At 45.5% G+C, this 144179-nt stretch overlaps 1 protein-coding gene across 1 annotated transcript; it reads left to right on the top strand.

The window, feature by feature from the left end:
* Window positions 1-45317: 45317 nt before the first annotated feature.
* Window positions 45318-125105, top strand: LOC142583147 (roundabout homolog 1-like). Its single transcript, XM_075693493.1, has 24 exons — window positions 45318-45501; window positions 91133-91414; window positions 92715-92853; window positions 95449-95576; window positions 96863-96987; window positions 97624-97984; window positions 99099-99350; window positions 100203-100382; window positions 100984-101108; window positions 103475-103700; window positions 104734-104849; window positions 105981-106152; window positions 106880-107044; window positions 107287-107314; window positions 107635-107796; window positions 108693-108855; window positions 110547-110637; window positions 110750-110824; window positions 112833-113029; window positions 115247-115598; window positions 117332-117439; window positions 118589-118783; window positions 120070-120177; window positions 124914-125105. Exons 1-24 carry the CDS (start codon window positions 45363-45365, stop codon window positions 125015-125017), a joined length of 3993 nt encoding a protein of 1330 aa, XP_075549608.1. The 5' UTR covers window positions 45318-45362; the 3' UTR covers window positions 125018-125105.
* Window positions 125106-144179: the final 19074 nt, after the last annotated feature.

Here is a 144179-nt window from a genome sequence, read left to right as displayed (position 1 = left end):
CTTCCAGACCGTTGGCTACGTCCTGAAAACGGCTGTGGCGTGTTCGAAGCGTTTTTAATGCTTGCCAGCGCCATCACGGGCGTCTTATGTGGCATTTCACACCACAGTCGGGTGCTGTCTTCCCAGAAGTGCATAAACTCTGGGTAACCACGCCTTGAAGTTTCCTACCTAACAGTATCCGCAGTGTCCGTCTATTTGGTCGTTTGTTCCTGTACTCTTCGCTGTACAAGTCAGGAAGCTGATGCAGCTGCTAATTCAAAAACGTTAACCCGTGCACAGCGTTCAATTTGTGCAGCGAATGGAAGATGCCACAACGAGTAGCCGTTCTGTTTGGCAGGCCTCTGATATCTCACACTAGGCAGCCAGTGAGAACGCAGGAAAGCGAGAACTATTGGCCGAATGTTCATCGGTGTTGACAGCGCGTGAGAACTCTCTGGGTAGATGTGGACAAGGCTCAGCGTCTCCGTGGGCGAACAGTCAAGGGGCACATGTGACCAATTATCCCAGTCAAGTAACCAATGCGGCATTTAAACACATTTCCACACATCTGAGCAGTTGGACAAGGGTACACATCGGCTTCTTATACCATGCAGTTAATTATGACTCACTAGTGAGAAGGACCAATCACTTGATTCAAAACTTTCTTCCCATCACCCGGCTAGAGCTATGTACCCTCGCTTACATGTTGCCGATTCCTTCGGTTTCAGTTAGCCAGGTGTGCTTCACCAGTGGCAAATCTTCATGGCTACTATTGATACAGCGACGGCTGCATGATGACCGCAAGGTGATGTATGTACCATCGCCCCGTGTAAAGGCGCATGACGCTACTGCAACATACAAAACGATATTGTAGGGTAGTCCCATATACTCAGCCGCTTCTAGCCTATTGCCGCAATTTCCAGACATACGGAATTTGAGCTCATAGATACAACTCGGGTGCTTAAGAGAGAGCAATCCTTAACTCTGACTTCTTGTGTAGACATCCAGCAAAACCGCGTCAGCATGTTGCTACCTCTGGCTCACAACGCAACACTTTGCGCATGGTGCTTCCAACCAGGGTGAACTCTCCAGGAAGCTAGTGCGGATGCATCAAATAAGGTACGTGACTTGAGGTCGCCCTCTGTACATGCAATACCGACTGATTCACAGACTTCTATAAGATGCTAGACGGTTCACCTGCCAAGTCTGAGTTTATTAATTGAGAAAACATGCGAATATAAGGGCCCTGTTTCCTACTCGTTTCAGTTTTCTTTAGAGGCGTCTTCAAACCTCGCCTGCGTCAGCAAATGGCGTGAGTGATTTCGGATTCCGATGTTTTCCTTCAGGCATGAATGTTGAGGCTGTAAGAGGTTAATATTTCGGAATGCAATAAGTGCACGCCACTTACAGGCCTCTCACCAGGTTGATTCGTTTAGCTGACTGCAGGATAGAACACAAATAGTAAACTAAGCAACTACGAAAGTCGTGTATCGTAGCTAACAAACAACCCGGGGTCCAGCTCCAAGCTCGTCTCTGGCCAGCGTGATCGGTCATCTAAACATGAAGCGCAAAACACGAAGCAGGAATGTTGCACATGAATATAAGGTGGTTTCCAGCCTACCAAGTAGTGATAGAGGATGGAGCAGCCTGCTCATAAGCCACAAAAGGGCGCAACTGCATTAGACCCGTCTTCACACGGGGCTAAACACAAGCGCAAAGCCAAGAAGGAGCAGTCGGCAGGCGTAGAAAAAGAAAAAACGACCAAAAGCAAACTCGAAGCAAATCATGCCCGTATACAGCTGACGCGTGGTCAGCCTCTTAAGAAGGAATGCGCCGTGGTGCCTGTTACACCTTCTCTGCGTGTGACCGGCACTGTATGTACACGAGCCTTTGCGTACGAGAGCGCGTTTGTTGCAACCAGGGAGGGTCTTATAAACAGAAGCTTCTTACCGGGCCGCGCCTTGAGAGGGCCATTTCTATGCTAAGTAAGGAAGTGGATGATCGTTTATAACGGAGCCCCGCAAGACTCATAAATCGCGCCACGGGGGCACCTAGAACCTATTTTCGGGGTCAAGGGTACGCCTGGCACCATCGCCGATGTCTGAAACGCGAGCCGGCGACGTGCGCAGCGGGATTTGTCTTTTTGCGCCTCGTGATCAATTTTTACCGTCAGCCCCCCCGTCTCCCTGCTGAGCGTTCCTGTCTTTCGTCGTGTTGGCTTTTCCTTTTGTGGCCGCTGCGTCATTCCGTTTTTAACAGTCCGGCTCACATTCTATACCTCCTATTTCACGGGTTCATATAGGCCTGACAGTTAGGTATACACCAAGTACATCGAACGTAGTCGGGTCGAGTGACTAGAAGGGTAATGGATGAACAAAACTTCTGAAGTTATGAAGCACGGTCGAGATGAATCGAGGACCGCTCGATCGTTGTCGTAGCACCAGTGCCGAATTAAGATGTGTATGCACGTAGGTATTCTTTCCTGTCAACATACGCATGTTGCTCAGATGCGCCATGGCGTGTACCCAGCACGTCGTTCCGCGCAAGTAAAAATGCAACTGCGATTTTTTAAGCGTGGATGGAGGATAATAAACAGCAAGCATTCTTACAAGGTACGTCGTACATAAGAATAACAGAAGCTGCTCCTACAAGAATATGTACTCTCGAGCAAGTGATCTGACAGCATAAATTCATCAGCCGTTTAGTGTAGAAACTGAAGCATTGTAAGAGCGGCATGAATTATTAACCTCGGTGTTAGTTCACCCTCGTTCACTCTATGCTTTAAATAGAAACACTGAACACCTGTCAGTCTTTCCACGATTAATGTTATGAGTGTTGATAATATCATTGCCTTCCAATTATTCATTCTAATAAACCGCGTATCTCACAGCCAAGGTATTCTGGACGCGAAACATCTTCACTAAATCAGTTAAGTGATGCGCACTTTCGCCTTGCTTTCTTCGTGGTTTTCTGGCCTTTTTGCTCCCCATGTCGTTCCATCTTTCTGCCTCTGACTACCCTCTTTGCACTGCAACGTGTAGGTTCCTTTCTTGCTGTTCCCATTTAACTATATTGCGTTCGTAGCACCTGAAAAAGAAGGAGTTATCGTTTAAATGCTTCTTACCTAATGACTTCTTGCCATGTCAGTTGTGAGTGATTTGTATAGTATATTGTACGTATCCCGCCTCTCACATCTTAGTCCGCAGTTGGACCAATAGTATCTACGAAAAATAGTAATATATCTATCTTTACCTAACAACGCTCCACGATGACCGCATGAAGATGCTTTGAGGAATTCAAAAGGGTAATTCCACAATTCGGCACGCGATGACGCTCTTTCAGTGTGCACGGGCGACTGCTGTTCTCTATTGCGAAAGCAGCAGCCGATATCCGTGTACTTTGTAGAGGGCAGCTAGGTATAGTTCCCGTACCGATAACCGCAATATATCGGGAAGCAAAAGCGTTTAAGACGCAATATGACGAAGTTAAATCCTTCGTTTTGTGCACACTGTGCTATAGAACAAAACAAGGTCACCTTTATAATGCGCAGTTATTGTCTATATTTCGCACTAAACCCTCGCGCGCAGTCCTCAAGTAACACGACGTACGAAACGACTTGTTAATTCATGAAGCGTCTCTTTCAGAAACAGAGGGATTGTAGTCTCGATGCACTACAGACGAAATGCGAGAACGGAAGCGCGAAACGCTATCAAGTGAAATAAGTGATGGAAGCTGCAGAATTCCGACCAAAGTTTCCAATTTTACCGGCAGTAAGGGTATCAGCGCCTTTGTCATATAGCAATGACACCGATAAGACAATAGGAACATTAGATCTTCCTATGAGTATATTGTTAGTTGGAGGCGATATAAAAGCAAATATAACACCTATAAACAGGCATCTTGCGAAAGTTCATTTAATCTTTCTTTATTGTCTTTCATGGTGATGTTCAATTTTGTAATCTGCCACGTAGTGAGTTTTACAGTTGAAAGTAATTATAACCAACTGTTTATTTCGCAAACCGTGACGACTACTCCCTGCTACAAACATGTGTGCCACAAACCGATGGTGCGCTCCACGCCAACATAACCTTACATGCTTCGCAAGCTGTCTACATCAGTGAATGGTTCTCACAAGAACTGGGTGAACTGTCGCGAACGTGTGCCATGGCGGCTGCATTTGGCTGTATTGTCGCCAGAAATGTGATGCATTCGGAAGGCCTTGGAGCCATGTTCTGTAACGTTCCTCGCGTTATTACGCCGCTTTCCATATTGTCTGCACCCACATGGCCGACTGTTGATGCAATAATTTTACTGTAATCCATGCAACATTCGAGATTTATTCAACTTTATGATTGCTTCGGAATAGACGAAAGATGAGTCGTCATGTTAAAGGTCGGCTGCAAGCAACCCTTGGATGCTAACGATGTGCTCCCCGATAACAATGAACAGCGAATATCAACACTGTACCACATGGTGGTGCTTACCTCATTGGTGGATTTTCCCTGAGCAAAGTATTTCTTTCTTTCGTTTATATATATATATATATATATATATATATATATATATATATATATATTAGACGAAGTGAATTAACTGCGGTCATAATGGGCGTTTGCGTTTTAACCTTTTGTCATTGGCATGAGAAGATTGACACCTATCGCAAAAATTATGCGTGGACGCCAGAGACCAACAGAGAGGCCTGTAAAGTAGTGCCAAACCGCACACTTAGTCTAACCTTTGCTGGGCTTCCCCCAGCTCCGCTGGTCTCCGGTATTTGCGATAGCAGAGCCATGCATAATTTTCTTCCACTGCGAGAAAGAGGACCGCCCAAGCGAGCGCGCGGGCTTTTATCGGAGAGCAATCACGTGACACCAGCAGTGTCCCCGCAGCGTGTTTCTATTTAATCCCAAGCCGCTGCTCGACCGCTGCGCCGCGGTGCGCCGCTCGCCTGTACCACGTTTCTAGGTGCTTTTTCCCTGAAGCGCCACGGCGAGCGCCCTAGATCCTTCTAAGTGCTTGGTGGAACTAGGAAGATCTTATGCCTGGGGACACTATCTGATCAGCCTGCTGTCACTAAGAGAGAATAGTTCTTTTTTTTTTTTTCGAAGCACGCCGCCTAGGCCATTTCGAAAGTAACACTGAAGTAACACTGGACACATTTTTTCAGTCTGGATAAGGGGAATTTGGTCGTGGTTTGCGAGGCACTTCGACCCACGACAACTGGGATAATCGTGGGGCATGGAGGGCTTCTCGCACCACGAGCAATATCAATGCTGCAATCAAGTGCCCTTTCCTTCTTTGCATCACTACCTCTCTTCCAGACGAAACAATAGCAAGGCACACGCGCCACACACCACGCATATTAAACTATCGCGCGACGTCCAGGAAAAAAAAAAGTCACCCGGAAACTCCTCCGTGAGTTATACTAAGTATGTGTAAGCAGCGTAAGCATTGTAGCACTTGCTCATCTTCACGCAGCCCTGTGTCGTCACCAATGTTATGTAACTTTATTAGGCCAGCACTAACGATAGCGCAGAGAACGGTTTACAAAGAGACTATAAATACTTACCAAAGTCAGTAAGCGGACCAAGAACACCTCCGAGGTAAAAAAGATTTGTCTGAGCTGCAGCGTGCAGCTCTGTTGGGCACTCCAATGTTGGTTCTTTTTCTGGCAAATTTTAGACTTGTCAGAATTCCTACAGCGTTTGCATCAACTGGTTCCCACAAAGCCGCATAAGTGAACAGTGCGTACTCATTGGGTTATGTGTACAATCTTCCTGCCGCAAGTAGCGTTCAATAGACCCCGCAATACGCACAACACACACAGTGTACCCTCGTAAGCACAAATTTAAAGACGTCGGCATCAGCAAAAGTGTTAGATATCTTATGACACAGCCGCGAAAGATTCGTCGAATACGTAGACATATACTGTACCACTTAATTTCTGACTCCATGCTTAGGCTGCGAAAAAAAAAACATATGTTGATTCGAGGCTTTTCCTCCGACTGTATATAGGGAATATTACAGGTAGTCCACACCGTGTTGGTATCTGCGTCGCGTATTCGCTTTTTTACGTGCCCCTGGAGTTGATTCAGTCATTCATTTCTCTTACGTCTTTCAAAAGTTCTAGGACAATATCTTTCTGTAAATTAGTACATCTCTTCCTCTCTGTCTCTCTCTTCTGCTGTCTCTCACGCGACCTGGCATGCAAACACGCAGTGGCATTTACGAATACAATAGCGTCGTCGCTAGTACCTGACTGCCCCGTGTTTGTAGGTCTTGTCCTTAAATTCTTGTTGGAGCAGGATAGATGTGGTCGGCAAGCCAACGCTCAAAGCATCTTGTGTCTTCTGAAAAAAAAAAAAGACTACGCTCTTTTGATATGACAACCGGAATTTGCGCACGCGAAGCAACGGGTCTTCATGCTGATGACGTCGCTGGTAGGACGTTACCAAAATGCAGGAGCCTATCCAGCGAGCAAGCCCATGCACAGCTTTTCGTAGTTGGAGAAAAGAGCGCAACTCCGAAGGAAAGTTCTTTAGTGGTGATGGCGAGACGAAGAATAGATGGAACGGCATACCTGCTGCCGTGCCCAAATACGCAGGAAAGCGGCGTGCCGTTTCGATAATGAGAACATCTGAACATCCTTCTCTCTCTCACCTATCGCATCTCCTTACCCCTCCCCCAGTACAGGGTGGCCAACCGGAGATAATCCCTGGTTAACCTCCCTGTCTTTTCTTTGCCTTTCTCTCTCTCTCTCTCTCTGTCGCCGCGTTTTCAATGCTGCCATATTTTTTCTGTTCTTTAAGGGGGGGGGGGGGGCGTGCGGGTGTGCCACCACTGGGGTTGCCTCTGCAGCGCGACCACTATCTTCCGACGCGAACCGGTTAAATCAAACCGGTTAATAATAATATTTGGGGTTTTACGTGCCAAAACCACTTTCTGATTACGAGGCACGCCATAGTGGAGGACTCCGGAAATTTTGACCACCTGGGGTTCCTTAACGTGCACCTAAATCTAAGCACACGGGTGTTTTCGCATTTCGCCCCCATCGAAATGCGGCCGCCATGACCGGGATTCGATCCCGCGACCTCGTGCTCAGCAAAATCAAACCGGTTAAGCTAAACTGGTTAACGTCCCTGCCTTTCCTTCACCACTTTTTCCTTCCTTCCTTCTTTGCGACGCGAAAGAAACATTCTAGTCTGTCTCTCCGCATTCTTGCAGAAGTTTGAAGCAGCTTTCGTAATTTGCTGCTCGTGATTGCGCATATCTGTTTCCATTCATGTGTGGTTCGGCGCGCCCATGTCGAAAAAAGCGGCGCCTCAATAAACAGCTCCGGAACAAAACGTACCTGTGGATTTGCGGACGTGCCGGGTGAAAACATTGTTTCTCTTTACTTCCGCTGTTCGTTCCGCATGTCGGCTAAGCGTGTACCCTGAACTTGTGCGGTCAATCACCGCAATTATTCGCCTCGCCTTAGAGGAGTAACGCCAGGATGCACTTGAAGCAGAGAGCGGCTGGAGTCATCGGGTATAAGTTAACCTCACGTCCTTCCAAAGAGCCGGTTACGCCTCAACGAGGCCTTTCGAACGCCCAACCTCCTAATTCGACGGTGACGCCGCCATTAACTTCGCGAATTTCTTAATGCTGCTTTCGCAAGCAAGGTTCGTGTCGTGTTCGAGGATACCTCTAGCTCGAAAAGGCTCGTCATCTTACTGGTTTGTGCACGACTCCCGTTCTAAGCGCGATGCTGTGCGGTGGAATTATTTAGTGATAAATGGGACTCGCCTTCGTAGCAATTAAAGCCGCGAGCGACTCCACTATAAGTGAACGTGTTGTATCGATCAGCTTACTCAGGGTATTCGAGACTTGTGCGAGATTGTGGTCGTTCATCATCGGCCACCTTGCTGTCTAGTATTTCCCGATATAATGCTTGAACCCTTGTGACTCGAAGTTTTGTTTGCTGCGGTTGTGTCGAAGAGTTGCCTGTCTGGTAAAAAAAGCAAGATCGCATATGTGGATTAGCTTATATAGGGCATATAATTGCGTCTTAATTGAACGCTCATATTTGGAAACGTCCCGCAATGCTGTGATTTATCTAGGCCTTAATTAGGGTGATTGTGTCCCTGCGTTGCGTGACAAAGAAGAATGGGGAAAACGTATGTTTAAATTTCTGCAGGAATGACTGGCATGCATAGCATGACCAGAATTCATGCCAATGGTTCTTCCAATTTATCGCATCTTTTGCGCAGTGCGTGGCTTGCAGCCAATCAAGAGACAGCGTAATATGTCGATTTTATCGAGAACCTTGGCCGTGTCACATATTATTGACCAAGTTCAACGACCTCACTAGTCTGTTCACAGAAAGAGTCCCACGTCAGTATGAGTGGTCTTGCGTTAACCCATTAATCAACAATTGATTGGGCTAGAGTCGCAAAGCTGGTAAGTGGCACATCTTATATACGAGTCTGAGGAATTTTGGGTATATAACCGACCTTAGGGCAGAAAAATTTGAGCAAATGAAAAAGATCTAGCTATCGGAAGAAGTTTTGTTTGTTTCCTGCTGCCAGCACGTGATCAAACATCATTACTCAAGGTTCGTGCTTTTGGTTGTGATGCTGGTGTTACCTATGACATCTCTTTAATAATGAGAGGCGAAAATCTGATTTCGACGTGTCCTATGATTCTTTTTTTTTTCTTTTGCTCGTTTCACGATGCTACATTATTTCTACGACATAACGCTCCTAAGCGTCGAGTATTCGAGGGTTTCCCGTGAGAGAGCGAGAGGAAAGCCAGGGAGGTCAACCAGATACGAGTTTGTGGTTTGCTTCCCTGCTCTGATGTGGCGGGAAAATGGGTTTGTGAAGGGGTTAGAGAGAGAGAGAGAGAGATTAGAAAGGAAAAACATTCAAGGCATTCGAACTGGAGACGTTCCCACAGACTTCAAGAAGCACAGGAACACTTGCATGGCCTGCTTATGCATTCTTAAGTACCGTCGATGCTGCAGTATTCTGTCATTTGACAGAGGCCAGTCGTCCATCCGCTTGAGCACGACAGAAAGTGATTGTTTCTACACACTTTACTGCGGGCTCCAGCACGAAATATGGCATTGTTTCCTCGTCACCGCATTGGCCACAGGCTGCGGTGCGGATCATTCCTATGAGGTACGCACATAGGCATTGGTAATCGCAAGGATTAACCATAGCCGACACAAAGTATACTCGCGTCTCTTAGGGACGTCTTGGTGAAAGTCGAAGTCTTAAGGTTGTATCGAGGATGTGTAATCGGGCATGCATTAAATATGGTCCATCCTACTCAAATGACATGCATCGGTGTGCAAGTTTGTGGACTATGTTTGCAGCGTGTGTCCAAGACAGCGAGATTGACAGGCCGCGGCCTTCCACATGGTCTAAAGGAGTAGTTTGATCGGCACGTTTATTGCCGATAATGCCACTCTGACTTCGCATGCATTGAAATGTGACTTCATGTCGTGCATGGCATCTAATTTCGAACGCCTACTGTTCATGCGGATGGCACCGTGAAGCTGACAGTAAACGCTGCAGTGCTGCCATAGAGTCGCAGATAATAGACTCCTCGCGCATTGGTTTGTCATTAATAAAGCGCGGTGCGACGCAAAGCGCGGCGTGCTCTACGTCCCAAAATTTCTTTTATTTGCCACGTCAGTGCGCACAGAAACCGTTCTTCTATTCTCCATTTACCTCAGTTTCGCTTCATTGCCCGCTCGTCCACCGTCCCTTTAAGCCTGTCCATCGCTAGCGATAACTTTCTGTTCAATGCGCGACGCACGACTTCTTCCGGTGGAGCTTTTCCTTCGAGGAGTAATGATCGGAGTGAAATATGTCCACCCAGTGCACCGAGATAAATGCTCCTCCCATCAAGCAGTACATCAAAACACGTCCGACCCTCCAGTATTTCTTACCGCTTCAACGAACCGCAAAGATAAGGGTTTCCCTTTATGTGTGTTGTTTCAGGGGCCCGCAAGAGGAGGATCATCACGTTGAACAAAAGTAAAACAGCTGCTCAGATAAAAACAAGGGCCAGGCGAGTCTAAAGTGGCAACAGGGGGACCATAAGGAAGCCAAACTCGATAATAAAATAAAATGTCTGGTTTATTAGTTATCGTCTGCTTCCGGCACCTCGGACACTGGTATCTCCTAGAAGTTTACGTTCCTTTGTATAGATCATCAAGAAAAACAATATAAAAAACAGAGGGGCGATAAGGAATGAATGAGGAGAAATGTCCAACAGAGGGTAAGAACGTCCCGGAAGTCATCACTGCGGTAACGGTCGACACTCCATTTCAGCAGAAGCTCGGGAAACATCGAGCAAAATCGTCCGCGAGCTTCTCTTTGCACAATAAAGCAACACCGCGATAAGCGATTTAACGAAGAAAAGAACTCTGTCTGCATCGTTGCGTAAGTGAGACTGGACGATGCCGATTCACTCACTCATCGGCTTCGAGATGGCCGCCATAGACAGGCCGTACTCTCTCATCGCTTTATCAATGGGCTGCGGGTCCCGGTTTCATGTGGCATCTGGCACAAGCAATAGGTCGCAAAGAGCTGTTTGTACGTCTGCTGCGTATCGGAGAGGCTCCATCACTGACCCCCGCGCATGCGCTTGGCAGCGCAAGAACCGACCGTGACCAATGCCGGGGTCATCCATTTTGCCGAAGAAAAGATAACGTGGCGGCAGGATTGCTTACTCGGTGAGGGTTATGAATGTTGTTAGCTCAGCCTCTGAGAGTAATCGTATCTTATGCATGCGTATACGCGCATTCATAACAGGTAATCGAACAGCGCTTAAAGCAGGACGGAGTAATGTCGACTGACGCAGTGCTGTGTCTGTGGTCTTCGCTTCGTCCACTGCGAAGCGCGGTTCGATTATGATCTCAAAAATGCACCAACCAGCCATTCAGGCACTTCAATAAATAAATAAATAAATAAATAAATAAATAAATAAATAAATAAATATAGATTGTTTCCGATCATGTATGGACATATATTTTTACAGGCGGCGACCCAGAACACTTTCAAGGGTTGTGGCAGGGGTCCGTTTTTTAACATGAGTGATTACAAGTGAATTACAAGGGGGAAAAATGCAAATATAGCAATAGCTTTGCTGTAGAAAGGTCCAAAACTTTTTTTGTTATTATGGTTACTATTGTAAGTTAAGTAGATTTCGAGCAAGCTCTTTATATGAAAAATTACTTGGATGATGTGATGCTGTACAGGAAACTGTTCCACAGTTTTCCGGAAATATCAGAAAATGAATATAATTTATAGTTAGTCCTTATCTAAGATATGCATAATGGTACAGTTGAGGTAAAATGGAAATACGTTTTTTTTTAATGCTAACGTTATTAGAAGCAGCACACTGGGCGATTCATGCTCCCTTTCACTGTCTCAGTGATCCCAGCCATGAAAAATAATCATCATCACCAGCCTGTTTACGCCCACTGCAGGGCAAAGGCCTCTCCCATACTTCTCCAACAACCCCGGTCATGTACTAATTGCGGCCATGTCGTCCCTGGAAACTTCTTAATCTCATCCGCCCACCTAACTTTCTGCCGCCCCCTGCTACGCTTCCCTTCCCTTGGAATCCAGTCCGTAACCCTTAATAACCATCGGTTATCTTCCCTCCTCATCGCATGTCTTGCCCATGCCTCCCCCCCCCCCCCCATTTCTTTTTCTTGATTTCAACTAAGATGTCATTTAATCGCGTTTGTTCCCTCACCCCAATCTGCTCTTTTCTTATCCCTTAACGTTCCACCCATCATTCTTCATTCCATAGCTCGTTGCGTCGGCCTCAATTTAAGTAGAACCCTTTTCGTAAGCCTCCAGGTTTCTGCCCCGTAGGTGAGTACTTGTAAGACACAGCTATTATACACTTTTCTCTTGAGGGATAATGGCAACCTGCTGTTCATGATCTGAGAATGCCTGCCAAACGCACCCCAGCCCATTCTTATTCTTCTGATTATTTCCGTCTCATGATCCGGATCCGCCGTCACTACCTGCCCTAAGTAGATGTATTCCCTTATGACTTCCAGTGCCTCGCTGCCTATTGTAATTTGCTATTCTCTTCCGAGACTGTTAAACATTACTTTAATTTTCTGTAGATTAATATCAAGACCCACTCTTCTGCTTTCGCTCTCCAGGTCAGTGAGTATGCATTGCAATTGGTCCCCTGAGTTATTAAGCAAGGTAATATCATCAGCGAATCGCAAGTTACTGAGGTATTCTCCATTAACTTTTATCCCGAATTCTTCCCAATCCAGGTCTCTGAATACCTCCTGTAAACACGCTGTGAATAGCATCGGAGAGATCGTATCTCCCTGCCTGACGTCTTTCTTTATTGGGATTTTGTTGCTTTCTTTATGGAGGACTACGGTGGCTGTGGAGCCGCTATAGATGTCTTTCAGTATTTTTACATACGGCTCGTCTACACCCTGATTCCGCAATGCCTCCATGACCGCTGTGGTTTCGACTGAATCAAACGCTTTCTCGTAATCAATGAAAGCTACATATTAGGGTTGGTTATATTCCGCACATTCCTCTATCACCTGATTGTCACGGCAGTTCACCACCGATTCTCGCATTGTTTTTCCAATGCCTAATCCCTTTTCTGCCCCCACTCGTCCTAGCAGCATGCTGGGCCCGCTACATTGTATGACCGACAAGGTTCAGTAACCTCTGGCATGACGTTAGCGCTTCTGAGACCAAACAGTGAGGTCAGAAGACACCGGGGTCTTTCACTCTTTCCCAATCACTTTCTGTCTGATAGCTCCGCCTTTCTGGCGACCTTCGCCTCATTGTACGAGTGGAGAAATTCCGGCCTCCGACTACCAACACCTCGGAAAGAGCCAGTGAACGCTATTCGCTCTAAACTTATGCACAGATATCACGCACTGTAGAAATCGATGGTATGCGAAGCATATTGCAGGTAGATGACTATCCCGCTTCCGTAGAACGTTACGAGGCGGACCAACGTATTGGCGCAAGGCGAGAGGTTGCATGCGTGTCCCGAGCATGTGTGTATCATAGGTATCATAGGTATCAGACGGCTGAAAGCAAAGAAAAGCACGAATCGTGATATCTGCGACTATAAGGGTCATACAATCATAAGTAGCTGCCATGTGGTGTGTGGTAAAACGACAAAGGCATCTGAATGGCAGTGAAGAAAACTTGAACACCTTTTCGACCTGCACCAATCATAAAGACGGTACAATCGTACAGCTTCTACGTAGTGTTAGCTGCTACGAGGAAAGCACTGGCCAGCGTAGGCCGATCACGAAAGCGCTGACGGCTGTCTCACACGGCGTGTCAAAGCGTTGTCTGTCATGAGGGAAGAATGCGAAAAAGCGCCACGCAGCGCAAGCGCTCAATTCCTCGCAGAGTAACTTGGCTTTGGCACGAGAGAAGCATGCGTGCGATCGAGACCCAATTGCTAGAGCACCGGGCTGCTGTCCTTGAAGCTGGAATCTAGAGGCTCGATCCCACCGTTGGCGCCACCCAGCTCTGTCATTGAAGAGGCCAGAAAAGAGGCCAAGATAGGAAAATACCTATCTATCGACCACACATTGCCTAGGATTAGGCAAATAATGGTACACATTAAAATTATGCACATTCTACACAGATGTTAGAAACTACGGGTCCAATCACGTAAAAAATATTTCATTTTGTTTTTATTTCAGTCTCTTGACGTGAAATTTACGTGACCGCTGGTGCAAGCATCGCGCAGTGATCTGCAGCGTTGTTTGAACCCACCAAGCAAACGCGCTCTTCGTTTATAGCATGTCACTTTTGTTTAATTTCGAAACGATTAACATTGTATATCTGGACAGGCTTTTCGTATAGAATTCGCTGACAAGAAGTGAGGATCCCGCAGCACTGGAGAGTCACAGTCTCGCAGAGCTAGCACAGTGAAAGTAGACGACCGGATGAGGAGGGTGGTACCACCGTCTGCCATTGGCCTGCTTCCCCTTGCCTAGGTTGCTGTGACTGGTCGAAAATCGCGGCTGCATGCAACGGAAGGTTAAACATTCCGCTAAAACGGATCTTCAGCGACTGCGATGCGGAGGGATTCACCCTGCGAGACCAATACATAATGTAAAACTTCCAGGAGCGCTTGGACTTGAAGTAGAGGGAAGTATCAACCGGTCAGCAGTCGAGGTAAGCAAGAGAGGTTTAGAGTGTTGGTGGAAAAAATGCAAGGAACTGATATGACCGAATTCATTACAGCCGTAGACAGCGGTACAAGGTAGATAGAGCAGATTAACGAGATGTATACAAGAACGCTAGAAGAGAATGTATTGATAGAATACCAGAGTAACTGAAGTAGGCTAGGTGACGATTTGTCTTCTTCCTTTACAAAAGGAATTCTAATAAATCATCATGATCAAGAGTCATGCGGCGCCCTGTGACTCTCCGGTGGTGACTTTGGTGACTCTCCGTCGATGGCTACGGGTCACTGGTTGCCCAGCAATGCATTAAGTTTTGCAGCCGTCGCTTCATTCGGAAGGCCCCCACAACACCTGTGAAGCACACAACGCTGCTAAGCTCCTGGATGTCGCAAAGCCAGTGCCTGCTGCGCAGGCCTCGTGAAAGATGCCTTGGCAATGACCCGGATTATGCATCGTAGCCGATGAATTGCGACGTTCAATTAAAGAAAATGATCGCGCCGCTCAAAGCCCGCGAGATTAATGTTCGGCGACGAGTTCCCATTAATCTCGGCTGTAATCCGCTTCCGTGCGCCCGATACTTGTGTGATTGGAGGCGCTCCCCAGGCGGCAATTTTCTCCGCCACCTTTCGACGCAGACGCCGATGTTAAGCCGCCGCTTGAAACCCTCCTGCCGTTACGGTCGGCGTTCGATTTCAGTGACCAGCGCGGCTGGTTAACGCTTAAAGCTATGCAGCGAAGTTATTGAAGCAACTTAGCTTACGGAGTTACGATTACTTTGGGCTGTCAATTTCTGAAAGCACTGCTGAATATATGAGAGTGCGAAGTGATTGTACTAGGAAATAATTCGAGCAGCATTCCTCGGGATGGCATGAGTGGAGCTTGTACACAAACACGCACGTATGCCCAGCACTGTGCGCACGTCTGCTCGGCACACGTTTCTTTTTCATTCTAAGAGTAATTGTGGCGGACTATTACAACTTACATTGTGGTAGTGCAGCGTTATCAAGCTTCGCCATATCTTTTGGCCGGCAATAAACCGTGTAGTTTCACGTTTCCTGGTATTTCGTTGTTGGCAAATAAATAAGGGCGTGTAAATGGAGAAACATTCCATGCAAATCGAATATGGATATTCAGTACAAGTGAATTCGTAATAACGAGTCGCATGTTGAACATCCTGCTGAACAGAAAATGACTGAGGGTGAATAAAACGCAGAAAACAAGAATGCTATTATTGCCGTTGTCCCTGCTGTACTGAACGTACTACACACACACACACACACACACACACACACACACACACACACACACATATATATATATATATATATATATATATATATATATATATATATATATATATATATATAACACCGACAGGATCAAAGCACCCTTTCGGCTCGATGTCTCAAGTACGCAGATTCTGCATGACAAGTTGGTTTTTTTAGGCAGCGCACCGGTCATAAACTAAGCATGAAATCATAACCGCACGCACCTCGACAATTTCAAAGACGAGAGCAACGGCGGCCGTTGCATCAATCACTGTGGAGAAAAAAAAAAGAAGTATTTTAAGCCATACATGTAGAGGGAGGGATCTTTTAAGTGATATCCTCAGAATCGGAGATACGACGCCGCATGCAAGAGATAAATTTTAATAAACTAACAAGTTGTCACAGGAATATACGAAGTTACCGCTGTCCTCATTTCACCCTACTCAAGCAGACAATCGGAGGCTACCATGTCGTGCCGTTTCCAGCCTTTCCTTTTCCTTCTTTTACTTGTCTCGAAATATATTTTATTGGAGTCCATATACGCGTGCAAAGCACACACACACACTGCCAGTAGGCACCAGTTTTTCGCAGAATTTGTTCCAGGATACAGCGTCGCGAGACGACCGCCAGATCATCACGTTCGACCTCCAGTACGCAGTCTTTTTATGTTCGGCACTTCAAAGCGGATGAGACATCTAACCGTCCGTCCGTCTATCTTTCAACAAAGAAAAGTTTTGCAAGACAAGAGGAAAAGACGGCATCTCCGTCTCCACGTTCAGCTAGAGCTATTTTCTTGTCGGCTTATAAAGTAGTTATTGCTAATGTAGGTTTTGTGACCAGCATACAAACAAAAACAGCAAAGTGTACCTTTGTTCATATCTTCGAAAGGCAGCTGTTTGAAGAAGTCAATACGGAAAGAATTCAGAGAGCAGCAAAGTGTTCAAGGTAATATCATGAATGGGAGGCATGCAGTGAGTTATCTAGGTGACGGCTACAAAAAAAAAATGCAACGAAAAAAGTTAGACACGTATCACACGCGCGAAAGAATGTCTGCAAGGTTCCTCAAGTCATCACCTTACAGCTTGCAACTCACTTCTCCTTCCCCCAACCTTTCCCCTGTCGCCTTCAGCTTCCAAAAGCTTTCTCGTCTAACGAGATCAGAGGCTCCCGGAAGGGACTGGTGCAACACTGTCAAGCAAATGCTGTGCATAGTCATCGGCATCGCTGAATCATTTTCTTTCGTTTGAAGATTCTTATTATTTGTTTACACCTTGTTTACGCCTGCCTTATGCGCTTTTATACCACTACCTATCGGTAACTCCAACAAGGTGACAAAAGAACCAAACAATAAAATCAAACATCATCGATACAAGCCAGCTGGTGTCTACGTCTCTACAAGTTCCTAGAAAAAAGTTAAAATAAAAGGGGGGTGGGAACGATAACATATACCAATACAAAACGCACTAAATGGGAAGTCCTTGGCTCAAGCATCGGTCGGCCTAAAAAAAAAAAGAGGACCCTTCCGATTGCCATAAGTAGAAATAAGTTTCTGGGCTTAATTGGGGATCTTGAACGCGTGATGGCATACGATACACGCGTTACAGGTGTCCCCATTTCTGTCGAATTCACATGGCCAATCGTTTTTGTTTGGCTCTATTCTATCAAAGAGCCCGAACCCTGAAGCTTCATAGACAATGTACCTTTACACACATGACTGAAGCATGAGAGAAAACGTTCTTAAAGTAACGAATAAACGAAATGTAAAACGATGGCCTTTCTGACGGTTCAATCGCCTTATGCCACGGCGCAATCATTATTGTTCAATATTGACGACTTGCAAGAAATAGGCTGGATACTGAAACATAAATGCAGTTCTTCCTCATTTGAGTGGTCGAGGGCCTTGGCACTTGTGTGAAAGAAAGAAAGAAAGAAAGAAAGGAAGGAAGAAAGAAAGAACATGAAAGGTCGCATTTCTTCACAGGCGGTTGGGAAACAAAAAAGCGCAGTAGCGTGACATTAGAAAAGCGCCAATCAATGTATTTACTTCATACAAAGGACGTTTAGCCAGGTGCGATAGTTATTGTCGGTTGAAATAGAACCGGCACTGGAAACGCTTATTTCAGTTTCCCTATCACTCTCCCTCTATGGAACGTAGCATACATCTGGCGGTGAAAGCTATGCGCAAGAGCTTTGCTCCTCGAGAAAAGACTGATCGCTCGGAAGCAGTAAATACATTGTCACGCGAATAAAGAAAGTGCTGACGTCAATTCAGAGAGCAGACAGAGACATTGTAAAGGAAAAAGTATTCACAAGCAAGCCAGACACAGAAGCCGCTCGGACCACCAGTGTCCACGCTTAAAAAAAAACGATAATGAAAATACGTTGCGCAGCGCAGAATGGCGACGAGAGTTCAGGTAGGTGAAGGATGGCACATCAGTGACGGAGCTCATCGGCGCCAGCCTGAATGGCTTGCTCTGCCAAAGCAGACTCACACAAAGAGGAAGGAGGAAGGTCTGGCAAGACGGATCACTTGGCACTTTCGTCATTTCGCCTTTGTGCCTCACTACATCGCTCTTTCCACCTCCTCTCGAGTGTCCCTCACCTCTCGTTACTTTTGGTTTGTCGTGCGCTACTGTAAACACACTTTTGTTAGCTAACTTGACGGCAGCGAGAACCTAACCTTGAAATAGATGTGGTTCATGATAGTCACTTTGTATACACATATATCTACGTTCCCTGACACTTTAGCCACATCTGAGCGAACATCGGCGACCTTAATAGCAAGAAAGATGAGAAGAGGAAAGCAAAGGATGGCGTGCACGCTACACTAGAGCTGAACAATATGACACCGTTCTTCTTCTTTTGTCATGCCAACACAAGCACGTCATGTAGACCTCCCTTAATTTGGGACTAGAGCTGTGTGCAGGTGGGACGAAAAGTAAGCAGAACATAGAGCTGTAATTAAATCACGCTGGAGACATGCCAGAAGTTCCGAGTCTCAAACGCAGACGTATCGCTGTCACACTCGCTCATTGTTAAGGCAAGTGTCTCACACTACACAAGTTTGAAATAGTTATAAGGCATGCCTGGCCCCGTTTACTCTCGAGTACGGTTGTACACGCTCAAAAGCATGGACTATAGGTAATGCATAACAATTTACATTTCCTGCAGTTGTCAGTAGAGAACGCGTAATAGCAGATGTCGCGGTATCGTCCGCAAATTCCTGCATGGCTGTCGTGAGTATATATGCTAGCACGTGGTCGTGGCATTGTGTGCTCTACGTGCTGAAGCCGTACCTTCATTCCACTCTTGGTAAAGTCCTGCTGCATTGGAACAACAGAAGTCGTCGAAAGCTACCGTGATTCTACTCCTTAAATATTTACGGCAACGATCCACCTGTTCTACGAGAAGGCGCCATTTGAGATTGACTTAATGTGCCAAGAAAGCGCTAACCAAACCCCTAGTACAACACACCAGACAGAGCTTCCGAAGTGGACACCCTTCGCATTGTTCCGTGAAATGCACGCTCGGAAAGATCTTGCAACAGCATATGGTGCAATATTTCGAGGCGACTGCACTTCATGCAGTGTGGGCGACGCTAGAAATTAGCCCGCACTTATCAATGTGTGTCTCCCCTCAAGCGCAGCGCCCACGAAATCCACGTAACTCCACGCGTGAAAGTGGATTTTACCCAGCCAGAGGACAAGTGGCCGAGTCGAGGAGGAAAGAAACAGTGACAACGTGCTTATGGGGCCTGGCCCCCCGGCTTTTTAGCCCTGTCCAAGATAAGCGAAAATACATGTATACAAACGCCTGTCCACAGCAGTGGCGGTCCTAATGTGCGCGTGCGGAATGAAAGGCGTGGCAACGACGCAAGAGAGCGGGGAGGAAAGGGATGCAGGCAGCAGCGCCGAGGCATCGCGGTCGCGGGCTGGCCGAGATCCATCATCGCACCTCTTCGGTGGAGGCCAGAAGGCGCAGGGGTGCGCCTCTCAAAAGCGGAGGGCGTGGAGACTGCCGTGCCTATCAAAGCCGCTTAGCGAAAGAAGAAAAAAGAAGAAGAAGCAAAAAAACAATTCGTTCTCGGCAGTCGCGTGGTTCTTGTTGCTGCTACATCGCGCGTGTGAAATACTGCGACCACTCGGCGCCCCTGCTCCGGCTTCCGCCAGTTAAGGTGCGGTAGCACTTAGCCGCTACCTATACGCCAATCCAACAGCTACATTCATGTGAATAGACCACGAAGAGGCACATTTGAATGTAATATATTGAAGGTTTAACTCTATATGCTGATGTGATGGCGAACTCATTATTCTCGGTTTCACGCACTGTTTCGTAAATTGTTTCCGATCACATGTCCTCACTTCGCGGAAAGTTATCTTTCTCGTTTCTCATATTCTTAGTGCTCTGTCGTATACAGTGACGAGCTTGTACTCCGTGAGCTACATGTTTTATGCGGGAATGGTAGGCCATTACTCGCAGATCTGTGTCGGCAGTTCCATATATGTTGCTTTCATTGCCAGTGACAGTTTGCTGGTTTCCCGCGTGATCACTGCCACATGTTTATCTATCGCAACACTCAGGTGAATCATCGCTGGGACGCGCAAAGCTGAGCGTGGCGCAGTATTGCTTTCAGTGTCACTTTGTTCCAAGCTACCTATTGTTTAAAAATTTTAAAGAAATTATTTTTTTTAATTTAAAAGAAATGAGGACGAAGACGGAGTGATCTGAGCAAGCGTCGCTTCCTGCCTTGTTGCGTTAGTTTTGTCATAGCGGAGGCTTAATTTTGCTTCTTGCACGAGAAGTCATCCGAAGCGATGACAGACGACACGCCACCACTTGCGTCGAGCACGCCTCTTCGCACTGCGTCTCGCAGGGACATATTGTAGGGCTTGCAACGTAGCCATGGAGACGTCCGGTTCCTGTTTCTCCAACAGCGAGCCAATGGACTCCGACAATGACTACACCGTCGTGGAGGGCAAGCAACTGAAGAGAAAATAGCGCAAGACAACCAAAGACGTGAGTGAGCAGGGCCCCAACGGACCGCCTACTCCGACTTACAGGATTGCTCTTGTGCCGCTCGATGTCTCTAAGAATTTAAATTCTGTACACAGACAGATTCTTAATACCTACCTTGGTAATGTGGCTCCGAAAGGAATTAACGAAGGGCGTTTCAACACCAAGAAAAATATAGTCACAATGGAAGTAGCGACGCAGGCCGCCCTAGAAAAATTGAAAACCGTGCGCATACTAGGACACATAGAAGTCCGGTCGTGCGTCGTGCACAGTGGTCGCACTAGGGCAGGTGTTATCTCCGATGTCGTGATTGACATCAGCGACGAAGAGCTACAAAGGTTTCTGTCTTCAACAGTGAAGGTCATTGATTTTCACAGCTTCGGTCGCTCGACGAGCGTCAAGCTTCTTTTCGAGGGAGACACGCTACCTGATCATGTCAAGGTGGGCTACGTGAGACACCCGGTGCGTCCTTATGTGCCCCGACCATTGCAATGTCACAAGTGCTTAAAGCTAGGCCGTGTCAGCGCTGTCTGCACAGGCCAGACGGCATGCCTCCGCTGTGCCGGCCACCATGACGTATCTTCATGCACAGTAAGACAAACGAAGTGCTCGAATTGTGATGGACCCCTCGAGGCCAATTCCAAAGGTTTGTCCTAAACAGAAAAAGGAGAAAAAAAATACTGAACCAAATGAGCAAGAAAAGTATGTCCCACAAGGAGGCGGCAGCCTCAGTGCAACACCGGAGGAGACGAACGCGTCGTCGGCGTGGACAAGCTGTAGGTCCAGACGAGAGCTTCCTGGCTCCAATTCCGCAGGTCCAGCAGAAGGTAATTGAATCGGCATCGATAGATCTCTCCAAACCATTGCTTCAAGCGAGCCGCGCAAGCCCGGAACCGAATGTATGGTCACGCTTACTGCCGCGCACACTGGCCTCAGACTGTCAGCGCGAGCAAGCGCAGTGCACTCAGATATCACCATCAGACTCTGTCATCAAAGCCATGCTGCGACAAATAATTGACGCCCTGCAGCTACTACTGTCCGGTTTAAATACGCCAGTGGCGCTAACAGCAGCAAAAATTATGAACGCTATAGACAGTCTCTTCGTTACGCTGCAGTAAATGCACCTCTGCCCGCGAAGATGACTGTGCTGTGAAGTGTACACGTACGCATTACACAGAAACATTATGCTGTACAGCCCTCATCATATTCACCATACCACCACCTTCCTTCCTCTTCACATCCTGTCTCTGTTATTCCCCAAACTGCTTCCCCAGCGTGGAGTAGCAGGCTAGAGGCATTTCACTCAGGCCGACCTTTCTTCCATTAAATATTATCTCTCTCTGAAAAAAAAAAGAGATGAACACACTTCAAACATGCATGGATGTTTGAGTCACAGTCGGTTACTTGTACTGCTGAGGATGGAATGCTTCCAACTGACACAGCTAAATAGTTCTGTGGGCACTAGTATCCGTCAGATTCCAGGAGCACTATACAATGTACAGATCGTTTTCACTCATGGAATACATTTTCTTAAGCTGGTAGACACGTACTTTATCGCAGTAGTAGTACTTACACGTATTCACATAAAGTCATGAGATCGTTTACCTCAGGTCTTAATAGTGCTACGTCGTAGCTATATTTCCGCAGGAAAATGTTTTTACCTTTAGCGCAGCACATGTTCTCTCCGCCTAATTATTGTGTGAGAGGCATTACATCTGGCGAACGCCACGTTTCTTCTAAGCGATAAATAGCGCTTCCTCATTTGAATACCACACCGGTGTTCCTTTCGCAATATACCCTCCTCGGCGGCTCAGTAGCCACGACATTCTGCTTCTAACTAAGCACAATGTGGCAGGCTTGATTCCTGGCCCCAGCTACCGCATTCCGATGGGGACACAAGGCGAAAACGCTCCTGTACTATGCTTTCTGGGTTGTTGATCACTAGCTTGTCGAAGTTAAGACAGAAATATCCGCTAGGACGTATGTTGTATCCCCAATGTTGCTTTGTAAGATTAATATATAGCAGTCAACTTCGTGAGAACTTTTCCACCTGTCTCGCCGTTCTACGATGGCAGCCAAGAGATGCTTCGAAGACAAAACAACAGGAGCTTCAGAATGGAGAAGCCCTGTGCCTGCAGGCGGGCTTCAGGGTCTCAGCCGCATTGCTGCAAACTGGCCCTCGCTGGAAGGTCTAGAGAACTTCCGGGCAACAGCTTCGTGTGCAAGAAACGACCTCTAGTCTGAGCTAGACACTTTGTTACATGCGGGCACCCTTCCTGTTAATCCAAAGGATGGAAGCCGGAGTCACGATTAAAGGGCTGCGTCGCCCAGGAATATTACGCGCGCAACGCAGTGAAGTCCAAAATCTACACTGCCCATCGTGGTACATTGTGGCGCGGTGGCTCGGCGTACCTTGGACATGTATTGCACTAGTGAGAGAGAGAGAGAGAGAGAGAGAGAGAGAAGAATACAGAGAAAGGCAGAGAGGTTAACCAGAGGTAGTTCCGGTTGGCCACCCTTCATAGGGGGAAGGGTTGAGGAGGATAAAAAAAAGAAGCAGAGTTTAAGGGGGAGATAGAGAGAAAGAGAGACGAGTACGAACAAAGCGCGTGCACTATAGAGCGGTTGGGGGCGGCGTTCTTAAAATCTATCGGGAAGCCCCGTAGACCGTAGCCGCTTGAATTAGGCATTCGAGAGCGGTGTCCTGCGGAATAAGCGGTTTCCGTCGGACGAAAGGCGGTATTAACGCGGCTGCGAATGTATTGGTACCTGTCCCCACCGCAGCAGTGTTGGCAGCGGCGCACGGTCCAAAAGTGGCTGCTCGCACCTGTCTGCCATCAATCATCGTGATTAAGGAGGCTCCTGATTTTAATCAAAATTGCTTCTCATCATGGAAAAGGCATCCGGTATTTTCTGTGCTGCTGCTGCGGTTGTTGCTGCTGCGGCCCACATAAAAGTACCACGCGTGAGCGGTCACTCCTTCCAAGCGATGCGGAATCACGAACACGAACGCAGCGTGCAATGTCGCGAATCGAAGCGAGACGCGTCGCTGTCAAGTGCCAACCGCATGGAGTCGGCAACCCTGTCAAGTCGGCAACACGCGACACGGACGCCATTGCGGGTCAATAATTTAATACATGGACAAAGAGGGCACTCGCATTGCTTTCTCTTTTTTTAACTGTTCGCTAATTTCAGCAAGCTGGCACATGTATGCAGAGCGGGTCGTTGCAATAATGTATGATTGCGCGAGTAGGCCAACTCACTAAAGGCTGTGCCCTGTAGCCTCTCGTCTAGCAACGTGCGCGCCCGTAAAAGAATTCTAGACTTAGACCGATGCATTGTCTTGGGAAGATATCGGAACAAAAAATGCCTGAGATTTTTTAAGCATGTACTATCCACAAGTATGCTGAATCTTGCCTCAGTGAACACTCCGCGTCTTCGCTCAAAAAAAAGCTTGTCAGATCCCGAATGTGAATGGTGAACGTGTTCTGCTTTCCTGCAGTTGTTGATGACCGCAGCTGCGTAGCTCTTCACTACGAATAAACATTATGGTTACTCATCAGCGGCTGTGTCTATCATCTCCTTTTGACGCTTTTTCTTTCTTTTTTTGTTTGCTATGTATGTATAATTCTCAAAACATTTGTAACCGAAGAAATGAATCTTCAGTGCTGAGTGGCAATACCAATTGAATGGGCATCAAGCTGACACGTGAAAAAATGTGCTGCGTGGTTAGGTTTTTTTTTTTTTTTGTAGTGTCTAAAGGGCGCTAGCTCGCAGGTGCGTCCGACGGTGTCATTCATTCGTGTTGCTGCGTTGTATGGTATTCGCACGCGTACACTGCCCCGCTTAGGCGGTATGATACTCTGCCGTGGTTCGGCACGGTGCGGCGACGTGGTTTGAATGCCTCAGGTAGCATAGCTGTATCGCCGGCGGAGCAAGGCACCGACACACCTGAGAGCTCGAAACTCGGGTGTGACAGAATCGTCCACCCGTAGCTTCTCTCTCGGCTACAGCATCAGCCGTGCTCCGAGCCCTGTACATCATACCTATTGGCTTTTTTTTTTCAGTCAAGAACACGTGCTCTAAACACCGTGGCGGGACCAGACAACTGCTGACAAGACGTTTCCACGAAGCGTAGACACGGCACATCGTCGATGTAACAATGACAAAATGGTGGACGCCATAAAGTAATTTCAAGAACAAGCGAGAGGCGGCCTTAATAAATAGTAAAGCTAGCAAAAATTTTGCCCTTCACAGCTCATTAGGCTGCAGTAAAAAAACCTGTGACTTCGAATCACTCGCTCCTCTTTCAGCCTTCCTGCACGAGTACCTTCCATAACCTATACCTTCACGCCATCTGCAAGCTTATCGCGGCGCCACAGAAGAGAGCCGAGCAATGTACCCGCACTTCCAAGCGTCAACCCCCGCTAAAAACAGAACCGCACAGTTATTTTGCCGAAGTGCTGCTTCCGGGAACGCGACCCCCTCGCGTCCATGAGAAATTTTCTTCCCTCCATGTTCCTCACTCATTTCAAGCTGCCTCGCAATCCATGTACTCTCAATTAGAACACGCTGCCCAACTTGCCCCAAACAAAGTCATTCCAGTCTCACCCTACCCTCATTTCTCCTGCAAGGAAGAGCACTTGCCATTTTAGCACCGCGCCTGGGATTTGCGGTTGCCGAGCCTGAATGATCGAGGGAGAACAGTGGACAGCGCAGCAACGCGGCTGCTAAGCGACGCTAGAAAGTCCTAGCCGGGGCCCTGACGCAAGCCTCCCTTTGTTATTGGACCATGACCGGTATTTTATGGCTAGCGACTACTGTTGCAGTTTTGTGCGGCTAGAACCAGAACGACGTGGGGTCTGAGCCAGCCGTACGGTGACAACGCTTCAGCTCAAGTAACGTGAGCATTCGATCCTCCAGGTTCCCCCACTCGGCGGACGAGCCATTAGTACAACACACGGCCCTAAGCCTCGCTTATACGGAGGTTGTCCCCCCCCCCCCCCCCCCCAGTCTATGCGAAGTCGCTGCGAAGATTCGCGGGGTACCGCCCGAACGCGTCCGAGTGCCTTCATGCAGAAAAACGTTTCAGTGCGCGCTTTGCAGGTTATATCAGTCTTTAATGACGTTGCGGTCATTATCGCTCTTATATTGCTGACAGTCATGAAGGATCGGCGGCAAGCCGCGACTGTCTTTCCATTGTTTCCACTCTTACCTAGTACATAGTATTTGTCGTCACGGAGCAAGTAAAAGACATAACAACTATGGTTCTTGGCTGCCAATAGGCTTCCGTTGTTATACAGCTATAGAAAGTCGCAGTTTCGCACGAAAGACGAAACATCGATTGCAATAGCAAATTAGTGGACAGCTATGAGAAGTAAGGATAGTAGTATTGTCGTCCGTATGAACTTCGGAACATGGGCATACTAACTAAATTAACAAGCATGGCGTCACGCGCGCACAAGCCAACATGAACAGATCTCACCCGATGACCGTGGAAACTCCCTGTCAAAATGATGCAGTGTGGAAACGCTGCAGCAGCAGCGAGCGAATTGATCTTCGTGCAGCCGCTCGCCTCCAGCGCGAACTGCACTGCGAAAACACAGCGCAGCACGGTCTCTGTACTCGTCGCAGATGGCTTTCAATATACAGGGGCCTGGCCTGGCGCGTGCGGATGCCCGGGCCACCCGCAGTAGAACGCCTCACCCCCCCCCCCCCTCCTCCCTACCTTACCCCCGAGGCTTTGCGCGCGACGGAAGGTGGCGCGCTTCCTGCTCGCTTACCACCATTGCGTTCGTGAGATTAAGCAGCGATCAGCGGCTCACCGTCGCAGGCTTTCACAGCATACAGCACGCAGCGACAATTTTATCGCCCTTTTATTAACACCGATGGCGGTAATTCTCCTGGAGGATCCATATAACTGCTATCGCAATAATACTTTCCAGATTGTGGTCCCTGACCTCGGTACGCAGCATTCCGGGCCTATGTTTGTAGACGGGATTGCAAGGAGGCTTTTGGGCTCGCCTCGGCGATCGAAGAAAGTGAACTGGTGAGGACAACATCAGCGCTGCGAGGACCTCACTCACCCTGAAACAAAAGCTGCCAATGCCGCTTGTCGGTTTTTCTAACATTGATGAGAACGTGTCACCTATTATCAGAAATCAAAATACCACTCGCGGGCAGCTGCTGCAGCAAACGTAGAAAAAGTTGAAATGCAAAGCTCTGTATTCACTTCATTGAAGGCAAACTCTTCATTACTGACTTCATACGGGTTTGGCGTATCTGGGATCTGGCTATTTATGGAACCTCTTAGCAAAAGTGGCGATTTCGTTACTTTAGAATGTCATGGCGAGTCGCAAAAGGTATGAAAATGTAGGCCTCAACGACACAAGGAGCGAAAATTAGTCGCATATTAGGTAAAATTAATGATACGGGCGTGATTAGCTCCAATATCGTTGAACATTAACTATATTGCATCATATATTCTACATATCCGGAATCAGCCCACTTGGTCCATTTGGCATAAAGAAAAGTAAAGCGTCTGAACCCAAGTTGACGTGAAAGGAAACAACGTCCACGTACACGGGCAAAAAAGAAAAGTAACACGAAATAAAAAGGAAAGCAACAAGGCCATACTCGACACAAATAAAAGCCCTCAGACACCCTTAAACTAAAGCTATACTAGTGTAGTCCATGAATTTGTTATTGATGAGACGACCAGCTCTACGAAGTTTTTTCGTGTGCTTAAACCAATACAATCTCTTCCTTGCTTGGTCTTCCGCACGCTTTTAATCCCGATAAGGATGGGTATACCAGAGGTGACACACGGCCTTGTCCATGTGCTTTTACTCGGTCCTTCAAGCTGCCAAACGGCCTAGGTGTCTGATCCGCTAGCGAGCTGGTTAGCTCAAATGGTACAGCGACAACGCCAAAAAGGCGTTGGTTCCGGGTTCGATCCCCGCACACAGACGACCTTTTTCTAGACTGCGAAACCTTTCTTGTGAGAAACTCGTAATGATTTTCTTTGCAGCTCAGTGAAACAGTCAAGTGGATGACAATTTTTGCACTCTCGGACTTGTCCATACCCAATCTGCTGCTCATAATCACTGGGATGTCCTGCGCATGACCAGTGCGGTAGTAAACTTGCTAACATGCTTCCCTCTCGCTTTTGTATGGTGGGTGTGTTCTTATCCAAAAGATCATGCAGAAAGTAAAAGTAAGGATAAGAAAAGGTATAATCAAAACAGGCCCAAAGTTCTCGCTATGAATGGAAGGAAGAAAAGCAAACTACTGTTCTAACGAAATAAGAAAGTGAGATTTGCAGATGCTTCAGGAAAGTGTCACGGTGCTATTAGACGCATTTTATCAACGTGCCACATACCTCCCAGTAGTCAGCTCCTACCTTTAATCATATGCGAAATAATGCTTCCACCTGTGAAAGCTGTATCAGTGATGTATTGCGGGACCTGTGAACCTATGGATGGTTAAACATTCATATGTACACCACCAGCACCTCATCTGAAGTTTTAGAGATTTCGTTCCATCAAAAGGGACATAACACGGAAAGTGCTGGCCCTGATGACAGACATGATTATCATTCGCGCTCAGCGGGAAAGCAAGCCAGCGCATCCGCCGTTAAGCGTCGAGAGCACAGTCCCAATGGGGGAGCAAGTTCACTGACACAGAACTTATTGGCCAGACTGGATGACTGCAACCTTTCGTTCTCGAATAGCGCTAAAAGGTGCAGTAGTGAGAGAGAAAATGTGAGAGAGAACAGAGCGATCGCGTAGTCATTACCGGATAGCTCTTGAACTGCGCTCAAGGCGCAGGATCGAACCAACCTCACCGCGCTTCTCCCAGTAATATATTCCAGAACAGCCAGCCCAACGCTGAGCAGCAGCGCTGTCAAAAATCGCTACCGACAAAGTTCACGCTTCACTTTCAATTCGGTACGCTCATCCACCAGACGCTGGCAGGTGCCCTGCAAAGATTGTTATCAACGCCGGAGACCACCCCGGTCTCAATTTAGATCCCCTAATTACACACGCCGTGCACCACCTCTCCATCAAAGTCATTAGTTTACAGAAATATCTGGATACGTTCCACCAGAACACACCCCACTTGCTTTGCAGTTGGCTTTCATTAGCCAGCTCATTAGAGCACCTCTCTCCATTTGCCAGCGTATCCGCTATATAACCTACCATAGTGAAGTCTTGCGTATGCTGTTACTTTAGAAAAATAAAACATAGTACGGGTAATAAGATTCGTGAGTCGCGCGGATATCACGGAAGAACTAAAACAATGGCCTCATGGAAAATAGAAGTTGAAAGGAGGATAAGAGAGGAGAGAAAAGTGATATATAGAAAGAATAAATTTTGCGAGGATGCAGAGGACATGTCAAGGCATTTTAGCGAAAGCGAAATGGATGGGGCAACTGTGCCGTATAAGCGGAAGAGATTAGCACGCAGCACAGGATACAAGTTGATACGGGGTCCACTGAAACCAACTTTTGAAAGAACAAATTTTAAGTCGAGCTGAAAGTTTGCACAAGTTTAGTCAGAGCCTTCTGCAAACCGACGTTGTACTTGGAAATTACTTTAGCTGAATAGGCATAACAAGTTATGTGATTTATTCAGAGGGGAGTTTATCGAGTGACCGCGGGGCCCAATGGTATGATCACGTGAGCAGCGGACGTCATGGGAATGAAACAGTGTCCGACGAGCGCAGTTTGTAAACGTGTTATAATCCTCTCTGAACATATAACTGCATGCGCTGAAGTGCTGTAAAATCGCGTAGGTTCACTAAGAAGACTGCTGTGCACAGTATGAGGGTGCAAAAGAATGGCATTTACGACTAACGAGGCAACCGAGGAATTGAGCTAAAATTAACGACACCTCGCTCTTCGCGCCGCCTGTGTCACCGTGTGTCGCTGTTATTAGGAAAGATTGCATCACCATACTTCTAACACGTGACGGCTGCCAGTTAGCTTAACGTATTCTGTATGGCTTCCATTGTGTGTGGGCTGACCGTGAAGTTTAGCGTGGTCACACTGTGGCTGTGATAGACACCATATAGAAGAGGGCTCAGAAATAACTTTGATCAGGAGGGGTTCTTTAGCGCGCGCCGAAATCTAAGTACGTGAACGTTATTGCATTTCGCGCCCATCGGAATGTGGGTGTTGCCTGTGAGAGCTGCACTCGTGACAATGAGCTCGGCAGCGCAACGCCATAGCTATACTGCGCCACCACGCTGGTTAGCTACGCTGTTTCTGCTGAAGCAGACTACCACCACCACCACCTACTCCTAGATAACTTTTCAGGCCTACGGCGTCATGTACATGACGTCATCCAGTTGCGGCGCCACCGCTGGCGGACTTGCTTTGCCTTCGGCTTCCTGCTTTTGCAGGCTCAGCATTGCGATGCTGTGCTAGTGGTGTTACAGTGACTAAGAACCAATTATTCACGAGGTAACTTGAAGAGTTGCTCCGATATGCTTCATTTAGCTCCAGTATAATTTTTCGTTTAGGTGGACAAGCCACGTCAGTAGTTGCTTATGTCATTGGCATAAATTATAAGTTGGTTCCACCCCCCCCCCCTAAAAAGAAAGAAACAAAGTTCCCGGAAGTGACAAAATACTGTGTACTGTTGCTTTAACTATGAATTCCACGCGCCAACTATGGCTGGAGCGCTTTGCGCGATGGCGTGAACATGTGTGCGCTCTCGGTAGTGTGATGCGATCTGCGTAATGAGGCCATAGAAAAATCTGGAGGGTATTACCATTCGAGCAAGTACCGTACTTCTCATCTTGGGGCTTTCTTCTGATGGAATGTTCCTCTCCCGTAAAGCGATAATCCACTTGGCCCACAAAAGAACTGACTTCGAATCATTAGCGCAGCATGCTTCGTCATGGAGCTGCGCGTCTGCTCGATGGGCCAATCTGTTATCGCTTCAAGATGCACTATAGGTGGTCGCATCCGAAGACAACGGACCGCCGACAGAATGGCAATTGACGTGCCTTGCTCAAACGCGTCACACGTCAGCGCCGCTACCTTAACTAGAAAAAGACGCTCGATGTGGCACGTACTACACATATTGAAAGCGACAGTTGATACAGTTGGCGCCAAAAGTTTGCGAAGCGCGGGGTCTGAGAAAAGGCTTGTTTCCCGCACATGAAGCACACAGCCCCGGCATCCACATTTTCTACTAACTGTGGTATATAGGTGACCAACGTAGTTCTATGCTGTTCTACTGCAAGCAGGCAAAACGGAAACCACAGCCCCCGAAACCTTTCACGCCGGCATCTCATGTATATGACCATGATTATGCGCTACTAAATAACAATGAAAGCTTGGCCACATCAATGCAAACGTTACGCGATGTTTGAGTTAGCCCGGAACGTCCGCGTACATGAACTTGAATATGGGAACAACATAGACTATATGGTTAAACACGAGTGCTTTCTTTTCCTACTTTTGTGCAAAAAGCACAAAGTAGTTCTTGTGCAGCGCAATAAAATGGTAGTGTGGAGTTTGTCAGTGCTGTAGCATGGCGTCCGATGACATATCAGCCATCTAACATGTTCACTTTGACTTCGAACTTTAAGAGAAGGCATGCAGTTCTCATGCGAAACAATATTTCCGACAGCAGCCTTTCGGGCCCTCGTGCCCTAACTGCGTTGTTACTGAATAAATGTTGTTGTGCGGTACGGTCTGATTTTCATCTACAACCAAGCTTTTTTTCATCTGTAGGCGTCTCAGTTCGCCACTCTTTAAGCGAAATTGCCGCAATAGCCACCAACATACACAGCTTCAGAGCATCAAAAGACCTGCAGAACTACCTGTGCACGGATGAGTCTAGAAGGCCTTTTGTTACAAGCGTAAAAATCTGAAATCAACGGCGTGCGCAAGAGCTACTACGACGCCAGTTTTCTTGCACATAATCCTCCAGTTCACACCACTGCCGTCGCCGTAGCGTTTTTGATGTCATATAATGCTACACCTTCGATTTCACACTCCTGTTCTATATTTATGCGCCCAGTTTCCGACAATGTATACGTTAAATACTAGTATCACGAGCATCGACAAGGAGTACAGGCCAGAAGGGTGTTCCGTCGCAGAAGGAACCTTACCTTTGTCGAAAGCGTTGGCGCAATGTCCTTCCGAGGACATCCCGAGGACTGCGCCCATTTCTTCCGAGTGCTTTGATCTTTAGGAAACGAAATGACCGGCACCTTCTTCCATTTGGGTATTTCGCAGAACAGGCTAGCACACAACAATTTTTCGACATCTTACGTTAAGCCTTCGCACATTCGCAACACGTAACAAAAGCGATGGCGTCAAATTGTTTTCAAAGCGAATGCTTGCAGCAGGCGAAACAAGTTAAGGGAACTGTCGGGCTTCTACGGGGTGCCGCGAATTGCCATTGACGGCACGGAGTGACGTCACAGTTTTACCCGCCGGCTAAAGGACGCTGCGCTTGGTTCGGCTGGATTAGCTGACGGTGCTCACAGTCCGTGGCTGCATTCGTCGGAGCACAGCCGTGCAACACTTTCATCTCACGTGCGTTGCCATGTGAACGGCCTAACTTTTGGCGCAATCATGCCAGGGTTTCTAGCGTCATCGCCGCTGCTCTCTAGTACAAAGCAACATGCCACGCCACTTATAATTTTTTTTCTATAATCAACTATTGCGATTTGCCTCTGTATTTACATTGTTCCTCCCCTCTGCAATGTACAAACGTACCTTGAGGGTATAATAAATAAATAAATAAATAAATAAATAAATAAATGAATAAATAAATAAATAAATAAATAAATAAATAAATAAATAAATAAATATGGTAACGCGTTACATCGAGGCCTAGCTGCGCAAAAGAAGCTTCACTGTTGTCAAGATTCGACCCATGGTGCAAGGCCCGTATCGATCTCCTAATTACAGCCGCTCGCTAGCCGTACCGAAACGAAACGCCATCATGGTGATCGAAAAAAATGAACAGCGACCGCCGCCAGCGCTTCCGCTATTTGCTCCCGCTAAGGCAGAACGGTTGAAACGGCCCGCTGACGCGCACAATTATCACTTCTAAAATATTGTATGAGAGCGCCTTGGTAGTGTCACCAGCGACTGTTCCAGCCTGTTGGGGCGCGATCGGAGATCTTTGTTTGATACGCGTTCTGTTTGGTTGCTGCAACGTCACAAAGTGACTGTATGCAAAATTTCTGAGAACGGGGTGGAGAGAGCAGCCATTCGGCAAGCGGTGAACTCCCCAGAAGTTTACTTCCCTCGATTGTCGTCTGGTTGCAGAGAGTATACTACAAAATGGATTTTTTCTTGTCTTCCAAATGAATGAAATCTTTATGTAAAAAAATGTATTTTTTTATTCTCAAGCCCAAACACGTTTTCAAATAGTAGTACGTGTAACTACTGCAATTTATAACTATTAGTTCCTCTACGTCGCCCCTAGGCAGTGTCGCACAAAGCTAGAAGACAGAAAAAAGAAACGACGGGAACAGTGGCACACTTTTCAAGAGGCAGCAATAACATTCCAGTGGCTCGCTGGCCCTGATGATGGGGTCGATGTGGCTGTACAGCCAACGCACTATTTATTTCGGGAAATGAAAGGGACACCGGAATTCGCTTTCTGCCATTTCTTCAATCGCGTTTCGCACCGCCACCCGCTCTCCTTTCTCCTCGAGCAACGCTAGAGTAACACGCTAAGTTCCCAACGCAAGCGCCATTTTCTGGAAATAAACTATGGATTGGATCCGAACGTGCCATTCCGCAGCGGTCGGTTGGATCCAATCCAATCCACCAGACGCGCCATGCGAAGCCGGTCTCATAACGAGGGTATTATCGCTCCAAATTTCCCAATTGCCGTCGGGTTCGGCGCCTAGCAGACGACGTGCTCGCTTGCACGATGATTGACAGGAACGTGTCAGTTTGACAGCAACGTGTCGTCATTTTGACGTCACCAAAAACGTGGCCGCGCCCCGCGGCTGGCGACGTCGGCACGGAGTAGGCCAATCGAGTGCGCCGGTAACTGCTCCCCTGTCGAGTATGTGCCGACTAGTGCAAGCCTCCGCGATGTTGCAATTTATTACTAATTCTCCTTCTGAGCACAAATTGGGTGTGCGCACAGGGTCTAGCTTTGAAGGCGCGTGATAATATGTGTTTTCTAGGGCGCGAAACAGTGATGCCATCTGTAATTCCCGATTACCAAGGTGTGTGCTTCACTGCACAACGCCCTAGATCGTATATGTCAGACCACGCTATTTCGGCGTCTTAACCTTATCACAGAGCCCTAAACACGCTACCGTTATCTCTTAAGAACAGCAGAGAAGTTCTTTGGCTAATGGTTGCCATATGCCGCAGTGAAGGGTATTCGGTGGCCAATGCTCTTAATTATGGTCGGACTGTTTCCTCACGCCACGTTCCCGCAATTATTCTGGGTGCTTACGCTGTGCGCTGTTTATTATGTGGTTTGTTTTCTTGCACACCACTGGTGCTGAGAAAGAAAATTTGCGCCTACCAGCGTAGCGTGAATTCAGCAAGCGTGCACGTACGATCCGCTACACGGTGTGCAGCTTTTGCGAAGTGTCGACATGTGCAACCTAATAACAATAAAATCTCCGTGTGCGTTGCACTACTACATACAAACAAAATACAGAAGCAACTAATGTCGCATTCGTAGCAAAGCTAACCTCGTGGCCTTGTTTTGACGCAGAACAGAGGGAGTCACTTTAATCAGAGCGTGCAAAGCACGTGACATGTCTCTAATGACACCTCGCGTGTGAAGCAATTTAGCCGAGGTGTAGCGTCAGTGGTTAATTGACCGATGCGCTGTGTACAGGCAAGCACGTCCTTGTCGTCAAAAGGTACGCTGCTCTTAAAAGCGCCCGCGTAACGTTTTCACAATTAGATATACTGATGGACGAAGTTACGATCAGGCCTTTTCACACACAGTGTGCCCGCGAGAGACCATAAAAGTGTCATAAAACGCACTAATCACTTCCGAATCGTTTTCGCTGTCTGTGTCTCCGGGTAGGGGTTGCCACACGGAAACGTCACTGGTGGCTACATTGTTCGTCTGATTTTTCTCCGACACTTTCAATTTACATTTAGCGAATCTGCTCCCTGCCTTCCCGGTGCATATATAAACAGGTGCATCAGCGTTGAGTTAAATTCATTTCGTCCCTCTTCGAGGAACCACCACAAAAAAAAAAAAAAGACAGACAGATCGACAGACAGATGGATGGACGGATAGGTAGCTGGATAGAGGGATAGAACACAATAAACGCTTGTTACTGGAGTCTTAATTGCGATACTAAATCTCTCACCATTGCTTGTGACTTTGAGCGATCCTTGAGCGTGGTTTGAGGGCGCGTTTGTTTGTCGACGCCTGGTTTGACAGAGAGTTGAACCGAGAGCACATAACGGCGTAAAACAAGCAAGATGTGCGAAAAGGAAAGCTGTCATCCCCCCCAACCGCAAAAAAAAGAAAAAAAAAAAGACGGCGTCTTAGACGTTGTCACGCGATATCGCTGCTTAGTCATTCGAAATATCGATTTAGAAGAGGGTGCTGGCGTGTGTGGCCTCACAAGAACGCAGCGAGATCTTTCACTGGCGATGCCTTTGCAATTTCAATGTAAATTTGCGTCACCTGTATTCTCGTGACTTGCACGTTTCGATTATTTTTATGTGTGGCTACTCAAGTATTTCCTGGTGTAGACATAAGTTGAAAGACTTGGGGTGCGGCCATGGTTTTTCAGTCACAAAGCTAAATATATATATAATTCAATACAACAATTTGCACACTGCGAGAGAGAGAGAGAGAGAATGAAGAGGAAAGGCAGGGATGTTAATCAAATATGGGTCTCCGGTTTGCTACCCTACACTGGGGATGGGGATAGGGGTTAGAAAGATGACAGAGAGGAAAACGCTAAAAAAAGGGGAAAAAAAAGAAACACGCACACATGGAGACACACACACAGAAGGCGTTCCAGTTAAAGGCATTCGCAAAGGCTGGTAGAAAACAAAAAGCGCAATAACGCTTTCACGGCCTTCTTCTGTGATACAGTGTATAGCGTCGCACTAGGCAAAACGAAGAATGCAATCGCAGATGATAATCCCTTTTTGTTTTTTCACAGAAACGCTGTGTACGGCTAAGGGCTATCTGATCGCGTCCGTGCGTAGACCAACAATATTTCATACGTGGGCCGATCCCGAAGATAGTTAAATGCCGGGCTGACCCGCGGCGGAGGTAAAGCAGGCGTTAAGCACTCCCGATATGTGGGCCGATCCCGGAGATAGTGAAATACCAGGCTGACCCGCGGCGGAGGTGAAGGCGTTAAGCAATCCCCATACGTGGGCCGATCCCGAAGATAGTGCAATAGTTGGCAGATCCGCGGCTGAGGTGCAGTTCGCCATTAAGGGGCCCACATACAATTTCGCTCGTCATCCTTCTTCACAGAGTGGAAGGACACTGATATTTTTTTTTCTATGCGAAAGCGTCAAATGACCCATTGAGCGAAGAATCCGGTGTCTGTCTTCTGTAGTAGCGAAACGGCAGGTAAATTTTCTTTAGCTGAGACACCAAGCCACCAGCGGGCCTCGATGGAGCAGAGCGGCCCAAAGGGGACAGAAGCTAAATCGATAGCGCGCCAGGAGTTATGTGAGGGGAAAGGGCATGGCCGCGACGCCACGTCACCTTCACTCTCGCTCTCGGAAACCACCGTCATCCGCGCGCTCCTTGTCCGCGCAAACTTGTGCCTGCCTTCTAACTGCGCCTCTCTAAGGCCAAACCAAAACGGGCCAAGCGTATAAACGCGCTCACTTGCCCGCGAGGTGTTCAGAACTTGAAGGACCGCTTAGAGGCGTTCAATTGGACATTAATGCTTCCGCATTCACAACTGAAAAGAAGTGCTTAGGTGTCCTCCGATTTTTTCTGGATCTGTACGGCTAAAAATGTAGACGCTTAAATTCTCATTGGACCAACATGGTATTGGTGATTCCAGAGCCTGCGTTTTCTTTTCCTACATCGGTGTCACTGCGAAAAGAAGACAAAAAGTAATAAAATATTGGTCAGGAGTCATTTTTCTCTCGTATAGCATACGAACAGTCTTCAGCAGTTTTGACGGTAGGTAGGAAAGAAAAGTCGGGCATTTCCAACGCACATCGTAACAGAAGGAAAGCAAGCCCGAGCCTCTACCCTTGCAACAAATATGTTGGGGATTTATATAAAGTGAAGCTTTAGTAAAGAGAATAATTAAATGCCTTACAACTAACAGCGATGTGTACAATATTGTTTACTATCATTCTATGCAACGTGTAACCACGTGGAATGCTCATGTTTATCCACCCCGAAGGTCAAAACTTTAGTTTCATGCAATCTTCTGTTTATGCGCCGTACTGTTCACGACCTAGGCCGAAATGCATCTTCAAAATCAAGTAAATGTGCAGTGTGAAACGCGTACGCATGCAGTGATGTGAAAAGATGTGAAAAGGACCCAGGTGGTCTATGATGCTTGTTGAAGGAGGTATTGAGAGGACAGGCGCAAACACACGAAAGTATAAAACATGTGTGAAGGAACATTTGGGGATTCTGTACCTCTTGTGTCACAGTTGGACATACACATTCTGGAGAATTGGCGCTGAAGGGCACACCCTTTATGCCACATACCGAATGGCTAAATCAACAAAAATAAAGTAAAGCAATTGATCTGTGAAAGATAATTCACCGTTCTATAATCGGTGTAATACTTAGATCAGTGTACTTATGTAGATGTACTTAAGGAGACAATTCAATTGGTGCACTTAGGTAATTGCACTTTACAGATATTTTTGAGCCGAGATATGTTCAGTCCTTATATAGGAATCACAGTGGGATTTACAAATTCTTGAGTGTTGGCCATCAGAAAGCACAAACCCACTGGCACTTACTGAGAGGTTAAACTAAGAAAAATAGAGTAACTAAAAATTTGGTAAATCTAATTCAGCATTTCATTAACAGATCGGTGTGCTTTAGAGATGACTGTGAGCCTGCATTATACGTTCAGCTTTTATTTGAGAAGTTAGTTTCTTTTTATACTCAGAACATAGGTGCACGTACTCGACAAAAATATTAATGATTATGTAACCCACTTTGCGGCTGCTCTCATGTAATCTGTAAAGAAAGAAAATATCGATAAACCTCAATAAATCTCAGACATATCCGCAAATATATCCGCCGAGATATGGACCGACTTAACTGCCTGGCAGCCAAGCCAAGTCCCGGAAAGTAGGCAAGGAAAGCGTGTCTTCAAGGTTGCAAGCTGGCAAGGCTATTAAGATAAACAGGATGAAGTGCACCACAGGTCCGATTCCTGCCTTGCGCCACCAACTGGATGTGTACATTCATCTAATTAGATTCGAATTGCTTGAGAAAAACGTGCTACACTCTTTGCCAGGAACTGGCCTCCACGCCGACAACAGCCTCGCACGCTCAACAAGTTATGATTGCTTCAAAAGATGCCTCCACACGCGCAGCGCATCTGGCAGAATAAAACGTTACCAATGGTGTGTGGCCTGAATTTCTTTAGAGAAAAGCACGAAGGAAATTGTGACAGAGGGCGCTCTATTTCTACCTTTTTAATACGTGCCTGCGCCTAAGGACACTGAGGAGCAGCGAAAGCACATCTGCGAATATTATAACAAAGTTCGAAGGAGGACATCAGCCCTGGCCCGCTCCACGGATCTTTTCTGCAAATACACTGTCCGTCATTTGATTCATTCGCGTGTCTACCTGCCATGGTCACATCGTGGCTATTTCCTGTTCTGTTACACAGAAGTCGCTGTACAGAGATTGAGGTAATGAGTGCCTCGTCCACTCTACTTCACTGTGTTGCGCAGGAAAACATAATGGATTAAATAGAGCGAGAGATTTCGTTGTAGTAAATCGCATAGAATCGTCGACCTCGTGCTGAGCAGCGCAACGCCATAACCATCTGACGCGGAGGGTAAATTGTTCAGGTATCAAAAACGTTCCGTCAGTACAGCACATTTCGTGAACTTGCTGAAACAGTCAACATAGAATAAAAAAGAGAATGGCAGCAAAACGGCAAATTTCGCAGTTTCTGCAATTAAACGCAGGTCGATCGAATAATACACTTAATTAATTGACGTGCGACCCTGAATGATTACAGGCGGACCACGCAGTGGTTGTACTCGTCCTTCAGTGGCTACGGGGTTCCACTGCGGAGCAGGAGGTCGCGGGTTCGATAGCAGGTATCTGCGCCAGCGTGCGGTATGAACCTACACTCGGGTAGAGAGCGTCGGATGCGCATCAATCGGGGCGTGCGCTTACTGGAAATTTTCAAATAACGACGAATCGAATAGTGTCCTATGGGCTCCGGTTTTCGAATCGAATATTCACCATTCGTGAATGCGAATATTTTTTTATTGCTCTACGAATATATCTTAGCGTGAACTGTGCCCAAATACGCATAAAATTGGAACAAACGTGCTTTAAGTTTTCGCACCTCAGGTAATAGCACAGAGATAAAACGTAAGAGCTTAGGCACTGGATCGGGCTTTTTCACTCAGGTAGCCATACTTCACAGTCTGTAGAACGGTCATTCGCACTCTCTCAAGAGCCCTGTGCATGCGAACAGATTACTCGTTTGCTCTTTATGCTACATTTGGGCTTTTAAAAAAACACATCACAGCATACTATATAGTGACATATGTACTTGCTAAACTTAAGAAAACTAGAATGGGAACACCGTTTTATATTAACTTTGATGCCGGCTATTCATTATTCGAAAACTATTCGACAAGTATTCGATATTCCATTTCAATTCGATTCGTTGCTGGCTTTATTCTATTCGTATTTGATTCGATCCCGAAAATCGGTATTCGCATTCCCCTACGCATGAAAGAACGTCACGTGGTAAAATTCATCAGAAGTACGATGCCTCCTTGCGTTGCTGTAGGAAGTGTTCGCGCGTGCGGGTGTCATATATATATATATATATATATATATATATATATATATATATATATATCCGTGTATGTGTGCGTGTGCGTGCGTGCGTGCGTGCGTGTGTGTATCAATAAAGGCAAAATCAGACATCCACCCGTTCGTAGCAATTGCTACAAAGGAAACCCATACAGGTTCCTCGAAAGAAAAGCCTCATAGTTGAAGAAAAATTCGTCCTGGTCCGGGACTCGAACCCGGGACCACTGCCTTTCCGGGGCAGCCGCTCCGGAAAGGCGCTCCGGAAAGGCTGCCCCGGAAAGGCGGTAGTCCCGGGTTCGAGTCCCGGACGAGGACGAATTTTTCTTCAACTATGAGGCGTTTCTTTCGAGGAACCTGTATGGGTTTCCTTTGTAGCAATTGCTACGAACGGGTGGATGTCTGATTTTCCCTTTATTAATTACTTCTCTCCACCTTGCGGGTTTCCGCAGAACTACTACGTCAAGTGCGTGTGTGTGTGTGTGTGTGTGTGTGTGTGTGTGTGTGTGTGTGTGTGTGTGTGTGTGTGTGTGTGTTGTGCGGCTTCATTGGCTCTTCTCGCTGTTCTTGTGTTTGGTCGGTGGCCCATGGTCGGTCGATGTCAGTGTTTGGCCTCGGCAAAGAAAACGTTCCTTCTCTCCTTCTCTCTCTCCTCTCCTTTTTCTCGCTCTTTCCCTCAGTAGCCAGTTCGATCGCTCCCTTTAAGTGCTTTCTTTTTACGCATGCGGGCGGATATCACGCATTTGCATGCGCTTGCTAAAAACGTTGGCGTCGAAAAATGAGGGCCACAAATGCCGGTGTACTGGCATTTCAGTTGGTGTAAGACGTAATAACCCGTAGCATGCTGTATACCTCCGCATTTCGCTTTTTATTTCGGAAAAACACACTGTGCCATTTCCTTGAAATCGAGTTTCACACCAACGACAAGCACTTCTGCTTTGCATAGTATTGATTTACTTCTACAAACAAGCGATACGCTATAGCGACTGCCACATTTTATTGGAGACGTATTCTTCTTTTTTTTCTTTGACGCTTCGTGCTATACCAAGTCGGCGTTTCGTACTGTTTATATGTCGTTCCCGATGCACTGAGAGCATCGACCACCGCCAACTACCGGTGTAGCGCCGGCATGCCAAGATATGTAGTTTTTCGTTACGAGTGTATGCATTTGAAACTGAGCAAAACAAAAAAAGAAGAAGAAGGAGAAACGATAAAGACGAAGTAGCACTGTCTCGAAAGCCTACTAAACCTTGTGTTTTCCAAACGGGTTCCCTTCATTACATCTGCCTTCGGGGCTCGAGGTTCGTTCCGTACGCCAGCTTCGTCTTCGTATATCGCAAACGGGGAGGCGGTCGCATGCCTCAAACGACGGTTTCGTGTTGTTCGACGTCTAGGTTCCCCTCGTCCACGGAGCACCTCTCTTCGTCGTTCAGCTCCAGCCCCTCTTCGTCCCGCTTCCACAATACTCGCATTGTAAACATCGCACATGGCTCCACCGCAAAGCGCGTATACTTTCCTTAATTGGCTATTTCTTTGGGCCAACCTCGTGTTCAATGTGGGTCTGCGCTTCGCAGTTCGCGAAAGGCACTGAGAGAGCGAAGCCACGTTCGCTTGAACCTCAGCGTAGCAGCTGCCAGTGTAAGGCTGATCTGAGCACTCTTCCATTGCCCCCGGGTCAGTATGGGCGCCAATTCATGAGCAAAATGGAAAGGGAAAGATAGAGACTGGGGGGAGAGGGGGATAGCTTTCTGACATTTCTCAGCTCTGCTTGCTTCCAAGAGGAAACTGGCTGGCTCGGTGGGGAAGGCCGACCCTCAAATGAACATAAATAGATCAGACGTACTCGTAAACTCGAGCTCCTCCTCCTCCAGCTCACCCCTCCGGTTTCGCTCTGCCAAAGGGTTGAGCCGGAGCTGTCCATTTGCTTGCCATCGCTGTCCATCGCTGTGCTCCATGCCACTGGCACGACAGCGGGGGCAGAGACTGTCGTAGATTAGTCAGCACCGCCACCGCGTTTATTATTTTTTTTCACTACTGTATGCTTTTTCACGGCGTGCGAAAACTGTAGTTTGCTTAGGCGGCATCATAAAACATGGTCATGACTGAATTCACTCTCCCGATTAGATGCACGCCCTCAGTGACATGCCACGAGCACGGACTACCCTTTCCCTCAATTTTTTTATTGCACGTGCTTCAGTAGTATATTATAGCCACACATACTATACCCCGCCTGTGCTTCTCGTATTATTATCATGAACTGTAGTGCACAGGCAAGAAATATAAATTTCTTTCGCATCGTTACTCAAGAATGCATCGGGGCGTCTCCGGTTATCGACTTGCTAAACATGTTAGCAATTAAGAAATCAGTCTGCGATCACCATTTACACCGATGTGATAAAAATAGAGAGATCAGAGGCGCAATCGCATGTTTAACTTTATATGCGCTTGTCCGTACGTGTTTCGAGCCATGTTGACACAGCACGCTTTGGTGACAAGCATGTAACCGGAAACCTTCAGATGGAACGCAATTATGTCGAAATTCCGATCATGTGGCCACTTTTAACGTGAGCCTCTCATTACGTATCATCCCCAGGTGAAAAGAGCACATTCTGAATCAGCATGTGCTGTAGTGCTTCTTTATTAGTACAACGGCTCATTAGTACAAACGCTCGTCAGCGCAACCACACATTCCAGCCGAACGTACCTCCAGGCTTACGTGAACCCTTCCTTTGCGATTATGCTCTATATAAGTACACGAAGGCGTCTAGCAATCTCGTTAACCCTGCTGCTAGCGAATAGCAGGGTCATTGCGCTTTCGAACCTAAAGGTCCCTCATGTTTTCCTAGCAATCGAGATAGGCGCAGCATTTGCAACGTTGTACCTCTGCGAATTTCATTGCTGGAGGAGTTGTGCGGATGAGAACAAACTGAAAGAAGTATCCACAGCACCAAGATTAAGCAGGACTTCAGTGATGGGGGGAACAAGTCGTAAGTGAATAAGCAGCCAGTGCAAAAACAAAATAGAAAAGAAACAAAGCGCTAGCGAAGCTGTCACGTCGCCCAGATGCACAGGCGAATCTGAATTTCCCAGTCCCCTGTCGAAGTTGCCAACAAAACACAACCGGAGCCCTCGAACACCTGAGTGAGCCTAAAGCCACCGGATATTGCGCGCAGAACTCGGCGCTCCCATCGCCGCCGTCGCCATCAGGCACACTCACTGGCTTCTATGTAGAAATACCTGCAAAAGCGCCCAAGAAGGCAGCACCTTCCCTCCGGAGAATATGAAGCCAGCGCCACTTCTGTAAAAACAAACGGTTCGCCCTACGCGTATATACAGGGACCTCGCAGCAGCGTAGCAAGATTGCGACTTTCCCCGGGAGCTTTGGAAACAAATAAAGGTTCGCGATTTGATCAGGGCGCTCGCGTGCGCCCAAGATACCCTATCCACTCCATACTATTCCATATACCGTTTCGACCGTGCAACCGAAGCAGCGAGTGCGGAACATTTCAAGTTATGACTTTCTCCACTAAACTTCTTCACTGCATTTTGCACGGTCAGGCTGCCCGTCCGCTTTCGGTATTTGTCCTACGTCTTTTGCGCAGGATGAAATGAACGAAGAGCCAGCATCCCCTCAGGCAACACTTGACAAAAAACTGTTCGCTATCAGCAGCTTCGACGTATTGGAAAAGGAAGACAGGGCATGCAAATTACTGCAGTCCCGTTTAGGTCTTTAAAATAATATTTGGATTCCCGCTGAATTTGCGTTCTCTATAGATAGTGGTGGATGGGTTCGTAGCAGTCATAGCACTGGAAAGTCGATGGTATAGTAAACGCCAGATGACGTTAACATGGCGAGTTGCCTCTTGTTCCCACCCTTCTTATTTTTACATTTCCAAAGCAACCTGTTCACCTTTACACGGTAAGCTCCACCGTTGCAGACCACTATATCTGATATCGGCATGGCAGAAGCGTATGAATTAACATTGTATTCAGCATTTGCGCCCCTACTGGCTTGGAAGACATATAGCGCTTAACTCAGCAGTACAATTTCGCCTTCACCATATACGAAAGTAGCCGAGGCACGCAATTGACGACGTGGATAAGAAACTACTATAGTATGTTTCAATGTACAGCAGCACATTTGAAAATTCATCCTTTCATCCACCAGTCGCGGCGAGCAGTCGGAAGCACGCGCAGTAGCATACAATTCAACAACTCGTCGTGACAACTTTTAAACAGGCAAAACAATTTTTAACAATTATTATTGGTTTAACCCCATTAGTTACAGTATGCCTGGCAGCGTTTGGTAGTAGTAATTAAAAATATTGTTCAGTTTGAGGTTTTGTGCGTCGATTATTAAATATTGATTGGGTGCACGTGCGCAGTCTGTTGTGTGCACCGAAGACAAATCTTACTGAAGTGTTACTGTATGTGTCTCGGCCGTAAGACGCAGTTGTCTTTTTGCATACAAGCCTATTCTTTCCGTGCTCGAATGAAGTATTGATCGACGTGCATCTTTTTCGTTGGATGCTAGGAAACTGTAGAGCACTCATAGTGCCCTCGATATGACGTGCACAGAGCTGGACCGGCTGCACTCTGGAACGTTTCAAGTGACGAAGATTCTCCAACGGTGGCCGTAAACGTCGCATGGCACGAGAAGTTATTTGTGCGGGACTGCAGCATTTGACGGCCACAGGACTTGAGATGCCACTTACTGTGCATCCGCTTGTGCACGCGAAGAGTTCTATTTCCCCGCATTTTCTCTCTCTTTTTTTTTGTAGCCTTCACCACTTTCCCCCATGTAGAGTAGCAAACCAGGTGATAGTTTAGTTGACCTTCTTGCCTTTCACCTTGTTCTCCCTCTCCATCTTCGCTCTCCCTTGCATTCATACTACATTATAAAACGTCTTCTCGTCACCGCAGTTTTCATTTATTTAGAAGCTGTCTGCGTCCAGATTCACTGTAGCCAGAAGCAGTTCAAGATAACAATACCTGGAGAACAGGTTGGCAGCAGATGTTGCATCATCCTGTCAAGAGCGCTTCATCCCTTCCGCGCCCTCGCACAAAGCTCCGCTCGTCTCGTTAGTCATTCTCGCGGCCTCCGCTGATTTCAATAATGCCTGCTACGACAAACAATTGAAGCACATTTACTGTAAGCGCCGATAGCAAGTTACAACAGTTTAATGAAGGACTAGCGAAAACAATATTTTGCAACTAGAACCATATACTTCTACTTCAGTTCAGCGTAAACGTTCTCATTCTTTACAGCAAGTATGCGACGTCTCCCTTCTGAAAACCGGTGCCTGTGCGAGCGCGCATATGCGTGTGTGTGTGTGTGTGTGTGTGTGTGTGCGTGCGTGCGTGCGTGCGTGTGCGTGCGTGCGTGCGTGCGTGCGTGCGTGTGTGTGCGTGCGTGCGTGCGTGTGTGTGTGTGTGTGTGTGTGTGTGTGTGTGTGTGTGTGTGTGTGTGTGTGTGTGTGTGTGTGTGCGTGCGTGCGTGCGTGCGTGCGTGCGTGCGTGCGTGCGTGCGTGTGTGTGTGTGTGTGTGTGTGTGTGTGTGTGTGTGTGTGTGTGTGTGTGTGTGTGTTTGTGTGTGTGTGTGTGTGTGTGTGTGTGTGTGTGTGTGTACCGCTATACTAATGCATTGCAATTCTTGCCCATAGCGCACGTTATTGTGCCACAAGAGCAACATGTTCATTCTTGCTTTATCTCTGGTATCTCCATGCAGCGTCCAGCCAAGCAGGTGAAGGAGGAAGAGACGGTGGCCGAACGCCGCGCATCACGGAGCAGCCGGTGGACGTGGTGGTCCGCAAGCACGAGCCGGTGACGCTCCGGTGCGGCGCGGACGGCAACCCTCCTCCCCGCATAACGTGGTTCCACGACGGCAAGACAGTGCGCGACTCGGCCACGCGCATGGTCCTGCCCGAAGGACAGCTCTTCTTCCTGCAAGTGCAGCACAGCCGCCGGGAACAGGACACCGGGCTCTACTGGTGCACGGCCGCCAACCCATTGGGCACGGCCCGGTCGCGAAACGCCAGCGTCGAGCTCGCCGGTGAGTGACGCAAAAGCAAGAGAAGCTGAATGATGAGAAAAGTACGGAGGCCGGTCACATTCCTCTAGGCAGCTATTCTGTTGCACTGGGAGACTGGGTAGAGAGTAACAACGAGGAACAAGATAGGTGACGATGACGACAACGGAAAGATGTCAAGCGCATAATGCCCAGGTCAACTGCTAACCTAGAGTCCATACGCGCACTTTTTTCAAAGATGGAGAGAGGGTACTTTTATTGTCGGAAAAGTGGAGAGATTGGCTAGAGAGAGAGAGAGAGAAACGGGGGGGGGGGAGGCCAGAAGATTAACCGGAAGAAGTTCTAGTTTGCTACCCTGCACTGCCTGAAGCGTTAGGGGAAATGAAACACGGTAAGCATAGCGGAGAGAAAAAGCAAAGGTGTGACAAAAATAAATAGACTAGGTAGAGAACGTCCGTGAATACTATAGCCTCTAGTGAAGCGACTCTAGCTTGCTACGTACTCCACGCTTCGGAACAGGTTTGTGGAAACAAGAGACATAGGGTGTGAAGAGGAAGGAAAGTGGTCGTACATTCGACCACAGTTATACTTGGTTCCCAAATGGTGCGGGAAGTTCCGCATTATATGTCATAGACCATAACATACAATTCACCATACCTATGAAAACCAGACGCTCGATAGAAACAACAATTTATAGATACCGAATCGGCGCAGCCTATATTGAACCCTTCTTGTACAAGATATGAAAAAATCGCCACCGCTATGTGCTTTTGCGACGAGGTTGATGAAGATATAAAACAGCTGCTATTACACTGCAGCGCATGTTATACCGATTGCAAGAGGCTTTTTGCAAAGATACATGCTTTGAATAGGCGGTCAATATCAGTAGCCAAAACCCGGGTGAACGACCATCAGAACACTTGGAACAAAGTGCAGCACGCGTATTGTTACGGTTTCTTTAAGAATCGGGAATATATAAATGTTTCTAAAATTTAATTATTGTACGTTTGAATACGGCGCTGTATTTGTCAAAGTGAGTCATTATTTTTTGAACATATTCATATAGACGTGTTTGGCGCTCGTATTATCGTGTTCCTGTGGTTCTCCTGCGCGTGTTTGTGTGCGCTGCGTTTTCAGCCAACGCTTGCTGCCGTGTGCACGTCAACATCAACACTCGAACGCTAGTGAAATGCTCAGAAACAGTTGCTCTTGCTCTGTGTACGTCAATTTTAGAACTGTTTCACTGTAGTCTTCTTTATAAAGTTTGATCGATGTCGAGTTCTCAGCTTTTTTTAATTTTTTTTTTGGCCTCGCCTATGAATTAGGAAAAGAGGAGCGGCTGGCGCCGTCTAACCGACACGAATATCTCCTTGCATAAAGTTAATAAAAAAAGTAATAGGTGTTATGATGAAGTTCCTAGAAAGAGAGGTGCGCAGTAGACTTCTTTCGCTTAACACGTACCTCCACGCTTCAAACGACATACATCTTAGCGGGAATGGTCGGGGCTACTGCTGCTAAGCATAAGGTCGTCTATAGCTGAGGCGGTTTTCGTAGCTGTTCGTGCAGCTGGCCTATTTAAAACTTAGAGAATCAGTTGCAGGGCGTCATGTACTTTAACAAAAAACGAATAAGGCCTGAGCAGCCTGACAACTAGGTTCACAGCGACGCCAAGTGCTCAGTACATCGTGTCCTGACGAGCGCTGGCTGTCTGTACGGGCCAAGAGTGTCCCGACGTTCCCGCTTATGTCAAAGCCTTCACTAATATTGTCGAGAATGTGCAGCTGCCTTTGGTAACTGTTACTAGTTCTCGGTTTGCTAACTCCGAGATCGTGTATAGTGATGTGCAGAAAGGAGCTCGTACAAGAACTGGTAGGGATAGATAGATATATGTAAGTTAGTCGGTAATGAGGCCAGCGGTTGTTTGACTGGAGTGTTGATGCACAAAACTAACAGTTTCATTAAACAGGCAAATGCTCTCCGAACTCTGAGCTATCCTTACTTGGTACCTCCCTGCCTCTGTGATGCCTTTTGGACTTGGACTCCACGTAACCAGCAAAGCCAAACGGACAGCCTGCGTGACGTATCACATTGTATTCCTGAGCTTCCTGCCTTCAAGGCTGTTAGTCATTTTAGCTTTGCATTTCCTTCATCTTTGCCTTTCTCACTATTTATGTCAGCAGTGGCCCACTGCGACAATGTCCTCGAGAAAGTTCATAAGCAACATAAGGTTCCTGTAACATTAAGAGACAAACCTTTGCCTCGTTGGGGAAGAGATATGGACAGGGAACAAGTGTATCTACTACGTACTCAGCACACGTACACGATGGCACGTACACATCAAATGAAGCCGTTAAATGTAAATGTGAAGGGGCACGAGACGTTCTCACCGGAAGTTCTCAAGTGTCCTAAGTGGGCAAAGAAGGTTCTACGCTCTTCCTATCTAATTTTCACGTTCTCACGCCTTTTTTATTTTACTTTATTTAGGGCTAATACATCTTGATTGCGCTATCTTCCTAATCCATTAGGACGAAGTTCTCAAGAAAGTGACTTGAGAGTTGAAGTATAGGAACTAACGCACCGATCTGAGGAACTATTATGTTATTGTAACTTGGGCTCACTTTACCTGTGCCTAAAATTAAGGGCAAATTCAAAGTCCCCATTTCATATACTTTTAGCCTCTAGGAATAGACAGCTGAAAGTTGAAACACTTATTTATTCGGAGATTGTCTCCTTCAATGTCTGTTAAACAGCACAGCGGCTCTGAATGTAATAAACAGTTATTTCATGGAAAACATTTTTTTTTTAGTTTGGACTGAGACAAAATTGTTCATCCCGCAATAACTTAATTTCACACTCGTCATGGATGAGGCATCGCGTTTTTACAAACGCTTTTAGTTCACCCCAAGTTTTTTTTAGATACCATCTATTTTCCCCGTCTCTATATCTGAGGCGTTGCCTGCTTACCAATTTCTCTAAACGAGACAGACTTCATTTGTCTCTGCCTTATCACGCCGATTGAATTTTAAAACAAATCTATACTTGAGTTTTTTCTTGCTCGGTGCAGCGTCTCAAGATAATTACATATTTTACTTCGACAATTGTTTCACATTGCACATGTAGAATGAAGACAAGATATCGTATCTTACTATCGGATAGTCTATAGCGGTTCAATTCAAGCCCAACATGCAATGTACTACAGCCTAGGTTTCAGCTTATATTTGGCAGAAAGGGAGTTGCAGGCTCCAAGAAGCGTTAGCCCTGCACTATCGCTGTTGGAGGGCTTCGCAGCGATGCTCTAACAAGGGCTACTTTCAAGAACGTGGCCCGAATTGACGAACAATCCACGCGTAAAAACACAGGCGACGTTGCAATTTTTGTCGACGGCGTAAAACCAGTGCCGTCCGGACCGCGCGTTAAAAGTCGGGTCGTTTAATTTTCCGCGTTCGCTGCGACACAGTGCACCTTCCCCTATGCCTGTACTATCACTCTTCCTCTATTTCTTCTTGTTTCACTTTATGCAGAAACGTAGGTTTTGCGATCGCCTGCTGTCCAGGTCTCACGAAGTCGAACGCTTACGCCTCTCTCTCTCTCTCTCTCTCTCTCTCTCTCTCTCTCTCTCTCTCTCTCTCTCTCTCTCTCTCTCTCTCTTTTTTTTTTCTCTCTCTCTCTAACGTACACGCGCTCGTGTTTGCGCACAAACGAAACTGAAGCGCACGGGGGCATCATTTTACGACGTTTGGCGACCGGCGCGCTTTCACGACGAGGACCCGCGCATTATCAAAATTCGAAATCCGAAAGCTAGTGTGCGATTGGAGGAGCTGTTGGCGTAAGGGGGTATGTATCTTCGCTCTGCAGAGTGGTCCGTCACAGCGGCGGCGGTAACCGAGCTCCGATAAGCGGTAGGTGTAAAAGCGGCTTTGAACTGGTGGGACCGTTTTGTGTCGGACACGCTCGTTCCGAACGTGTTTTACGACGACCGGTGGTGACGACCTCGGCTATCGGCCGAAGCCATGCATTTTCGGGGGCGTCCCTCGTCCACTCCCTTCCCTTATCACCATAGCATTGTCCGCTGCCCTTGCCGACATGAAAGCGCATGAGCCAAGAAGCACTTCGTTTTAGAGGCTGGCCCATAGCACCGTGCAGTAGTCGCGAAGGCGGCATGCATCCTGTGGCGGCGGGACACCGCAGAACCGGTGTCAGCGCACCTCGCTGACACCGCGAAGTGCGCTGACACTCTGGAAAGATGACGCGTGCTTCGCTGCCTCAGTTTGACAGAAGGAATAGCCAGAATAGTAGATCTGTGCTCTTTGAACGCTGCCTTTTGTTTGCCTACGTATGTGTAGTTTTGCTGAACGTGTTAAATTAAATTGTGGGGTTTTACGTGCCAAAACCACTTTCTGATTGTGAGGCACGCCGTAGTGGGGGACTCCGGAAATTTCGACCACCTGGGGTTCTTTAACGTGCACCTAAATCTAAGTACACGGGTGTTTTCGCATTTCGCCCCCATCGAAATGCGGCCGCCGTGGCCGGGATTCGATCCCGCGACCTCGTGCTCAGCAGCCTAACACCATAGCCACTGAGCAACCACGGCGGGTCGGGGGGTAGGGTGTCATGGTACGAGCAGCAAACATCGATGGGTGAAACAGCGTGGCCCTCCGGCAACCCTCTAGATTCTTCTTCCTTCTGAAATAAACATTAATAGCCACTGCAATTATGCTTACAGAAGGTCAACTCTTTAGATATGGGGCAACAGGACCAAGTGTGCAAATGAAAGCAAAAAATGACTCCAGTGATCACCAGCACTTCATTGGTAGAGATCGGAAGCCGGTACAGCGGCAAGGTAATGAAGGCCCACGTGTGTACATTTTTTAACGTCATTTGAATTTTCAAGACGTTAGACCATGATGTAACCAAAATATCTGGATTTCTAGCTAATTATTGTCTAGCAGCGTAAGAAATGATTATGTTTTTATAGAATAACATTATGAACAAAAAGCGTCCTTGCGTAAATCAAATTCATGCTCCGACAACGCGAGGATTCACAGCTGTAACATGTGCTCGCTTGTTACTGGTGCTCGTAGCGAAAGATTTTCGGAGGAAATCACGGCGGACTACAACGAAATCCAAGATCGCGAACCCCCATCTCGGGTCGACTTCTAAGTGCAAGCTCGTAGGGAAGAGCTGGATAGGAAATTGGCTTCTTTGGTTAAAGAAAGAGGGCGAGAACGATTGGGAAGAGAACAGCAATAACATAGCAGGCTGGAGCAGAATGCCAGTAAACGCTGGGAAAGACAGAAGCTCTGTTTCAAGCTATGTTTAGAGAGAGATAGAAAATGGATATAGGAAGGTTGAGCAGCAGCCAACGTTAGAAAATACAGGGCGTAGTGAAAAATTTCGCTCATTCCGAAAACGTGGAGCCCTCGAAGTGGCCGGAGAAGGAGAACCCAGGCTTTCAGCCTAAAACGCGGCGCTGAGTCTAGCGCCTGCTGCAACGGCTGTGCGGAGACGGCGTCTGCCACCGCGGTTTTACGAGATTCGAGAGGCCGAGAGTTCTGGAAGCACCGCGCCGGGAAGAAAGACTACACTCATCGCGCGGATTTTGTACGGCAGAGGGAGAGAGAGAGAAAGTGTTTAATCTTTTTTTTTTCATTGTGTTCGGTTTCTTCTGTAGATTCGACCTCATATATGCTTATCGTGCGGAAGTAAACCGGGGTCCTGAAACTATATCAAGGCTTGCACGAAACAGTAGCAAGCTGACGGTGAAGACGCCTTGCACCGGATTCTGCAGAATGAAAATGTTCGTAGCTTTCACGAGGCTTAGGGTGAACAAACGAGTGTTTCCGTTCGCGAGCCCCTTGTTTCTCTTGAAGCGTGCGTGTGTGTTGGCGCCGTAACGTACGCGTGCATTTCTTTTTCATTTGATCTCATGCCGCAAGGGTCACATGTATATAATAAATAATAAATAATAAATTTTATTTCTGCCTCAAAGATACATGGACAGAGGAGCTGCAGAAAAAGCTGTAAAAATACAGCTTGACAAAGCCGCAGCCCCCATTTTACAGGCAACAGCAGAAGACAAACAACAACTCAACTTCAGGTGTCGTATAAACGAAACAAGAGAACAAAATGTAATGCTATACATCGCAAGAGCACTTCAAGCGTACTGAGTAAACACAGGGATAAAAAGATTGTTATTACATATCACACTCTCATACATGAAATATGAGATACAGAAGCAAAGACTTATTTTGGCACAACTGAGGATGAAAATTGTTCGGAGCTACCTTCTATATACATCCTACGCAATACCTCATGAGTACAGGTGAATAAGTCAAAATGTGCAGATGTATAAGCGTTCAGAAGGGAAGGGAGTGTGAATTGCAAACGTTCTTGCACGGAGTTTAGGCGTGCTGTTGGCACGATCCATTGTTCGGGTTGTCTGAAAGGGTAATTTGTGGTTTTCTCTTGCAAGTTTGCCAATCGTCGAATATGGTTTGTACCATTTTTTATTTCTGTTTTGTAAGAAATGCTCAACCGGTATCGATATAATTCATAGATTTGGACCACACCGGCTGCAAGAAAGAGACCTTTGCTGGGTGACCCATAGCTAACATTGAACGCGTAGCGAAGGACCCTTTTCTGCAGCATGTGTATTTTGCGAAGACAAGAATGTGTTGCAGTTCCCCATACAAGATGACAATAATTTACGTGAGAATAAAAAAGTGCGTTATAAAGAGTTAGTTTGAGTGACGTCGGAAGAATGTGCCGTGTGCAACCAATCATGCCCACTACTCTAGCCAGTTGTTTGACAACGTGAGTTACATGGTGTTCCCATGACATGGTTGAAGAAAATATAACTCCAAGGCATTTAAAATGATTAACTATTTCTATAGGTCGAGAATTATATAGAATATAACTGTGAATAGAAACCGGCTTATTTTTCGGGCGAAATATTACGGCTTTTGTCTTCTTTTCATTCACGCGCATATCATTAGATTTTGACCATTTTTCCAGCGTGACCATTGTTGTATTGCAAGACACTATTAGATCCTGAATGTTTTTCCCAGCAAAAAAAATACTCGTGTCGTCAGCGTATATAATGAATTTGGCATTTTTGTTAATGTTAACAATGTCATTAAGGAATATATTAAAAGAAGTGGGCCTAACACGCTGCCTTGAGGGACGCCAGAATATGTAGGTTTTACCTCTGATAGTACATTATTAAGCTAACTGCTTGTTTTCTTTGCGAAAGATATGATTTTATTAACATTGCAGCCTGGCCTCGGATACCATAGTACCATAACTTCTTTAGGAGTAATTCATGATTCACCAAGTCAAATGCCTTTGAAAAATCTACAAATATACCTATTACGAAAGCTCTGTTATCAAACTGGGACAGAATATATTCTTTTTGATGTAGAAGTGCTATATCGTATAAGTGTATATGTATAAGTGTATATCGCCTATCAAACTGGGTGGCATACACAAGTGCCTCTCTTTTTGTTTGTTTTTTTATTTTTATTTTTTGCTCCTGGAGAATAATTGATATAACTACAGTTCTTGGGAACGCACGTCATTGTGCCCTCCGTCGCGTGATGTTAAAGCTGATTTTGGACGCCCGCTGGCGCGGCCTCCGAATATGTGAACAGCGGTGGCATTTCAGGCATTTCCCAATGCACAGCAAACACACGCACATGCACGCGCTCGCTATAGTTGGCGTGGAGCAGATTGACTGCCGTTTCTTAGGATGGCGCCCTGTGGACATCGAAGCATTGGCTCGATTGAAGAAGTCACCGGGGTGTTGTTTCAAAATGAGGGGATAATTGTCTTAACCAAAAATCACTGTGGCAGGCGCTAACCAGGTACTCCTTCAGCCCTGTGTGCACGTTCAATGTTCGTCTTTCGCTCGCTTTTGTCAATCCATCCAAGTTGCACCTTTGGACGCGGCCGCCGGTCCATTTGAAACCAGTAGGGAGGGACAACATGCCACACGGGTCAGTGAAGCCTTCTCTGCCAGGTCTCAGTTTTGATGAAGCCTTCTACACCCTTTTAGCCCATGACACAAACCCAAGTAAGAAGTTGAATATTGATTGGTCGAAAAAAAAAGAGAAAGAAAAAGAAAACGTGGCTGGGGAGAGCGCTAACCAGAAGAAACCGCAGTTTGCTATTCTGCAACAAAATGCCAGGACTTAGCCAATGCTCAGTTTTCCAGAGTACAACGTGGCTGCGAAAACGTTTGGACCAGCTTCTTGTTCCAAGCTTCTTGACAATCTGCACAAGCCGCCATCGTAGTCGTCGTCAGCATGTTCATAATTACGCACTGCCTCCGCGAAACGCAGCAGCCTCATAATTTACAGCGCGACTGCTATGCGGCAGGTACGAACAGACAACCACGAAGCGAGACGGCTGCACCAGCCGCAACACGCACCCAAAACTATGGAGTGCGGGCGGCATTTTGCGACTAAAAAGAAAAAAAAAGAAAGAAAGAAAGGCTCGAGGGGCGTGGGACTGGAGGTTGGTGGATGACGACAGGACAATTCACCGGTGGCGACGAACACCACCAGCTTTCGCGGACAAGTCGTTGTGTCTCCGGCCGAACGCCAGGCTCACGGACGGCCACGTTACGTTTTCTGGGCTCCGGCTGCCCGTGTTACATGGATATAAATAGGTATATCTGGCATTTCATTTTCTTACTTTTGTTGTGATCCCCTGCAGCATTCGCACCATGACTACGGTGCAGACTACGATTCGTGATCTTGCTATAGACGAAGAAATAAAAAAACAGAAGGGAGAAAGAATCCGCGACCCCTCGAAAAGTGGTGGCACGAAAAACGGCAATAAAATGCGTCGAATTGGCGGATGCAGCAACGTCAGGCACACCTGTCGCAACGCGCGCGGTCCTGCCCTGCGTTTACGTAGGAAAAGGGCTATCTCGACTCGCCGAAAGGAGTGAGCAACTGGCCTTGTAGCCCCCAGCCGCAGGCACCACCAACTTCGTGCCGATTATTTTGCTTTCCGCACACGGACATACATACATATCGATGGAGCTTGACTCGGACGGAGTGCACACAAAGCAGTCGTAATCTCTAGCAGCTTAGCCGCCCACTACTTCCTCAATGGAGCCGAATGAATACTCGCATTCCAAACGTACGCTACCTTAAAAAGCCTACGTTCATGTTCTGGTTAATCTGAAAGTTTTGCAAGTCTACCAAAGTAGTGTTGCGGGTAAGTTCAACATGTACATTTAGGCATTAAATCTTTTAAGCTTACTTCATATCTTTTAGGCTAACGTCTTAATGCAATGTAAATGAATGCCTAAAACTGCGCTCTTTAAGTGTTTGCTACCAGCGCATACACAAAGAAGCTGGTGGGATGTCGAGGTTGGGACCAGTTTTTAAAGCAAAGCTTTCTGTGCCTCTTCTCCCGACTTTCCGGGTGATGCTGCTGCTGTGGTCTTGCTCGCGCCGCTGAGCTTCTTGTAACAACACCAGATGGCGTTTGCCTCCGCGCATCCCGTAATTGTAAGTGTAGATAGACAACTGGGAGTAAACAGAAAGAAAGTGAGAAAAACAGAGTCAGCGAAATGGATGCAAAGATTGAAAATGAAAGAGACCGTGGAGATTTCCAAGAATGAACAAAAAAGAAATTAGACGTGAAAATCTGTATACGATAACACATATACTCTTATATACACATATAGCAAGGCAGGTACCTTGCTATATGAGGCTCGAGCTGGTTGCCTATGGACAAGAACATACCGGAGCAAATATTCAGAATTAACCGAGGAATGGTGTATGCTTCAGCAAAAATCCGGAGACCACTCAGAACATCCTAATGAAATGCGAAGGGATTCACCCAGCGAGACCAGTACGTAACGTACAACTTCCAGAAACACTTGGATTTGAAGTATACGGAAGTATCAACCGGTCAGCAGTCGAGATAAGCAAGAGACCTTTAGAGTGTTGGTGGGGAAAAAAAGCCGGTAAGAGACAGATACGACCAGATCTATTTAGGCATGTGCAGGGGTACAAGGTAGACAGACAAGCTTAAAGAGATGTATACAAGAATGCGAGAAGGAAAAGCGTTGATAGCATACCTGAGTAAATCAATGAGGCTGGGGACCGAGCTTTGTCCCCGTACCGTTTCAATGGGGAAGCGGATAATAATAATAATAATAATAATAATAATAATAATAATAATAATAATAATAATAATAATAATAATAATAATAATAATCGGTCGGCACCGCCGCGGCAGCGTTTCACAGTTTGTGCGTATGGCACGGGCTGTGCTTGCTTTCCTATGTTACGAAAATGTATGTGGTGGGTTGTGGAGGTCGCGTGCTGCGCTGTGATAGTGTAAACACTGCAATCGACCATGGCCTGAAGAGAACGTTTGGAGCTGGCGTCTGAACCGCGTGCTGGCCACGATATGCAGAAGCGGCACGTAAGCACGCGCCAGCAAAACGGCTCCAAAGCGTGCTCTCAGCGTCGAGGACATCCAGGCCCAAAAGAAGCGTCGCGCGGAACAGGAGCGTCTTCGCTACACGCACCGAAACGTGGTGCAGACCGCGGCTGTATGTATACAATCTACACGTATAGTTGTAATACTTACTTGAATTAAGTACAGCCCTATAATTCAACTGAAGTTTAACACTTCTGTTTCGGTGCGATGTGCCATGCGAGGCAATGGCAATGCTCAGCCGTCACAGAGATTATGAACGATGATGCACAACAACGCCTCAAGCAAACACGTATCCCTGCGTGTGTGTGGACTGCCCAAAGAGCGGTGGTGCACGCAAGGTAACGTTTAACATTTACTCACCACTCTCGTATTTAACTAAATGCGGAAGAAATCACACATCCGCCGCCAACATTACCGCTAATTATCGTCAGTGAAAGCAGACGGCACACAAAGCTTCGCTTACACTGATTCTCACAGTGCGTGGAATCTGCATATTCTTTGAAGTGAGTAGCTTTCTGCCGCCTGCTTTCATTGTCAGTGTCTAAGCGCAAGAAGGTTGAAGTAGTTGACCATATTTATTTAGAAGCCCAGTATTCGCGGGGCACTCATGCTAGACGTTGACAAATTGCCATTGCATTCGAAATACGAAAGAAAACCGTCGACCTTCTGTGATTTACGGTCGTCTCTGTTGCGGTGTTTTGGAGTATACAGCTCTTAGGCACACATTCCTGCGTTGAAGGTTAACGTACCTCAGTGTCGCCCGCAAAAGAGTGAACGCATACAAGAAATTTTAAAAGAGCGAACGTGGAACGCGGCGGTGGATAAAAAAAATTATAGCGAAGAGAGCGCAAGGAGGAAAGCGGAGGAGGAGGGTATGGCGAAAGCATGATACTAGCGTATTGCGGCGCAAGACGGCCTCTGCGGCGACGAACCGTGCGAGATGGTGCTAGGGTAGCGTCGCCGAAGTCTGTTCACCGATGGCATGCGGCGAGCGTGTCCACCGATACAGTATATGAGAACAAAGAGCTGCAAGAGCAGAGGTCTGTCTGCGGCAGCTGCTGTGAATCGCACCCACGCGTTACCCCACGCGCTGCCTCTCGCGATCATCCGATTAGCGAGGCAGTCGCGCCACACTTCGCTCCGTTTGAAATGTGCCGCACGAGACAGATTTTCCGCGCCAGCCAATGTATCGCAAAATGTAAAAGCGCAGAGAGCGGCGCTAAAGTTTCGAATTATGGAGTATCGTAATAGTCGATGAAGTGATTTGCCTGCCTTCACTGTTTCTACAGCGACGCTGTCTATGGCTTGAATCCCGGAATTTCTTCGTGGCCTAGCATCGACAGAAAACTATCATAATAACTCATACACCAAAATGGAATGGCTCATACCTCCGTAAGGCAGATGCTACAACAAAAATATTTTAAACCTCCTTGGGCTAGAAGCCCTCAGCAAAGTGAGGGGGACAATACATACATTATTTGTAATCATGCATACAACATACAGAACAGCATACGTTTTGATAAAGAACAAACTCAAAACATGCATTCGCACCACATACTTTATGGTAAGGCGCTCCTGCGCCTACATGCATCGCGAAGCAGCACGTAGCCCGCTCTCAGCATACGTTTCCCCATAAAGATTACTGTTCCGTAAGCTGCCGCGGACATGGCAGCTTGCCACGTGGGGAGTGACGTCCCTAACCTTTCGTTTATAAAATAACCAGCCTATCAGCTGATTTCAACGTTCTTGCAGCACCGCTATGGGCGGTGGCGTGCTGTAAAAATCCCCCCCCCCCATTTCCACCATTACTACCATTACTCAAAAAATAGCATTACTACAATTAGACTAAAGCGATAAAGCGTTGCGCACCCCCTCGGCAGTTGTGGTTTTCAACAGCCTCGCTGGACATCAACTTTCGCAGGGCTGAGTGGTGGTGGTGGTGGTGGTGGTGGTGGTGGTGGTGGTGGTGATGAAGATGATGATGATGATTATGATGATGATGGCCTCATATTAGGTTTCATACTCACACTGGGGGATTGAGCAAAAATTGTGTGGTGAAACTTTTACTTAATCTTTTGAAGTGTGACATATTGGGTTAAAAGAAGAAAAAAAAAACATGCAAGGACAAATAACGAAAGAGCATTCAAAAACTTACTCGCTTAGTTGATTGTATGTAACCGAAAACGAAATTAATCACGCCCCTTTGGCTGAAGCCTAAAACTGACGCACCGACAGATAGTATCATTTCTGATGATCAGACTAACGCTAATTTAGCAAGCGTAATTTCTAGAAGTCTTTCTTAGCAATTTCTATCGGCGACATAACAAAACATAGTTGTCTAGGGGTTCTGTTTCTTGGCGGTACGGACACAGAGGCGATAACGTCAGACCAGTCATGTGTAAATATAGCTTTAATGGAGGGACGCGGTAGCGTAATCTGGTGATCACTACTTCAGATTGTCTTGGTGGACACCAGCAGATATTCCACGGAAACTTTAGGTGCTGAAATTCTGTCCATGTTATCATTGATTCAGTGACATCTCTCTGAATTGAATATTTTTGTTATCTTATTGCTGTTGTGTGCACCAGTACTGGAAGAGCCGGCATTATAGGCGCACTCAGGGATGCTCGCGCTGATGAGTCCACCATATCGTTTAAATGTAATCCACAGTGACCTGGTACCCATAATAGTTTTAGAAAATTCAGCTGTGGGGGAAATACTGTCAGAAACCTTTTTAGAGTTGGCGAATTGAATGAACTTGTAAGCAATGTACACACAGAAAAGGAATCTGTTATAATAACCCCACTTATTGAGTTCGAAGGGAGTTTCCGAAGCGCTAAAATCCCTGCTAAAAGCTCGGCTTCAAAACAGCAGTGAAATTTGGCAGTCTCAAAGGTAATGGCCATCAAAGCGAAAGAAAGGAAAATGCCTACGACCACTATTGCGTTGTTCACTGAAGCGTATGTAGCTATTATGTTATATGTTTGTACGTGTGCAAGGTAATCATGCAGCAGTATGGTTAAGAATGTGACTGATTGAAACTTAGGCTTTCGGGGGAAGATGTCATCAAATTCCATCTTCATATTTTGACTTGATTCAGTTGGTGGAATTACCTCCCGAACGTTCATATTTAGGCTATCTAATTGTTTTGGTACATATAAAATCTGTGGAGTGTGGCAACGAGACCAATGAGCAAGAAAAAAGGAATTTGGATCATTAATACAAGCATATTCAGATCATCTAAGGGGAAAGCTGTAGGATTTCAAAAATGCTTGAATTGTTAATACGTGAAATCTCCAGGGCAATGTTAGTAGGCGCGCTTCTTGATAGATAACATTAATAGCCACAAACCTGAGGAGTCCCAGACATAGGCGCAGGGCTTCACGCTCGAAAAGAACCATAGGCTATGTTTTATAAGCAGGGCCGCCTGAGAACAATACACACCTGAATTCCAGTATTGGGCGCATATACACTGTGCGAATAATTAGCAGAGAATCCCTACGTAGTCCATATTGTCGATTACTCATTCTGCACAGTATACCTAAAGCACCTTGTGCCTTAGACGCCACACTTTTTATGTGTGGACTCCAAATGAGTTTTCTATCAAAGATTATTCCCACATATTTTAGAGAGTCAACCTGTGGAGTGGGTTCTTGCTTATACAATGTATAAATTGAAATCGGATCCGTGTGTGGGAACACTAAGATTGCGCTTCTACTTACATTTAATGACATGCAGATTGTCTTAAGCCACACTTCAAGCATACTCATGTATCCTTCTAATTTTTGGTATAGAGCGTAAGTATTACTGTCAGCCGCGAAGAATGCAGTCATCTGCATACACATAAACTTGCATATCCTGACAAGTGGGGATGGAGCTCCTTAATATATTAAATAATATAGGAGTCAGGACTGCTCCTTGGGGAACACCGCGAGTCTGTCTGAATTTAGACGAGAAACAGCGGTCCTTGAAGCGACAGAGTTCTCTTAATCGCGAAAATATGATTTGGAAAATAATGACTCTGGGGAATATCCAGTAAAAGTAAATGTTCACCGCTGCGATAAACTTTAGCTATATCTAATGTCACTAAAGCAGAATATTGTTTGCTTTTTGAGCAAGTTGGCTGGAGTTGGAGCAGCTCTCTAAATAAAACAAAAATTAATGTATGAGGTTTTACGTGCCACAACCACTTTCTGATTATGAGGCACGCCGTAGTGGAGGACTCCGGAAATTTGAAACACCTGGGGTGCTTTAACGTGCACCTAAATCTAAGTACTCGGGTGTTTTCGCGTTTCGCCTCCACAGAAACGCAGCTGCCGAGGCCGGGATTCGATCCCGCAACCTCGTGCTCGGCAGCCCAACACCATAGCCACTGAGCAACCACGGTGGGTGCTCTCTAAATCAACATGGCCCCAGCATATTGAGCAATCAGCTCTCAGGCCTATTTCATTTGGACTTAATATCAAATTATCCGTCATCCAGATAGTAATTATGCAGTGTAACACGCTCTTTATGAGCTTGACCATATTAGAAGTAAGAAAAATAGGTATGGTATCTTCTATGTTATAACCTACTCCTTGTTTTTTAGCTATCGGGATTACCTTAGCTACTTTCCAATCGTAGGATATCCAGGCTTCGCTTAATGAATATTTTATAATGTTCAGAAGGTCGTCAGGAGATTGATCGAATAAAATTTTTTATCACGGTAATTTCATCAGGACCAGGGACTCAAAAGGGTAAATAAGAATCACTTGAGCTAAGTCAGGCAATGTAACTTCAGTAAACACTAATGTTGCGGATGGTTTTCGCAAATTATAGGACATCGATGACGTGAATCTACTCTCCAAGCCTTTAGTATTGAGTTCAAGAGATTGTCTCATATTCGCGAATGTAATTTCTTTCTTCTTTTCTTTCGGCAGCCCAGCATGACAACCCGGTGGAGTGGAAAGCACATTTTTCTATGAAGCGTGAAACAGGAACAATCTATTAGCCTATGCAGAGCGTAAGCTTAATATTCATAACGACGGCATGTGTGTTCTGGCTGTGTCGGTGTCTACAATGGCCGTTTCGAAAATGTCAATATTTTTTTACAGAAATGTTCGAATCTAACATTTTTTCAATCAACGGGGGGAGTGAAAAGAATATTCATTTCATACACGTTTATACCGTTTCTGAAAAGCGCGGCTTTGGGAAACTGCAGATATGCAAGTTTAATTGCAGTGTTTCGAATAATGTATGTAGTATTCAAACAGTTGGCAGTCAATTTAGCAAATGCTAAAGAGGATGAAGGCGAAAGCTTGCGCGCTCACGAAACATTAATTAAGCCACTTTGACATTCTCATTCGAATGCGTTTTTACTTCCTATTACTTATTTTCTCTTTGGTTGTTCATCTCTTGTTTTTCGGTCGCCTAGACATCGCCACTAGTTCTGCGGGGTTAATGGCACGTTTTAACGGTCGTGGCAAGTCTATGAAGGCCATTAACACACATACGAAGGTTCACTGATAGATTTTTTTTCTTTCAACACTTTAATCGACGAGGATAGCTGCATGCACTTTTATATATGGTGCATTCTATCTTCTTGTAGTGCAGGCAGAATGAAAGGGAGGCGAAAAGGCAAATTAGAGAAACACAAAGCGCTAACTTTCAACAACATATTTATTTCCAGTTCTCGCAGGCGTACTTGCACTCCTCAATGAGTCATAAAACACGTCTATATTGCTCGGTAAATATGAACAAACCCACGAAAACCACACGTAGGCATTTTTATGGCCACACTTATTATTCAGAAATGTGTCCTTTCTACGCGAGACAGATAATCGAGCTCTTTCATTGATAAATAAATTCATTGCTTACTGGAGCATGCGCTTGCATTTTGTTGCCGTAACACCGGACGGTCATCGGATTTTCTGACACATTCGCCATCGCAAGCTTTCGCCTAAATAAATTTTGTGCAATGTACGGCGGCTAACAAGAAAATTTAACTCATTGCAGCAAATTCCTTCCCTTGGGTGTGCTTAAATGAGTATGTACCGCTTAGTGCTTATCAAGATATGCGCTATAATTGGAGCCACAGTAACTTGAGGTGATAATCCCTAAACACGGTCACCATATTTGTAGTTTCTTTTTATTTAGTCTGGCATTATAGTACGGTAGCCTATGCTGTACTTGTGACGCGCATAACGTGCTGGCCATGCGCACGTGTATGTTTAAAGTGATCTCTTAGAAAGGATAGAAAGAAAGGAAGGAAGGAAGAGAGAGAGAAAGATGGAATTACACAAGAGGGCGGCCGCCCCAGAGCTAACAAAGCTAAAGCATAAAGCGAAATCGTATCGCCGGATATGTCTCAACTGCGTTTAATCGCGAGAAGTGTCGAATCGTACTGTGATAAATAAAGCACAGAAAGTCAGCTTGATAAACAGTAAACTGCCCATAAAGATTTGTTTAGGTAGGACGATGCCACGAATACAAGAATTGGAATCCATGAAGAGACCAAAGCTGTGAATAGTGATTAACTTTCTTTCTTTTAAGCCAATTAAGGAACTGAGAATACTAAAAATCACTACCCAAGCACTCCGTATAGATATATGCTTAACCAGTGAAGCTGAAACGTGCGGCCCCAGTTTTTATCACTGAGTTAATCCAGACGGTTCATTAAACGACGGCTGAGTAGGCTGCCGGATATTCGGTACGCAGTTGCTGATTGCGCTCGGCTGCATGAGCCTGTTCTTGTACCCGGGCTGCAGCCGATGCTGCAGCCCGGGCACAACGGTCTAGACAAGCTCGTTCCTGGGTCCGCTTGCGGCATTGCTGATCGAAAGCTGCCTGCTCCTAAGGAGCATGTATGAGGCGTGGCCCACCCATTTTGGAGCCGCAGAGAAACTGCTGCGTGCGTGCTCGGCTGCCATGGAGAGCAACAACGTCACTACTGGTGCAGCTAGTCCAACGCCACCTAGGCAACACAATGTCTTTTCACTCCCTTCCTTGACGTCGTGCTACGTGGTCGGAGTGCCATAGAACCTAACGGGGATGCTCCCGACTAGGCAACAGTGATTTTGACGTCATGGCTTTCATCACACCAGCCTTGTAAATGGAAATTTCGGGCAAAGTAATCTGATGTCATGGATCGGAGTAAACAAGCCTTGTGCAATCTAGGTAGTGTTGGCTAATCGCGCAATGTCTTTTATTCTTTTATTTTCTTTTATTTTATTCTTTTATTCTCTTTTATTTTCGGCCATGCGCACGAGGTTACGCCGGACGAGCTTTCGGCGTAGAAGCGAGCGACAGACGGTCGGACGAATCGGCTAGCCATATACCGCTTCGCTCTAAAAGGAACAGCATTTCTGAAAGCTGCTAGCTTCGCCAAAATTGCTTTTTCTCTGAGGAGAAGCCTGCCTCGGCAGTTTCCTTACCTTTACGGCCGACAGCCTGAAGATATGACGTAATTTAGTGACCGCAACTAACGGAGGGGGTTATTATGCCAGTGGCAGACATCGTTAGAAACAGAAAGAAAGGGAACAGATTGGCAGTCTCAGTTGCAGTTGACGTCTACGTAATGCGAAGCATTCGACATGTGTAGAGAACGGTTGTATGAATATCGTAACGGTTCTGTAGCGAAGGCTGATGTAGAGATTGTAGACTGTAGTGTTTTTATTTATAGAAATGCTGGCTCTCCCGCAATCGAGAGTAGATGTTAGCATGAAATGCCTACCAACAAGTGGGTATAACGCATGTTCGCGACGGCACATCCCACCACACCACAGCGCACCACACCACACTGTGCACTGGTACATATGGACGCAATTGTTTCCTTTCACAGACAGTGACAGGAAAAAATTGCGTCCATATGGCGTCTTTTACTGCTTGTGGTGCCGCCGCCTTCTACCGCTTTTCTTCTTCCAACAGTGCAGCGCACTCAGCGTATGTCGATACTTTTTCTTCTTGTCGCCTCGAAGTGGTAGGCTCCGAATTCGCAACCTTAGGTAGATGGGACGCGGTCCGGGGTGGTGCTGTCACCTTCGTGAGCAGCCGCAAAACCCTGGCGTTGTCGGCACAGTCGAGCAGTCTTCTGCTTTGTCGTCTAACCCGCTAAGCGATCGGTTTCCGGAAAACACTTCCTACCTCTCCTTTCACTGGGCTGCATTTCTCGGCTTAAGCTTTTGTGACGCCGGCCTCGTTGAAATGAAGAACGATGCGGAAGCGCATGCTGCCACGACGCGACGCAGATATGAATGTCTACTGAGCCGAAATGAACCTGTCTCGAACTGAACCTCGTTGCAAGTCTGCAACAAAACAAAAACAAAAAAAAGAAAACACCCGCGGCGCGCCGGACGCTGTCGGCCTGGCCATGAAGAGTGGCGCCATCTCTCGAAGCAGGCGGCGCAAAACCCGCGCAGTGGAACTCACGGACCGCTGGCGTTGAAAAGAGCCCAGGGAACCCTGTCTCAGCGCCAAAAGATGAGAATCAAGTGTATGGTGCACTGTATCTGCCTTTTGAATGTCGCTTTTGGAAATGATAAATAAAGATTAAGCGTACTGCAAGTTACAGCTTGAGTGATATTGTAAGCAGACATTAGGAAGAAATCGGAAGCAATATTCTTGCAACTTGTTCGGGCAGTAACTAGCGTATATAGCGGTCCTGTATAAGGGGTTACGGGCCGCAGTTGTGACTGTTTACCCGCATGATTTCGTCTTGCTCTAGCAATGATGCCCGGATGTTCTCGTTTCGTCCTTGCCCCATTCTCCTCTTGAGTGCCCGGATAACGGCTCTGAATTTTTCTGAAGGTCTCTTGAAGGCTGCTGGCAACAGGAGCTAAAATATTTCATGCTTAAGAAGTAAGATAAATGTCTGTAATAACAAGCTATAAGAGTGAAAGGAACTTAAAACCAAGTGCACGTACCCAGTTGCCCTTATGGCACGTAATTTTAAACTTCATTTTCACCTGCATTGGTGGTAATGCCAGAGGTTCAAAGGAAAACATTGGTATGTCCTGCAGGTCTAGGCCTTCTGACAGCGTCCCTTACAGAAGACACGAATATCTGACTATGGTTTAAACTGACGCCTCTGTTCCTCGAAGCAATACGACTGCTGATTTTTATTGCGCAGAACCTACGGCACAGCGTTCTATGAGAATAGAGAACGTTAAAAACTCAAGGCCGTCAAAATTAACACGGAGGTCCCCACTACGACGTGCGTCATAATCATATCGTGGTTTCAGCACGGAAAACCCCAGAATGAACCCCAGAATACGAATACATGACACAGCGTCTTAAACATGTGCCAGACTGTTAGGCAATAAGATTGCTCTTAAGTGTATTATCCGCAAATCGAAATTATCAAACGCTCTTACTTCAAGCGACTCCCGCGGACCTCTCAGCTGGACGTCCAGTTCCAGCCCTAACTCAGCTCTTCTACGCGAAGTACAGGTGGCCCATCAAATCAAGTACGAGAAAAGAACAGTGGTCTTTTAGTCGATACTATCAGACATTCGTATCTCAGAAAATGGTGCCACAGGTGATTTGGTGGCGTCATCGCACAATCTTGATTTCGCATATGCCAATTTAGGTAACTCCCATGACAACCGACTGCTTACACGCCGCCACTAACAGCGCTAACGGGTTGCCAAAGAAAGAATTGTAAACTACGCCAGTAACTGCCCGTCCTCTAACTCGCCGCAGTAATAGGTCACTATTGCGCAAATTACGCATCGGGTGTGCAGATGTCACACACCGCCTTCACAAGGCAAGGACGTGCGCCGAACCCTTGCTTGTGGACACTCCAGGGAAACGCTTGAGCACTTTCTATTACAATGTCCAACTTTCCGCAGATGTCCTTGTGTGCTGCTGAGTAAGCTTCAACAACTTAATCTTTCACGAAGTGAGCTTAATATCTGCTTTCCCAAATGCCGAACGCCAACCGGATATAAGGCTCAGAAAGATGTACTAGAATTCTTGTCATCTGCGGGACTAGACACTCGTCTATAACGCTGCTACTCTGCGTGTGACTGTGTGTGACTGCAATGTGTTCTTTATTTGATCTCTTCCTTCTCTTTATTTTTTTCTTCTCCTCTGCAAGCTGGTTGTCGTGGTGTCCCCTAAAGCAGGAAATTGCTAGCCCAGTTATTTTTTTCTCTTTGTAATGCTTATATATGTTTACATGAATATTCTTAATGACAATCACAAAAACGGCTAGACATGCAAAACTATCACTTCTATCGACCTACAAAAAAGCTAGATAGACTTCATGGACAGAAAGTGGCTGAACTTGTAGAAGACTGCACCACATTAAAAGACGCAGTTCTTACCGAAATACGTTTCACTAATAGCGGTAGCAAAGTATTAGGCAACTGCATCAAGTAAGGTTCCTAGTTTTATTCGTAGCGCAAATCGCAATAATTATTAAATATATAAATAAATCGCAATATATATAAATCCACCACCCGGAGTAGAGGAGTAGATGATGCTTCCCCCCCCCCCCTACTCTTGGTGCACGTTCAGCTTCATTCCAGCCGTAGCACGCGTTCGATCACGTGTTGGCACGCGGCAGGATGGCATGGATCAAGCCACCATGCTTCCCAGCTCAATCTCCCACTTTTTCCCTCGCACTCGCAGAAAACGGAGCCCGAGGTGCGATCTTCCGCACATAAAGTTTATACGGTATCTCACGGTGACGTCTACGACGACGGTGAAAATTATCGGCGTGCGTCCATATATTTTTATCATCATCACAATCAGCTTGTTTTTATATACACTGCAGGATGAAGGCCTCTCCCTGCGGTCTCCCATTACCCCTATCCTGCACCAACTGATTCCAACTTGCGCCTGCAAATTTACAAATTTCATCACCCCACCTGGTCTTCTTCGTCCTCAACTGCGCTTCCTTTCTCTTGGCAGCGTTTTTGTAAGCATAACTGTCCACCTGTTATCTAGCCTACGCATTAAATGACCTGCCCAGCTTCATTTTTTTCTCTTAATGTCAATTAGAATATTGGCTATCCCCGTTTGCTTTATGATCCACACCGCTCTCTTCCTGCCTCTCGAAGTTACGCCTAACATTCTTCGTTCCATCGCTCCTTGCGTGGTCCTTAACCTGTTCTAGAGCTTCTTTCTCAGTCTCCAAGTTTCTGCCCCATTCGTTAACAACGTTAGAATGCTTTGATTGTACACCTTCTTTTGATCATAAGGATTAGCTTCCAGTCGGGATCTGGCAATGTCTTCCGTATGCGCTCCAACCCAATTTTATTCTTATGTAAATTTCTTTCTCATGATTAGGGCCCCTATGAGTAATTGACCTAGGTAAATGCATACCTTCACAAACTCTAGAGGCTGACTGGCCATCCTGAACTATTTTTCCCTTGCCCGACTACGGAGAATCATCTTTATCTTCAATATATTTTATATTGGAGTAACTGTTTGCAGTTTCGACCGCAACTGCGACAGCAATAGCAAGATTTAAGGTTGCGCTCGAATTCCTCGGACGCTGTTCTAACTAGACGGGGGCGCGACATGTTGGCGTCACGCAGCATGTAAGACAATTACTGCTCGGCAGAAGGAACAACGCCCTGGCAGCTACTAGGCAGCTTACAAAGCTGGCGTGGTGAAGGGCGTCGCTAGTGGCGTTGGAGACGTCGCACCCCGATAGCGGAGAAGACGACACCGACGGGAAAGAGTCGTCGTTAGTCATCGCCGAGTGAAATATTAGATTACTTTAGCATGGTGTAGACTGCCCTTTCCACTTAGACCAGTACATACACAAGACGGCTCTGCAGGAAGGCTAGTGTGCCTATAGTATGCATGCGCGTCGCGCTCATGCCAGCACTGTCCAATGGAGTTCCGGAATAGGCACCCACCGGACCCTCTCCAGCAATGACTACAGCACAACATATATTTTTTTTATATAAATGGTTTATCCCTTCAGCAGCGGAAGGAGGAAGGCTATCCTGGCTGCGCCACCGCGCTGATAAAAGGGAGCGTGGGCAGGGCATCCACTTGGCTTCGTAATTTTTGCAGCCAAACGCAATCTCCGTGTTAGGAGATCCTCTATCTTTTCGCACGCGAGCAGCGCATGTGCCGTCGATTACCGGACAGCGCGGTGATGATGGCGGTGGCAAACGCGGCGCGAATATTACTCGAACGTCAGTATTATTGCTATCAAAATGAAACTTGTTTCTTTTTTTTTTTTGACAGGCGGACCTTTATGTCCTAGTGACTCGATCGGGCTCACGTCTACTGTTAACCCGCTGCTGTAAAGCCATAGCACTCAGCTGATGACGGTGCTCGATAACTAAGGCTGGCCAAATTGCGCCATGTTGACGGGTAATGTTGACTACAACCAGGCTGCTACAACCAGGGCAGCCTGGTTGTAGCAGCCTGGTGGGTAGCAGCCTTGCGAGCCAATCAGAAGTGACAAGATGGTGAACCTGATGACATGGCAGAACTTTAAAATGTCCAGAATAGCACCGCCGGTTGGCTTGCACGTAGTCAACAAAAGTACTACATGAAGTTTCAAACTGTGTGTATAAAACACCACTAGGATTATCGCACGACGCCCAAACGTGTATATTAAAACGTTTTGGACATATTGCCAAAGCCAGCGTGATAGCATCGTTCACTTTAAATACAAGAGACGTGTGCCCCCGCGGCGTCAGTGGCAAGAGAACCAGAAAGTGAGTGGCTAAGCCCGTGGAAAACAAACACCGACGCTCGCTCAGCCACAACTGGCGTCACGCGCTTTTATCCCGAGCCGCTGGGCCTCGTTTAATCCAGATCGCCTACTCCTGTCCTCAAGATTGAGCACATACTCTCCCAAGGAACTCCTTTAATCTTGGCTTTAATCCGCACCTTCACGTCAAGCGCAGCTGTGTCAACGCGCGGTGTTTGACGGGGCGCCTAAACCACGCTCTCTCAACTAGGCATCCTAGCGCCGCTCTCAATGCGTGCCTAGGCCTCTTGCCGGACCGCGGGGTTCGTCGCCATGTCTGGGGCGGCTTCTTTTCGGCCGAGCCGATAGAGGCCAGATCAATCGAACCATGGCTCGAGCGAAATGGGGGGGTACGCTGGGACTAGCCCTTCCGAGATTTATGGAAGCCGCTTCTCGGAGGTGCAATACAACAGTACACCGACATGGTCTCCGGTATTGGGAAGTTCCTCCTGACTCGTTTCGGTCCAGTGTACGCGGCAGATGGTAAGCGAAAACCGGCTGGCCCGAATCGTACGATGAGGAATAGAGCAACGAGAAGAAGAGCGTTCTGCCGCCTGCCAGGCGTCAGAAAATTTTCACTGCCGCTGAAATGCCGCACTCAAAACAAGCGCGAAGGCCTGTAAGACTACAGCGAATTAATGACCACTTTAAAGCAAATGAATTTTTCTTTCGTCTAAACTTCTTCACAAAGGCAAATAATAGTTTATTTAGCTCTTGTGTTCAGTAATTATAAATAAATAAATAAATAAATAAATAAATAAATAAATAAATAAATAAATAAATAAATAAATAAATCGCTTGTTCACTTGAAGCGCCAAGGAAAGAACCTAATGTTGTTCCTGAGTGCAGGCGCATGGTAAAACATAAATACAGGAAAAGAACATGAAATAGAAATGGACAATTATGAAATGGAACAGTTCATAATGAATGAAAGCCGAGGTGAATTCACCGCATCCAGACGGAGAAAAAGACAAGCTATGTGTGAGTTATTAAAAGCAAGTTATTCAATCCCGCCTTTGGAATATGTGCCTAGAAAAAAACATTAGATTTTAATCTAATGAAAATATAATGTACAGCTTAAAAGAAAAAGATACAAACCCAAAAGAAAAATATGCATGTACAGAGAAGCCATTTGCGCATGATACTGGCACGCTACAAAGGACACCGAAAGTTTCTAAAACAAGCTCTTATCTATCGACAAAGATAAGGTGTCGAAAATTAACAGAATATTAGTCAGCAAGCACAATTTAAAAAAAGCTGTACACCTAAACGTACAGGGGTAAAGGGAATAAAGGTGAAGGATTAATGTAAAATACAAGTAAATGCCATGAACCAAAAACCATCAACGTACGATAAAAGAAAAAAAAAAAGCGCCGCTGAAACATCACACATATCGCTAGGCAAGCTGAAAATGTACAAAATCACCCGAAGAAACCACATATGCAGTATACCGAGAAAGACTAACACACGACAGTACGAAGCTGTGAAGATAACGACGAAGGCGACTGATGAAAAATATCAAGATAAGCGAAATATATATTATAGAGATTATGGATCCTATGCACCACAGAATGTTTCTTCTGCAACAACAACAACAACAACAACAACAACAACTACAACAACAATACTTCTCTTGCCCCGAAGGAAATAGGTGTACCAACATCGGGTTTGACTGGTGGCTCTCACGATGTTAAGAGCTATTACTCGACTGACCCACTTTTTCTGCGTTCACATCTACCACGTGCAACAGCAGTGGTGCTCCTTTGGGGGTTGGGGATATTAGAGGCCACAGAGTGCGTGATAAACTAATCCAGGGAACACGTCGCAGTGGGGACAGAAGACATGGCCCTCGTAAACATATACACAACGACATGGAGGAGCGGGAACTAGGCTTTCATCTTTTCCGGGACGTCTTAAGCACGTACACTGGAGGAAGCCTCTGCATCTTCAAGACACCCTATGCGTCCCACGCATCGGCAGTAGTCGTAACAAGGAATTCGTTTATTGAGTTTGCTCGTAGCTGAAAGTTTGTTTCGTTGGGTGTTTTATCTGTGTGCACTTTACGCAACCGTTGTGTGAATGGGCTGCGCATGAAAATAGGTACAGAGCGGGAATATGTTTTTTTTTTTCTGAGAACAAGGAAGACAACACGGCTGCGCCCATTTTAGCAGCCCTTCGCTTTAAAAACATTATTTGCCCGCCTTTGAAATTTTCCTTGACAACATAACTATCTTGTGGTAATTTATTGCATGGAAGCAAGGAACTGAACCTTTTTTTCTGAACTCATGCACGGGCAAAATATCTAACTGCAAACAATACTTACCAAAGTTGCACACAAACAAAATTATGCACGTTAGCGGCACCAAACAGCCTTTCTATTTTTCCATGATGCTTTCCATTCTTTATAGCCGTCCTACCGCTCAATCCGCGTCGAACAGCGGTGCCTCATGCATTCCACGTGGCGAGTTTGCTTAGTGAAAATGATTCATTGAAGTTTTTCCCCGAGGGAAAGTCACCTTCCCCATTCTGTAGGAGGAACATTCCCATGTTCTATGCGGTCGTCTAGCAAGCGTATCTTTTCCCTTCGGCAACTGCAAGGACTTCACTGGCTTCAAATTTGTCGCTATAGGTAATGCCCGAGCTTTTGCGAAGTCTGCGTCCATCGCATGCGCAGCTACCTGCGTTACGTGCTACCTTCAGCGCATAACGAAACTTCGGCGGCCTTTCAGACTGCGGGTAACGGGATTTCCGCCTCGGCGCCGCACGGCAAAGCGACTCGCTCCTGCCCCGCCCCAGCGCACCGCTGCCCACCGGTTCGATAGTAAAGGACTCAACCAGCAGCCTTTCCAATACACTCACTGCTCCGCGCGCGCGCTGGGCGCGTTTCCGCCAATCTCGTTTCCAGCGGGAGTGCAGGAAGATATTTCACTTCGCTTGGCCACCGCCGCCGCTATTACGGTGGAAGGATTAGCGCTCCCTACACGCATTTACACAAGTTTAGTGCTGGGTGAGCACGTCAGGTGGGATGGCAAGGAAATGGAGAAAGTGAGGCCGGTCTGCAATCGAAAGGCGGCAGCGCAAGAGCCGCGGTGAACGAGAAAACTAGCAGCGAGACGGGTACGCGCTCTTCGCCTGTGCTGGCGTGTGCGGAGTCCCACCTGCCTGCCGCGTGCGCGTTCTTGCTACAATAGAACGAAAGTCTGTGCGTGCGCACACCTTCTCCCGCCGTCGCCAATCAGCGCCCATTTGCATTTGCCGCGGCCGTTCCCAGGATTCGCGGTACTCTTCGTTGTGGTCGCTGCAGTAAAACGTTTGCGCACCCCCTCTATTCCCGCTTCACTGCACCTCCAAAATTGTTTGCGTGCCCCTGCCTAAAATTTCTCTCCCCCCCCCTCGCCTTTCCTCAGCTTGTCCATTCTCCTCAGTGCCGCCAGCCCAACGCCGGGTGAATATTTGCAGCCATGGAAAGTGAATACAGATTTGACAAAGAACAAAGAGAGGGAGAGAATAAGTCTGTCAGCGCTAAACTGGCAGTACTTACGCGAAACATGCACCGGAAGTTATTTCTATTGCTCCCGACCTTTCATGCACCGGGTATTCTAACCTTCGCTCTTTTAATGTGGTTGAACTTGAGAGATTAGGCACATTTGTTAAGTGTCCGATGAAAAGAACGTAATGCTAGGGCCGCGTAATGTACAACTATTCTTTTGTGACTTTTGGGCAATATATCCTGAAGTCAAACATATGTAACCACTGGCGCAAGCACCGGGTGATGACTCGCCTCGCTGTTTGAACCGCCCAATCAAACCCTCTCCTCGTTTATAGAAAGTCGCTTTTGCTTGGTTAGAAAGTCAATAGCATTGCCTGCTTTGACGGGATTTTCTCATGAAATTTGTTTCTTTGTTTGTTTGTTTGTTTGTTTGTTCATACTGCAGCCTCAACGAGGCTATCGCATGAGTGGGATGTACGACTAACATACAAACAGTTATAAACAAGCTTGGGAGAAAGGCTGTACTTAAAGGAATCGTAGTTGGCGAAAAAGGTTCAAATACTTAGGGCCTGGTGACTTCTCCTAGGCGAAGGTTTGGACAAAGTCAAACAGTTATCTAGAGAAAAGAAAGACGGGGAGAATTAACGTGCAAAGGAATTTTAGGCATTAAAGAAGGCGACGAGCTGAAAGAGTAGTGAGACCAAGCAGGGAAAAAACAATTATACGGCGAAAAGTCATTGTCATATCTCCTGCAAACAAAAGACACTTGTTCTTTTTTCTGCACCGATTCTGAATTCCCATGTTATAGTTTCTTTATGGATTCCATGCAACGCAGAAATATTCGAGTATGGGACGAATGAAGGTTTTATATGTTAGAAGTTTAGTTTCTTGAGGGGCACGACATAGCGTGCGATGAAGGTAACCTAGTCCTTTTAGGGCCTTGTTACAGGTGACACCAATGTGTTCTGACCGTGACAAACTGTGTGTTAGTAGAACACCTAAAAATTTGAATTCGAGCACTCAATTTAAAGTAATATTATTAAAAGCACAGGCAAAGAAGCAAGGGCATGAACATCGTGTAAAGGACATGGAGATATCTTGCAAAAGTTGATAGCTATTTGCTATGCTTTGGGCCAGTTACAGAAGTCAGGGAAAGATTTGCTAAAAACAACATGATCAGTTAGAGATTTATTTGTAAGATAAAAAACGAGATCATCTCCGAAAAGGCGTATTTTAAGGCAGGTGTGTAAGGTAAGATAGTAAGCAGGAATAGAAGAGTACCCAGTATTCAATCTTAAAAAAATTATTTATAGGGTTTTACGTGTGAAAACCACGATATGATTATGATGTATGCCGTAGCGGCGGACTCCGGTAATTTTGAACCGCCTGGGGTTGTTTAACATGCACCAAAATCTAAGTGCGCGGATGTTTTCCCATCTGCCCACATCGAATTGCAGCCGCCGTGACCGGGAATCCAACCCACGACCTCGTACTTAGCAGCCTAACACCACAGCCACTAAGCAACCACGGCAGGTAGTACTGAACCTTGCGGAACCCCTGATGAAACAGGCATCAAGGGTGAGTTAGTTGACTTGGAACGTACATATTGAGAACGCTTGGAAAAAAAGTTAGATATGCAACTAACCAGGCATGAAATTTTTAGTATAGCGAACAACTTGTGCATAAGTTTCGGGTGTGAGACCGTGTCGAAAACCTTTGCGAAGTCTATAAAAATAGCATCAACCTGGTGAATGATGTCTAAAGAGCTGGTGATGTCATGAACGAATTCTGGCAGTTGTGTTATAGTTCTGAAGCCACGCCTAAAACCATTATGGAAAATGATAAAATTCTTTTTGCTTTCAAGAAATTCCTTGATACGTTTAAAGGTAATGTTTTCGATAATTTACGTGAATGTGCTGCTAAAGAGATGGTCCTACAGCTAGATAATAATTGAACGTTACCTGGCCTAAATACGAGGAGAATTGAAGCAAATTTCTACGAGGAAGGGAAGGTGGCGGTTGAAAGTGATTTTCTAAAGATAATTGTTAGCTATCTGCTACACCAAAGGATATCGAACGAGGAGAGCAGTCGGGATACCGTCACGACCACATTATCTCTTCGTGTCTAAGTTTGGCATAAGATTAAGTACAGCCTCAGTGAACAGTGACACATCGTCGATTGGAGGAAATGGTTCAGAATCAAAAGCAGGATTGTCAACTGTAAATACGGAGTGGGAGTAGGCGTTAAACTAAGAAGCTATTGTCTATGTATCAGAAACTGCAACAATGTTTGTTGTCAGCGTGTCCCAAGATGACCAAGGTAATATGATAACTTTCCAAAATTTACTGGTATTAGTCGTCATTAACTTAGACAAGGTTACGTTGTCAGAAAATTCTTTTGCAGTATCTATTTTATAACAAGGCTCCTTTTTAAAGCTAAGAAAGTGCATGAGTTTTGCTGAGTGATTAGATTGCTTTCATCGACGCAATATGGCCGCTTGGCGTGATAAACACAAAAGATCTGTAGTCATCCAAATTAAATTATGGGGTTTTACGTGCCAAAACCACTTTCTAATTATGAGGCACGCCGTAGTAGAGGACTCCGGAAAGTTCGACCACTTGGGGTTCCTTAACGTGCACCTAAATCTAAGTACAGGGGTGTTTTCGCATTTCGCCCCCACCGAAATGCGGAAGCCGTGGCCGGGATTCGATCTCGCGACCTCGTGCTCAGCAGCCTAACGCCATAGCCACTGAGCAACCACAGCGGGTATCTGTAGTCATCCAAAGAATTTCAGTGGTTGTTTTCTTTTTTTTTTAATGAAAAGGTTGATGCAGCTACTGACAACATTTTCGAACAAATTTGTCTAGGTGTTAGTATCGCTAGCGGTACATATTTGCTCAAACTCCTGAAAAGGATCGCATCGGGCGTCTGTTATTGCCAAATCGTCAGCGCGGTTAAAATCAGGAAATGTGCAGAAGCTATAATGGGATTGAAGAACCACGCCTGGAAACTAAACTGAAATTAACACAGCCTTGTGGTCACATGTTCCCTCAATAACGTCGCATTCGTAACCGATATTAATAATAGACGTAGTAACAAGAAGAAGATCAAAGACCGAAGTTTGCCGAGTGAAATCCTGTACGATATGGCACAGGCCACAGGACCATTAAATGTGGACCAACTCCCGCCCGATAGCTACTTCGTATTCGCGCACTTTCATAAATGACGAATCTACGCCAGGAACATTACAGTCGCCCATGCAGACAAAGTTGCGTAAAGTATTATAAGTATACAAAAAGCCACTTAGGTTGTGTAAATGCTCGACATTAGAACCAGGCAGACGGTAAACGACCCCTATAATCAAATATATGTTTTCTAGTTGGACTTACATTTACAACACAAATACTCAGTATCAGGCTGGCAAGATGCGAGGAGCGCGCGTAAGTGGAGATGGTTTCGGTGGGTCTAAGCTAACGCAGTGAAAGTAGATAACCGGATGCGGAAGGCCGTGAAAGCGTTTCCAATTGGTCCGCTTCCCCTTGCTTAGCTTGTGGTGGCTGGTCCAAAATCGCTGTGGCATACAAGCGGAAAAACAAAACTACCACTGAAACGATCCTAAACAAAGAAGACTTGGCAGGGTGATGTATATGAGCTGAAAAAGTTGAACAACGTTATACTGCCACCGAAAAATGTTTATTATACGCAGTGGAATCAATGCTATTCAATCTATTCCGAAAACAATTGTCAGTTTTGTTCAGCATGTTATTGCATCTTTAGGGCGTTCACGTTCCTTTGGCGTGGTCAGTTTTGACGGCTTTTTATGTCGTGTCGCAGACAGGTAAAGTGGGCGCATCCCTAAGAACTTTGAACAAGCGCGTAGGGCTCATGGCGAAACATGCTCAGAATAGTAAAAAAAATAAACTTGCTTTCCTTGCTTGACGTAATCATGCATATGCGGCGTCTACACGTGGTATCAAACGGAGAGTTTCGCGGTTTTCGTGACGCCACGCGACAGAGAACCGAAGTAGGGATGGCCCCAAAATGTTTTACCTATCGTAGAATTGGAATGGAAACGATTGGATTAGCTTGGTGCTATAGCAACCCTTCTTTATGATCCGCAGCGGCGGATTATTCCAGAATCGTTCCTTTTAGTCATTCCAGACATTTCTTACAGCGCTTTCGCACGACGGACGATTGCGCGAATGTACTTTGGCGTCAGGTCAAGTCAGCAGAGCGCCCGCCTGCACAGAAGAGCACTGGTACAATGATAAATAAAGTCAAAGTACAAGGCAGAAGTGAACATTTTAGGAAAATACTTCTGATATTTTCAACTAAAATATCCAGAATCTTAGGTTATATATATTCCATCCCTGCACCTTTCCAGCACAGTTTCGCGCCAGAAAGCCGCTATTTACAGGGTAAATAATATCACCGTCATGGGAAGCCGCTCGGCTGAAGCAATTTGCTTCCGAGAAATTAAGCGCTGCCATTATTAGTATGCTGCGAATAGGCTGTGTGCCACATCCGTTGTTCACATGCCCGGCGCTTTACAACTTGGCGACGACTGCTTCGTCGGCTGCATGGCTGAATCGCCGATAAAGGAGAAATAAGTGCTGAAATTCCTGGTTAAATCACTTCTGTGGATACTTTAGCTTTGCGTCACTTGACATTCATCTCGAAGCCCCACCAGGGTGGCGGGCATTCTGTATATGCGCTCGAGAATAACTGACTCGCGTGAAAATAACGCTGTTGAGTGCTGTGTCGTTACATTCGTCGCGTCTACTCCAACTAGTTTAGCCAAACAACACGAACTGAAAGGCATATTTCCAAACGGCTCGCTCTTGAACGCGGCCCCGAAGCTAGAGCTGCGAGTCGGAGGGGACGCGCCCACTTAGAAGCTCATAATAAGGACGTATACCATGGTGCGCTTTCGAAGCCTTCATTCAAGTCTCATGGCACAGGCTTCTGGAGCTTGCTACTAACACCTTTAAACTTGGTCAGCCTGCAGCGTGTATACAATGCACCTGTGTTCCACTTGGGCTTTACCAAGAAGATCCGTGTGCCAGACTGAGAAGTGAGATTTATAAAGAAAGGATACAAAAAGAAGAAAGATCTCGTCAGGCTCCTCAACAGTCTCACTTTTTCATCACGGGTTATTTTTGTCAATCTTCGGGCATCAGTTTTCTTTGTATAGGATAAGAAACAACTAATACACAGAGCTGTGAGAAGAAAGCGAAAGTGATTTTGTGCACCAACATCACAGTCTTCGTTTCTATGAGCTCTACATGAGGGGTTCTAATGAGAACTCGAGCTGACCAAGCCCGACTCGACCGCATTTACATGCATCTTTAGAAGTGGGTTGGGCGTTCAGCCTACCTCTTGCAAGCGAGTTGACAGAACTCGCCTCGACAATCGCTTGGCGTACCAGCTAGTGTTTACATGAGCTCGACGACCTGTCTTCAACCCAACAAGCTGACTCGACCCGTCTTTCTCGGGTTCATGTAAACGTAGATACAGTCAGATCCACAAGTGCTGCATAAATATTTTTATTTATGCAGTGCCGCTCGCCGAAGATCGCGACAGGCACGGGCAACAAGACAGCAAGCACATTCGAGCCTGCAGACATGAAGATGCCACCGTCTCCTTCCTACTAATTGAGAAGCTTGCTTCTCCTAACTACTGTTGTGCACTGCGATGAAGCGTCTAGTGCAACCCAAGCGCGGGCATCTCAGCCACTGCCATAAGGGCAGCAGCGAGACACTATCGATCTGGGTGGATGCCCCCTCGACCGTCAGAAATACGACCATGCCGTGGTCAGGGCCAAGCAATCCCATCTCTGGACGGCAAGGTAGACGAAAAACGCAGGCGACATAGTAAGACTTCTGTCATTCACCGCATGCTTTTGTTACTTTTGTTGAAGAAATTGAGAGAGGGAAACAAACGAAAGGCAGGGAGTTTAATTAAAAACTTCCGGAGCGAGCGGGCGTGCTATGTGTGCTCAGCTGTGATTGTGTGACCTATTGGCGAGGGAACAGCCAGGCCGCTTCGCCCACAATCACGAAACCCGGCGAGGTTCGTAAAGATAAGCTTCGGTTTTAAAAAAAGGTGGTGAGAAAAGAAACGCGCGGTCGCAGCACCGTGCTCGTATCAAGAAGCCCTTGTTCCTTTCCATCGGTTAGGCGTTTGGACGCTTAATCTGTGGCTCCGCCACACCCCCGTTGAGACGGCCGAGTCTTTCTCTAAGCAAGACCTCGCTAGCACGTATGCCCGGTAGCGCGGCAAAAGCGTCAGGCCGAGGCCATACAGATCTGACAGAGCCAGGCACGACGTTCGTGAGGGGCAAAGCTTTGGGCGAGGCCAGCCGCGCTGCTCCCGGAACCATTCCCGCTACCGCCGCCTCTAGACACCAAATTCCTGCCTGCCAGAATTCCGCCCCTCCGGTGGAACAGGAGGTGGGAGAAATGCAGGGGAGGCAGAACGTGATCTGCATTCTGGCTCCCTGATTCTTGCTTTCCCTGCCATTTCCCAAAGAATTATTTTTATTTACTTCTTATTTTCTTGCTATTCAACGCCGCTTAGATGGTCTCACTCGGTGCAATTCTCTTTCTCTCACTTGTCCTATTCTGGAAGGGACCATCCCCTTCTTTGTGGGCGCAGCCCTCTCTCCCTAGGTGGGGTTCTTCATCTGCTTTCGTTTACCGGTAGGAGGGAAAATGGGGAGTAGTAGTGGGCGCGGTTGGTGATCGATACCCACGGCTGACTCTAGTTATCTATACCTACGCCTGCGGAAGTGCGCGTGCACCTCAACCAAAGGCAGACCACGTGTGGTCACCCAACCTCTCGCATAGTGCGGAACAGGGATCAGGCATGCGTGGACAGACACGCACTGTATTTGTTTGTCACAGATTTTGCAGCAGCACCAGAGATATTGTAAACCGAGACCGTAGAAGCCCGCCGAGAGGAAGTGTGGATTAAACATGATTTGCACGAGAGTAAATGAACTAGTCCAAAATTATGGACATAGAACGACTTTGAAAAAGTCTTGGAAGAGTTGGCACAAAGCGCAAGCAGCACTGCAGCAAACTGCAAGAGACACGGGATATAGGACAAGATTTGCACAACACTGGACAGCTTTCGCGGGTCTTGTATGTTGTCGTAGTTGATGAATCCGGATTAAATTTCGGAGTTTTGGTTTGACCTTTTCTCTTGCTGTCTTTTTTTCTTGCGGTCGTCGCCTGCACTTCACTGTGGACTGTACAATACAATTCTATTTTGACAACAAACTCTTAGTTGTCAAGGCGATTGACGTCAGGACAAACAAGCTCCTGGCAAAAAAAGAAGAAAAGGAAAGAGAAAGATAAAAAAGGTAGAAACAGAAAACAAGACGATATCATGTCGGATAAAATGCCCCTTCTAAGCGCAACGCTTCATTTCAATAGCGGTACCAATTCACCAAGAGGTGCATCGACGCTCTGTGTTGCACGCCGTGTGCACCACACTCAGCTACACCACGGCGGAACGTGTACTACGACATCTTTAATTATCGATCGCTTGGGGCCCAATTCCGTACCGTGAAAGTCAGACAAGGGTTCTCACCGGCTTGTGTCGGCGGCACAAGCACGAGAGGGCGCGGCGCATTAAAATTAATCGACATGCGCCTAATCAACGAACACTGCGATCTGCACAATAATAAGTTTTGTCATTGTTTGCCCTTGGAGAATTCTTGGTCACGACGGCTGCGGCAGGGTCAATAATTCAATGACGGATGCGCGACCTGTACCCATGCACACAAGCATGCACAGTACGAGTGTAGTGCTTCTGATGCGTGAGAAAGAGACGGAAACTCGCGGGCAACGCTTCGGAGAAATAGGTTAGCTGTGCTTGTCGTGCGACGGCCGAAAGGGCATGCATGAGCCTCGAAATGACCTGGGATAGATAGTATAGCTTGCTTACCAGCGCTGTATTCTTTTCTTCTCAATCGTATTATTCCGCCTGCTACTTCAAGCCTGCTTTCATCTTGTCCTCTCGTACGCCTTCCGAGAGGTTCCTTTCTGACGAAAGTATTCGCAGTATCAATTTTTCATAACCGGTGTTAGTCGACGTGTTTAGGTGCCGCATGCACTGTCGCAAGGCGCGATGAACATGCGTACATGGCTGCACTTGTGAACGTAGTGAAATTATACAGAGTGTTTGTTTCTGTTCAAGCCACGTATCGTCAACACTGTAACGAAGCTTGGTCAGCATCTACGCACCAATAGGATTAGATATTAGACAGTGCTACCGGCAGGTGTTACGACAAGACAGTGGTGATACATGCAAATGAAGAACCATCCTTATCGGGCGCATCTACAAATTCCTTGTGGGCGCATTTCACTCCGACTCTTTCACGCCCAGACCAATGACGCTTCTACGTCCCCCTAGAAAGAATAGCGCTTCAAGACGGGACACAGGGGAAGAAGTAAACACACACTGCGCTGTGTGTGTTTGTGTGTATGTGTGCTTCTTTCCTTGTGTCCTTTCTTTTTTTTCCTTGTGTCATTTCTACGTCCTGCGCCAGGTAAGTGTAGTGGAGTATATAACACCTAAACGGCGCCAGAGCTAAAGCTCTACCAATGGACCATGTTACCAGTGAGTAGCGCACCGACACACACGCACCTTGTGTATCAGCCGCTGTACAAGCATTTGTAATAAATTAAATGACGTCAGCGCTACCAAGATATTTACAGCAGCCACTCTGCGCTTATTAAAACGTACAGGATCTGCAACCCACCATTTTGTCATGACTTGCGGCTTGAATCAACTCGGCGTCTTCGGAATCTGCATGGTGCTTCTGCTGCCCCTCACAAATTGAGCCATTCATTCGGGGCTCCAGAAATATTTACAGAGCCCACGCATACCGCTTCCCACGTCTTCAAATTGATCTCTCGTCTTGATATAAGTAACATACAGACTGCGAACCTCTTGGACACGGCACTGTGGAGAGTTACGACTGTGAAAGCTGCTGCGCAGCGAGCCTCGTCTAATAATTGATTAGAGACAGTCACTCACTAGAACGCGCGGGCGCTCAGCGTCCATAGGCCCCTTCACTCCCTATATGGAATGGGGATCGTTCGCTTGGCTGATCTTATGCTGCGGTCTTCTGACCGTCTCACTTTGCCACTCATCCTCTCCCCACTCAGAAACATGCTGTACCATCTCCGAGCTATATTAGTGCGCAAACTTACGCGCGTCGTGCTCAATTCTACAGCACCAGTGCCGATGCCCAGCTAAACGAAAGAAACTGTGGGCACTGTAGCAGTGTGCAGTTTGGGTCGCGTGCTTTTGAGCCCCCTGCCATAACAACCATTCTTATTTGTAGTTATTGTGCGCGTACGCTGCTCCTGCGCAAATTTATGCGCACCAAAATGACACAGAGCGATAAGGCTGCCGTGTGCATTTTGCTCTGGCGAGCCCGCGCACTGAAATTTTCTCGTTGAAAGTGTTGCGAGCGACTTTCGCGGTGAAGCGAAAGTGTCTTCGTCTAAATATCACGTCTTCTGGAGAAAAGGTTTCCTTGGGTTTCTTTGTCACCAGGCGCCTCCGTCATTCGAGTGCAGAATGGAACGCGTGCTCCATTCTTTCTCGAGGCGCTCCGAGGGCTTCGCGCCGTTCTTGCGGCCTGCATGTGCTTCCCCGCCATCACCGCTAGCTGTAGGTGCCCAGCCGTAGCAGGCACACAGGTAGGCAGGTGCCAATTCATGCGGGGGCGGCTAAATTCCCGGCTTGTTCCTGCTCGTACTGTACGAAAAGCGTCAAGGCGCGTCTTATATGCTGGGCCACCTCGAATTAAACCTTTGCGCGCGCCTAGCTTCACGGGGCGCGTCGCCTACACACATGCCGCCGGACACGCGCTGTTATGTGCGTGCGTGCGTGCCACTCCGCCGCCGAACTCCCGGAAACTGGCCCACGGGTGGCCTATTCTGCTCTCACGTTGCCGCCGCCATGTGATGCACCGCGCCGCACCCGCCCCAATCCTCCTCTTTCGTGCCCTCTGCCCTCTCTGAGTCGCTTTATCATATTCACGTCGCGTTTAGCTAAAGGTTCAGCCCGCCTGCTGGTGCCACGCTGGACGGGGGTCCGGCGGACGATGCTGTGCCGTATACGAAAGTCATCGCCTTCACTTAGCGAAACAGAGCAGGATAGAAAGAAAGACAAACAGAATAAGGAGGCTAAGAGGCTGATTCGGCGTTCTTAGTGTAAAAAGAGCAGATCAAATGCCGGGAAGAACGCTAACACGCTATCCGCCTGCAACATTACGAATCCTGTTCCGTCTCAGAGAGGGAATATAGAAGGCAGCTTCGCAGCGATCTTCGTCTATTTTTAGAGCCATCTGTGCATGCTTGGAGGTGATTCGGGTAAGTCGTGTTCAAATGTACTAGTGACTTGGCTTCTGCAGCCGTCTGGCTGTGTGGACTGTGCAGATTCGTCAACAGTTGCTGCTGCTCTGCGAAAACTAAAGACATTGCCTCCACAGAATGGACACACAGGCCGCGTTGCAACAACTCTGCCGGGACATACCGCCATCAAGTTCCCACGCAAATCACTGGCCCTCGCAAAAAGAACTCGGCAACAAAGGCTTCACAGTAAAGTTTCAGTGGATTCCCTCCCACATTGGCATTATTAGCAACGAAAAAGCTGGTGCTCTTGCATACGCAGCGCTCCATCATTCTCCCAAAGTCAAGGGCCGAGAGAGTAACCAAGCTAAAGAATCTTACACTCGAAATTGCGTTGGGTTCCACTACATATTCCATGCGTAACCAAGAGATTTCGTCAAGAGGAAGCCTCACTTCTATATCGAACACGGACAGGATCTGCTAGTACACAATCATGGTTATTTAAGACGGGGCGCATCAATTCTCCGAGCTGTATGACATGCGACGAGACAGGAGCCATTGCACACTTTTTGTGGTCATGCCCAAAATTCTCAGCTGAAAGGGATGCTCTCCTGAAAAATCTGCAACAAAAGGAGCTTCAGCATACGTGCTTGCAACAGCTTGTGTTCCTCGAAGGACCAATTACAGCCCGCCAAGAAACTTCATGCCTCTTTATTGCATTCTTAAGAGAGACTGGTCTGATGGACATGTGTTTAACACCACAGTGATTTTAGAAGAGGCGCTCGGGCGGGGCAGTTGTCGGCCTTGACTGCCAGGCTAAGCTCGCCTTTTGCTACAAGTCACCGCCACCACCATGTTCGATCATAATCATCGCCACACCATTAAAACTCATATGGCGCTTCTAATTTCAGCACATGAGTATATAGCTATACGCTTATTTAGAGGATGGATTCTCATTGAGAAACATTTATAAAAGCGATGACGAAAGCTTGCCCAGTCAGGAGAAACTGAACTTCCGTCAAAACATCTTTCGATTGCGCTCAGTTCTTTTCTTAAAAAGTATAACGTACGCATTCCAGTCACGAACTTATGAGCCGATATGCTTTCTAGTGCATACTGAATGCGCCTGCTTATAGAGACGTAATAATCCAGCAGTATCTTTTTTCTAGTTAATGCCAAAGAAACTGCGTTATAGTTTCAGTAACAATCAAGGCGTTGATAACAAGGCCGCTTTCGACAACGACAGGCCTGTCCCTGTATTTTGCCAAAATTCACCACGTTTAGCCGTACGGCGTTCTTCATCTGTCCATCGCGACTTTGAACATTATCGTAGGCAATAATTTACAATGGCCGGGTGGCGGTTACAAACTGCCACCCGGCCTGCTTGAAATAGTTAGATCTTACTCTGTTTCACATTCTCGCCCTTTATTAAAACTTATAATTCTATTTCATACAGATATTTATGCCTGTAACGACCCCCGGCTTCATCTCTTCCCTGCATTTTGTTTTTCCACCAACGCTAATCTGGACCACTGGCCAGTTAACGCTATCATCAGATTCGAATCGAAAGATTTCTAGAAAGTGGGCGTTCCCTACAGTTCTCGCTTGGTAAATACCTTGGTATTCCATCACAATGTGCTAAGTCATCTCTGAACTTTTGTTGCAGCTGACACATTCGTCTTCCTGCGGCAAATATTTGCGTCGGTGTGCTAGTGTCCTTGTATGCTGATGGTCAACACGTGCCATAAATAGCCAAGCACGGCTCCTGTCCAGACTTTTTCGCTTGCAGTATTTGTAAATCATAAGCGAATTTTTTTCATCTTTCACGTCCAATTAGCCGTCTCTGTTTCTCTCACTTTCTTTCTGATGACTCCGGGTAGTTTATTTCCACTTTGAATTGCCATGCATTGGTCCTCAACTTTCTTGGCTTCTTCCTTCGTACCGTGTCGATCATATTGAAGTACAGATATTTGTACACTTTAGCAACCCATTTCCTTTTTCGCAACCATGTTCCTGAGTATTTCTCAAAAGCCATTTTTGATTTCAGCTGGTCTGACTCCAAATTCTCACTCATCAACGCGCTCATGCTGAAAGCCGGCTCTGGCAACCAGAAGCCGCAGCCGGACTCGTAAAAGTTTTAGCCCAAAGGGAAATAGACCGACGCCCCAGGGCGTTCTCTTAAGACAAGACGCACGCCAGCTGCTGTCCAGCTTGGTGACGGACATCCCAGACGGCAAGGAATGTAAAAATGAAATCGCGTGGACGCGTGAGGCGAGCGGTGGTAGCCAGTCACGACCCCGGTCAATGCTTCGGATGACGCGCACGCATGCGCGTACGCACACACGTACGCACGCGACGTGTGCCGCTATGTTTTTCTAGGTGCGATGCGAGACAAGACGCGGGTCATCAGCGGCAGTTTGACCGCTGCCGGGCCGTATTTGCAGAACTCGTTATCCCGGGGTGCCTTCTGCCACGTCTTCTTCCTCCCGGGGCCCGTATAGGGACAAAGTGCGCTTACAGTTTTTTGGCCATACAAGCAGGCTGCACACCGGCCAACGTCGAGACGGCAAAGAATGGGCGTCATGCAGTGTTTTCCCACGTGCACAGACCGAGGCGCTTGTAGATATTTATATCCCATCGTCGTTACGCAACCGAACGAGTCAGCGTACCAACCTGCTTCTTATTTGGACGTGCTTTTCATATTTCGCACTCGGCACAAGGAAGCAGTTTAGGAAGAAAATGTTGAAGTCGTAAACCTTCTTCTCGTTCTCTTCCTTTTCGCAGAATACGCTGCAGCGATGCCAGGAATAAAAGCAGCAACGAGTAAACTGACAAGCCCTGGGTTTCAGGTTATGATGCCACGAAAGGAAAAGAATCCGCGCAGGTCGTAATTTCGCAAACTTTAATGCGACAGCTGTCGAGAACGGAGAACAAGCGACACTTTGCGGCAGGCTCCATTTGCGGCACGCTACCCTGGCTGTCAGCGTTTGTTAACACCGCTATTGTTGCGCTTCTCCCATATGATTGGTGCGGAGGATAAGTTTGGCTAGCTGCCGTGACCTGCACTTAGACTGTCCTTCAGTTGGAAACCGGTTCTTTCTGTATGCCGTCTGGGCGAGGGACATTGAGACATTGCAGATGCTCAATATTATTGCACTCATGGTTTTGTGGGTGTGTACTGACAACGGAAGAAAAAAAGGTAACCGACGATTACGATTCTGGCTAATGCGAAATCTGAGCGCGGCTCTATACGTGTTTTCATTTTGCGTTGTACTCGCTGGAGAGGCGTATAGCCACCACCCCGATGCAATGAAGTGCGAACGCGCCGTCAGGCATATTGTTGTAGAAATTTTTTTCTACCTCGCACCTGAACCAGCATGTCGCGATTAAAGACCGACAAGCCTCGCTCTTCTTGCGGCGGTCAACCCCATTTTTTGAGACGTCTCGTCGCCAGGGGACGGTCGTGAGACGAAGAGGAGGCCGGGGTCCTTCCTGCGGATGCAAACGACAGACCAAGCCCCAGCCGTTCATTCTTCGCTGGTGTGACATAACGCACCGCCCAAAAGGACTACACGCGTACCTTCACCCGAATGCTTCCTTCCCCGCCGTGCGAACCTACTACAAACATAAAATGGGCGTGGCTCCCAGTCGCTGCAGAGGGAGCTCCCGCTGATCTAATGTTATGTTTTCTTCTGATCTGCACACCAGGGTGTTCTTTTCGGTGTCTCATACGGTTTGTTTTTAGTATCCTCTTCGCTCACCCCACCCCCCTCCGCTCTTTCTCGGGAAGTTCTTTTCTACCCGTACCCGATGTTTTCGCCTCACTCGAAATTTAGTCATCGCGTGGCCTGACGTTCGCTTTCCGATGGCCTGTTGACTGATTCGAGGCGTACCCCGCACGTATGTACATGACATAATTTCTCTCGCGTGCGTTTCCTGGAAGGGTGAAATGGCGGTGACTTCAGATGTAAAACGTGTCACCTGTCTTCTAGACAATATGGCACATATAGACACAAATGTTGCTGTACTTCTGCTTCTGTCACCGGTAGATCGTGGATAACGCCAACATGTTATTGCAAGCGCGCGTGTGTGTGTGTATGTATGTGTGCGTGCATGCATACGTGCGATTCTCGCTCTAAAGCCAGTCATTCTAAGCAGTTGTGAAAGCTTTTTGTTATACCAATTTAATAAAGTTCTCTGTTTCTTTAAGATACGACAATGGGGTAGCGGGCTCTTCAGTAATCAGAAAATTCATACATTCGCACTTAATAAACTACAAGACAGCCCTAGAATCTCTGCCGCTGCACCAGACTCGGTACACATGTCGCGCGGTCCCATACGACGTGCGGTTTGTCGGAAGGGTGGATATTTAAACTGTTGGAGCAAGTTCGAAACTTGATCGATGCAGTAGTCTGGTCGAATAAGTTCGACCACAGTCGGAATCCTGTCTCCTGACAGAATAAACGACGCTGTGTGTCATAGAGTGAAGGGGAACAATATATGAAGCGAAAAAAAAATGCGGTGCTAGATATATACGTGAGGAAGAATAAAGTATACACAGCTGCACGTCTTCATTCGCGCTGAAACAAATGGCATCGGCTGGTGTGTGCTGCTGGCGTGTGTTGCTCCAAAATAAAACGTGTAGCTGGACACATCACAATCAAAGAATCAAACCAACGAGAAGGATGACAGGATTAGCAGAAGTGTCGTGCCGCTTCCAATCGGAGAAGGCGACCAATCAAAGAGCAGCAATGATAGGAGTGATTCATGCCGTCCCTCCTCTCTAACCCTTCTCGCACACGCGGAAAGAACTGCACTTTTTGAGGGTTTTCTCACTTTTTGCGAAGTGAGAAGTAGTCGGGTACGTTTGTATTCGCGGTGGTGGAGCTCTTTACAAGCGGAATCTCGTTAGATATGCACGCGCTTTTCGGTTGGGCCCGTAAATCTCGCGCCAAGCATCCCGCCTGCGGGGGTGCTGGGATTTAGTCCTCGGTGGCTCGGCGTAAGTTATTGTCAGCCCTGCTGGCATGCCTACGTCGGTATTGCTAAAACGATGCAGCGAAGTGTGAAGCCTACTCTGCGTGCTGAGTGATCAGCAGCGCCAGAGAGAAGGAAACAGTGCAAAGTTTTCACAACTCCCGTGTTGCTCATCTAGCAGTCATCAACCTATGTTCACTGCAAAACAAAGGCATCCTCAATATTCTGCAGTTTACCATGTCATGGGTCAACCAATCTCCCTCATTACCTGCAAAGGTTGAGATGTATTTTCACATTGTCAAAATTTTAATAATCTAATTCATCTCCACAGTTGCTTAACCGGACGATGTAACCTGCATACTCTATGTTTCTAACTGAACTCCAACTTTCATTGCACTGATTGGAATGAATTTTAAACATGCATAGAACAAAAACGAAGAGGTTACATGTTGTTGAGAAGAAATTCCTGTTTTTTAACTCTATAGGAGTACAGAAGGCGGTCAGTGACTCCAGTGGATAGGAGAATTTCTTCCTAACCGCACACAGTTTGTTCACACTAATGATACTCAGTCTCCTGAGGCAAGCGTGCGTTCAGGCATACCTCATGGTTCTGTTCTAGGCTTACTACTTTTTAAAGTTATAATAATGTTTTAACTGCTGATGTAAATTTGTTTATTTATTTATTTGCTGACCATTGCGTCATCTACCGGAAAGTTAGTAATGATGCTGACGGCGAATCCGTTCAAATTGAGCTTATAATGTTACACATTGGTGTGAATCTGGAAAATGGAACTTGAAAACAGTAAGTTTACCGTGTCCGGACGTCTTTCCCTAACTACTCTTATTCTTTAATCACAATCCCTTTCGAATCTGTTCGGTCTTAAGAGTATCTTGGTGTAAGTATTGGTAAGTCTTTGTCATGGGCCGATACATTCTATACGTAAATCCAAATAAAATCTCGTGGTCCGTTATCTAAAATGAAAATTTCCCCTTGCAGCATCGTCATTAAAGAAGCAGTTATATATTACTTACGTCCATCCTGTGCTTGAAAATGCTTCATCTGTATAGGACCCCGGCTAGGTAACACTTAGCAAGATCGAAGCAGATAAAATAGCTCGGCATGGTCCATACTGTCGCACTATCAACGAATATGCAGTGTAGATACCATAAAAAAACATTCTTATCGTCCCTTCGTATGTCACGCATCGAAAATTATCTCGTCATTGCCTATTCCAAAAGATTTATTGCGTTTTTCTATTGTCTGTAAAGTGTTTCTTCTGGTATTGGTAAGTATTGTTTCTGTGTCCCTCCCCTTTACAATGCTCTTAAGCCTTCAGAAAAAACAAATAAACAAAGAAACAAATAAACAAACGAATTTATATATAGAGAAATACTTTCGTGGCAAAGACGCACGTCTTTTCGACTTATACCTGCGTATGCAACATTTGCGCCACTGATGCCGGTTTCACTCCTTCTCTGCGCCTGCTCGGAACACGCGCGATCACTACAGCTAGTAATTGTCACGCCACTCTATTTTCGCACTCATATGCATGCAGTTCTCAAGAAGAGTCGTGGTACGCTGACGCACGCATTTCTTCGAGACATCCCTAACACATCGCTTGCTGAACCACTTTTGACCATTTCAAGGAACACGGTATGCTTCACCTACGTGAATTCCAGTTTGACCGACATGACCGCTATGGTCTCGACAATGCTGCATTCCTTTTTTTTTTGGCGAGAAAGAGCACAGTCCACGCCTACGTCCTTCCAACTGACCTTCGCCAACCGACACGTGCCGGGTCACGTCAACGCTGGCGGCGGGGTCGCCGTCGGTGCATACCCTGCACCATTTGCATGATCCCCTGTCGGGGTGCAGGGCCGGGAATAGTAAATCGCCGCGGAGAGACAGACGACCTGTCGGGCGCTGTTTACAAGGTCCTGAACGATGTCTTTTTTTGGCTGCCTGCTTTCCCACCGCGACACCCTCCCGGGCATCTCCTGCTGGCCCTCCGACACTTCCTTCAGTCCCACCGCCACTCACGTCACCTCTTTCCTCTTCGTCCAACCTCTCTGGTGTCTTTACGCGCTCCTTCAACCGCGCGGCAGATGAGACACAGCGTGGTATGTGGGGTGGCATGCCGCATAATGCGCCTGGTTAGTTGAGGTATAGTGTCGTGCAGAGAATACGACTACGCCTTCTCAATCATGAGGCAAGCATGCAGTACGCCCGAATTATCGCTTGTTTACTTCAGTACGTTTTTCATCCATGGTATTTGCGCTCACCTTCTTGTTCTTAACAAGAATGAAAGAAAGAACGGCGCAGGTATCCGCGATTCGTCCCGATCTAAACGCATTTACTGTGACAGCATCTACCTCTCAAAGCGGACACCGCCATCTTCTTAAGAACAGGCTGTTCGCGACGATGCCCGCAATGGTGTCCGCGTCCGCATTCCTGCCTCCGGTCGCCTCCGAAATACATGCACGGTCGATATCACGCTAACAGTCTGTGTGGGGACCAAGATTGCCGACAAATTAGCACGCGCCCAAGCTGCACAACAGCGTTGTGGCTGGTTCGTTTGCCTATATCAGTTGCACGAGCGCCAAGTACAAGGGTTCGAAGCCGAGTGGCGGTGGTCGCAAAGTTTTGTTTTATTAGGATAACATTCATACGGACACTCGCGGTGCGCTGGCGTATTCACAACAGCCACCGCCGTTGTCGTGCTGTCTCGGTACCGACGGCAGATGTGTGGCCCGCGCGTGGAAGGTTGGAAAGCTTCCGGAAACGGCAGAGGCGCGCACTGTCTTTGGCTCAAGAAACGACGAAGTGAGTAGGTGCACCTTATGTTGTGCTCAATGTATAGTTGTATATGGCTCCCTCTAGGGAGCGGACCCGTGTACAGTAACTCTAGCTCAACGGACACTGTAGGGCACCAGGGCAGCGCTTTGTCTCCCGCTTCTGGCATGCGCCTTGTGCGCACTAACACAGACATTGCTTCTGTGCAGCTGTGTGCATACCAAGGAGGTTTCGGTGCATACCCACTGACGTGCTTGGAACGCGAACACTGTAGCATGCTAGACCATAGAACATACAGTGGTCTGAGAGATACGGATTAAGAACTTCAAGCTACAAACACTGACGGCTTTTACTCTGTCTCAGCTCGTGCACCACTAGAGTGTGACGCCTCCAGCACACGAGCATCGTGAGACGCCTATAGCGAATGCTAGGGCGCTGTTTTTGCTATGCAACAACAGTTGCCTTGCGTGCTGTGTCACGACAAGGTATCGCCCCCACGTATTCTTGGAAGAGATTTTGAGGAGCTCCTGCGCAACTCTAAACCTTGCTATCGCTTCCGATGGGACTACCTTCCGACGAAACTACCCCACTTTTTGTTTTTGCTTTACGGCGAAGGGTAAGCTGAGCATGAGAAATGGCCTGACAGCGATGACATGATGGTGAGAGCCGTCGACGTATCTCAAGGGAAAGTATGCGCATGACCCCAGCAAATTTAGCTTGTAGCTTTTCAACTAATCTCACTGAGAAGAAATTTTTTTGTGCGCTGGTGTACGCAACGGCAGAAACCACGGGCACCCAGTATCCCTTCCTTGTCTCCTAATGCGCTTTCCCTTTCCACTCCGCTCCTATCCGCGTAGTGCTTCGCGACGAGTTCCGCCAGCTGCCCAAGAGCGTCCGCGTGGCGGCGGGCGAGTCGGCGACGCTGGAGTGCCTGCCTCCCAGGGGCCACCCCGAGCCCACGGTCACCTGGTTCAAGGACGGCGCCCAGGTGCAGCCGGGCACGGGGCGCGTCCGCCTCCTGGCCCAGGGCTCCCTGCTCGTCGCCGACGTGCGGCCCTCCGACCAGGGCCGCTACGTGTGCCGGGCGGCCAACATGCTCGGCACCAGGGACTCGCCACCCGCGCTGCTCTCCGTGCACAGTTGGGTGACGAATTTGTTTCTACCTGAGTGCAGCTGCAGGCATACATACCTATAAACAATAGGCAATCGATGTTAAGCGAAGTATCGCGTTTTTTTTTAAACGCCATCTTGAAGATTACAGCACCGTTAAAGCTATTAAGCATTGCAAGAAGCACATTCTCAATCGGCTTCGTCTGAATAAAAAAGAAAATAATAAAACAAGAACAAAAACTACTAACACATGGAACGAGTGCCAATAAGCAAAAATCCCCATAAATCGACTTGCTGTATGATTAGCTACCTCACAATAAATAAAACCCCGCTTGTTCCGCTCGTAGTACCTCTTTATAATGACATTTTTCTGTTCTTCGTTTGACGCATTTCAGTTTGCCAGTCATAATTTCGCAAAAAATTTGTTTCATTATATTGTGAAGGCTGCTCACGATCTCAATCGTTAACACGCCTTAGCTTAGCTCCTTTCTGTCATTGTTACTGCCTTACCGGCCACAATTTGCGTGGAATCCACTTCACGCAAGAGCTTGTCTCCCTCATAGGTGCAATAACAGTAACGGTGCAGTCTTTACAATATGCCAAAACGTTAATTATACGATGAAAGTGACACACCAACAAGCACAATCGACAGCACTATCACACGCGCAAGCATAGTTATCGACTAGCACGCAGACTAGTACCGACAGCAGGAGAGCCGTAATGGACGTTACAACCACCGTTAGGAGAGAAGGAAAAGCAAGGGCAGGGAGAGAGAGAGAGAGAAACGAAGAGGGAAATGTAGGCAGGTTAGCCAAACACTTGCCCAATTGGCTACCCTACACTTGAGGTGATTACCAGATTGTACCTGGTATGCCACACTAAAGTGGGTAGTGTTAGCAGACATAAAAATCTGCGCGCTGGTAGCTAAATTACATTACCAGCGCATCGAACATGTCACATCGGCATGTTAAATTATGAAGATGTTCAGCCACCCCTTAAACTGCAGATATGACGCCGGCATTCATATCAAATATATGTATGATGGCAATGCTGTCTGCTGTAAAAATTCAGGCTTGAGCAAACCCATTTCTCCATCATTCAAATGTCTTACAATGCGGCCTGCACTGTTTCGGAGACCTGATTCCTCCTTTAATTGACTTTTATAACACAGGATGTTGCACGGCAAAGCTTCCAGCGTTAATCTCTTCCGACAGATATTCAAACGCCTTGATTCAAATGTAAAAAGAAAACTTTTGCGTCATGAAAGACAACCAGAACTGGGCCTGCTCACGCAGCACTTCACCGGCGCCCACCGCTCTTTCTCTGCAGTGAAGCCCTACTTTGTCCGAGTCCCGGAAGACGTGACAACACTCGCAGAAGAATCTGTTAAATTCGAGTGCATAGTCAACGGCGACCCCAACCCAACGGTCACCTGGAGGAGGCAGGATGGAAAGATGCCCATTGGAAGGTGGGTCACGTGGCCGACAAATATAAAGCAGTGGTTTGATGTTTTCGTGAGTTCTTATCGCAATATTGGAACATTAAAGAGGTCCTTAACCACCTTTTAGAGAAATGAAGAAATGCTTTTGAAGGTAAGATTGGCTACTTCAGAAATACTTTGCCGCAAGAAGTACATAATGCGTTCTGCAGAAACTTAGTTATTGGCAGTCAAACGCGCCATTCGCGGTGCTTCCGCTCCTTCTTCAATTCCTTGCGCTGCGAAGGCTACGGCGGAGTGGGGCGTACCCACAACGCTCCGCCTACTGAAAGCCGACATAGCGCGCAGCTCAAATTTGATTTTGGATGTTAACGCAGACGCCACTGCTTCTGATTTTGGCGCCTTCAACTTGCCAAACGTCAGCCAAACGCGGTTTTCCTCTTCGGGCTGCAGTGCGTTTAGTCAGTGAATTCGTCGCGACACCCCGTGGCGGCCGCGGTATCTGCGCTACGTAGCAGCAGTCAGCAGCTACACGCAACTGTAGTACGTAAGCCCAGAGTTTGCTTCGCGCACAACAGAGCTCGAGCGTATGCTCGCGCTCATATGCTCGTCTGACCATGCTGCGTAGTCCGGACTGGCTTTGTCCTTCACAATCTTGACCGACGTATAGTGGCCGCATCCAACTTATGCATTTTGAAGCGCTATTAATAAGTCTGCCGAGGCGTCTAACCACGAGCGGTCAGGGGTGAGCGCGCGCTGGCAAGCATGCGTGTGGTCTGGCCTTAAGTTTCCCGGGGTTCGAGCCCAGTTGACCGTTCAAAACTAGTCAATATTAGCGAGACCTGACGGCTAGGACACCGATAAGCAGGGTGACTAAAGTTTAATTGCTACGCGGGCGGCCGTGGGGGAGCGTGAGCAAAGGACGGTCGGTTTCTTCTGGAAGTACGTAATCATTATCGAAGTTCGAAGCAGATTTTCGCTTACTCCGTCCTGTTCACTAAACTTCGCCAAAAAAGAAAGACGTACGCAGTAACAGTAATTGGAAGCGCGCTGATCCAAACACATTTCTTGACTGACGTCAGCTGTTGGCCAATAGCAACCGCTTATGAGAATTCGCTATATTACGAAATAAAGCGTGAAGAATAGAGTGAGGAGCAGGCTTCCATTGAAAAGAGAGCGTATGAGAGAAAGGAGACTTCGCGCTCCGCTTGCGAGCTCCACGCGTCGCGCCCGACTGCAAATATTTGCTGGGATGTTCACAGCAGCGTATGCTGCTGGAACATCCTGGAAGTCAGCGCTCTGTTCCTTTATCTGGCCGGTTCGGCTTGTTTCTTCCTTTGTATGTTGCGCTGTACCAGTTCTAGAATGCAATACCAACTCGCCCAATCCTCAACCCTAGTGAGCGTATGCTACACGCGTACTATGTCTTTCGCCAAACCCGATGGGTGGTTCAGCGCCCCTTTAAGCATTATAAAACATTAGGCTTACTTCACTTGCATCCGTTCCATGTAGGTAGATTGAGCTGCATATGGGCCTTTGTAACCACGTGTTGATAATGTTGTTAGAGACCGCTTGTCCTATTTGCCTAGATAATTTTATGCCGCATTAAGTGGCGCTACCCGCTCTACAGTACATTACCAAATATTCCAGTAGTCTACTTTACCAGCAATACACAGCTTACTTTTTCCTGACAGGAATGAAAACGAACAACAAATGAGTAGCTAACTGACACATTTCATCTGTGAATTACACACGCGACGTCGATAAAAATCTCGCAGGGCTCCTATAAAACAGGTTCGACTATCGCTACGTAACAAAGCAAGCCCCGTGTCCATCGCACGCTACGTGTGTAATGAACTGTCCGACTCCCTTTCTCTAAAGGAGCTCGCGCACCACGTTCGTAAGTAACAGGTGCTACCGACAGCCACCACTGTCTGCGACAGCTTACATCATGCACTACAAACTTTGCAGCTGTGCGGAGGGCTCACTAATGTCCTCATTATTGTGTAAAAATAATAAATGAATGCAACGCAGGCAACATGTTTATCCAAAACTAATGCAGCTATAAAAAGAAAGAGATCTCAATGTGGGTTTAAAAATTTTGAGAGCACTTCCCTGAAATAGCGCCCATTCAAAGATGTGGGTGTATTTCACTGTAACACGACCGTTAGTGTGGAGAAACACACCCGTTGGGTTGGTGCTCGAGGAGTTGGCAGACAAAAAAAAATATATATATATATATACAAGCAGTTGGGCATACTATCTCGACCAGCAATTATCTTCATTCCCGGCGTTTTTTTCTGTGTTAAACTACCGGACGCGTTTTGTGGGGCTCAATCTGTTTGCATTTGCTTAATTATGTCGTTGTGGCAACCTATGGAACGTGCGTTTTCTTATCCTTTAATAACAACGTTTGCCTGACACAATAATTTTTCGCTATTGTTTTGCTATTGTCCCTTTTGATGTGCATATTACCGTATGCGTTTAGTCTGGCTATGCGATCAGTATGCTTTTAACGTGTGTGCCAATATTACGAGGTCATTTTTTTTTTCTGTCGATTCGCCAACATCTCGCAACACACGCTTAACTGCATCATGTTTAACACCACCCTTCCTTTTTTTTCAGGGCATACGTTCAAGAGGACAAGAGTCTGCACATCAGGAATGTCGTTCCTGCAGATGAGGGAACATACATTTGTGAATCAGAAAACATTGTTGGCTCAGCGTCTGCTTCTGCGACACTTACTGTGCAGTGTGAGTAGTCGTACCTTCATGAAACTTTTCACAGCATACCTTGGTAACCAGCCACAAAAATTTTCACAAGTACTCTGGCGATCATTGCAACTGTGTATGTTTAGGCATGCGTAGAATTTAAACCAACATAGGTCGACCCCGAATATAGGCCGGTCCTATTAATGAACTCTCGGAGAAATAAAAAAAACGTAGTTCGAATACAGATCAACCCACATTTCTTTAGAAAAACTACGAACTGTACACATTGCACACGTTTATTTACTGCAAGCTCGGCTACTAAACTTCTCTAGCCGATCCCACAAACGTTACCCTCGTCGGAACTGCTGGATGATTAAGTCGCCCTCGTCGAATGCTTCACACGCATTCTCGGCATCCTAAACGACGTCGTCCTCGGAGCCGTCGAGTGCTTTTGTCATGCAGCATTTCTTCACACCAGCATGGATAATCTCCAAACTGATTTTACTACAGGTGCGACGGAGGAACCTCTGTTACCACGGTGCTTTGCTAGCTCTGTTCCCGTATTTCAATCGAGATGTTTAGTCACGAACATAGGTCGATAACTTATTTTGAGCCAGATTTCGAAGCGAAACTGTTCTCCTCTGGTTTATTCATTAAAACATATCCGTCTGTCCGTCTGTCCACCCATCCGTGCGGCACGTTAGGGCAACACGATGTCACGGATATACCGTTAGGATGTCGAAACTACAGATAAGTGAGCGAATATTCGCGGAATGTTTACGGCCTCGCCGCCGAGGCGTATCATTTTTCTGAACGAAGCATGACCAGCCAATGTTTAACTAGAGAACTGTGCTGCACGAAATTTGCGCATATAGCATGAATCGCCTGGTATAATTCCCACCGCTCAGCTGTTTCTGCACTTACAGACTTTTAGATGTCTTTTATGGCCAACTGTCTGTAGATAACTCAAAATCTTATTTGGTAATAACCACCAAACGAGGAAATCACTAATGTGATCTCGGTTTCCTTTCGCACCCTGCTATGAAGAAAATTTGACTCTAAATTTGGCTCGCGTTGAAGAGCTTGCGTTAGTAACTGAACGAAATTCGAGATGCTGTATTCTGAAATTAAATTTCATTGTTGTCTTTATATGTCCATGTAATGTTTGCAAAAGAAACACAACCTCATTGTTGTAAATTCAACTGACGCGCCAATTGCGTCTAAATAGGAGGCGCAAGCTAGCTGAAAGCACTTGAAACACTGGTACCGGTATGTGAATATGGGCGTGATTTTCACCCATCTCCCTTTTGTTTTCTTGCTCGTTCCAGCACGTCCGACATTCCGCCTCACTCCTCAGGACCAGAAAGTGGGCCTCAACGGTGTCGCCAAATTTGACTGTCTTGCGACAGGCAGCCCCAGACCCTCGGTGTTCTGGACCCGGGAAGGCAACCAGGTGACTTACACATTTGGTTAGCATTTTTGCGAATGTGATAAATCTTAATCTGTGACCTACGCATATTAATACCATACGCAACCTCCTGATAAACACAAACTGCTCGCATCCTGAGGATTCTTTCTTGGTGGACTACTAAAAAAGCGCGGCTAAAACATGTGCGCGAATTGACTAGCTGGCTGGTTGGTCCATGATCACAGAAAACAAGCGTTTGAAGACACGTGACTGGATTGAACGGAGCGCATAGACATTGCGTCCGATAACAACTGTATGTTCTTATTGTCCTTGTGCTATTTCTTATTTTGCCCTGTCTGTGATGCGTACGAGGAGGGCACCTAAGCGTAGGGCACTCATGTCGACAGGGCAACGTTCCACATGACGGGTCGCGCAGAAATAACTAATGGGCGAACTTATAGGGTCATACGCAAAAATTTCCTGCGGCATTTATTTGTTTCGGTGGATACACAACGTCGCTCCTTCCCTGCCTCGGTGGTCTTCGGTATCAGGTTGTGCCCATGGAGATATAGTAGTGCCCATTACTTGTACCTGGTGCATCTACGGCCATCGATTTTCCGTGTTTGCATCATTGTCGCCGGCTTGTTCCCGAGATTATCTCTCGCTGTCTCGCCGACACAGGTGCTGATGTTTCCGGGCAAGTCACACGGCCGCTTCTCGGTCAGTCACGAGGGCACGCTGACCATCACCGGGGTGCGCAAGGAGGACCGCGGCTACTACGTCTGTTCGGCCTTGTCCGTTGTTGGCTCGAGCATGGCTAAAGGTCACCTGGAGGTCACGGCGCTCGCCGACCTCCCGCCGCCGATCATACGCCTGGGTCCGTCCAACCAGACGCTGCCGCTGCACACGACAGCCCAGCTACCCTGCGAGGCTGCTGGCACGCCCACGCCTTCCGTGCAGTGGCTGTACAACGGTTCACCTCTGAGCTTCGAAGATCGGCCCCGATTCACGCAGCTAGAGACTGGCATGCTGCAGATACAAGGTCAGGAAGTGGCGCCTTCGGGAACAGCTCCACATTATGCTTGAAATTACAAAGACAGCGCAAAATATGGGTATACCGCTGAAAAAAAAACCCGGTGAATTCGACCTATTGTTAAATGAAAGGAGCTGTAAGGCATTTATTTTCGACGCAGCGTTTTCTTTGCTTTTCCTTGCCATCTTCGCTTTTGCTTGCCATGTCCTTCCATATGTCATTGAAAATGTAATGGAACAGACTTGTACAACACGTGCGATTCCAGAGGTACACAGCCGGCTTTAGACGGCCATCCTGTGTCTGTTTCGTTCTCTATATTTTTTTATCACCCAATAGCCCATCAGCACGCTTTCCTCAATAAAACGAAGAGCAGGTCTGTTGCGCACATCTGTGAACAGGTTTACCTTACGGTCAACTCGAGCCATGAATGCTTTCACAGAATTGTCCTGTCTGAGTCTGTTGACATGTTTCCTTTTTTTTCTTTGATCCTATTCTCTAAACAAGGAGCCCTAACCGGAAATAACTCCCAAAATAGCTTATATCGATAAATGTATATGGATAAATAAGCTACTCCGCTAATCAGAGACAACATGCGAACACGACAAGTAAACTGAAATTTCGCCGTCAAGTGGTGCCTATAAGAAAATGTTGAAAAATAATAGACCTCGATACTTTTTTTAAGAGTAATGACCCGCCTAGCTATTCAGAACGCCAAAAATTTGCTGTACGTCCTATGTGAATGACTCTTCCCCCTCCTAGTTCATTCCATTTCACGCATAAGCTAACTGCGAACTTCTAACAGTGCAACAGCGTCACCCACTGAAGTGTCCTTTTACGAGCATGCAGTTCTGACCACTCTGATCATTCACGGAGAAAAAAAAATGCCTCCACGCTGGTATGTGCAAAAAGAAAGAAACAAAAGCTGCGACCCTTATTAGGCGGTATGTTTGTGTATCTGTTCGTGTAGGTCAATAGAGTACCTGCTTCCGATGGAAGCATACATGCGCTACGAGTGCGACAGCTATATGTTGTATTTGTTGCAACATATTTAAGGAATGACACCGCCAACCAATAACCAGCCGTTCGTTGACAAGAGATCCCATCTACTGCTGCACTTTCACAGACCTCCAGTTATTGGACAGCGGTGCGTATACTTGCAAGACTTCAAGTGAAAGCGGCGAGACTTCCTGGACTGCGTCTCTCACTGTTGACTCGCCACACAATCCAAACGTGAATTTTCATCGTTCTCCTGACCCCTCCACATTCCCCGGACCTCCGTCACAGCCTGTGGCCGTAAATACAACGGAGACTTCGATAACCCTAGCTTGGAAACGGAGTGAAAAAGTGGGTGCATCGTCCCTCAAGGGATACACAAGTAAGTCAGAGCTGCAATATTTTGTTCATACATCATGTGTAGCCGTGTCATATAGAAGTGCCACGAATAAAATAAGCAATTTAAATGCGACAACGAGCTAAACGGTCAACATTCATCGAGGACAAGGATAACATAGATCAACGATGACACAGCCTAATACATTCAGTTTCTAGTCTGACCAACTTGTGATATCAAAGATTTTCAAGAAAATCTATCGGTCGCGTTTACGCTGAAACATAAGAACTTTTGAAAATGTGTGCGCTTTCAATTGTTTATTGGTACAAGCGGTGCTATTTCTCATAAACGGTAAGCATCGCATGGGCGTTGATGTTACGATAGTGGTTCTTTAGCTCTGAAGGTAACATTGATGTTGTCAAAATTTGCAGGAGAAATATACACTTTAGTTCAGCGTAAGACATCCCTTTATGAGCAATGCGATATGATACCTGGCAGCTCAATCGCACGTTCTTTGGTTCATGTTAATTCGCTTTCGATTGAGGTAAACTAAGCAACAGATTACTGCAAGTCTCATATTAGCAATACTTATGCCTTACCTAGACAAAATATTAAAATATGCATAGTTATAAAAGTAACCATGTTTGTATACCTTAGCTTAGTGTATACCTTAGTGTATACCTTAGCTTTTCAGAAATTAGCTACAAAAATTGTAATCACAAGAACAAGGCCTCGTTTTGACGAAATTGTCTTATATAACGGCGTTTCCTCATTGGGCGGCGTTTGGGTGCGAGTCACTCATAATATAACTATCGGCCAAGTAGATCGAGTACGTTTTCTGAATAAAAGCCAATAAATTTCGGGACACATTAACTGGTGTCGCATTTACATTTTCAGTTGAGTACTACAGCAGCGACCTCCAAAGTGGATGGGTTCTGGCAGCCCATCGAATCTTTGCTGAAACGTACGCCATCCAAGCCTTGCGCCCCGACTCACGCTACATCTTCATCGTACGAGCTGAAAATGCTCATGGTCTCGGTGTTCCCAGCCCTGCCTCCGAAACTATAAGAACCTTAGGTAGGTATCCTTGTTCAAAGAAAAAAAAAAAGAAAATGTAAGTGCCTATGCTGTTCAAAGCAGACTATGAGTAGCCTGGCTTTGCGGAATGGCAAAGATGACCACAAATCACTGCAAAAATGCCTCTCGAAATTGCTGTACCCACCACGGCCTTCTGCACTATGTATAACTATTTAACTAACATACTAACTACCACTAACTAACTAAAATAACTAACTGCACCGCGTCAGTGTGGATGCTCACTATTATGCTGATATAGTGCCACAACAGTTGGGCTCCCAAGGCTGCAGCTTTTAATGTTATGCTACACTGACTGAACAGCATGCAAATTACTTCTTATATGCTAAGGGTGGCCGTGGAGTTGAAGACTTTGCTAAAATTACTTAAATATAGATTGTCTACTCTGTAGCGCGCAGCAAAATGAAATCGGTAATTCAGAATGGAGAGCACTACACATGTTAAGCATGGGCTGCAGGCGTCTCAGTTGAAGCGCACACTTTGTGTTAGACAGACCTGTTAATTTCCTTTCATTATAATGTTTCTAAAAGTTGAATGTTCCAGATTTAATTACGCTTTGTTGTTGTTTATTCTTATTATACAGGACCGACATCGCGCTTTCTTCCCGAGTACAACCTTGATGACGCACGAGCGAAGCTTAGTGCCAGTGTGGTGACCCTTCAAGACATACGTGCCATGAGTTCAACCGCTGTGAAGTTGAACTGGAAGGTATCCTCACTGATTCCATGATGCGATTCATTTGACAGGACATGTTTTACAGTATTTTTTATACGAAAGCGTCACATGGCCCATTGAGCGGAAAAGTCGGCGTCTGTAGCAGCGAAATGGCAGCTCAATTCCCATTGGCTGCGGCGCCACATCGCGTGCGCGCCTCCACGGAGCAGAGCAGGCGAAAGAGAACAGTTGAGGCGCTGGTGCACCAGGTGTCGCGTGAGTGGAGAAGGCGTCGCCGCGACGCCACGTCACCCTAGCTTTCGGACGCCTCCGCGCGTTCCTTGTCGGTGCAAGCTCTCGTCTGCTTTCTAACTTCGCCGCGCTAATCGCTCTAAAGAATATAATGTATAAAAAATAGAATAAGTTCGAAAGCAAAAACTTTGGCGCTAGTAAGTTGTGAACCTACGACCCGATGCTAGAAGCCGTGTGTCTTACCCAGTGGGCTAAAGCAGCGCCTCCTAGATGACAGATATGCGCATTCTGCTTTACGACGTTATGCCACTTTCTACCGCTAAATTTCCGTTGCCAAGCCCTGCGTGACAAAACGGGTGACGTCAAAATTATCGCGGCTTTGTCGGGAACTTCCTTGTTAAATTCCCTGGCAGTCGGGGAAGGTGCCATGACGTCTGCGATGAAAGTGCACCGGCATTGTGGTATCTAGAAGGCGTTGGCCAAGTGTCTCAATGCGCTCACTTTCGCGCAAGGAGTTCGTAACTCCAAGGAACGCTCAGCAGCGTTCAATTGGACATTAGTGTTTTCGCATACACAACTCACAAATGCTTAAGCGCCCTCGGATGTATTGTAACCCATCTGTCTCATAAAGGTGAATTATGTATTTTTTCGCCGTGTTTCCGCGCATGCCATTGATTTTCAATTGTAGATGGCGCAGTGGACCACGTGCTTTGTAGAGGCTACTCTTTCTCAATTAAAAGGGTTGATTCTTTAAAAAATACAACTAAGAAAGCAACTACTGTGGACTTTGCGTGCATAAAACAATGCTTTGCGACAACCTTGGCCTGAATGCCGAACAGTGCCTAGGTGATTTATTTATAGTACGGCGTATATGTGGACATTACACAGTTTTCCAGAAGTGCAATTTCGGGGAACTCTTTTGGAACTCATTAACGTTTCAACATTGCTATTGCGAAATTCCAGGTGAATTCGGCTGATCACTCCACTCCGAATTGTCAGCCATGAGTTCCTGTTAGGTAAAATGCAAGCTATACGAGCACAAGGTATATAAAATAGGCTTATAATACAGCTATGCCAGCTGATTCTCTTTAGACACGTTCCGCCGTTCGTAGAGGGCCTTCTCAAAAAGATGTGCAAAAAGCCGCAAACGTGTGAAGGCTGCGCACAGCGTAGGCACAAGGTAGCTGCGATACCTTACATTCATATGTTATCACACAATCTGAAAAAATGTTTGCCGAGCGTTACGACGTGCATGTCGTGTTCTCTGCCCACGCTCACCCCCCCCCCCCCCAAGCTGTGAGAGCTTTGCAGGTTGACCGACCCGGTGACAACCCAGCAGCGTGACTGCGGCACAAAGCAAAGATGGTCTTTTGTTGAATGCGCTGACGACGTAGTCTATCAAATTCCTTTAAGGTGCGGAAAATTGTACGTTGGCCAAACGTGGAGATGTGTTAACGATGGGTTAAGGGAGAACAAAAAGAACGTGAAAAAGTGCGCGTAAAAGAAAGGATTTTCAAGAATTTCTGGCCGGCCATTGTCTGATTTGCAACGACTGTTCGCCCGACCTTGAAAACAATTTGGTTATCAAGAAGAGTAAAACGCGTGTCACATGCGGAAATCGCATAATCTGAACTGATTTCTAGACTTGGGAGGAATGTGTCAGCGGAGCCTCCATCGTGCTTTCGGACGCATGCGCAGATGATAACCCCTGTCTCGGAGACCACGTATGCATTCGTGAACCACTCCGAATCTTGCTGCTGGAAGTTCAGCGCTCGTCCTTGTCGTCTCGTCTCCGTATGTTTTTTTATGTATTTTTTTTGTAATGCCGACTTCTCAAATACGAACACGCCGAATTCGCCACAGTAAACAAGTTTTCGTTTTCCTGTGTCAAATCGTAGAAACTGTGAAGCGTCCTGTTTCTTTGTTGTATTCTGCTGATCAATGTCATTTGCACTCTCCCTGTGTATGCCTACGTGTGCTTTACAATTTCTTATCGCAACAATCAATATCTAGTCGGCCAAGAAGCCGATAGCACCATATTAGCACAAACATTTCCAATTTCGTAATAGCCTATCATTCAATCAACCTATGCAACTTATAGTGCTGCCTTCTCGACATCTATTTCTTTATTAACTTCGCTAACTCCACTACTCTGTTACGTCACGCAGGTTCAAGGCAGCAAGGACTATGTGGAGGGCTTTTACGTGTGGTTTCAGGACATGAGGGGCGTTTCGCAGAAGTACAACATGGTGACCGTGCTGAACGATGGAGCCCTGTCCTATGTACTGAACGACCTTAGGAAGTTCACGAAGTACGAATTCTTTCTTGTGCCCTTCTACAGAAGCGTTGAAGGCCCGCCTAGCAACTCGAAAAGTGTTCAAACGCTTGAAGATGGTAAGACAACTTCTATTGAAATGCCTTGTTCCAATAAGCACACGTTTTGGCTGAACTAAAACATGTGGAAATGTCAGCAAATAAAACCTCGTTATAACGAAGTTAGAGGGAGGGCCGCTCTTACTTCGTTATATGCAACACATAATTTCAAAAACTAGCCGCCATTGGCAACTGTTCAACCTTGCCAGCCTGGGAAGGAGTGGATATGCCGTCAGTAATCGCTGGGTAAGTCGATGCATAAATCTGCAGTGCATTGCCGAATGACTCCGAAAAATTATTTTATCATACGCCTTTGCCAGCGATATGACAGCTTTCTCTATTGCAGTTGTCAGCGCTAATCTATTTCCTCCGTCATCGTGCGCGCTCTAACAGTGACGTCACAGGTCTTTCAGAGTTTCGTGAGCGTGCTGGCGGAGCGCTGCAACCGTCAGATGCCCAGGCACAATATTGAAACAAACAGGTGCAGCCGCAGAAAGCCGGAAGAATTTAAGGCAGTGATTGCTGCAATAAATTGCCCAAGGTACATTCTCGGTTATTGCACATACAGGGTTCCGGCAAGTTCAGTTTTAACAACAGGACTTTTGTCTCTATCACACTTTCTGTAAGCTACAGTTGCTGTCACCGTACTCACTGTATTATTTTTGCGTCAACGAGATCATACACAACAGAAGTCTCTCTGAAGCAGATCTGAAACATATGTTCTTGTTTTGTACAAAATATACTACTACATTTTGTGCATCCAGCCCTTCCCCCCTTCCATTTTTGAAGTAACTTAGCATCACTGCATTATGTCGGCTAATATGAAGAAGCTGCTGTGCATTTCCATTGAATATTCTTGGTCTGTAATAAAAAGTGCGTGTAAGGCGGCGCTGAGACACTTGGAATTAAGAGTAAAGAGCAAAATGAAGTATGACTTCTTTAGATGCATATATATGAGAAATAACAAAAAATGAAGTAATCCACTCACTGATGTTTGTAAAACCTAACTAACACAAGAATACATGTGCTAATGTCAGGAAAACGTTCCCTGCAGTGCCAACTGCCCCACCAGACAGTGTGGAAGCCCATATTCTCAACAGCACAACTGCCACCATATTCTGGTCTCCCCCACCTCCTCAGCATCGCAATGGAAAACTTAGAGGATACAATGTAAGTTAAAAGGTCAGCTGTTTCGCGTTACACAATCATGTTCATTTGCACACTTTCATCTAGGCCAGCAAGATCTTGCACTACTTTAATTAAAAAGATGTTATGATGGGGTATAATATAACCCACAGCTTGTAAAAAATCGTAGTTACTATATTCAGCTATGATGAGCAAAACTAGAACAAGGTTAAAGCAGGAGCCAACGTTTCCACAAGTCGACTTGCCTTCTTCAAGGCGACATATGCTTTAGAAGAAACCCACTTATGTATACTGTGGCAACGAAAGCATATGTCGCTTTGAAGAAAAGTTCACTTGTCGGAAGTTTGGCTCCTGCTTTCACCTTGTTGTCGTCTTGCTCATCGTCTTGAATGTCCACCTCCCGCCTTTCGAGTGTTTTCCCTATATTCATCTACTTTTTAAGTAATGATAATAACAGTAATCAAAAGAAAAAGGGAAAGAAAATGTCAATGAATATCTCTTACTGGAGCGATTTCTAGCAATTGCCCACCAGCAGTCACTGGTTTATACCAGCCGAGATAATGTAACCAAGCTAATAACCAGTTTATTCCAGCAGGCAATTCCATTGAAATATTTTGACTATAGAATGATGATAACACTAGCAAGACCCACAGAAAGAACATTATGAACTGCAACGCTCCAGAACATTCATATGTACTGCAGGTGAGCAGTATGAACTCACGTTACCTGAAGATTGACCGACAGTGTTTTATCGTATCCCAAAGAAGTGTAGGTTATGTAGATGTTATGAAAGAAGACCGTTGATAAGCGCTGATTCTCCTAAAATGTTTGCCTTGATGCTAGGAGGAGGTACGGTAACCTTAGTACTGCTTGCTGTTTATTGCAACTAAAATGTTGATGTCACAAGTAAAGCGTCTTATGTAACAATATAATCATGGCTGTGTTTTTTCATTGTCCTGCCACAAGAACCTATCTAGTGAGAAAGGTCGAAGCTCAGACGGAGCTAGCATCTTTACTTCTCAGTAGTAAAGCTATCTTTGTAAAAAGCTGGTAGGTTAGTCTAGAACCGTTTTATGCAGTGCAAAGTATACACACGCTTGACAAAGCGTAGCAAGAGGACTTTGCAGGCACGAAGACATGAACTTTTTTTTGCAGGTGTACGTAAATGGCAATGGCTCCGACCGTCATTTCAATCAAAGCACAAACTCCACAACCAACAGCCTAACAGTAAGCAACCTAAAGACAGGAGCCACATACGAAGCACGCGTGGTTGCCGTCACTGCTGTTGGTGGAGGTCCAGCCAGCAGGCCTTTCCACTTCAAGATGGGTTAGTTCAAGCTTTGAAGCGACAATTTTTCTTTGTGTATTTTAGTATTCTTATTTTACAAGGGGGGAGGCGCTGCTTCCGTTATAAATACCAAGAAAGCAAATTGATGTCGAGAGGAAGCATTAAAGTTGGGGGTCGTAGAATACGCACTTTTATGGCACTGTAGCTTACCATAATAAAAAGAAAAGGAGCACTGCTCTTACGGGTACGTGCAGATGTTCCTGGAAAGCTGCATAAAGTGCCTCTATGCTAGAAAACAACTAGTCATTCATACCTAACTTTTGTATTTTCTAAATATTTTTATCAGTGAGAAGCATTTTAGATCTTTTTTTTTATAATTAACTTGCTCAAATTATAATTTGATTGTTTTTTGTATGTGACACCTTGCAGTTTCAGTACTGTCGAAGTATTTGTTTGTTACAATAATGCAAACAATGTTCAGTGTCTTAAATGCTTTTCAACACAAAGTTACTGATGAAGAAAATATTTCGGAACTAATCAAGCTCTCAAGTGAGGCTTTCTTGAACTTGCTAAAACACAGTAACATTGCAGCAGCATTGCTATCACTATTCGATCTGTAGGGCTGTAGTAAAGGTGAACAAACGCAGCTTTTGGTATTTCAGCTTATTTTACATGTATTTATGCAAGCATTGATAGTGCTATTCTAAGTTACAGTTTATGTAACATGTCCGTGGTTCGCTATCATATTATTTGTTCTACGTTTCAGAAAGCCCCACGTCGTCAACGTCACTTTCTACTCCCCTTAAAAACATTTTGACCCAATCATGGTTCATTGCACTTTTTGGATTCTTGCTGCTGGCAGCAGTCACAATCTTTGTGATAATTCTAATACGAAAAAGACGGCTAGAACACGCAAAGACAATTACAACAGGTACGTATTTGAGAGGCTCGCAACCTTGTGTGTGTGTGTAAATATATATATGTACAAATTCTTGCCATTAATTACACTAAAATATGCAGAATGTATCACCATAAAACGACATATGTTATCTCATCACAAAATGTTAGTGGCCTGTAGCTTTTATTACAAATTTGTAGTCATGCTTGGCTTAATATATTCAACCATCTTGCTTCTATAAGCAAGCACATTTCTAGCCTCCTTTTCTTTTCTAGCTCGAGTGCATAAGCAAGAAGACATCAGGTGAGTAGTATTTCTGACTTTTTATTTCGGCTGTTTTCCACATTTCTTAAGTAACATTTACAAGGAACAAGGGATCTTTCTTGCCTATATGGCGAATTGCTCATTGCTGCATACTATCTAATACGATAAGGACATCACGGTAGCTGTGTGTGATGTCTCATGTGCTTTTCTCCTTTGGTTAAGCTATTGTTTCTGCATGACCAAACTAATCTCTACAGCTTCGACTTAACTCAATATATATTTGCACATTCCGAAGCAAAACAAATCACTCTGCCTGGCCTGAAAATAATTCATTTCTAATTCCTCTCCTCCAATGCCAGAAATTGCTTCAATTCCTTCTCTAATCCTGGCAGCCTGAGCCCTCACGATGCCTTGTGGATTGATCATAGTGCCTGGAGAGCTTCTGACTCATCTAAGGAGCCCTTCTGTGAAACAAAGTCTGTTAACATGAGCTGTGCTTCGAATGATCTTAACTATTCTAGGTGAGCTTCCTCTGGCCCTTACATAAGTTCTAAGGTTACTCATTAACAATTACGTATTACCTAGCTGCCAGCGCAGCAGGTTGCCCTCACCTCGAAGTGCAAGAGTGCGTGAAGAAAACCCTGCTGCTAAGCGCACGCCTGATAAAAAAGAAAAAAAAACTGAATCAATTAAACTGGTTTTTATCAGAATTTTCAGGTAAGCTGGGTGGCACCTATTTGTGGGGACTATTTCAAATTTTATTTTGTACTCAAGCCCAACGACTTTATTTCGAAAATTTTTGGAGGCAGGTTGTGGGAAGAAATTTTCTATTAATTGCGTCAAACACTATTGCGTTAAATTTTAGTGCAAGTGAGTAAGGCTCAATGTGGTGAAAATTAACTTGAAATACTACACTATTACAACCCTTATACCTAATGCATTGTGTACTCTCTGAATGTAAATCTGGATATAAACAGCAAGCCATTCAAATTTCCTCGTGCAAAGGTCTGAAGAGAGGAAGAAAGCGAACGCTATAGATTTGACAGATTTTGACAGCTAAGCCATGAGAGTTCAATTTAAGTCGCTTCAGTTGCGATAACAGAATGGTTACTGAAGAAAGGTAATGAAGAAATTGCGATTTATTCTGCAAATGATATATTTACGTTAGTTTTCATAGAAAACGCAAAGGTTGTGCTTAAACTATAAGCAAAATTCACATAAAATGTACTCTAAAGGATGTGCAGAGCAAAATTTACTCACGCAGAGGGAGCATTCATTTCTTTAAAGTGGTTATGCCAAACATAAATTGCAATTTTTGAAATACAAAAGTTATATGTGCCAGTTACACCAGCAATTAAGAAAATTCAACTTAATGATACATCTCAGCTTACTGCCTCTTATATTTCTATGCTTACAGTGTCTACGCACCTTTAAGCTGTGGCATCAATGCCTGTGACTATGCAGAGGTGGACACTTTCAACATGACATCTTTGTACAAAAAGGACCTTCCTTCTATCCCAGAGCCTTATGCTACTACCACGCTGATAAATACTTCATTCCAGAAGAGCTTGAACGTTTCAGTAAGTGAAATATTTCCTTTTGACGCAAAAGGGTGAAGTGGCCCATTGAGCGAAAAATTCGGCGCCACCTGTAGCAGTGAAACGGCACCTAGATTTCTATTGGCTGCGGGGCCACGTCACGAGTGTGCCTCGACGGAGCCGAGCGAACGAAAGGGAACAGCTGCTGCCGCTGTAGGGCACCAGGCGTTGTGTGAGGGGAAAGGGCATCACCACGTCGGTGGCATGCGGCGTTGGCACCGCAGGTTGCTGCAGCTGCTAGCTGGCTCGGGCCACACGTACCACTATGGTACGCTACTAGCAGCGCAAAACTCGAAGGGCTGCTCAGCGGCATAACGCTGTCGCATTCACAACTGATAAGAAGTGCGCAGGTGTCCGCAGAGATTTTTAAAGACATTTCCCACTGATCTGTGAAGCCACTGCTTATGACTGCTTACTATGCTGACAGAACATTTTTTTGCAGTCGCCTAGATACTTCCAGTATATCCCATGTCTGTTATTACCATATATTCTGTATATGCTGATATCAACAAGAAGGAAATTAACAGAATAAAAATAAAAATCGGTTATAGCACATGCGCAGGCATAAGTAAATGCAGACTAGGAGCTTACCACTGCCACTGAAAAGAAAAGAAAAGAAACATTCTACTAATGGGAACATATAAAAAAATGGGGGGATTACGAAGAAGCTCTGCAACAAGTTAAGATCTGCGGAACGAGCGATGAGGCGAAAAATCGTTGGGGCAACGTTATGATACAGGAAGAGAGCGGTGTGGACCAAACATCAAACGGGGACAGCTGATGTTCTAAGTATGACTTGAACGGGAAAAATGGAGCTAGGCAGTCCATGTAATGCGTAGGGCAGATAACCGGCGGATCATTAGAGGTGCAGAATGAGTGCCAAGGGAAGGGAAGCGCAGTTGAGGACGGAAAAAAGCTCGGTGGGGGGATGAAATCAGAAAATTTGCAGGCACAAGTTGGAATCAGCGCGCGCAAAACAGGGGTAATTGGAAATCGCTGGGAGAGACCTTCGTCCTGCAGCGAACATATAGATAGGCTGCTGCTGATGATGACTACGATCGGTGAGAAACATTTTAGATTCACTTCGTTATATGAAATCATTGGTTTTATTCATGTCCGTTATATCGAACTAAGAGGATACTAGCTTTAATATTTATTGCCTTCTTGCTTGCATATTTTTGTTACCCTATCCGTCAAGTATCCAGGCAGTCCAGTCTTCTCTCCTGCACTTTCGCGACAATCCCCACAAAATTACATGTCCTCCCCGAGCTCTAAATGTTCACGAGCCGTGACTTTTGTCCCTTCATGTTTCTGATAAGTGCCATAAGGTAACACACCACCGCAGAAGAAACGTGGAAGGGCACATTTGTTGTTGCTTACAACGTTATAGCTGGTATAGGCTTACAGAACTTTTTTCTTTATGGCAGATCATTTAACCTGAAGCAAGTTTGCAATAAACGTATGTAAAAATGCAGCGCACAAAAATAATTTATTGTGCCTGCTAGTGGAGTTAATAAATTTGGCATGTCTTCTTGTAATTTCAAGTTTCAAAAGCACTTCATCGCTAAGTTCAATATCAAAATCCAGAAACCGGGGTACATATTACCTTATTTGACTCTGGCAGGTCTTCACGAAATATATTAGAAAAAAGTGCACGTTTTGTTTCCTTACAGGCTAAAGATAGTCGCAGTGGAAGCTCGGCAGAAGAAAGGAGCCGGACATCAGAGAAGGTTTTTGATCAGGAACTGAAGGGCACAAATGAAGGTATATATTGATTAGCGTTGTGGCAATTAAAGAAGCAATTGGCAGGCATCCATGCATATAGTTGCAGATTTAAGACTTCTATAAACTTGCTTGTTGGCACTATTTACTGCAGATGGCGCTACAGACCGGCTCTTGGAATCAGAAAAGCTTGCTAGTCCAACCAGTGATTCGGGGAGCTACACAACAGGTGAGTCGCTCATATATTTCTCATGTATGCGAAAGCATCAAATGGCCCAGTGAGCAAAAAATGCGGTGTCTGCTGTCTGGAAAAATGAAACGGTACCTAAATTTCCATTGGCTGCGACGGACGCCCCGTCACGAGCGGGCCTCGACGGAGCAGAGCTGGCGAAAAGGAACACCTGCAGCGCCGATAGCGCGCCAGGTGTTGCATGAGGGGGGAGGGCGTTGCCACGACGCCACGTCACCCTCGCTCTTGCTCACGGAAGCCAGTGTTATCCGCGCGTTACTTATCTGCGCAAGCTCTAGTCTGCGTTCTAGATCAAAACGCGCTCGCTTGCCGGCGAGGAGTTCATAACTCTAAGGATTGCTCATCACCGCTCCACTCGAATTTTTCTCTTTCCCATTCATAATGCACAAGTGCTTAAGTTTCCTCGGACATTTATGATTAGGCATTAATTTAACAGATAAACGACATTCAGAAAGAACAGTTAATTCACAGAGAACTTCAAATATTTCAAGGCAATTAACATACAGCATGTGCCCTGCTGGCTTCCTAAATTGGTTCCATTCAGGATCCACTTTAAGAACTTATATAATGTTCAATATTTTCCCAAACAAGAATAAAGCGAGATATTGGGGCAGCGTTTATCAGACTCTGCAAGAAGCACGTTACTTGAATAAAGCCATTCCTAAAGACAACGCTTCGGCTGCAGTTTATGCGATGTTTTGTGCAAACGGTCGTCCTACGTACAGTGCACACCACCATAAATAATCTCACTATACCAGCAGGGCCTCAAGCTCCTCTCGCCTAGCTGCAATTGCAATCAGTTTACGCGCTCAGTTAAACCTAGCAAATTCCTAGCATATACAGGTATGCTAGAATACGGAAGCGAACAGCTGTTTTTCTGAGATGCCTTGGCAGGAGCCTACATTTTCTTCCATTGTTTTCACCAATTCAAGATTTTTTAGCAAGCACCTATTATGTATACATGAAACATTAACGTGGTTTTAAGGACGATACTCTAAAGTATAGAATCTAGAATAATGCTTGTATACAGAATAACGCTTATATACATTATTATGTTTCAGGCAGCATATTTGGTGCTCCCCCCCCCCCCAATGTGAGCATTCATGTTTTAAATTATGACCCCACTGATAATAAAATGTATGCATTCAAAAGTGATATTGCAATTGCGAGTTGGAGCTGCGGAATAAATTACCATCTGTTGATTAGATATGGCTTGGTCACCTTTCATATAATTTACTCGTAGTGGCACTGGAACAACTAAATAATCACGTTTTGTTTGATTTATTGATTGAATAATTGATTAATTGACAAATTGATTGATTGATTGATTGATTGATTGATTGATTGATTGATTGATTGATTGATTTTAATCTCTCAAAGCAACACATAAAGTCTGAAATATTCCACAGTCGAAGGCTCGTTTGGATTCCCTGGGGTTTTTTAATACGAACTCAAACTGCAGCACATGAGCATTATTGCAATCTGCTCCCATGAACTCATGCCGCGGCTAGGTATTGAACTCCCTGACCTAGCTCAATATTGCCCTGAGCTAAACCTGTGTCAGAACGCCAAAGCCACTGAGGCACAGTCACAAGTAACCATGGTAACCACGAAATATGTGGCCATTTTCACTATATGGCCCCAGCACATGTTGCAGTTCGATGTTTGATGCTCCCTTCGATCACAGGAACTTATGACTGATAGATGCTCTTAGAAACAATAAAATGACCTGGGATGTTGTATGTTATGCTACTACAACAAAACACACTCTTCAATCTATAGAAATGTCGAAATCCATGCCATATTTGCCTCAATAATTGCTTTCCTGTTGCGTCCTGAAATATATCTACAACATCAAATGGCAGTGTCAATCATTCACAAACCAGTAAGCCAGGGTACCCAAGGCTGAGCCCACTATTGGATAGAATAGGATGTGTTGAAAGGGAGAAACATGATGACTTACTGTACGTTCCTTCTGCTTTTACAGATGAGTACGGAATGCCTGTAAAAAAAAGTCGCCAAAAGTTTTCACGCGAACGAACCACCTCCAGGGGGCCTTTGATGAATTGGTCGGAAATCATTCCTCCACCCCCTGAGAAGCCGCCTAGTGACGTTGGTTCTGAGATAAACGCCCCTGCATCCCTCAGAAGGACCTCACCTCACAATGGGCAGCTCCCGAAGAGCGTGAGTGCTGCCTCAATCTGTTCTTTACATGCTCCTTCACTAGTAACAGGATTCTTTCTGAGCAGTGTGCATTTTTACTTGATTCGTTCCCCCATTTATTCACTTCACAACCACTATTTTTTTACCAGCCATCACTCTGCCTTACTAGTCTTTCTGCTATGAAAACCTTATTGCATGTTGACAGGTTCATCAGATTAACGGAGGCGAACTAGCAAACAGCCCTGTCAAATCGAATCCAAACGAGCAACATGGATTGATTAAATAGAGCACAATTGAAAGAAAAAAAATAGTTGCCTTTTCTGAAGAATTATTTTCAAATACTACCTTGTGCAAGTAACGCATCTTGATAAATCTAAATTTCTTCTAAAGACTACGAAACTGTATTCGCCATCATTTATCAGAACAACTAATCCTGAGTTGTGATGCTGATAGCGGTGTTCCTTTTTCCGCTTTTTGTCACCTACAAATGTAATTGTGCAGAAAATACTAATATAAACATATATGTGGAATAAGCATTTGTTAAAATAAAAATGGATTAAATGTCATAAAGCCACCCGCCCCAGCATCCCCGAAAGATATACACAATTGAAGAATGAAGAAGTTTTCATTCAGTTGGTTAGCCTTGCAAATTCCTAAGTGAAAAGAAGCTTACATCTTTTCAGAGAAAGGGAAACTAATCACAATGAGTTAAATAGAGCTGGTGCGGTTACAAAAATCTTTCACAGAGCTCAGTAACATATAAGGAATAACTCTGTCATTTACACAGTTTAAGTGCCGCCTTAGCTAGCCACGATTTTCAGATTTGCGTTATTGATATTAAACATTGAGGCATATAATATAGCAAACGTTTTTGTCGCCATAATAGTTTTGCGATTTCTTCTTGGTAAAATGATTTTCTTTTTTTTTTTTTGCTGAATAGCAGAATTATATCTGTGCAGGTAGCTAGCGTTCAAAGAATGAAGTTGCAAGCCTCTGCTCCATCTTGGCTGTTTATGTTTCTCCAAATTTTTCCACTAGTCACCAAGTTAAATTTGTTGTTCATGGCAAAAGGAATGCACTCGTGTGGTCGTGCTTTCTTTGGTTCCCTGTCTCGTTCGCGCTTTTTCAGTAAAGCGAAAATTTTACTGCTTACTTTTGATTTTAATTCAAGCAAACCACCTGAACTGTTCTTTTTCGCCGTTGCAGGACAATTAGAATTCTTGCGCATGTCTGTCTGCACAATTATGGTTAACTTTCACCATGAACTGTGTTCTGCCTTGAATGCTTTCTATTTTTCAAACAATAAAAATGAGACGAACATCTGGAAATCTTCAGCATGATATGGCTTTGCTACATGCATGATGTTCTATCAAGGAGCCAATATACAACTAGTGCAGAACTATATGCTTCCTGCAGCAGGCTCACCTTCGTACATTTAATCCATTGCGCCATTTTAACTTCCCTCTCCTATCCATTCTCTTACCGCGCATTTCTCCCAATGCCATGAAAGAGTTCAGGTGTCCACTCAGAAGTCAGAAAGTCATTATGCCCTATTCTTTAATACAAGCTACTACTACTACTATAAGCTGCTATATTTTCACCTTGGTTCATTTATTTCATGCAACCAAGTGCAACTAGGCATATGCCAAACGTTAATTAAATCTACTGATGTATTCTTTTTCACATCTTTATGTAGGAAATGTATTTTGTTCACCACTTTCGTAAATAGTATAGTACCACTTAGGGGATGAGGAAGAGGAGGTACATGTTTATTTAGATCGTACACTTGTAAGCAGACATGAAATGCATGCAAAAGGGGCGCTGCATATCAATAAGGAGCAAAAGAAAGTAAGCTAAGCAATGTTGACGTAGTTTCTCAGCTTTTTCACGTAAATAATGCAGAGGAGTTCGTTCCGTTCAACCTTAGACTGTGGCACATGTTTCTATAGGTACACTGGTTGGTCAAAACTTGAGCATAGCCAGAAATTTGGCTAGGTTGGTTTCTTTCATCTTTTGTTGAGCTGAATACTGCTAATGACCATAAAAGGACAGACCAGACATCAACAATAGAGAGTACGATGTCCGAACCGTCGTCCCTGTATGGTGGGTCCTTTCGTGGTTATTACCTCTACTCAGCGCATTGATACAAGATGATTGGAACTTCTTGGTTTACGTATTTCCAGACCAGTTTAATAGAGGTCATTTGTATCTACCACAAGGCTTTATCTACCTTTCCAGATCCCACCAAATGTAGTCGAGCCATCCCACAACTTGAGAGTAGTGCAGGGCCTCGCGCGACTCCCAGCACCTTCACCTAAGGGTTCCCTAGACCAGTCCAACAACAGCCTTGGGAGCCGCTATGAAGATTCCTACCAGGGGGGCCCTCCCTTCCTGCCCAGGTCAACAATGTCTCCCCTGAAGCCTTTACAACCCCAGCACATTCAACAGCAGCTGCAATATCGACAACAGATATTCGGAAACAACTTTATAGACCGAGGTGTACAGTCATCACTGCCATCGCTCATCAGCGAGCCCACATCCTTAAACCCTGCCATGGAGCTATCAGGTCCACGACTGGCCACTCTGCAAGGTACGAACTGCGGTGGGATGTTCGTTTAAGCTCTCTGTTCTGCAATGTTGGAGCAGTGTTTGCATCAAAGCAAGATCACGAGTCCTTATATGACAGGATATATAAAATAAATCAGCTTAATCTTTCGAACAATTTTCTAAAACTTAATTTGCGAGACAGCACGAGTAAAACCTCGTGTGCCCACTTTCAAGAAAACTTGAACGAGTGAAAAGCAGCAAATATTCGCATATTCCTGCAAGCGTGAAATTCCAATCTTTCCGCAAATCTATCACGGAAAAGACCTAGATTTCTAAGGTGTCTTTTTTTTGTGTAAGTAATATTTAGATTATTACTATTACATTCAGCAATAGGGTTGAATAAGGCAGTTGTGAGATGCCTTTCTATTGTTTGCCAGTTTTTATTCATTTACCATAAACATTGCAAACATTCTGTTGTAACCCACCACCGAGACAAATATATTATTATCTAGAAGGAGAAGTCAGCCACCATGCAAACACTTGCAGAAACCTTATCCTAATGAGGCCCAGATGCCCTATACTTAAGCATATTATAGCTTTGCTATGCCTAACTTATGGTACTCGTCGTGAAATTTCAGAACAGGAAAAAATACTATGATTTTCTCTTAGTTCCCTTTTAACTGAATGGTGGTCCGTTCTCTAGGACACTTTCGCACAGCAAGCAGGTACATGTAGTCAGACGTAAATTTAGCTACTTTGATGAGCTACTCCATGCCACTGACATTGCTGTATTAGCGGATGTAAGGACGTCCACATGTACTATCGGCTTCAAATGAAACGTGAACAGTGGAGTACGCGGCCCAAGCATACATTTGACCGGTGCCCCACCGGCCAATGGTGATGACAGGACCGCGCGATCCCACCGTGCCCCACCGTGCGATCCCCATGTATTGAGACAATTTCGCTTGTGTTCTGGGTATTACATTTTAAAAGTTGAAAATAAAAAAGAGAAGAGAAGCTAAAGTATTGCAGTTTACGGCGAGTATATTGTCGCACAGTTTGCCGAAACCATAAGTTCTATTGGCGCGATCGCACTTATGCACCGTCATCGTTAGAGATACATTCGCTCATGTTGTTTGCCGCTTGTGCGCCACATTCATACTTTCAAGCGATCAACTTGCGCAGCGCGGTATGGCCGGCGTGGGCATGCCGAGTGGGTTTGGTCGTTTGACTCCCATATGAGCGCGGTGTGGCCAAATCGGACGTGCGCGCCTGTCAATGGTGATGACTGGACGGCGCGCGCTACGCATTCACTTGTGCTTGGGCCATGCGCTCCGCTGTTCACGTTTCAGTTGACGCTGATAGTACGTTTTCAAACAACGGTCCAGCTGCTAATTGTGTTTTCTGTCATGCTTCGCAATGCCAGTTTCAATCTAATAAACGGCTGAATCGCCTTTTCAATGGTTCAGCTCTATCATAAAAGCACTAAATAATCTTTCTACTGTATCTAGGGCAAAGAATTTCTATGCTGCAATTGAAAATAAAAAAGTTGATTCAACAATAAACTACTGGGATATGAAGCATGGCAGCTGCTGCTCATCGCATATTTATGTATTTTATTGTTATGTATTCTTTATTTATTATGTATTTCTTATTTATGTATTTTTTAGTATATATATGATCGCGTATTTAAGCATTATTAAAGAAGATTAGCTTCAAGCCACAAATATGAAAGCACCCTTCCACCTTTTATTTGGAGAACTGTTTTTTTTTCAGGCCACATCTACCAGCCAGTAGCTGCCGAGTCAGATGCGGATGATATGTCACAACCACAGTCATTGGAGTCCAGCGTTGTGGGGGAAACATATTATGCACCGAGCCACAGTAAGTGATGGAATTTTCGAGTATTTTTTGCAGTAAGAAGAACCGTTGTAGGTTTTCAATAGAAACTCAATCACCGTAGAGGAGAATATACTGTAACATAATGGATAACTGGGTTAGTTGGTTGACTTGCATCTTGAAAGTCTAAAAGCTCACAAAGACGCGAACGAAGAGATTGGACAAGATGAGGTGCTTACCAACTGAAAAATTTTTGAAAAATATTGAAAAAATATTCTGTTCTGAGTTGTGCAGCAATATTTTGGAATGGTTGGATGGCATATGGAAAGTTCCAGTGGGGCTCGTTTGGGCATTCATTTTTTTGCCCTCACAACATGTTGAAGTGTCGTTGTTGCTGTGCGGCAAGGATGAAAAAACATTAACGGAAAAAAGGCGTCGCATACATTAACAAAAACGCTAAAGAAGACTGGTGTCGCTACCGTTTGCATTTGTGTGCCAGCTTCCGCATTTTCGGGAAACACCTAAGGATATCATGGGAAGTGACCTTTTGCTACCTTAGACATTGCTTTCCACTACAGTCAAGTTACAGCATCAGACTACTTTTGTGAGGCGCCACGTTATTCACAGTAGTCTTGTAGGGTCACCTACACATGTCATTCTCACAAGCTGCATTTAAACACAGCTTTAAAAGAGCACTGAAACACTTTTTGATTTTGGTAGAAAAACATTACCGGTTCGTAGGCCGTATGCTTCAATGAACAAGCCAGCCTGCAATTGTTCCGCTGCATGTAGCAAGAGGGGTACGATCTTGCAATAGTGCAGTTTTAGGGCCATGGTTTCTGATATATATATATATATATATATATATATATATATATATATATATATATATATATATATATATATATATATATATATATATATATATATCAAATAGATAGATAGATAGATAGATAGATAGATAGATAGATAGATAGATAGATAGATAGATAGATAGATAGATAGATAGATAGATAGATAGATAGATAGATAGACATTCCCCGAAAATTACGTGAAACTCCCAAAGACTGCTAATCACAATAATAACCACTCGCTCAAAAAGGGGTATGGTATTTTAGTACACTGGTGAACAAAATAACAAATTTCAGTGCTCCAAGAAGGACGTTTTCTGTGCTATGTGCTATTTCTACACAGCACCATCTTGGGCCAGCACGACAGAGCTGAGCAACAGCTCTTGTACAAGTGGCTGCTCCAGCGGCGAAAGTTCTTACGACGACTCTGTCTACAATGAAGGGGACTTCGCAAGTGCAGTAATGCAGGCAGCACAGAATGCTGGATTACAGGTCAATGGCTCGGTCATCTCTGCAGCACCTTCAGCAGCAGCGCAAGGTTAGTTGTTTCATACCTTTGAGGAGTATAATACGAGACAACATTTCTTATATGCGTAAAGGAACAATAAATCTTCGTTTGCACATTGCAAATTGCTGCAAGTACGCTTGAGACCTTGGCTTTACTGAGTGATTGGTTTGTAAGGTTTCAAATGTCACTATACAGAAAAATAGGTTGAACTGTATTAGTACATTTCGCTGATAAAATAGCACAAAAACCTTCTTTATTTGAAGGGAGACTTGATCAGCCACAAATGGCACGAATACGAGGCATGTTGTAAACCTCGTTATAAAGTTCCAGAACGAGCTCACCACGGCTTCATGAGTTGCGGAGGTATCCACTCAGGCCCAGCGAATTTTTATTAGTGAAGCCGGACTACAAGGTATTGTGGAGAAACTCAAAGACTGAAGTCAGCAAAATTTGAAAACTTTCATTGCACCACAAAGGCCCAAATGTTGGAAAATGCATTAAAATCTATGACGTTACACCAATGTACAGCGTTTACCGGAATTTCGATGCAAAATTCACCAAATGAACATTCGGCCTTCGTTTTTTTCTTCGAACAAAGTTAACTATATAGAGTTTTGAAAGACTGCTTTACCACTCTCAACTTAATTGTAATAATACGCGTAAAGTGTTTTACTAACTTGAGCCGGAACGTGTTAGCTGGGTGGTAGCTCCCATTGTATGCCTTCGAGTAGGGGGTTCACGTCTTTCAGTGTTTCTTCATAATGAAATCAGGCCTTTTTCAATTCGCTGGAAAGGAGTCTTTAAATACCTTGCACATGAAACAGCTCGTGTTCTCATAGCCCACATTCTTCCAAAGAGTTCTTGTTTGTGGCGCCCATCAGCATTTCCTGAACTTGAGATAGCTTAGAGAATGATTGAAAATTCTTAATCCGTTCTGCAATTATACAAAGCTTTCATTGATAATGAAGACCCAAAATATATAGGGAAAATTTCGAATGGAGAGTATTGATGCCTGAAGGAACTTCACTGGGTTCCTTAACGTGCATCCAAAGCACTGTACACTAACGTTTTTTTTATTTCGACTGTTTTGGAATTTGAGGCCTCGAGCACAGCAGCGGGATAGCATGAACCTTCCCCCCCTCCCGCCCTCTGTTGCATATAAACCTAAGATTTTCTAACACGGTAATGTGGCTCTAGGCCTTCGTAAGACACTAGCCAAGCATCACGTTTTATGTGAGAACCTGCAAATGGATTGCTTAGAAACTCCCTAATTGCTGTCTGCAAACAGGAGTCAAGCATATCTTGTTCCATTCAAGGTGGCCAAAAAACTGCTCCTGAATGGCTGATTGATAAGCGAAGTGATGAGTCGAAAAGCACACGGAGGCATGGAAGCAAAATGCTAAGTCATCACATCAAAAATAAAGGTAAGTAGGTAAGTGCGAATATATGCAACTATAATTGAAAAGAAATAACATAGAACCACCAGAGATATGACTGGGTGAACTATCCAGTGCTGCAGGTTTTGTCATTGGTGCATATTGCGCTGTTGCTTTGAAGGAACAGATACCCTAATAAGATATGTAAGCTTGTCTTATGAAAACACATTTTGAAACCAAATGCTTGCACCTTGTTAAAATAGCTAACATAGGCAAACAACAAAGGGAATCAACACTGAATGACGTCTTAATGTTCCTCAATGCGAGGAGAGAACATTACCCAGTAAAGAAACTTCAGGGCATAGTTTATTAGAATTCGGTTAATGGTACAATAGTGTGAAGTAATACATAAAATATATAGCGGGTCCAAGTGTCGTCAGTATATGAAGCAGGCAATGTCAGCTATTGCCAAGATTGTAGAACTTACAATAGGTAATACTGTGCTACGAAGAGCGTAATTATCCTGGGGGCCCTTTGCTTCCATAATTGGTAATTGTTTAACTCTAAGACCATTTGGTGCATTTTTCCAGATGTCTTGCTTTACCAATTCATTTAATACTTTAACCCTAAATGTTCTTGACAAAGAAACGTCATAGTAACACTGAATGTACTCGTCCAGAAACGTCATAGCACAAGTCACATAGATTACAGAATCAACTTAGCTTAATGCGCATCTACGGTAAAACTGAAGTATAGCTTCAATAAAACTTATTTGATTCGTCTGCAATTCTATGTGCCAATTATCTCTGGAACAGTCTCCCTGATAACATAGTTGGTGAAACTGACCATGAAAAATTCAGGCACTCAACACACTTAACCCTTGTTAACCCATGTTAGCATACTCTCTGTTTGGTTTTATTTTTCCTGCTTTTTCCTTGCATTGTAATGCGTTTGTTACAAATTATCGAGCTGTTTTTATATACACTTGTATATATATATATATATATATATATATATATATATATATATATATATATACTTGTATACACTTGATAGACACTTGTATTTTGCTAATATTTTCCTGGAAATTTCAGGCTGTTCACATGACTGGTGTTGTTTTTCTGCTTTCATGTCATGGGATTGCCACTTTTATGTGCTTACTTGGTTCTATGCCCGCCTTACTCAATGCCCCTTGTAGGGGCCTTGTAAGGTATCTTACAAATATATAAATGAATATATAGAAATACGTAAACAGTTAAATAAATGATAAAACCCCTAACTTACCCAAGTGCAGGCTGGGCCAGGAGAATTTGAGGCTGCATAATAGAAAGCCAAACAAGTAGAAGTTTGAACCGAGTTTTATTTGCAGAAAAATAGAGAATGAAAATGTAGCATGCATTTGAGACAACAGAATGTAGAACATAAAAAAAGTTGCTGGAGATATAGGCTGGGTCTGCGCCTAAATAATTCACAATTAAATATATCTTATCTGTCTTGTAGACGATCTGGAAATCTTGTAAACTGTTTAAGTTCTACATCTACTGAAAGCTACATGTGCAAGCATCATCTACACACCAACATCAGCATGCTTTGTGAACTTAATCTGACATAAATGATTTTTAAGTGTTTTCGTTTGTAGTTGTACAATAATTTCTCCAAGTGCAAGTTGTTTGCACGTTCCCGATTTTTTATAGGAAACAATAAACTAGTTCCAGGGGCAGAGAGTTTGTGCGACGTCCTGTGCAAAGCTCTTTTAATGTCTTACGGACACACATACAAAATTCATCATAAAGATTCACCATGTGGGAATGCGCAAGCAGATCATCAGCATCTTTATCGGCTTCGAGGTTCTAGTCACCTTTTTTTGAATAATGATAGAAAATGAGCAAGGACAAGAAAGGAGAATTAATGAAAGTTGTCAGAAGCAGTGAGGAAAAACGAATATCATCTGCAGAGTACTAAAAGTTTCATTAAACAATGTGCCAGCCCATGGGTTCCTACTCATTATACAGTTTTGGGCCAACAAATTGAAACCACTTTAAATAACCAGCCTCCATACTTAACATTCATAGCTAATCATACTTTATTTTGATCTGTCCAAGCAATTTATTTTCATTTATTTATATATTTACATATTTATGGCATACTGTTAACGTGTCATATAAGGGCGCAGCAGGATCAGCACATAACTACAATTATGGAACCATGTTAACTAAAATAATATACTCAATGTGTAACTACTTCAAGGCGCCTATAGGCCTCCTAATTTCTAGGGAAGTGTAAACAGGTTACATTTCCAAAGCTCACAAGGTACTACACAGACCTCGTATTACCATGATGTCTTGGTATTTTTTATACTGACAATAAATGGTAAAAATACCTTGTGGCAAATAACATAATTGTAGATTTCATCTGGATTATCCGAAGAGACAAACAATATTTGTACGAGAAACCTAATGCTGTTGTTTAGGTAAATAAATTGCACTAATTATGTTTTTCAAGTAATCTACGATGTGATATCCAAGTTTACAACATTCATACAGTGAGTTCACAAGGATCATCTATTGTAACGAATTCTGAGGACACCAATCTTTCGACATTTTCCTGAGTGTGCAACACGATAAACTGGTATTCCTGCTATTCTTGCACCTCAATGCTTAACATAGCATTTTGATGATGGTATCTGTATAATGTCATACACATCTGTATAAATGTGCATGCGAGAAGGACTAGTATGTGGAATCTGAATGGAATAGGTGAGGCGTATTTAGAGTCATCCTATGAGCATTTTAATAAAATAGTAAGTGGAAGAGCAGAACTTTTTTACTGCATGTTTCATTGTACATATATCGAAACTTATGGAATCCTCAAATGCTTTGTAATCTCACCGGCAACAATTCATAAATAGAGCATGATCCATAAAAGAATTGCCGTAAAATCCTGAGAGATAGCCAACCTTAAATCTAGAGAAAATCGAGTGAGAATATGGGGTGAGCTAACTTTCAGTGTGCTGGGTTACTTAAAGGTCGGTAACTTTCAGTTTCTTTAAGCGGGGAGCTTGGTCTTGGATGCGTTACCTTTCGGGGGTGGGGCATCTCTCGGGATTTCACGGTAGTCAAGAACCTAACTCGGTAAAATTGGTAAGCAGTCATTTATGCATTATAATTTTTCATGCAAATATTATTTACCTCTTCAAGCAATTTAGTTCAAGAATTAAGGATTGCGCTATCTGACACCGGTAGTTTTCAACATTTTTGTGAGTGTAAACAACGAACAGCTAGTATAAAATAAAAATTCTACATTATATTCAGAGTAATCAGAGGCTAAGGTACTTTGCACTCGTCTAATTCATGCATGCTTCCACATGTTCGCAATACTTCTATCTTTAAAAGTCCCAAAATATGTTTTGTTCCTTTTTCCACATTACACGTCTTTTAAAAATCAAGTCTACGTCATTGAAAAGAAATATCACAAGTGAATGGCAGAGAAAGTAAAACAAAACAATTATCGGAAGACACGATATTTCATATTTAATGTATCTTATGAACATTCACGTGTTATTTGAATACCTTATAGATATAATAAGGGAAAAGACATGGGAGCCAGGAAATAGTGCAGAAGCACACCGGGCACCACTTGACAGCCCACAAGGTGTCATAAGTGTAGATATGAACTATGAAACAAATCAAGAACTGTACAACCAGACTGTATGGGATCCTTCTGTAATTCTACAGGGCATTAATGAGATTTTTTCAGTGAGTTAAACAGTACACATCGTGTTAGCTGCACTACCCTTGTTAGTTTCCGATCAATTTCGTATAATTTTAGCGCAACCATCTTATCCATGGATATTTAATCTAAATCAAGGAATCGTTATCATTTACAATATCATGTCTTGATAGAGTTCTAATAATTCGAATAACTGAACTGCTATGCTATGTGATAATTGAAAGGCCGCCAGCCTGCTTGTCAAGCTCACTGTCTTGATGGCTAGTGTTACAGTAACTTGCTTTGATTATTTCAAATTTGTCAAATACATATACCTCTGTGTTTCTTGTACCCTACTAGGTAATTCCCGAGTAGGCCTCAAGAGTCATTAAAGCGCGATCAGTTGCCATAAGCTTACAACAGGTGCAGCCAGCGATAGGGAAAGAATGCTAGAGACTATTTTCACAGAAAAACCAGTCGTGCCTGCATTGTCTCTCCACAATCCCCGAAAACAGTTCCCTTGCGAATTGCAGATTGGCAAGGAGTAGGCATCAATGTGGTTCATCAATAACTAACGCCATCAGGCACACAGAACAGCAAAGATCAGCAACTGCGAGAATGAGGACTGCTTATAGCTCAAGCAAATGTAATGACACAAGAAAGTATTAAAAGAGACTAAAAGATTATCCAGAGCTTACGCACAATGAACCTATGTGCCATGATAGCTGAATCATTCAGGCCAGCAATTCAGTGGAGAATGTGCAGCATGAAATTACTGGTAGGACCCTTCACAGCTTGCACTAGTAAAGTACAAAAAAATGTAAAGACGATAGTTTATGTTTGTGTCTCACAAGGAAGGGGAATGACAGCAAGGCTCAGGCAGAGTTATTAGTGGGTTCGTGTATGCATGTTCCTTTCGTGGCGTGCTTAGCACTACCTTCTTCACCTCTTTCAGGAGCAATATAGCTGTTCCTGCTTTCGCAGAAAAACACTCTTGCTCTTATCTGTATTGTGCGTCTGCCGCTAAGACAAGTGATAGCTTAGCCTAGCTTGAGCTTGCCGCCCACTTATTTTAGGGACCTTGCACGAGCAACAAAGCTTCCCAATATATGACAACCCTTCTGACATGGCGACGACTCCGAGTATATCAGGGAAGCGGAGTTGGAAAATAGCCAGTTGATATGATGTCACTGGCCGACCTTGCCACTCAAACAACACGGCGGTAAGCGTTCCTGACAATGAAAAGGCTTGCAGCAGCTCAGTCAAGACATAAGGTAAGTGACACGGTTATGCTTATTTTCATAATAGCAGTAGCAATATACAGTCAAAAACATCAAAGTTACTACTTAGCAGACAGCTCACACTGCGCAAAACGGGTGCACTCTTTCTTCATGCATGTGAACAAATGTTGCGCCTCAAAGCTGCTCGGTAAGCAGTGAAACTGAGAGGCTGGTAGTCATACAAGGCTATTGATATCAGGTCATGCCAAACACTCGAAACATTCAACTAATATATTTGCAGTGGTAGAATGAACGGGGAGATCAAATGCAGCCATAGTAGTTTGTTCAGCAATATAAATTGTGTGTTTTGGGCGTTTTATGCGAATTGCGTACTCTGTGTAAAGTACGTACTTTCTGCGTCTTAGAGGGTCAGTTTTCTAGGGATCTTGTTATGTGTATAATACACATAACCTATGCGCTGAATCTATAGTTCATGAAGTACTGGCAGATTTGACAAAAACAAAACATGTCGCCTTCACTAAACTGCAGCCTTGTGTACGATACCATGCATGTGAATTGTGTGCTTGCAGGGAGTCCAACTTTTGGTTATTGGTGGAGTTGCACAAGCTGTGTTGTTATTTTAATATCATGCATAATTTTATTCTATCTGAAAGCCCCAGCCAGCAGTATACACTTTAATGAGCAGGAAATTGATGCCACTAAAGAAAATTGCTGTTTCACCCCAAAGGTGAAGCATCGATTAAGATAGCAAATTATTAGAAAATTATATGAAGTAAGGATGCTAGTTTTATCGGGCGTATGGTAGAATGTCATCACGCGCGCGCATGCTAACATGAACAAATATCACTCGATGTCCGTGGACACCTGCTGCTGAAACGCTGGCGCGAGGAAGAGCGCCAGCAGAAGCAAGCGAATTGACCTTTTAGCTGCTTTTCGCTTCAACGCTAACTAAACGGTGAGAACACAGCGCACACAAAGCTATCAGCCCCCTGTGCGCCTGGACTCGCTACCCACCGCTGATCGCTTTTAAGCCGAGCTCAGCTGTGCCATACGCAGCCGCCGCCGGAGTAGAATGCCCCCTCTTACTCCGTACTTTTCACACCATGGAAGACGGCGCGCTACCTCCCCACCTTTTCCCCTTGCGCGCGTGAGATCGGACCACCACACCCCGCTCGCCCTGGCCCACTTTCACTCGCACCCACAGCACACCGGGCGTGGCCATGATGTTACCTTACTGGGAAATTATGCGGAACATCACGGCAACGCCGACAGCGGACATGTGCCTGAAGTATCCAAATAGATGTCGTCGCTGAAAATGTCAATTTTGCCGCAACGGCACGGTAGCATCATTTGTCACTGCTGAGGTGAAAAGCACATCTGACTGCAGCAATGTCAAATCGCACCACCTATCACAGCAAAAGCTACATTATTCAGCGGCATCGGAAAAAAGGGCCCTTTAGATTTATTGGTGACATAACAGGCAAGTAACGCACACACATTTGTTGCGCATGGCGTCTCTCAGAGGCTGTGTAACACTTCGAGACAAGGAACCTCATCAGTGATCACGACGCATCAATTGATTCTATGCAGTGAAAAATGGCGATGATATAAAATGTACATTTTGACAAATTGCGCATATAAATCGTGCTAACCTTTCGTTGGTTATTTTTTATAACTACTTCATTTTTCAGGGGACCTTTTAATCACGGGTCAACAAGGATATAGTCGGACTTCAAGCAAAGGTTCTCATTTGCCCTCGATATGACGATACCAGCTCAATGAGGGCCCTGCACCTGAATTGCCGAGTGTAATCTTGCCACATACGGATGCAAAGACGAAAGCGCCAGAAGAAATAACTGTTTCAACTTTGATGTGATGTGCTGACCAAGTGACTTCCTTGTGTTGCTGAAAAAGCGAAGAATCTTAGTTTATGCGACAAGGCCACCAAAGTATGCAAGAGGATGTTGTGTGTGCCAAAGAAGGAATACCGTGCTGCAATAATTATAAAATTATAGGACGTGCCAGAAGAGAAGACGCTGTACAGTGCACGTTCACGAGATGTGCGAGTGCATGCATGTGTGTGAGGGGGGGGGACTAAGTGTAAAAAGGTGTGAGAGCATCTGTATAAATGTGCATGCGACAAACGCAAGGTGAACTTCTTTTGTGTGTGATAAACTTCAGTACGCACAATGGCGGCCATTGTTATTTTGTGGCACAGTCTTACTCAGCAGCCAAATCTCAGCATATCAACAGACTGTTTGTCCTTTTTGTGATGCTTCGCGGTTGGTAAGTTAGAGTGAGTAGGTATTACTATGACTCGAAGATACAGCGTGGGGGAAAAACAGGCGCAATTGAATAAAGTAGGCGCTGGAAACTCATTGACTGGTTCTGCATCAGTTCACCAAGTCATAAATTTAATACCTGCTTTGTGCCATGCTGCACCTTGGAGCCATTTTTGATGGTTGAAGCAGCGATATAGGTCACTTTTCCTGTGTAGCACAGTTTTTGGCCCATTTCTCAGTGTTCGCTGGCTGGTGTACAGGCAACACCAGAATATTTTCAAGCTGGTAATATGCACTGCTGCTTCTTAATTTATTGTTGAATATTTATTTTAAGACGAGAATAGTACCAGCAGAAATAATGTGTATGTACAAAGCGAAAATACTGTCACGAGAAATAAAAGTCACTGTTGTCTATCTTAAGAAACTGAAACAGGTGTGCATGTCTCCAAACACGGAAAAAACCATGTGCATGTAACTCACAGGCCAAATGCCTCGAAACCTTGCATGACACAAAGATATTTGCAATGAGAGTGTATCTACACAGAGGGCTGAGCACAAACGTTTCCGCAAGAAACATGAGGAGGTGCATCAAAAAGAACACACAGGAATTCGCAGCCATTAGTGATTACAACTTACTGGAACTGGTTCAGAACAAGGAATTTGCCAGACTGGAACTTATATCATTGCTTGTTGCTACATGGCATAGTGTATTCTGCGTGTGGCTATATTCCAAGGGACTTTGCATTTGAATAAAAGCAAGAAATGGCGTTGAGACAGCACCCACAGTTCCATGGGCGGTTTTGGCTTTGATGTAATATCTGCATTATTGTGTATCTCTGCAGCAGACAGATCAGGGCGCCTGCCATATATTGCAGGGCAATCTGAGCGCTGGTAGTTCAAAAGTTCTGTAGTTGCTCTGTAAGTACTACTATGGTGACGTACACTGTCTGTAATAACATGATTTGACATTCATTTATGCAACCCCCTTGCATATTACCTGAGAACTGCTTTCATACTATCGACGCCAGCGCATCCGTGTGGCATACGAGATAAGTGTATGGCTGCCAAATGATCAGCGTGAATTATTCATTAGACACACACGAAAAGAAACACTGCCTGACAGCTGCTCACCTTCGCATATGCACTGCACTACGTTCAAATACAAAGGGGAAGGATATGTGAAGCCTGTAGATTTGCAGTGTCAGACATCCCATACATATATATGAAGTGAGACAACTTTGGTAACTATTTAGCATGCGCTTTACATGCAGTGGGCAACCGGGAATTTGGGAAAGCAGTAACACATTTGTTCCTTCATCCTTGTGGATGCAGTCCTATGAAGATGTAGCATGAAAAAAAATTTTGAGGCAAACAGCCTCAATAAGAGTGTAGATAGAGCCGCGCGTTTGGCACTGTGTTTGATGCCACGCCGTTTGCTGGCTGTCATATCTGCCACTTCATGGCCTGGAGTTTTGAATATGGTTTAGATCAGCCCAGTGTGAAGGCGTACAGAATCAAGACAGAATCTTATGTACAGTCTGGTCGGAAGTGCTTTGGCTTGCGAAATTCGAAAGTAATACCGACACGAACGTAGAAGGACAGTAAATTTTCTCTTTCCTTTGCTGGTTAAAGTTTTTATTGGCTCCATGATTACGGTGTAAAACCTTGGTTTCTTCAGAGCTAGCAGAACGTACAGCTAAATATATCACCTTTTAAAGTGACACATTGAACACACAAGCCAAGTACAGCGTAGGTTCCGACGTTACGCAATAGATTCGATGGGCCATAGAAAGTGGATGTGGTGGTGATGTGATACTGCGTATTGATCTCATGTGTTCTGTCATCCCTGTGAAGTGGTTGAACATTATACAAAGATCGTGTTGCCAAAAAACGGACCACACGCCACAAAATCGGCTCTACTATCCATTTACATTCAGCTCCTCTCTGCGTGAATTAAGCCCAGGGGTTTGCCGTTGCTTCTCAGAGATTGCAAGGGTTCCCTTTTATGCAGCCTCCCGTCTTATTCCATGGAGTGTTTACTAAAATCAGCTTTTGGCAGCATAGTCTAAAATGAGTACACGCCACTGTGACGTCGGATCTTATCTGATCACCAACTACAATTTCTGCGGCGTATCCAGCTTCTATATTAATTTATGAAGATGCGCTATACAGCGTGCGCATGATTTACTGGGCTCATTAAATGCCCATGCAATTGTGCATGTGCTGCTGAGGTACGGACGCTTCATAGAGTAATTACTGGGCTGACATTGATAAAAGAAATTAATAATACCAGGCATATATTTCATAAAAAATAACAAGAACACTAAACGAAAGCACCAAATCATTCTAAAGTCATAACGCATTGTTTCAAATTTCAAGCTGCCTTGATTTTACGGTTACAGTTTGATTGCCAGAAGAGGAAAAGAAAGGTAAAACTTATTTTTTCAAATCTCGCAACGAAATCCATTGCCGCTACGTCAGTGACATGTCACTGACCTCCCGCTGACCATTTTCGCCATTGGGGCTCCTTAGAAGGCGTTTGAACTTCCCAAGTTCGGCCTCAGGCTAATGTAGAACACAATGTGTTCTATTGTACAGATTGAAAATTAAATAGACCCGACCTGACGTCACTACAAATGTACCTTTAGTGTCTTTTAGTGTCCCATTAAAACACATATTTACAAACAATGAACAATAAAAGCTGTATACGCTCCAGTATCTCTACTGATGGACGAAGCGCGTAATGACAGTGAAATTTTACAGTAACGCTCAAAAGTTTTGAAACCACGTGATGTGATGGGAGGTTTCATTTCCAAGCAATTTGTGAATGTAGCCCGTAAGATCTTACAAAACTACGTTCTTCACAGATAAAAGTGCAGGCTGGGAATCTAAATACCAGCTTCGTTCTGAGGCGTCACATATAGTCGGCTTTTCCACATTTCTAATGGCTCAGAGACAGGCCGTAGCTCTCGCTGATGTTTTGAGGGACTTCTCACGTTTTATTCTTGTGCACTTAGCTACCCAAAAACAGAAGATTATTTATGCAAGTCTTTGTGTGTTCTGTCAGGGGCACAAATGGCCTTAGAAAGCCTACAGAGCAACTTCAAAAAGGCATGATGCATTTGCTTCTGTAAATTTATTTTTGCAATAATTTAGAGGCCTTGAACAATGCCAGTCAAATATCGAGCCAGAGCTACTAACAGTAGTAGACTTCATATTGGCAAATTCCATATGTCAATATTAATTACTTTAGCACAGTTACTGCCCCTCGCTTTTTTAATACGATTGCCATCCTTAGAATACTTCATGCACTATTCTGTATCTATCAATTGCTGTCACGGTTTTCCTCGGCTTCATCAATAAAAAGCAATGTCTTCAAAATTCCTCGGTGGATGTAAACGAACCAGAGCTACGCAAATGGTTTCCTCAGCGCAGCTAGCAGACACGCGCGACAGCTAACTGAGCCACGAATGATGATGATGACGATGACCTTGATGAGTTTGCGGCATACCTACTCAAGGAGATTGGCCAAGAGTCGGGACAACTCTACTGATTTGATCAGGTAATGCATTTAAAAATGTATAATTTTGCTGCATAAGCTGAAGCGAGGAAACTTCAAAACGGTTAAGTAGACTGTCATTCAATCAAGAGAAAAAAAGCATATATAATATAAATGAGCCAATAACGGAAGAATGAAATGGATAATATGGTCAAATATGAAATCGGTTTGATTCAATAATGAATTTTTCGAAGGTGTTGCACACATTCCTTTGTGAGTGCAAAAGCGCAGGCGCTCCGAAAGACAGCAATACCGGAGTGTTCAATGGCTGGGCGAGCTGTCGCACTGTAATTTATAATGTCATTTTTCTCAGGGAGGAGAAACACCTGCATTCCAGTAAGTAGTGTACGATCGTCCCTAATGAGTTGCAAAAATGGCACAAAGGGGATATCGCCAGACCATATCGGTGAATGTATAAATTTAGGGATGGGACTCGACCACTCAGCCTCGTTAATGTCATTTCCGTTTGTCTTGTTTTGTAGAATTTCCTGCTCCAAGGGAATTGTAAGTGGTGTAGTTCCGAGGATGACTTAAGATTTGATTTTGATGTTAAAAGGGTGAAGCTTCGAAACCTGACAGACTTGATAAAACCCGTCGTTGAAAGAAGGGTAAGCGCCTGACCGATGAAAGAAGCCTTGGCAAAGCTGCCCGCCGCTTCATTGATAAATAAGCCTTTGTGCCAAGGTACCCATAATAATCGTAAACTCAGCAAATGACTTGGAGCCAATGAGTAGAAAGTTTTTAATATATTCGAGTCGCCGGGAGCAGAAAGTGAGGTGCATAGCGATAAAGAGTAGGTGATTATTACCGCCGTTGTCCTGGAAGATTGTAGCTTACGCAAAGCTAGGACGACAGCAAGAAATTGCGCTATGAATAATGGAGTGAAGTCGGGAAGCCAACTAGAAAAGGACCAATCCAATAATGATGAAAAACTTCCAAGACCGGCCTTTTCCTCACTCTGCTAAACAAATGTTGCTATAATTACGTTAGTGTGGAGCTCATTCAAGTGATCCTGGAGTAAGCCCTTAAGAATATGCGAAGGAAGCTGATTTGCATTATTTGGGTATAAGTCATAACAATGAATTTAAATCATTTCTATGTCCATTTAACGGATTTAATAACGATTGTGATATAATCACTTGTGGCGTGTGAAACCGAGACCATCTGGCTCCAAAAAATTGGGCTCGTTGCTTGATAAAGATAGACTCGGGCCTTCGTATTGGGGATTCATAGAGCCTTATGAATGTTTGAACGGTAAGTATCTTAAATATCATTTCATGGGAAGGTAATCGTGATTACTTGTAGAGCACAGCGTTGGTTACAAACATTTGTAGACCAAGACATAAGCGAAACGCTTCCCGTTCCAGCAAAACTAGTGGTCGTAGCTTGTATGCAGGGGCACCGGAGAATAATACACAGCCGTACTCTAGTGTAGATCGGATATACATGCGGTAAATCATGAGTGTGTATCTACGCATGCCCTGTCGATTATTGGTTAGCCTTCTTAATATCTCCATTGCACGGGAAGCTTTTGAAGTTATATGTTCAATATACTGGCGCCAATTAAGATTTCCATCACAAATAATTCCAAGGTACTTGACTTTTTCCACTTGTGGAATAGTGGAATGACGGTATGAAAGGGATATAATAACTGGGTCTTGCAGAGGAAAGACCAGAACGGCATTCTTATTTACATTAAGGGACAAGCGAATACTGTCCAGCCATGCTTCTAGCTCGCGTAAGTATTCCTGTAAGCACTCGTACAGTGACAGAATGTCACTTGCCGAAGCAAAAAAACGTTATATCATCAGTGTAAGCGCACGTTCTGACGCTCTTAAATGAACGTCTTTCATGTCAACTTGTTTACGGGGTACGTGCCCCGATTCAGTAAAAAAGAAAGAAAACGCACTAGAGATAGAGGAAATGGAGGGAAAAAACGCACAGAATGACAGCATATGTGTCGCTCTTTGATGAACGAAAGAAACGCATAGATAATCGCACCTCACAGGACACGCGCGGATTTCGTCGTGACACAGCTGGATAACGCAGCGTATCCACAGGGAAGCATCAACTGTGAGCAGTCGAGATAAGAGAAATTTGTGTTGTTGAAAGAAAAAAAATCAGGGAAGAAACTGAGAGGAACGGATGCGTTACAGGTATTGGCAATTGTACAATGTACATAGATGCAGATGTTTTAAGAAAAAGATAAAGTATCAAGGAGAGAGAGAGGCAGAAAGCTATAGAAAGCTATCCATGTAGTTCATGTCCAATTAGATTAAAAAAAATAAATTATGTGGTTTTACGTGCCAAAACGACTGATTATGAGGCACGCCATAGTGGGGGCTCCTGAAATTTCGACTACCTGGGGTTCTTTAACGTGCACCAAAATCTAAGTACACGGGTGTTTTCACATTTGGCCCCCATCGACATGCGGCCGCGTGCCGGGATTTGACGCCGCGATCTCGCGCTTAGCAGCCAGACACCACATCCGATTAGACCAAGGAGGCTAGGTGACTGTAACCTCCGGTTCCAAAAGGAGTGGCAAGAAGCAACGCACTTCATTGTGGCGCCAGTACATTGCGCAGCGTGTTCAGAGAGACTGCATACCACACACTGGGGTATAGATGACTCATTTCAGTGATAGCAGCATAGTGTGGGGCTACACTGCCTTTTTGATACTTGCTCAAAAATCGGCATTCATTGTGATGTGCATTCTGCAGATTCTTTTTACCGATATTAAACTTTGTAACACTTAGCTTCCCAGTGCGATAACTATCGAAACAACAGACAAGTCTGGTTGTTGGGCTTGCAGCTATAAAATAAACAATGAAGCAGTACATGTGCACGCACTGTCATCCTGTACAAAGGAGACAAAAGTTCGATTCCATACGCCTGACGCGTATATTTTCACTGATAAGTCCGGAAATGATGCGAGACAGGGACCTACCTGCCCACTGCAAAGTGCGTGGTTTAAGACGAAGAATTAATCGCAATACAAAGCGAACGCGCGCATGAAGCAGTAGGGAATAAACTCGGAAGGTAGTATGGTGGTGCCATATTTCCAGCTTTTATGGATGGAGCATAATTTGTGCATTTTCATAGAGTGGAAAGTGCTTCGACACCGTACATGCTAGCAAGACTCTCATGACAACCACACCAGACGGATCGTTGCCTACTTTTTAAAGTCACAAAATGGTGCTAACTTGCAACCACTGGGATGTTTCATCCAATCTTTATTGATGCGAAAGCATGAAATGGCCCATTGAGCGAAAAAAAAAACTACCGGCGTCTGCACCAGCAGTGAAACGGCACCTCACTCCCCATTGGCTGCGACGCCCTGTCATGAGCTCGCCTCGCGCACTCGTAACTCGAGCCGCTTGCTGGCTCGGGCCTCGAAGGAGCAGAGCGGGCGAAAGGTACCTAAGGGAACAGATGCACTTGCGGTATTGCGGCAGGGGTAAGGGCATTGACCCCACGTAAACCTCACGGCATTGACGGGCATTAACGCCACGTGAACCTCACGCTAGCTCCCGCGAAGCTGTGTTATCCGCGCTTTCCTTGTCCACGCAAGCGCTCGCCTGCATTCAAGCTGCGCGTCGGTGATGCCCAATCAAAGTACGCCGAGTGCCTCAACGCGCTCGCTTGTCCGCGAGGAGTTCATAACTCGAGAGACCGCTCGGTGGGGTTCACTTGGACATTAATTCTTTCGCATCCACAACTCGCAAGAAGTCCTTGTCCTCAGATTTTTTAAAATTCTGTCTGCAAACAAAGATTAGACAATCATCGTCGATGAGTCTGCGCACTTCTTTTCGGACTGGCCATCTGCAACGCCTCAAGAGTATAACAAAACGTTTCTTTCATTTTTCTTTTCTGGATCTTTTTTTTTTAGCTGCGCAAGTTGCACACACACTGTACATCCACGATTGGAAGCTCTCTATGACATCTGTTCTCGCTACACCAGGGAGGGGCGTTGCAAGAAATCTGCGTAAATAAGGTCTCAAAAGACGTAAGAATGGAGGAAAGTGCAAGGGAGATTAGACCGGAAGCGTGTTTTGCTAGCTGCAGCCTTCGCTTTCACTAACATTTCCTGCATTGTAGCCCCACGTAGATTCGTCTGCAAAAGTTCCCTTCGAGTAACGCACAGAAGCTCGCTCAAGGAACGCGCGCGTACACCGGCAGCGTTTCCCGGAGGCTTCGGTCGGTGATATAGCTTCCGTTTCTTCCGGGGCTTCCGCTTGTGGCATTCTTCAACATCGCCTCCACTGCTCTGTGAGACTACCCTACTCCCTGCTGCGTTTTAGTTTTTTTTTTTTTTTGTCTCCCTACAGAGGCGCGCCAAGGTAGTGATTTTGGGGATTATGCTTTTTTGCTGCTTTTACGGATATAAACATGGTCGCAATCGTTCAAGTTCGCCTTCCTGTCTTTCAACTGTACGTACTGTTTCATAGCCTTATCTCGTGGCCCTCAACGCGAATTCGTTGTGGAGGGTGGCAGCACGCACGGCATCCAATTTCCTTTGTTACCTCTGTATGCTTCAGTACATGAGTGCGTGTGCATACACGCTCGTCAAGCATGTTATCTTTTACTGCGTGACTCTGCGCTTACACTATTGCTGTCATAGTATGTGCTAAGCCGGCGCTTCTCATATCTGCCGCCTGAGACGAGCATTCTGTGTGAAGCCTCCTCGCCTGAAGAACTCGCTGGACTGCATGCTTGAGCCTGCATCCTTAGCTCACATAAGTTTGTGTGGCCCTGTTTCTTGCCTGTGGCATCGCTTTCGCGTGTTGTCGATATGCCAGGATTCTCGGGGCCTGTCAGTCATCACGTTGTGGGCCCTCTATACTTGAGTGAAGGCTGAAGTTCTGCTCGAAATGGCGTCTCTCCGTATTTGGGGAATTTTAAGTCTGTAACTTTCGATAAATTACCAGTGCTTATTTGCGAACCACTAAGGAGATCTGTAGACACGCGAATTTGAGAACTTTGAGGACTTGAGAAATTTGAGATCTCAGCGGAGAAAATGCAACTTACCATAAACGTGTTGTAATGGTTCCGCAGTATGTTCTGCGAGATAGCGCTTAGAAATTATTATTGTCCCGACGACCAAAAAAAAAACTGTAAGAGCTTTCAGCACCGCTCCATCAGCACTCTAGGCACTCATAATTCCTAGGAAATACAGGTAGGTACGCAAAGAAAACGTCAAAGGAAGGACAAAAAATCATGAGCCATTCCACTCTGTGAAGGTGGTTGACCAGCGAAGCTGTTTAGCACACGACGCGGAGGTGACACATAATTTTGGACATAGGTACGAACTCGTTTATTGTCTTGATGGGTGGTCGTCGTGACGAAAGGTATGCACACTAATTTATTGTCTTGATCGGTAGTCACTATTTCACTCGCAACTGTAATCAAATTCTTTGATGATGTCAAATCGATGCACGTACGCCGCTGGGTGGTCGGTCGGACCGGATCGGTGTGGCATCCTGATGGGTATGTCTGCAACACGGGACGTGTAAACCACTCCTTTTTTGGTACCGACACATCCACATTGAAATCACTGACAACGACAACAGGGGTAGTGTCATCGCACCTAATTCATACAAAGCGAGTAGCTTGAACCTAACGGGGCTATCAGTCATTGCATTTTTTCATGCTTACGGGGGTATGAGCCAGTGCTTACGAGGGTACGAGCCATTGATGATGGCACTATTTGACATGCTGCTCTGTATGTCGCATGCGTGATTAGAAATAATTTAAGCACTGTTCTGTTCACTTTGCTGAGTGATTGTAGCCACTGCCTTACAGGGGCTAAGAGCCCGTGCATTTTTGCTTGCTTACGGACATATGAATGTTTAAGGGAGAATGAGCCATTGATGATGATAGTTCTTGTTCACGAACAACAAAAGTGCATGGAACCCTAGCCATATTCAGCTTCGCTGTAGAAAGAGTTAGAAACAAAATCCATTTGAAACTAGCTCTACACCTTCATCAGTTTATATCAATATTGTAAAGTCTGTTTCTCTGATCAGCCTGCAGCGGCTTAGATATTTCTCCGGTGGCACTTGTAGAATAGTTGAGAGTAGTGCCACTCTCCTTCTCAGGCAACACGGCATGCTGTGGACAGCGAGTGTGTGTGAGCACATTTCAAGTCCTGCTTCTTGAATCGTCAAACGTTGCCTTTCATACCGCAGCGACTTGCAACCCTTTTTCATTGTGCATTTGCTTTCCGTGAGCGCAGCATCGCCTCTCAGCCACTTCGACATTCTGTTCCTTGTCTTCTCCTGTTCGCTCGGCATGCTATTTACTGCCTTCGCGACTTGTCTGGTGCAAGCTGGTTCACCTTCCTTCTTTTTTTTCCCCTCTCTCTCGCTCAGTCTCCCGTTCGTTCTGATGTACTTCTTCGGATGCGAGTCGTGGTTGGCTTGTTGCTTCTACACCTGTGCGCGTACCCTACCGTTCGGTTGTGGTTCTTCATTTCCGGGCCTCACGCTCGCGTTCAAGGGAAGTACGCAAACACCAGATTCTGGGCGAAGCACATTAAACCCCCGTCTTCTTTAAAGGCGTCGTCATTGTTTAACTTCTGGTTGTGCTTCTTCTTCAGTTATCTCAACACGCTTTCCATCTGATCGCCATTTGGCGAAGCTGGTTAATCGCTGGCAGCTTTTATATTGGCAAACCGTCCAATTTGAACCACAGAACGAACTTGCACTTCTCCACTTTTCTTTATTTTCTGGAAACGATACGCTGAAAATTAGCGCGATAATATATGGCGGTTTCAGTCTGTAAGCGTAAGCTTGAGTATACTGCGTAAATGTGCGCAAGAAAGCTCGTGTTACAATTGCTATAGAATTGGTGTGGTCAAAGTCACCGGTATGCTCTGGGCAACTTTGTCGAGGATTTGCAATATGTATACGTTCTACAAGGCTGTCGCATTTCTTTGACAGAAAGACAAGGGCGCACTAAGCAAACTTGTAGGTCAAATCGTGCTTGGAGCGTCATGACAATCTAATTTCATGGGAAAGCCATCTGCTAAAAAAAGTGGTTCTAGCTTTGCCAAGATCTACAGGTATTAATCATGTTTGAACTTGCTAGATATAATAATTCGTTTTCTTTGCACGTTTGCTACCTGTTAATTGTCGTTTCCCAACCAACAATTGCAGCAGCATTCGAAACAGTCAGCTAGGCTTACACATCAGGCTTTTTATAATATCACATCTCTGTAAATATGCAGCCACCATCATACTTAGCGAACACACTCCTTAAGCCCTTCTTTATTTTACTGTAGCGGGTGCTAGTTATTTCTGGATGGGGTGCCTTAAATTTCTTAGCTTAGTACGTATTCATTCCAAAACACTTTATGTTTGCTTCGTACAAGCAATGGTTGTCCAAGCTAAACCACTACAACGGTGTTTAGTATGCTCGTAATTAGCCAGACGGTGGCTTTACATATCCTTTCGATGTGCGCGGAAATTCGCCTGCTCTACTTTTGTAATGTGACGCCTTGTTTTTCTCTACTAGATTCATTATGCATTATATTCACGAGCACAATCATGCGCAATTAAGCCCCACTTAATCCATAGCTTTAGGTAACTCTGTAGTGCTAACAGGAGGTGAATGAAGCTGCTGGCGGTGAGGCTATGATGGATGCTTAATGCTGGTAGCGTCTGGCCAGACATAGGAAAGCGCTTCCTCGGCTAACCGCGAATAGTTCCAGACCACACTGCTAAAGCAATCCTCCTTATATGTGGATTGTTAACGTGTCTTCTATGCATCACAGCTGCAGTCACGTACCAAGCAGTTTCGAGTGTGCATTGGCTTCGAGCCCGCAGGGGCCTCCACTGAAAGGCAGTGGCAGTGGGGAGGCAGCAAGGGGAAGTGGTGCACATGGTTGTGCCTGCTCTGTTATGAAGCGATTGCGCGTGTCCTAACAGGACAGGGAGGGCACCAAAGGCGGCGCATCTCAATTTCACGGCCCAACGGCCACGTTTACGGAACGTTGGCATGAGAGGGAGGCGGGAGAAAAAAAAATAAATCAGCTCGCTCCAGTATCCGCGATTTCGGCAGAAGCAGCGCGGCTTGGAGCTGTAGGCGCAACGGGGACGCTTCATCGTCCCATGCGCGTAGCATGTCTTGTATTTCCACCGCCACCGAAGGAGTTGAAGGGGGTATGCCTTGTTCATTTGGCAAACATGGTTACGGTGTCGACGTTCTCAACTATAACGCCATTCAGTAAGACCGCAGCCGGCTTCTTGCTGGTTGTTTGCAACAGCGAGTATGTGACGGACCTCCCTCGCCAGAGTTCTCCTCACCGACCACATCGCAATGGTACGGTGATGGATAAACGAGACAGAAAGCATGCAGAAAAGTTCGTTGTCTTCCTATGCAAAAGTGCCCGTTTTTATCTCCTTGTGCGCTGCATTCCGCGAAATACGCTGAGGAAGTTTAGCGTTTGGAAAATTAGAACGGTGTCCATGGAACCGTACTAACCCGCCAACGCACGCATGCTGTGAGAGTTCCCGTTTCCGATTAGTGCGTTGAAAGAGAGAGCGAAAGGGAACGTTTCGAAAATTGAGAAGGAAAAAAAAAAGTTTGCGTGCGTCATGCGTGATTTGAACCATGACGCGGACATAAGGCAGCCGAAAATATTGTGGCGCCACCTTTTTAATGAGTTTCCCTAAAGGAATAGCAGCAACAGCATGAACGCTAGTCAATTTTTGTCGTTTGCGTTGTGTCTACTGCAGGGTTCGATACTTTGAGAGTTCCTGAAGGCACCGTTGTTTAATGTGCAAAGGTACTTGATTTCTTCGGCGTCATAGATAGAGCGAAACAAATAGAGACATGCAGTAGAAGAAAGGCTAGACTTTCTTGGGGAAGAGGAGAAATGGGAGAATATAAGAAGTTAAGATAATGTGAGCAGGAAACCTGACGGTATGCACCCACAGACTGAACCTTTGGTGAGTTCAGAAGGTCAGTTTGTAGTTTGTTTAATTTTCCTGCTAGGATCGACCATGGATAAAGCGAGATCAATGGAACTTGGCTGCGGATATAAGGCAAGTGTACGCTTTGCCAACCTTAATGGGGGTAATCGCCTTAATCTCGCTGTAAGGGAGCCTCATTACGTGGATGCAGCAGGAAATGTGCTGGCCTGTCCCTGAAACGATCTCTGAAATATTACGTGACTGAATTAACGGTATGTGAAGAACACTGGTATTATGCAGCAGGGGAATGGCGAACACATTCGATGCGGCAATTTATAGAATTCCAAAGCATGCGTGCTTTAGTACATTAAAAGCTGCATGAGGCCGATGTGCCGTTGTAAGATTCTTTTTAATGTACCTGCACTAATGTCTGCTTTACAGAAGTGCGTGAGAGGTGGCATCGGAGACATCGTTATGTAACTTCAAACAGACGATGTAAACCATGTATCTAAATTGAGACATAATGCTTTGGTACATTAAGCTTGGAATGCTCCTTCATCCCGTTGTCCCTGTTTTCAGAGGAGGGAATGTGCACGAGAATAAAATACATCAGATATCTGAAGATAGTCAATTAATCCGTGGGGAACGATACACGTAATGAGTTCGCGTAGCTTAATGGCCGAAAATATAAGCAATAAGCTGTCTAATATTTCAATAAGCGTCACTTCATGCACGATATACGGCACGTGTGACGTTTTCTCCTCAAAAAGCGACAGCGCACTAATATGCCTCAGAGGCATTACACCGTAGTAGCGCAGTTAAACAATAATGGTAACTAACGAATAAGCAAAATACATGAAAGGAGGCAATAAATTTGCTGTACTATTTCTGACACATGCAGCTAGAAGGGAAGTATATTCGGGCACCAAAGCTGATATTTTCCGTTTAGGGATTCCGCAACTCAGGCGACTGTGCTTGGGAACTGAACAGCAGCTGGAAAGGGTAAATAAATGCTAATAAGCATGATGATAATTCATGGCAAAGCGAGCACACACACAGAAACACACGAACGGCGCTGTCTTTTGAATGTTTAGGATGGCCCTTAAAAATTAGAAAACTTGAGTAGAAAGTGCGTTTAATAAAACAGTAGAATTTCTTGCAACGACGATTGTGTGGCAGCGTCCGTACAGCGAAAACGCCCTGGTACGGGATGCGAACCCGCGACCACCGGGTTTCTTTTATAGCAACTGCTACCATTAGGTGAATGGCTCATATTTTCCCTTAACTAATATATATATATATATATATATATGTGTGTGTGTGTGTGTGTGCGTCTGTGTGTGTGTGTGTGTGTGTGTGTGTGTGTTGCCTGATCTTGCAAGTCTATCTGAGGTCAGTTTGTTAGTTAGGAAGGATAACCGACAACGAAATGTCGAGTGACGGTGAAAGGCACTTGTCCGTTAATGCTAGGTATGTGTTCTGATTGGTGTTCAACTGCGTTGTGGTATTGAAGTGGCAGCGAACATCGCATTATGCTATCTTGGGAGAATTTACTGCGTGTGGCCGTAATCAACAGTAGTGCGCGTACTCCTCCTAATTCCCTCCAAGCAGCCCAGCAATAGAGTGCCGTAACGGCAAACGTCGTGATGAAAACGCTATCGTGCCTGCGCAAACACTGCAACAGAACGCGGAAATCTGAATAGTGAGTGAAGTAGTAACTTAGCGCGATAAAAAGCCGGAAAACAAGAAAGGTCGACAAGGACAAGCGCGAATAGTAGTTGAGGTTGGAGCACTGGACGTGTTTTCTCGTGTACCAATCCTTGGAAACTTCAGTAATTTCTGAAGAAGACGAAGACCCCTATAGTACGCCTCGTTGCACAGGCTTTTTGTCTGCGCTCCTAGACATCTACGTAAGGTTCAAAGAAATTACCATTTCATTTCAACCTTCACAATTTTACTGCTTTTTTTTTTTTACTCAGAACTCAGCACTATGCCTATTGGCTCTCCCTATCCTCCCCTCACAAGGCGGGTCCTGATTGGCCGAGCCTACGCGGCAAGGAGATACGCCGCCCTTGTTTCCAACCACACCGCTCGCCGAGCTCGACATGTGCTTCTAGAAAGCGTTTTTTTAATATATATTTATACACCTTATTTGCCTGTGGCATTGCTCGCAGTGTTCTAGAAACCTCTGCAGGCAAAAATAATTCGAGATGACGCGCGCAAAGTTTAAAGCTCTCCCTCTATATATTTATTGTCCAAGGCTGTGCTTTCCGCCTCCGCCGAACTGCTCATGTTTTGTTTGGAGCCCTGTTGTTATGCGCATATGGATTAGGTGCAGTCATGGCGGGAATGCCCAAACAGTCTTCCACACCCCACTCGTTCTGAGAGGGATATTGAAGAGGGGTTGGAGCGAATGTTCGAGGGGTGAATAAAGTAGAAAGCGGGAACAACAAAAAACGAAGACGAACAGAGAGATCAGTCAAAGCGAAGGAAGCACTGGCAAAAATAAGGTTGGGCATAGAACGGTTCCAGTTTGATCTATCGGGCTCGCATTCGCTTTGCTCGTGCAGGTGGCAGTGAAATAGCTGCGGCGCTTATCTGCAGAATACAGAACGGCGGGTGTGAAAAAGAAAAACACACGCACACACGCGTACATGCCTCTTAAGCTGGTGATGTGAATTTTAGCTCGCGCTGGAAAAGTGGGAAGCCCGGGGCTGCGGAGAGACCGCAAGAGGGGTTTTCTGAGCAACTGCGCATTAAACCGACTGCGAAAGCTGTTCTTTTGCCGGACTTTCGTGGAGCATAAGCCTCACATACCCACTAACACGCACATACTAAGCCCAAAGGGATGCAAATTTAAGCAACAAACAGAATAAAATAATAGCATCAAAGAAAGGAACCGTGACACACAGTGTGATGCGTCAATTGGCGTGAGGCTTCCCGGGCTTTTATTTTATTTTATTTTATTTAAGTCACAAGCTTTCGCTTTGTTTTACGCTTCGGGGAAGCGTAACACCGTAGCTGCGAGCTTCTGATCATCTCACCTACTGCAGCGTAAAACGGTAGACGTGCCTTATGGAATTGCGCGCGCGAGGGTCTATGCATTGTAGTACACGCGAAGGCTGAAGCCGAATGGCACGGTTGGCGGCCCAGCGTGTCTGGGTTTTTTTTCGCCTAAACCTGCGCCCGCTCCACTTCGGGATCTGCTCTGTCCATTAATAACCGTTAGGCTGCTTGCCTTCTCGAAATTTCTTTCTTCCTTTCCCTGCTTTCTTTCTATACTAAGCTTTGCAGACTCGGTCGACAATTCTCACGTAGACGCAGTCCGAACGAAAGCGGACGTAGAGGCAAGGCGGGTGTTACTGTTGTGGTCCGAGGCAAAGTCGTTGAAAGTGCTGCGCAGTAGCGGTGCGCAGTAGTCGCCGTCTTTAATCCGCGACGTCCAGGCGAGTTGGTGCGAGCACTCCAAGGCGGTGCCGCCACACGTCTTCCGGCCTTGCGTCTCTCCCATCTCGGCGAGCCCCTCCCTTCTCGTGGTAAGAGTGACTTCTGTCGTATTGTAGAAAATCAACTGACTTATACACCACAAACATTTTTGTCAGTTTAGTGAATCCTTACAACGACAACCAAATTCAGTGTTTTCGAGCGCTTGCATAACATATCTCATAGCAAAATGCCGTCTTTAGCTGACACTTACTTGACTTCGCATCCACATCAGCTATAGTGTTCCCTCCATTTTCACCGAATTTAATCTCCAAGCTCCTTTTTCATTACAGCTAGCTAAATTCTTCGACGTTCGCAAAACACATTTATACTACTCAGGAGCACTTGGCTCAATAATTTACCTCGAAGGCCGTAATTTACTTAGACGCTTTGAAATTTTTTTCTACATATGACTCACACCCTGCTTCATTTTTTGACCTAACAAGAACAAGGAGACGTTTTTCTCTCACAGGAACCAAGGGAAACCTACTACTTGCCCCGTGGAATGTGTGAAAAACTCAATAAGAAACCAAATGTTTAATGACTTCTTGCAATGCTCATATTCAACCACCGAACGCCAAACATTATACACATGTCCCACCTGATGCGAACCCTTTTCAGCCTGTGGTTCATAGTTTTCTTAGTACCGTGGGAATAATCGGGGAAAGCTGCCTTGTAAAACATTTCGAACACTTTCTCTGAAGATGTTTTACAAAGCCCCTAATATATCAATGCGGATTGTACATCGCACACATATTAGTCGTTTTCATTAAACTTGATCTTGGCGGCAGCTTTCTCCAAGAACGGCCGGTTAAACTTCGTGTCAATGGTAAGACACTTTTATAAAGCTGAGCAGCTCTTT

Source organism: Dermacentor variabilis, chromosome 5 (genome assembly GCF_050947875.1).
Source record: "Dermacentor variabilis isolate Ectoservices chromosome 5, ASM5094787v1, whole genome shotgun sequence".
NCBI lineage: Eukaryota > Metazoa > Arthropoda > Arachnida > Ixodida > Ixodidae > Dermacentor > Dermacentor variabilis.
This window is presented reverse-complemented; position numbering and strand designations above follow the sequence as displayed.

Bases quoted from the DNA above. Each gene is read 5' to 3' on its own strand.
- LOC142583147 (XM_075693493.1), top strand. From the start codon at position 45,363: ATGGTCCTGCCCGAAGGACAGCTCTTCTTCCTGCAAGTGCAGCACAGC. The intron at 103,701-104,733 runs GTAAGACAACTT...CGTTCCCTGCAG, and splicing joins TGTTCAAACGCTTGAAGATG to TGCCAACTGCCCCACCAGAC. The intron at 106,153-106,879 runs GTTAGTTCAAGC...TCTACGTTTCAG, and splicing joins GCCTTTCCACTTCAAGATGG to AAAGCCCCACGTCGTCAACG.